A 144,179-nucleotide genomic window follows, 5' to 3' on the forward strand; every position below is an offset into this window, starting at 1 on the left:
ACTGCAGGGGAGGGGAGAAGAGACATGTAACGCAGTCCCTGCTCATAGGGAGCATCCCTCCCTCCCTGACCATGCTCGCTCACCATTCCGTCCCTGAACCTGTCCCACCATCAGTCATGGACCTTGGGTTGGATCACTACCAATCTCAGGGCATCGGTTTTCTTTTCTACACACGGCAATGAGGAGTTGGTCAAGATGATGTCTTGAAGTTTTTTGAGCTTTGTCATTCCTCAATGAGGGAGTTACCCCAGGTCTTATCCCAAGAGCTCCTCCCCTCCCCCCCCCAACCCCAGGCAGGGTATCACCTTTGATGTGCAGGTGGCAAGGCTTAGCAGCCCTCCCCGGAACAGTAGCAGCCTGCCCCTGTGGACTTGAGCGCTGAAATAAAGATCCAGAGGCTTACGGAGACTTCCACTTAGATCCAAAAAACTCAAGAGCTGGCCCTTTTTTTTTTATATAGGCTTATTGACATATAATTGACATACCATGAACTGCACATTTTTAAAGTGTACAATTGAATAAATTTTGACATTTATTATTCACTTATAAAACCATCACCAGTATCAAGATAGTCAACATATCCATCATGCCCCAAAGTTTCCTCATTCACCTTTGTCCTCCCTCTTACCAACCCTTCCTTCCCCCAGCCCCTGATCCCCGCTGATTGACTTTCTGTCAGTGCCGTTCGGTTTACGTTTCCCGGAGTTTTATAGAAATGGAAACATGCAGCCCGTATCCATTTTTATCCAGTTTATTTCACCTAGAATAATTCTTTTGAGCATCATTCATGTTATGACTTGTATAAATAGTTTGCTCCATTGTACCAAGTAGTACAGCATTGGATGGATATACCACAACTCATTTATCCATTCGCCTGTTAATGGACATTTGACTTGTTTGCGGTTTGAAATGAAAGGGCGCTGAGCGCCAACATAAAAACACATGAAAGTATAAAGTTCACTGGTATAAGGAAAGGGGTGCCTGGGTGGCTCAGTTGGTTAAGCATCTGACTCGTGATCTCAGCTCAGGTCTCGATCTCAGGGTAGTGAGCGTAAGCCCCGGGTTGCATGGAGCCTACTTAAAAGACAAAAACAAAACAAAACAAAAACTCACTGGTGAAGGTAAATATATAGTCAAACTCAAAACACTCTAACACTATCATGGTGGTGTATAAATCACTGTTATCTCTAGTATAAAAGTTAAAAGTCAGTAGTATTAAAAATAACTGTAGCTACAATACATGTTAATGGATACACAATATAAAGAGATACAAGGCGTGATGTCAATATCATTAAATGTGGAGACAGGAGAAGTAAAGGTATAGGGTTTTGTATGTGATTGAATGTAAGTTTTATTAGTTTTAAAGAGATTGCTAGAGCCATAAGATGTTTTATGTAAGCCTCGTGGTAATAACCACACGAACGCAAAATACTGCCAAGAGATACGCAAAAGACGAAGAGAAAGGAATTAAAGCCTTTCACACCACTGTGAAAAATAAATAACAAAGGAAGAAAATGACAGAGGAAGAAAGGAACTACAAACAGACAGACACAATTAACAAAATGGTAATAGTAAGTCTTTACTTCCCAGTAATTACGTGCACATGGATTAAATTCTCCAATCCAAAGTCCTGAGACCTGACACCATAAACTCTTGGAGGCCGACATAGGGGAAAAGCTCTTTGCCATTGGTCTTGGTGATAATTTTTTGGATATGACACCAAAAGCACAGGCAACAAAGCCAAAATGAACAGGTGGGACTACATCGAACTAAAAAGCTTCCGCACAGCAAAGGAAACCATCGACAAAAGAAAAGGCAACCTATGGAATGGAAGAAAATATTTGCAAAGCATATATCAGATTAAGGATTAATATCCAAAGCATATAAAGAACTCAATAGCAAAAAACCAAATAACGCAATTTAAAAATGCACAAGGGATCTGAGTAGACACTTTTCCGGAAAAGATATAAAAAATGGCCAGCAAGTACTCAATATCACTAATTATCAGGGAAACGCAAGTCAAAACTAATGAGATATCGCCTCACCCCTGTTAGAATGGCTATTATCAGGGGCACCTGGGGGGCTCAGCCGGCGAAGCAACCGACTTCGGCTCAGGTCATGATCTCACAGTTTGTGAGTTCGAGCCCGGCATCAGGTGGCTCGAGCCCCATTCCAGGCTCTGCACTCTCACGCCCTTTGTCTCTCGCTCTCTCTGCCCCTCACTCACTCACTCTTTCTCAAAAAAAAAAAAAAAATAATAATAATGGCTATTATCAAAAAGATAAGACGTAACAAGTGTCGATAAAGGTGTGGAGTAAAAGGAACCCTTGTGTATTGTTGGTGGGAATGTAAATCGGTACAGCTATTGTGGAAAACACTATGCAAGTTCCTCAAAAAATAAAAAATAGAACTAACCGTACAATGCAGCGGGCCCATTACTGGATATATATCTAAAGGAAATGAAATCACTTTCTCGAAGAAGTATCTGCACTCCAATTATCATTGCAGCATTATTCATAACCGCCAAGATGTAAAAATGCCCTAAGAGTCCATCAACAGATAAACAGATTTTAAAAATGTGAACGAAATATCATTTGGAATGGTGATGGAATATCACGTAGCCATGAAAAAAGAAGGAAATCCTGTCATTTGTGACAACATAGAAGAACCTGGAGGGCATTATGCTACCTGAAGTGACCCAGACCCGGCAAGACAAATGCTGCATGATTTCACTTATCTTTGAAATCTAGAAAACATCAAACTCATAGAACCCGAAAGTAGAAAGGGGGTCAGCAGGAGCTGCGGGTGGGGTGAAGAAAGGGAAACATATCCAGGTTAAAGGGTGTAAGCTTTCAGTTGTGAGATGAATTAAGTTCTGGGAATTGAACGTGCAGCAAGGTGACTATAGTTAATAACACTGTGTCATATACCAGACATTTGCTAAGAAACTAAGTGAGGCGTTGGACGTGGGAATTAGCTTGATTGCGGTAATCATTCCACAATGTATCCGTGTCTCAAACCATCATGTACCTTAAATAGACACAATTTTTATACCTCAATAAAGCTGGGGAAGAAATAGAGTGCATCAGTGTGATTTGGATCCGGAAGCGATTTTAACATTTGGATCCGGAAGCGATTTTAACATTTGGATCCGGAAGCGATTTTAACATTTGGATCCGGAAGCGATTTTAACATTTGGATCCGGAAGCGATTTTAACATTTGGATCCGGAAGCGATTTTAACATTTGGATCCGGAAGCGATTTTAACATTTGGATCCGGAAGCGATTTTAACATTTGGATCCGGAAGCGATTTTAAAATACGAAAAGAGCTTAGAGGAGGTAAGGGCATCCGAACTTCCAACGGCTCAGCAGACACAGTGGTTTTCGGGGGACTGTGTGCTTGTCCCGGGTGGCTTGGGCCGGGGATGGAGATTAGGGTGGACTAAATCAGCACCCCCACGATACCTCTTGTACCATCGCGGTCACGTTAGCACGCTTGAAGCTGACATTAATAGCCATACATATATTGTCCAAAAGGAGATAGACTAACCAGAGTTTGTCTGGAGAAGGAGGGGGAGAGCGGGAAAAGGATGGAAACTACATCAAAATGTTAGGGAACCGAGTACATTGACAGAACTGAGGATGTGACACGCACGGGGGCGGGGACGGGGGCAGCATCTGTGTCCCGCCGCTGTCGGTGATGTTTCCACAATGCAAGAACTTGGAAAACATGCGTTATCTCCAGAGGAGAAGAGGGGGGTGGCGAAAGGTTCACGGACGTAACCGACTCTGTCCCCCCTCCTCGACTCCAGTCACACTACCCCTTTGTGTCTGGCCGGTGGAGGGCAGCGGTTGATAGTTTGCGCTCTGTGGCCCGACTGCTTGGGTGTGAATCCTGCCAGAGCCCCATGTTGGCTAGGTGGCCTTGAACACGCCTCTTATACCCTCTACACGCCTCAGTTTTCTCATTAGAACGGTGAGGATTAAAACCAGCCTCTGTCTAATAGAGCCGTTGTGCCGATGAAACGGGGTCGTCCCGGTAAAGTGGCACCGGGTCCAGAATAAGCGCTCGATAAATGTTAGCTCTTGTTTCCTTACCGCCTCTCCGATTACTCCTTGTGCAGCCACGGGGACAGGACTGCCCAGTGAATGACCCTGGCGCTTCTCTCTGTGTTGCCAGGCAACAAGCTCTCCGGGACCGGCGGCTCCCCCTCCTTGAGCAGGAGGAGCTGGCACAGGATTTCAACTTTCCCAAGGGCACCGAGCACGAGTGGCGGACATTCCAAGACGGCTCCCCAGAGCAGCCGGCTCCTGAGCCCGGACTGTGTATACGGCAAGGTCTCACGCTTGCTCCACACACAGGGAGAAGAGCGGGCAGTGGGGTCCTTTCCTGGAACCCAACGACGCCGCGTCCTGGTTCCTGGCTTGCTTCTTGGTGGAAGGGGTGGGAAGGTGGGACCGCGTTAACTCATCCTGTTGGCTGTGAATTTCTCCTGAAGCCCGCTCCACGCCCAAACGGCCTGGCATCGTGTTTCCCTTCCCCTGCCTCCCCACGCCCTTGGCCGAACTGTCTCTCCTCCTCGCCTTTACCCTCTGAAAGCATGTGCCCCGGGGCGAGGCCTCTGCCTCCTTCTAGATCTGGGTATGGGCCTCTCCTCCACGAGTTCATCTGTTCCTGGGGCTTCAAACGCCATCCCTGCTCATGCCTCATCCTCGCGGTCTTGGCTGGACACCGTCACTTGGACGGCATCTTAAACCTTCAAAATGTTCCCAACTGTTAAAAATGTTCTGAACTGGAAAAAAAAAAAATTTTTTAAAAATTAAAAAATTTCCTCTGCCAGGGGTGCCTGGGTGGCTCCGTCGGTTGGACGTCCGACTTCGGCTCGGGTCATGATCTCACGGTCTGTGGGTTCAAGCCCCGCGTCGGGCTCTGTGCTGACAACTCGAAGCCCGGAGGCCGCTTTGGATTCTGTGTCTCCCCCTCTCTCTGCCCCTCCCCCGCTCATGCTCTGTCTCTCTCTCTCTGTCAAAAATAAATGAACATTAAAAAAAATTTTATATAAAAAATTTCCTCCGCCGTAGCCGTGAAATCAAACGACTTCTTGCCCTCCTATAGTCATGAACTTGGCAACTTGCACTGCTGTCTACCCTGTCACCTTGACCCTCAAATCCTAAGGTTCCCCCTGGATCCCTCCACCACGGCCGGTCAGTGGGCACAAGCATCCTAGGGTCACACTGCATTGCCCCTGCCTCCCTCCTCAGCGCCTCTTCCCCTCCAAGACCAGTATTCTGCTCTCTTTCCACTGTATTCCACCCTGCATCCTCTGATTGGTTTTTCTCCCCGTTTCAAACACCTCCAGTGCCTCCCTATTACCTAAATATGTTATAACTCCTCACCCTGGCATTTAAGGCTCTTCAGAGAACAGCCCATTTCCAAGATCCTGTTGGGGCCGCTCCACCAAGGTGCTCTTACGTCCCAATGGGTCAGTTGGATGACTGGTACTTCCTTATACCTTCTACACCTTTCTCCTTCCCCTCCACGGTGCCACCTCTGCCGTCCCCACTTCAACACCCTCCCGAGCCAGCTTCCCTTGCCACAATCCTGCACATCTATCAGTGTCGCCTCGGGTACCCCACTTTCTCTTGTGAAGCCTTCCCGGGAGCTTGCCTGCTACAGTCACACTCTCGAGAACAGAGGGATGTCCCTGGTTTACTGCACCTGTTACGTTGCATTGTATTATTATCCCATGAGTCCTTGTCTAACTCCCCTCCCCACCAGTATGTGCTCGTGACGTTAAGGGCTATTGGCTGTGAGCAGTTTACCCAGGGTGGTCCTGCCCTGGCCCTCAGGGACGTGGCTGTCGATTGAATTCAGCAGGGGCTGATTTGCCTGGAAATACAACTCAGAAGACAAGACGCCTGGCTTCTTGTGCCTGGAGGGCTGTTTGCCCTGGACATGCAGCTTAGCCCCGGGAGGACAGAGTATCGTCTCTGTGTCCTGGGGGTATCCTGGAGCCCCACACGGTGCGAGCTTTCTCAGAGGAGAGAGACTTCTAGCACCCGCCCAGGATTTGGATAATTCTCCCGCCTTGGCTTTCTTCCCTTAGACCTTTGGGTCTCCCAGTGCCAGGCTCACACACAGATGCCGGGCAGCGCTCGGAAAAGAGCACGTCGGGCATTTGCTGCCATCTAGTGAAGGAAGCGTGGCTCAGTCTGTGGCTAAAGCGAAGCAGAGCCTGTGCCCTCCCCGCGACAAGGAGCAGCAGGTCAGAGGCTCAGACCTGAGACCCGGGGCCGCTGGCAGGCACCAGCCCCTCCAGCCTGCCTGCAGCCCCGGTTTGCACAGGGTTTTCCTCCACGCCTCCACTGTCACAAGGTAGGTTCTCCGCCCCCAGGGCAGCCTCTTGCCAAGCCTGTCTTGGTCTCAGGACACCTCCAGTTTTTAGGGAGGTCCTGGGCCTTTTGAGAGGCCTGGTTGGTTCTCTGGACTGCATTTCACGCATTCAGCCAGAACTGAATGTAGGGCTCATCAGCTCACCCGCTACGGCTCCCCCACCCAGGGGTCCGTGTGTGGCTAAGAAGGTGCTCTCCCTGCCCAAGGTGGCCACTGCAGATATTTTAAGTGAGGCTTTCTTTTTTTTCCCCTAATGTTTACTTCTGAGAGAGAGAGACAGAGTGCAAGCTGGGGAGGGGCACAGAGAGGTGGAGACACAGAATCCAAAGCACGTTCCAGACTCTGAGCTGTCAGCAGAGAGCCTGACGCGGGGCTCGAACTCACAAACCGTGAGATCATGACCTGAGCCGAAGTCGGACGCCCAACCGACTAAACCCCCCAGGCGCCCCATTAAGGGAGGCTTTCTTACTGGTTCCAGCCAGTGGTGTGCTGGGGCCAGCTCGTGAGAACTGCTCGGGCATCTCTTCCCCGCTCCACATTCAGTAATATCATGTCGGTAGCCTGAAATCAGGCCTGATGGGAGAGTTCACCGCAGAAATCAGTACATGTTACAAATCGTGGCCCCTTTTTTTTTTTCCTGAAGAGCCAGTTGCTATACATTTATCAGCAGATGACTGGCTTCCATCGAAATTCGAAGCAAAGCACCACTTTTAAATGACTCCTTAGACAACCGCCAAACAAGATGTTTTTTCAGTGTGCCATCTGAATGAAAGGCCAACTAAAAGTCTTGTTTGTTTATTTATTTTTTCGAAATGTATATAACGGAGATTGCAGCTGGTGAAAGATAGGGTGGGAACTGAGAAGTCAAGATCATGCCTTAGGTTCAAAACAAAACCAAAATACTAATGGCTGGTAAAAAAGTATCTGCAATAGGTTATTTATTTATTGGCAGGTTTTGAATTTTTACTCGTCATGCAAAGGAGTTATATGGGATAAGCCACATACTTGCATTGGGGAAAACACTGAACGAAGGTATTGAACAATGTGCTTAGAAACAATATGGAAAAACACCATCTACAGTTTTAATGTGGTTTTTGTTTTGTTTATTCTTTTTTTTCTCCATGATTTGAACTGTGTTTCAATCCTAACATTGGTGTGTCCTCTACAGCCCTTCTAGTGTCTTCCTGGCTAAGATACTGCCAGTGGTTCATAGTCAGGCAGCCTTATCGTCTATCTCTGTAAGAACCGTTTGAAACAAACATTGACATATCACTTCTTTTAGGCAGAAAAAGAAATGGGATGGCTATTTTGGGGAGTCAGTTGCTTGTTCACACACCGAGCTGTGGACCCCTGGAGCTGAGAGGCCGGAGGCAAGGTGGTGAGGCTGTGAGGTAAGGGTGGAGGTAGGGGCTCAGTCGTAGTGGACCTTGCCCTCGGCCACCCCGGAGCTGGAGAGGTCTCCATTGCAGAGTGTCTGGAGTGGTGAACGAGGCCCGTCTTCTAAGGCACACATGGACATCTTCAGCTTGTATTTTCGAAAGGCCTTTTGAATAACAGCAGCACATCTTTCCTCTTCCTTCCTCTTGGTGGTGGTGACTATGGGTTCATACAACTTCTTGGAAGGGTTGGCCTCCATGAACTTCTCCTCCATCATTGCTTTCATGCTGTCCAGGCCGCTGGAGTCACCAAGTACCCTGGTGGTGAACGCGAAGAGAATATCCAGGCAGTGGAGGCGATCTCCACTCACCATGGGCAAGTCCATCACTAGGAACTGAAATCTGTTTGGCTTTGCCACCCGTAAAGGCTCAGGAAGGGCATCGGCAAAGTCAGAAAGGGCAGGATACTTGATAAACTGTGTTGCTTCTGGGTCAAACTTTTCCCAGACTTCATAGAATATTTCAAAGTCATCTTCACCCAAAGGGTCCTCGCTTTCTTCAGTGGCAGTATTGAAGTTCTCTAAGATCACAGCAATGTACATGTTGACAACAATGAGGAAGGAAATGATGATGTAACTAACAAAGTAGGCTATGGCTATGGCAGGGAGGTGACGGCTGTCTAAGTTGGGGTTGCATGAATCGTTTGATTGCAGCATGGGCCTGAGGAGGGCATCCCAGCCTGCCGAGGTGGTGATCTGGAAGAGACAGAGTATGCTGCCAACAAAAGTCTTGAAGTTGAATATGTCATCAATTCCAAACCCTTCCTTCACTTTGCAAAAGCAGTTCATACCAAAAATGGCATAGATAAACATAACCAGAAAAAGCAGAAGACCGATGTTGAATAGAGAGGGAAGGGACATCATCAGAGCAAAAAGGAGGGTTCTAATTCCTCGTGCTGCCCGAACAAGTCTCAGGATCCGACCAATCCGAGCCAAGCGCACAACTCTGAAGAGCGTTGGAGGGAAGGGAATGTGCTGCTGGTTCTCCAAGGCAGAAACCATGGCACCTTAGGAGAAGGAGATAGGTCGATTAATTTCCAGCAGGCACACTGCTTTCAGATCCAGCTTGTCGCTCCTGCCTTGGAATCTTAGCGTGACCGACTTTTCTCGGTACTTCGCAATTTACGCACCGCACACTTACCAATATCAGGGCAATATCTATCTGTGCCTTAACTTGGAAAATAATTTCCAAGCACCGTACAACTTTAAGATGGGACTTTGGATGGAATAGGAGATGATCTAAAATATTGAAGGCACCCAAGGAATGGAAAGAGAATGCAGTTTATAAAAGGCTATTTTGTGAGTTATCTCATACACTCGAAGTACATTTTCTGTGCCGGGTATTGAAAGTCATTCACGGGATAAATAGTTTTCCATATTTGTTGGAAATGGAAGTGGAAAACAGATGGAAAACAGATAAACTAAGGATGGAGTCCTTCAGATTAGAGCGCAGGGAGAAAGGTCTGTTACCGAAGGTTGGCTTGAACCTGAGCTGTCATCAGAAACTGTGGAAACCCTAACCCCAAAACTCCTTAAAAAGGCCAGTTCCTATTTGTGTAGGGGAATGTGAGCACAGCCTGCTACAGGTGATGACAGGGCTGGAGGGAGAAGGTGTTGGGAGGCTCAAATCTGGGCGGAAGCTGCCATGGGCGTCTCATATTTGTCAATATGCTCATCCCAAGGAAGGACTCCTGGGGTCTGCTCAAAAAGCTTGAGGGACTAGAGATACTTTCCGTATTGCTGTAGACACCCCCCAAAAGAGCACCTCGAGCAGAGGTTTCCGCAAACAGCTGAATATTTGCCCTAAAATGTCATCCTGTTCTCTCATCGCCTGCTCTGCAAGGAAATGATACAGGATTTGAAACAGCTCACATTTTGGCCTAAATATTATAGAGCGGCTGGAACCTGCTTACCCTGTGTAGATATGGCCTTGGCCTTGCTCTGGGGGGTCCTCTGAGGTCATTAGGGGTGGTGGGCAGCCAGAATTGTCTGCTATCGCCTAATGACTAAAGAGAAGTGGTGGATAATCTTCACCAACTGCCCTGTTGTGCCAATGAAGTTAAATTCACGTGTTAATTTTGCAGCCAACGCTGGTAGATGTGGAATTTATTAAGTTCCAATTTAGCAACAACTGGAGGAGGTCCACCCTTTAAGGCCACCTCCTCCACGAATATTTCTCTGACTAATCGAGCCAACAGTAATCCGTCCTTTATCTGAGCTCAATTCCGTGTACCATGAGATTTGGTGTGCAGCTCATTTCTCGGTTTCTGACTCTTTAAGGTGAGTAAGTCTCAATACGTCGCCTGCCTCGTTAACTCCTAGAGAGATTCACTTTGACTCGCACTCATTTTGCATTTATCTGAAAGCTTAGGAAAGAGCTTGAGAAAGCGTAGAAGCTTAGTGTTGGGTGGCATATCTATCTACTGGCAAAGGCAGATAAAATGCTGCCCACGTCGGCGAGTGGGATTTGGCTCAGCGCACGCATTTTCTCATCCACCGGAGCAAAATGCAATACAGTGCTCTGCTGGGGTCTGTTCGAATTGCCTAGCGGTTGTTCCAAGGACAGAAGTAAGAGATATTCCCACAAACTACACAATGGCTGGCACTGCCTGGAAGGAGCTCAGTAAGGGGTGGGATAGATGAGCTGCTCTCTACGTATTGGAGGACGGGCTCCAGACCCATCCTTACCACGGTTTTCTGGGTTTGCTGTTGCTGTCAGTTTCACCGGGACTTGGGACTGGAATTGATTGACGAAGATAAGCGATCCATTTCACTGCAGGCGTGTGGAAGGATCTATCGCTAAACTTTGTCTACATAAGTTTCGTGGCTTAGAAGCCAGAACAGACTATCATCTGTACCGTTTTCTCGTTCTTGGAAACATCGGCATTGCTGCCGTAGTGACAGGAACCAAAATATTTTGATCTCGCGTATCTGTTTAACGCATCCTTTCTGAAGGAGCACAAAAGCTCCCACTTGTGAAATCAGTTTTCATTATCTTCATTGCTTTTTGAACTACGAGAATGGCCTCTGGGTGGTTGCACACAATTATAAAAAGTCAAATTATCGGTTTAGTTAAAAGCAAACTGCAAAAACCCAGAGTGTTAACTCTCACGGTTTAGCCATGAAGAATTGAATTTCAAAGTTGATGCGTGTGTGTATGTATGTGTGTTATAAAAGGTATACAGCAACAGCTCTTTTTTTTTCTGTATTCTTCTTCCATAAATCTTATAGGTAATCCTGCCTATGTTAAGAAAAATATACTGATTATAGAGTAAGGCTGGTTGGTGAATGGGGTCCAAGCAGTAGAGACAAGCATCGTTCATGCTGTGGTTTAGGTTAACGTGGGATTCAGAACAAAGAGAAAGCTCTGCTTATCTTTAGGACACACTCTTGGAAGCCCAATTCGGAAGCCATGGAGGCCCTGTATAGGAGGTGAGAGAGGGCCTAGGAATGTCCCAGGGATACAGTAATTGTGATCTGATATCCACATGGATTTTGAACTAAGGAAAACCGTGGGAACTAAGTGCCAAATCCTTCAAACTAAAAGATGCTGACGAGAGCTTATAGTTGCACAGGAAAGGTAGAGCTTTGGCTCAACTATGTGACTGTACCAGGTACCCCCACAGACACTTTAAGGTCATCTTAACTTTGTCTCTCTCCACTGAATAAATGGATCCGCACATTTATTGGACTCTCTATTTCACTCATGTAAACAGTCAAGAGAATGAAAATTGCTCCGTATCTCCTAGCAACTTCCCAGGAGAGAATGGCATCAGTACACCTATTTTTTCAGAATCCACGTTAAGCCTAATTTGTTGCGTTGCGGATAGTCTGGACACGCTACCAAATGATAGGATTTACTTCTAGCTCTCAGATGAAGGCCCCTCTGGCTTCTGATTTTACTTACTAACAATAGAGAGAACCACGATCACACAGTCGAATAAGTTCCAGCCATTGGTGAAGTAGTATTGCCTCAAAGCAAAGATTTTGATGAGACACTCAATTGTAAAGATGACCACAAAGGCCAGGTTGAGATCCTCAAGGATGGCTTTTGTGTCTTCGGGATGGCTATTTGATTCAGCCATCATGATAACCATGTTGAGGAAAATGAGGATGATGATGATGACGTCAAAGACCTGGTTTGTGACCAGGTCGAACGCGAGACCCTGGCATTTATTCTGAGAGGGGGAAAAAAAAATAAATCTTAGATCATTTTGCATTGTAAGAACGAAGTCACGTACATAAGGAAGACACACACGACAGAATCTGTCCTCCCTTACAATTAAAGCAGTTTCTTGAAAAATGAACACCCTTTTTAAACAAGAAATTCTTGCATATACATGTTCATTTAAATTTAATTACATGACTGCCTTTAAGCTGTAGGCTTACAGCTTTAATTCCATTTTAAAACACAAAAAATTAAAAATTCTTAGTAACAGCATAACTTTGATATGATGGATGATGTTTTGCTGAAATAGAACAGCTCATGTTGGATTTAATGACAAAAAGATGACCTTTGGTCTCTATACTTCATCTGTTTCTTTACTTTGACTTCAATAACACCTGCTCACATAAGTATGCTGGACAAAATGGAATTCACATCCCCAAGGCTCCGTCCATTAATTCAGAATAGTCAGACCTTGTACTTAACCCAAACTCTGTATGCGAGCAGTTCTTGAATGCCAATTTTCCACATGTGGCTCACTTGAAAATAAGGCTACGTAAATGGTATTGTGAGGCAATGATTACTAAAAACAGAAATGGAAAAATGATTTCATTTTATTACTGATGGTGAACTTGCACAGTTGGCTGGTACACAGATGGCCATCCGATGCACAGTTGCTCTGGTACAGGTTCTATCTAGCTCAAGTTTGCACACCTAACCCACCACTCGCAGTGATATGACTCAACTATTCCACTATATTTTCCGTAATCTAACGACTGTGAAGCACTATTTTGCTCTTAGTGGAAAGCTATTCTTGAACACAAACTCAGACACTAATATTGCATGGTATGCTTGACTATAAATTGATTGTTTTATAATATATGTATATGTTAAGGTATTTTATATTATCATCCAATCAAAATATACACACGCCAGTCTACTTGGAAAACTCCTAAACCCCTAAGAATCATCGTTAGAACCCTAGCATCTGTTACGGTAATCAGGCAAAAGATGATGGTGGCTTGTGAGAGATATAAGCATTTAGGTCGAAGAGCTAGGAGGGAAGTAAATGCAGAAGGAGCCGGAGAGTGTTTTCATGGTGGTGGCTGCGGGGGGAAAATGATAAGCTGAGGCTATCATCTCAGGCTGGTGGAACCGGTCGGCCAGCCACAGAGCAGACAATGCGGAATTTCGGAGGGAGATGATAAGCTGTGTCCTGAGAACACTGAGTTTGAGGCACCAGTGAGGCATCCGAGGGCCCTGGGCAGGTAACGGTATGGGTACGGAGCTCAGGTACAGAGCTGGAACGCAGATGTGGAGTTCAAGGGCACCAGTGCCGACATGACTTAAAACCATGAGAGTGAACGGTATCAGTCAGGAAGGGCGAGAGCAATGAGGAGAGGGGTTAGGGACAGCACTGGAGGGATACTACACGTAAGTTGGTGTCTTCCAAATTTTGTCCCAGAATCATTAAAGGAGTCTGGAGGAGAAACTTGAAAGTCAATTGCATTTGCTATGGGAGAATGCATCTGGGAAGTCAGAAAGGAACTGGAGAAAAGGTACTTTTAAGGGCGCTGTCCGGGGAAGCCCAGTGAGTGGCAAGAATTAAGAGTGAGGGAGGGTAAGCCTAGGCCTAAGAGTTCAACTCTGACAAACAGAGGAGATCAAGAATACAAGGTAGCTAAGTTGGCAGATATGAAAAAGCATTTGCATGTACAAAAAAGCATTAGAATGTACAATGAATCCTGCACCTCGGTATCATTTTTAAACCGGTAATGGAGCCCCCCTCTCCCCCCCACCCCCCGCCACTGTGTGGATGGTTCAGGAAGAATCAGAAATGACTCCAGATCCCTTCCTCTACTGTTAAAAAGAAAATGCATCACTGCTCAGGTAAAAACAGTTAGATTTTCCCCCCATGCAATTGTTATTCATCTGTTCCAAAGATAATATTTAGATTTTAGAGATTAAAAAAAGTCAGTAGGAGGGGCGCCTGGGTGGCTCAGTTGGTTGAGGGCCAGACTTCAGCATGGGTCATGATTTCACAGTTTGTGGGTTCGAGCCCCACGTCGGGCTCTGTGCTGACAGCTCAGAGCCTGGAGCCTGCTTCGGATTCTGTGTCTCCCTCGCTCTCTGCCCCTCCCCCACTTGTGCTCTGTCTGTCTCTCTCGCTCTCAAAACTAAATAAGCATTTTTAAAAAATGCTTTTTTAATGTCAGCAGGGAGATCAAGTTGCAAGTTAAGTGCTAACATCTGATGTAAAGTCTTAAATTCAGGGACATCGGGGAGTATGTATTTACCTCTTGCAAGACTGCTGTCTGGAACATAGAAGTTAACGTAAACGTGATGCGTTAACTGGGGAAATGATACTCGGTTGTTGGAATCGCTCGGTGTGAAGCTATGACTGGTAAGCTGCAGCTACACAGGGGGTTACGGGGTGACACCTACCCGCAGACAATCCATGGGACACAAACGCCATAAGACATGGTTCAAGCACGGAGGTGGCAGCTTCCCTGGGGTAAAGTAGCTCGTGCCCACCGGAAGCTCAGCGCTTGCAGCCTAGCATGCCCAGGGCAGCAGAAAGGCCTAGAAGCTGCATCTGTGCCCTTGCAACATCTGTCTGGCTGTGTGCTGCCTTGCTTGCTTCATACCCTTTACGAGGTCGACGGGTAAATACGTGGGAACATATTGTGTCTCTTGAGTCTTCCAGTTAATTTCAAACCTAGGACCAACCAGTCCCGAATCAGCGGTTGCACAACACCCACGGGCGAATAAAAATTCTCTCTGTCTTTTTTGTTGGCTCGAGGTCAAATGACAACCTCCTCAAATATAGTTATATCATTAACCTCCTCAAATATAGTTATATCATTAACCTCCCGGTGAAAAATTCTTCCTGGTATAAATTCTAAACCATTTGCCCGAACACTCACAGGTATTTTTAGTGCAACGCAAATATTTAATCCTAGTGGGGTGGACTCTGTGTGGACCCTCGAACATAACCTCTCACTCAGCTAATGGTTACGGACAATACACGCTGTGCCAGGCTCTATTCTGCGTCACGGGAATAGCAGTAAACGAAACATACCTTTGATAATTTGGGGTCTTGTGTTCGAGTGAAAGTCTCTATGTCCTCTACATGATGCAGATATCAAGCCCCTCTTCCATATTGCCTTCCTGAACTTTTCAGCCCCCTCCCTACCTTGAAACTCACTTGTCAGAGCTGCTAACTATGGCTAGCCATCCCTTTTTAATCTGGTGTGCCCCAATTCCAGAGCCTCAATCAAGCTGCAAGCCTGAGACAGCCCCAGACTACCTGAGAAAGCACGATTCACAGAGAGCAGGGGTCAGATCTGGCCCACAGTTGGTTTTTGTGTCGCCTGGGAGCTCAGAATGGGTGTCACATTTTTTTTAATGTTTGGGGGAAAACTCACGAGAAAAATAAAATGTCAGCATGTGAAAATTAAAGAAATCCAAGTTTCAGTGTCTATAAATCAAGTTGCCCTAGAACACAGCCATGCTTTATGACCATTAGTTCAATACTGTCTACGGCTGCCTTTGTGCTAATGCCAGAGTGGAGACCACGCAGCCCGCAAAGCCTGAAATATTTACTATCTGACCCTTTGCGGAAAAAGGTGTGTCAACTCCCGACACAGAAACTTCGTGGTAAATGCTGGTGAGGCAGAAGCCAGTAGGCATGGCCTAGACTTCACACCAGAAAAGACCGGTCAAGGATAGTATAAATACATTTTAAACTGGTCAAGATTTAGTCAAAACTACAGGGAGAAATCACCTCACACTTGTCACGGTGGGCGGAATTAACAACGTAAGAAACAACAGGTGTTGGTAAGGACGTGGAGAAAAAGGAACCCTCTTGCCCTGTTGGTGTGAATGCAAACCGGGGCAGCCATTGTGGAAAACACTATGGAGTTCCTCAAACACTTAAAAGTAGAACTACCTTAAGGACCCACAATCGCACTCCTAGATATTTGCCCAAAGAACATAAAAATACTAATTTGGGGGGGATACATCCACCCTGATATTTATAACAGCCTATCTACAATAGCCAAATTATGGGAACAGTCCCAAGTGTCCATCAACTAATGAATGGGCAAAGATGGATATACACAATGGAATATCACTCAGCCATAAAAAGAATGAAATTTTGCTACTTGCAACAACATGGAGGGAGCTAGGGCCAAGTGAAATAAGTCAGTCAGAGAAAGACAAACACCATAGGATCACACTTGCGTGGGGAATTCAAGATACAAAACCAACGAGCAAAGAGAGGAAAAGAAAGAGAGAGAGAGAGAGAGAGAGAGAGAGAGAGAGACAAACCAAGAAACAGACTCTTAACTGCAGAGAACACACTGAGGATTACCAGGGGGAGCTGTGTAGGGGGAGGGGTGAAATATAAGTGATGAAGATTAAGGAGTGCACTTGTCGTGGGGCGCCTGGGTGGCTCAGTCAGTTAAGCGTCCACCTCTTGATTTCGGCTCAGGTCACCGTCTCACGGTTCGTGAGTTTGAGCCCCGCGTTGGGTTCTGCAATGATAGTGTGGAGCCTGCTTGGGATTCTCTCTCTCCCCCTCTCTCTCTCTGCCCCTCCCCCACTTGTGTTCTCTCTCTCTCTCTCTCTCTCTCTCTCTCAAGAAATAAACGTACAAAAAAAAGGGGGGGGAGTGCACTTGTCGCGATCATCACCAAGTGATGTACGGAAGTGTTGAATCACTATACTCTACACCTGAAACTAATATAACACTGTGCGTTAACTACACTGGAATTTAAAATTAAAAAAGAAAAAAAGATTTAAACTGTTAAGTTCACATCATTGCAATGAGCATATACTAAACACCTATTGTGTACTTACCAAAAAGCAAATGAAAGGTTTTTTGCCCACGTTCTTATTATTGAATTTGAATGTCTCATTTCCTTAAAGACACTAGTGTATCTGGGTTTTTATGGAGTTCTTAGATAATGTGTGTAAACTTAGTAAATAAAGAAGAATGGCACAGTAGACATCTGAGCTCAAGACTACTTAATAGATCTATGTGTTTAGAACAAATCAATTGCTCTCACCAGAGGCCTCGGAATGGGCTTTTGAGGTTTTTTGGATCCTAATTTTTTCATTGCATTATAGTATTTCTTCTGTTCTTCTGTCATAAAAATATCTTCACCACCTAAGTATATGGAGAAGATGAGAGCTAATTATCATTAACAGTATTTTTTTTTTTTTGGAAACAAGTTCTAAATTTTCAGAAACAGTTTCAAAGTTCTACTACATTCTATCCTGAAATTCCAGTGGGAAGCAAAAGAGGCGGGACTCTAGGGAAGGCTGAAAGGTAACAGGGTTTAAATTAAGGAATGAGGAAATAATGTTACTTTTATCAGCTATATTTTACTTTTTAGAATGTGAACAAAGATTACTTACTCTTTGCAAACAGCCATGGAATCTTTACAAGAACTGAATATATTTCAGGTTTCATAAATCAAACACAGGGCAACAAAAATCTAGTAACAAACATTTAAACAAAAACTCTCACGAAGTGGCAATTAAAATTCTCCCGAATAAGTGTATAAATGCATCCATTAATAGGATTTCATAAGATTTGTTCCGACCAATTCTCAGAAAACAATAACAACTAGAGAGCTTTAAATGTCACTATTGAGCAAGAAAGAATAGAAATATGAACAAGAATTTCTGCTTCTGGAAAATTTGGGAGGGAGTAAAATATCTAGAAATGCTGGGTAAATCAGAACAAATTCTTTTAAAACGTACAGCTAAACTGGCACAAAAGACAGGAAAATCTCCAGGGTCTGAAAATCAATAGTGATCAAAAAAGACAGAGAGTAGGAAACTAGCTTGAAGCCATTGTGGGCCAAGAGCATTTGCTAATCTCTGTAAAAACTAGAATCTTGGGCCTTAATAAGTATAAGGGAGTCATGAGGGAAAAAAGGCAGTGGGCTTATGCCAAGATGCCTCCATGAATCTGGGACTCCCCAAGTGCTACCAATGAAAGGGTGAAGAAGAAATCAGAATCTGTCTGTTGGTGGAGGAAGATAAGTAGGAAACTTAGTTCGGACTCTGGGTAAAAATCCAGTCTTCCCTGATAATTTGTGAATCCAGGCCTGCCTTGATGACAGTGTGGGATTTGAATTTTCACCACTACCAGTGTGGACCAAAAATATACAGCCTTATGGCAGTGTTTTCAACAATGGTGCTGGGGAAACTGGATATCCCCAATTTTCCCAGCACTAAGAATAAAGGTAAATCCTTACTTGACACCACACACACACAAAAAAATAGCTCAAAAAAGATCAAAGACATAAAGGTAAGATCTAAAACAACAAAACTCTTAGAAGAAAACATAGGACAAAAACTTCACAACGTTAGATTTGGCAATGATTTCTTGCATGTGATGTGAAAGGCACAGAGAACAAAATTAAAAAGAGACAAATTGGACTTCATGAAAATTTTTAAATTTTGTACATTAAAAGACATTATCAGTGGAGCCAAAAGGCAACTCACAGAATGGGGGGAAATATTTACATATATATATATATATATATATGTATATGTATTTATTTTATATATGTATATATCATATACATATTTTTCTATGATTTTATTTTTAAGTAATATTTATACCCAACATGGGGCTCAAACTCAAACCCGAGACCAAGAGTCGCATGCTTCACTGACTCAGCCAGCCAGGTGCCCCTTATATATCAGAAATCATGTATCTGATAAGGGATTAATCAGAACATATGGAAAACTCCTAAAACTTAAAAACAAAAAAACCAAACAGCCAATGTCAGAGAAATTACTATCCGTGTTCTCTTCTAGAATTTTATGGTTTTAAGTCTCACATTTAGGTTTTTGATCCATTTTGAGTTTATTTTGGGGTATGGTGTTAGAAAGTGGTCCAGTTTCATTCTTTTACGCGTAGCTGTCCGGTTTTCCCAACGCCACTTATTGAAGAGACTGTTTTTCACCCATTGTATATTCTTGCCTCTTTTGCCACAGATTAATTCACCAGATAAGCATGGATTTATTTCTGGGCTCTCTATCCTGTTCCATTGGTCTGTGTGTCTATTTGTGCCCCAGTGCCATGGTGCTTTGATTACTACAGCTTTGTAGCATATTTTAAAATCTGAAATTGCAATACTTCCAGCTTTGTTCTTCTTTCTCAAGATTGCTTTGACTCTTCAGGGTCTTTTGTGGTTCCACACAAGGTTTCGTGTTATTTGTTCTTGTTCTGTGAAAAATGCTGTTGGTATTTTGATGGGGATTGCATTGAATCCATAGATTGCTTTGGGTAGTATGGACATTTTAACAATATTAATTCTTCCAGTCCATGAGCATGGAATATCTTTCCATTTGTATCATCTTCGATTTCTTTCATCAATGCTTGTAGTTTTCAGAGTATAGGTCTTTCACCTCTGTGATTAAACTTATTCCTAGGCATTTTATTCTTTTAAGTGTAATTGTAAATGGAGTTGTTTCCTTAGTTTCTCTTTCTGTTACTTCATTATTAGTGTATTAAAATGCTACCAATTGGTGGGTATTAATTTTGTGTCCTGCACATTTACTGAACTTATCTATTACTTCTGGTAGTTTTTTGGTAGAGTCTTTAGGATTTTGTGTGTATCGTTTCATGTCATCTACAAATAGTGGCAATTTAACTTCTTTAACAATATGGATGACTCATTCCTTTTCTCTTGTCTCACTGCCATGGCTGGAACTTCCAGTATTATGTTGAATAAAAGTGCCAAGAGTGAACATCTTTGTCTTCTTCCTGATCTTAGAGGAAAAGCTCTCAGTTTCCCCTCCACTGAGTATGATGTTAGCTGTGGGCTTTTCGTATATGGCCTTTAATACGTTGAGGTATTTCCTTCTAAATCCCCTTTGTTAAGAGTTTTTATCATGAATGAGTGTAATATTTTTGTCAATATTTTTCTAGATGTCTCCTGAGGCAAGGAGAAAAAAAAAGCAAAGATAAATTATCAGGAGTACATCAAAATAAAAACTTTTGCACAGTGAAGAAAACCATCAACAAAACAAAAAGGCAACCTACTAAATGGGAGAAGACCTTTGCAAATGATTTATCCAGTAAGGGTAAATATCCAAAATATATAAAGAGCTTATACAACTCAACAACCCAATTAAAAAATGGACAGGGGACCTGAATAGACACTTTTCCAAAGAGGACATACAGATGGCCAACAGACTCATGAAAAAGGGCTCAACATCACTGTTGGGATCTTGATGCAAATCAAAATCACAGTGAGATATCACCTCACACCTGTCAGAATGACTAAAATAAAAAGGATAAGAAAGAACGAGCGTTGACAAGAATGTGGAGAAAAAGGAGCCCTCACGCACGTTGGTAGGAATGCAAAATGGTGCAGCCACTGTGGAAAACAGTACGGAGGTTCCCCAAAACATTAAAAATAGAAATAGCATATGACCCAATAATTCTACTCCTGGGTATTTACCAAGGGAAAATGAAAATGCTAACTTAAAAAGATGCACACACCTCTATGTTTATTGTAGCATTATTTATAATAGCCAAGACATGGAAGAAACCTAAGCATCTATTGATAGACGAATGGATAAGGAAGATGTACTACAGGGGCGGGTGCCTGGGTGGCTCAGTCGGTTAAGCATCTGAATCTGGCTCAGGTCATGATCTCATGGTTCATGAATCCGAGCCCCACATCGGGCTCTCTGCTGTCAGTGCAGAACCCGCTTTGGATCCTCTGTCTCCCTCTCTCCCTCTCTGCCCATGCTGGGCGCTCTCTCTCTCTCTCTCTCTTCCTCTCTCCCTCAAAAATAAATAGACATTACAAAAAAGGGAAGATGTGGCACACAGGTGTGCAATATTATGCGACCATTAAAGAAGGAGGAGTTTGTGCCATTTGTGACCACCTGGGTGGGTCTAGAGCGTATTATGCTAAGTAAAATAAGTCAAACTGAGAAAGACAAATACCACATGATTTCACGCCTACGCGGAATCTAAAAACCAAATGGATAAACAAACAGGAAGCAGAATCAGACCTAGAATACAGAGAACAAAGTGATGATTGCCAGAGGGAAGGGGGGGGGTGGGCAAAATGGGGGAAGGGGAGTGGGAGACACAGGCTTCCCGTTATGGAGGGAATAAGTCCTGGGACCAAAAGGCACGGCATATGGAATAGAGGCAGTGATACTGTAATAATGTTGAAGAGTGACAGATGGCGGTCACACCGTGGTGAGCACACCGTCACGTATAAGCTTTTGGCAAATCACTATGTGCTATACCTGAAAGCAATGTGATATTATGTGTCCACTCTACTCTAAATAAATAAATAAAACAATAAAACAATAAAACAATAAAACAATCCAATTCAGAAACTGGCAAAGGACTCGACTAGCCATTTGTCTAAAGAAGCCCTATAAAGAGGCAACAGGCCTATGAAAAAAAAATGCTCACCGCCGCGAGTCAGAGATATCTGCACGCCGATGTTCACAGCAGCTCTGGTCACGAAAGCTAAAATGCGGAAGCAGCCCAGGTTGCCTCACCGTCCATCAAGAGCTGAGTGGCTGGGCAAAATGCGGCATATATACGCGGGGGAATATTCTTCAGCCTTAAAAAAGGAGATTCTGACATATGCTACAGCGCGGATGAACCTTGAGGACACGATGCTGAGGGACATAAGTCCATCCCAAACAGACAAATGCCATATAATTCCGCTTACACGAGGTACTCGGAGCAGCCAAATTCAGAGCAAAAAGAAGTAGAATGGTAGTTGCCAAGGGCTGGGGGAGGGGAAGGAAAATGGGGAGGCAGGGTTGAACAGGTACGGAGTTTCGGTTTTACAAGATGAAAAGAGTTGTGGGGATGGGTAGGGGTGATGACTGCACAACATTATGAATGTACTTAATACCCCTGAACTGTACATGGAAAATGGTTAAGGTGGTATATTTTATGTTATGTATATTGTACCACTGTAAAAAAAATAAATAAATACATTTTTTTTTGTAAAAAAAAAAAAAAAATGCAGCCCTAGAAGTTAACCAGATTGTCTCAGGATGCCTGGCAGATATGCGTCTTCAGTAATCATATGCATCATGACAGTATGTATTAGTGCTGTTATTCTGAGACTGTCCTGTGTGTGTGTTGGGGTATAAAGCAAAAATGAGTAATCATGGGAAATGTTAATTCTATCATTTCCTGTGCCCGTGAGAATCGGTTTTCTCAGCATGGGAAAGAAGAGATTCAAGTTATTATCAGAGAAGGGGTTACGTGAAAACCTTAGAGTTCTCAACTTGAATGACCAGTATTCCTATTTCTACGTACATTTCCTTGAATTTCTAAATGTGAATAGCTCTGGCCACTGAAAAATCCTAGAAGCAATGGCAATGAGCGTTCCAGGTTGTGATCTTGGGATACCACCTCCCCACCCCACCCCCCACAAAAAAACAAAAAAAACAAAAAAAACAGAACTCCTTAGAGAAATGGCTGATTCTTGACCTGGCACAGGAGTGATACCACTTAGCCCTGGAACATCTTGTCATTCCAGATGGCAAGGAAGCTGTCAAACGGGAGGACCTGATTTTAATCCTGATTTGAAAAGAAACAAACTTTAAGATCACTTGATCAAAGGATGAAAGATAAATATTTTAAGAAAATGAAAGACTCAAAGAAATCCGAATGTTGACTGGGTACTTGACAAGTTTAAAGATTTCATGTTAAACTTTTTAGGTGTGATCATGGACTGTGTTTATGTTTAAAAAGAGATACGTCTTGAAATATCGGTGGATGAAATGATGTGCTGTCATTTGCTCTGTTGAAAAACCTGGTGGCAGGATTGGATAAGGGGAGAGATGCCATAAAGATGTTTTTTTTTTTAATTTTTAAAAATGCTTTATTCACTTTTGCGTGAGAAAGAGAGACAGAGCATGAGCAGGGGGAGGGGCAGAGAGAGAGAGAGAAAAATAGAATCTGAAGCAGGTTCCAGGCTCTGAGCTGTCTGCACAGAGCCCGACGCGGGGCTCGAACTCACGAACAGTGAGATCATGACCTGAGCCGAAGTCGAACGCCTAACCGAATGAGACACCCAAGCGCCCCCATAAAGAAGCTCTTAAATCAATAAACATGTTGGGTGATGGGTAGTGTAGGTTCATTTTAGTAGACTCTTGTGCATGTTGGAAATCTTCTAGAATAAAAAGTAAAGATAAAACGAAATGCCATGGCCTGATCAAAACAGTGATTTCAAATGTAAGCTGAAATCTAAAATCACAAGGCCTTGACATCCAAATTGTAAGTATTGACTGCAGTCAAGCCGCATATAACAGAGGTGACGCCACACCACACACCTCCAAGAAATAGCAGCAGTAAACTTACAGAAGGACAATGAGTGACTTTCCCCGAAGTCACTAAAGGCTAATCAGGGGCACCTGGGAGGCTCAGTCAGTTAAACGTCTGACTTCGGCTCAGGTCATGATCTCACGCACGGTTCGTGGGTTCGAGCCCCGCGTCAGGCTCTGTGCCGACAGCTCGGAGCCTGGAGCCTGCTTCGGATTCTGGGTCTCCCTCTCTCTCTGCCCCTCCCTTGCTCTCTCTCTCTCTCTCTCACTCTCTCTCAAAAATAAACATTAAAAAAATATTTTTAATGAGTAACAAAGCTAATCAGTATCAGTCTACATTTTGGATAGATTACAAGAGTTGAAGAAAAGTTGAAAAGAACCATAAAAACAGTTAGAAAACCAAAGGTGAATATTTAGTTACCTGATTTTAGGATTTGGGGATTCAGTTCCTACATGTAAGAGAAGAAGCCAAAAAAGGACAAGATTGGGAGTTCGGCCCCATAAAAATACTAAATGCCTACAAATCGAAAATGTCATTACAGAAATATAAGAAGCAAGTCACAAATTGGACTTAATATATAAAAACATAAGAAAAAATGACAATTTCCATTTGGAAAAGAGACAAAGGGAGAAATATAACCATCAATCTGAAAAAATATATAAGCTCACAAATGATTAAATAAATGAATATAAAACAATGAGATAACACCTTTACCCATCAAGCTGGAAACGAAAAATTATAAAAATATGAATGATGAGAACAGAGCAAACAGGCACTTTTATATCTTGCAATCCTGTTGCAAGGAGCGCCGAGCACAGCATTTCTGAAAGGTTATTTGACAATATATGTTTAATGCCTTAAATTCTAGAAACTTATCCTGAGAAAATAATCACAGATACAGAGAGAATTTCAAGAATGTTCACGATTGTTTCAGAAGAGCAAGAAATTTAGAAATGACCTCAATGTCCAAAAAAGAAGGGAATGATTAAGATAAATTACTATCTATCTATAATATGAGATGCAATTCAGCCCTGAAAATTCTCACAATAGAGATGATTTCATCACATGGGCTCAGTACTAATGGGCAAGGGGGGTGCTACAAAATTAAAAATATTCTGTCATCTCAACCATGTACAAGGAATACATATTTAGTGAGAAAGTAACTGACGAGGCTTACTCTAAAACTGTTATCATCTAGTGACCACCTTAGTGGCGATTAAATTTTTTTAGTCTTCTTTTATTTTCCACATTCACTAAACATCCCCTATAGATTACAGAATCAGAAAAAAAAAAAATACACATCTGTTTATTACAATGCACGACGAAAAAAATCTCCCTAAAAAAAACCCTGCCTCTTTCCCAACCAACTTGCTTCCAAGTAAGTTCACAAAATCTGCCGAGACTCGCGTGCTGGGAGCCTGGACACAAGTTTGCTGGAAAAGGAGAGTTCTTCTTTTTATCTTGGATTACAAGGTACACTTGAAAGGTTACTTAAATATGACTGTAGAATCATAAATACTAATCCTAGTACGTGTTTTTCTGTTGGGGTTCAACAATGTCCTCTGTGTAAGGGGGTAGAGTGGAGAATCAAAGCAGCGATTTAATAGAAACCAGCTATCCTCAATCTCTTTTCAGCCATATCTCCAAGAATCTTCTCCAGGTGGCTTTGTTCCCATGCAGATGATGCTTTGCACCACAGTCTAGATCAGCATTGTGTTCCTTCCAAGCCCTTTGGGGAAGACGTAAAACCACCAAATCAGAACAACCCCCATACTTATCTTTTTCTGCTGTTGGTTGAAGTTGTCGATAATAACACCGATGAAGAGATTCAGAGTAAAGAATGAGCCAAAGATGATAAAAGCCACGAAGAAAAGGTAGTTTTGTGGGTTCTCCTCAAACCCTGGCTGTAGTTCTATCTGTTAGGGAGTTTTTTAAACAAGAAAAGAAAACAATTACCGGAGAAAATTAGAAGCCATCTTAACTACCTTATCTAAAAGACCACAGTGTCTCTCGGCAGGAGCTTTAGCTCCCCAGCCTCCGCCAACCAGCCATGGCTCGTGCAGGGAAACCCTCTTTAAGCTTCCCCTTGAGGGGCTTAAGTGGTACCATGCAATGGGGTGGGCATGTGAAAAGAGGCGTAGGCTTTTTCTCCTAAGCACCAGGGAATCATGAAAAGGTTGTAAGATTGAGGAATGGCATGACCACATGTGTCCTTTGAGAAGGTCTCTAGAATGTCTATATGGACACATAACTGGAAGGAGCCAGACTGGAGATAAGGCCACTGGAGAAGGTGACTACCAACTCTTGAACAGCTACATCCTTCATATAGAGCCCACTGTTGTATTTAGTCTGTGTTTGTGCCCTGTCACTCTTGAATTCCCAGTGCCTGGCATACTTTGTGACATGTAGATTCTCAATACACCCTGGATGGATGGATGGATGGATGGATGGATGGATGGATGGATGAGTGAATTAATAATCAAGCTCTAGAGCAGACGCAAAAATGGACCACAACTAAGTTCCCCCAACTCAAGGTGTGACCAAAAGCATCCAAAATCCCCTTTGTCCAAGTTCTTCACATTGTCATTGGCTTTATGCAGTTTGGGAACAGGTGACAGGAAGATTTCTCTTTTCTTTCTCCAGATGCCATGGGAAGATATATCTATGCGTGTTGATAGCTCTGTCACTTGTTGAATGTTTTTATGATGTTTGTTATTTAATACCCACCACACAGACTAATGTAATGAAGGTAATATTTGAAAATATTTTTGTCTTTTGCCTTGAAGAGTACCTGGCCTTGGTCCCAATTGGCTTGAGATGTCCATTTGTTTGAACTAAGGGTAGCCGTTAGTACAAAAACTATATAATGGAAAGAAAGAATCACCACTCAGCATCTGACATTTAAAATAAGGTTATAATGCAAGCTAACCATCCTGCAAAGGGACATTCAACTAGGGAAAGTAAATGATAAAAGCTCACCTCTCTTGTACCCAGAAAAAGTAGTAGAGCGACAGAGAACATCAGAGTCATGAGATGTGTATCCTGATCCTCTCTCCATGGGTTTGGAGAGGGGACTTGGCATTCAGTAAATTGAAAGGAACACGAAGGGGGGAAAGAGGATAGTTTTGCTCAACTTCTGTATTTTTCTAAAAGGAAGCTGCTGCTGGGAAGGCCTGGGATACATTGTGCAGGCAGGATGACTGAAGAGGTTAGAGTGGCATACTTGGACAGACAGAGTCTCTCAGACTTTTCAGTTTTCATGAGGCTGGGACATGGAGTTGATAGCCATGGGCCCGCCCTGACGGGCTTTTGGTAAGTGATGGGAGTAGCCTGCTGGGCCAGGGAGCCAAGTAGAGGACATGACAGAGAGTCAGTGTTTAAGGCCAGGAAGAGTTAAGGGGGGAGAAAGGCCCATGTTTGCACCAATATTTGAGCCCCACAAGATTCCCTGTGACTACGCAGACAAGGGTATCGTCATGCTAGGTGCCAGCACATACCAGCTATAATGTCCCAGGACCAGCATCAGGATAGACATCCCTCCACCCACCGCCACCCACCTATCATTCGCTCAGGGAACATACGTAAGCCACACTTCCTGCAGACTTCTGCATAAGATTCCCTCCCCATCCCCCATCTCCACCTCAAGGCAAATGGATGCCTAAGGTAAGCTAGGGTGAAGGTCATATACTCAAAAGACAAAAATTAAGCACATCAATACTTTAAAATCCTGCGTTTGTTATAATTTACTACTGTACCACTTCTCATACCCCCCAGTGCTGCCTTTACCAGCTCACATGTATTGAACATCTACTATGTGCCAGGCATCAATTCTGCAGACTCTCATACAGAACATGTGTGTGACGACAGGAAAAAAACTAATGCTGGCTCCATTCTTCATTCAACCATTTGCTTACCCCATGGCTTTGGGCAGCATTCTTCCCTTCTACTCCTCAGTTTTCCCTACTGGGAAATAGAAATGGCCTAGATGGCTGAGTACCCTTCCAACTTTGGGAATCCATGATTTTACTTCTTACTTAACTAGAATTTAACAGGTGGCAATCGCCAGAAGCCCGTTTGGTCTTTGGAGAGACTGTAGCCATGGGAAGCCTCTCTTATCAGACGCAGTCCATCTGTAAGGTCTTCCCACAGCCCTTGGCTGGCACCCTTTGAAATCTGGCTTCTGCCTGTATACCCATTTGGAAAAGAAGTGAGAGAGGAAAATCAAGGCATTCTGTGATTCTGTTGCTTCTGGCTCCAAAGCATCCCAAAGCCCCTTTGTCCAAGTTCTCCTCTGTGAGAGGTTGTTCCTCGGTCACTATGGAGAAACAGGACCGGGCTTTGGAGCAGAATGGAATGGAATGCTCAACAGAAGATGAATGGAAACTTTTTTTTTTTGATCCCTATTTCATAGTGTTTGTCCCAAGGAAAACAGGGCAAGAACGCTAGCCAGTGGAACTACGACGTGGGAAGTTCTAGACCGTGTAGTGATGACATCCCTGATTTGACCCTGGCACTCTCTATAACATGGCAGAACACGAGCTCACCCCTCTGGAATCGACAGCTGCATACATGATATCCATCCAGCCCTTAAATGTTGCCTGTAACAAAAGCAGAGAAACATGAACACAGAGACTTGCTATCTGCAGATAAGTGCCGTAAAACAGCAAGCGAGGCCCAGTGGGCAGATGCGTCTAAGACGATGCCCCACCCTTCCAGGATGGAATGGCCAGGTGAAAGAGAATTCCTTTCCTTTACAAAGGAATTCAGACTATGGGTGTCTTGTGGGTTTTTTTTTTTTTTCTTCTTCTTCATTTATACAAAATAAAGAGGTTTTTTGTTTTTTTTTTTTAAAGACATTCCTGCCTTAAAAATTTCTGGAGAAGCTGTGTTAAAGCTGCTGGAAAGAGCCTGGCCGAGGCTTCCCTCGTGCCTCATGTTTATGCTGTTCAAGCCCTGGCAACCGTGGTTTGACCAGAGGACTGACTTCCAACAACGAAGTGCTGCTTAGCAACTGAGTCTCCGCCCGTTTGGCTCTGGAGCGTAAGGCGCAATACGGGACAGCGTGAGAGATGTACAGGGCCTTGCGTGGAGGTTGAGGCTCAGGAAACAAGAAAGTTGGAGACACTCGGTGGGGGGCAGTTCCAGAGGGCACTGGCTTCCACATGAGGAACTGGGAGTCGATTCTACCAGCTCAATGCAGTCACTGTGTTTTTCATTAACCCGAGAAACGATTTATGCTTCTTTAAAGGTTTCACTCCTCAGGGTGAAAAATATACCAACGGCACTTACCACTTGCAAGAGGGCAAGGTAAGCCATTCCCACATTGTCAAAGTTGACCGGCGGGGTGACCCAAGAGAAATTTCCACTTTCGCATTGACTTTGGTTTGCGACGATGCTGTAATTTATAACTGAGTTTGTATCTGATACATTAATGCATCTTCCAAATTTTCCAGAGAAGAAGTTTACTCCCAGGATACAAAATATGAGCCAGAAAATGAGGCAGACAAGCAAAACATTCAGAATGGCAGGTATAGCACCTATGAGAGCATTGACGACCACCTTAAAAAAGAAAACGGAAGAAAAACGTAACAGATGTGTAGGATTCACCAAGCTCTGGATCTCAGGATGGGCCTGATGTGCAGGACTGGACCTCTTAGGGTCTGTCTTTACTTTCTACCCTCAAACTCCCAACCCCGCATCCTAGGACAAGCCCTGCTCTCGGCTCCCTATGGACCCGTTTCTCTTGTCACTGAGGATCACTTGAGAAGTGTCCTCTGATGACAGTGTCACAGACCTATGGGACACCTGCCCTAGGATTGAAGGAAAGCCGGAACCCATCTTGCCTACCACAGAATGCACGCCACATCCTAAATTTTTCATCTCTCAAATTCTAAACAGCGCGTTAGGTAGGAAGGAGTCCAGAAACAGCTTGACAATTTAAGGGAAGCCCAGCCCAAGAAGAACGATTGGTGTTTCCACCTCTCCCTGACAGCTGACCTTCCTCCCCTTTGCTGAAGAACGTACCTTCATTCCTTCAAACTGGGACAGTGCGCGCAGGGGCCTCAGTGCTCGTAGAGTCCTGAAGGACTTCAAGCTCTTTAGGTCGATGAGACTGGTCACAGAGACCTGGTGGGAAGAGAAGCGATAGGTAGTGTACCTGACCTGGCTCCCAGGGAGGCCAGTGGGGGGCTGGTAGCCCTCATTCCGAGAGGCAGACACAGGGTGTCCTCAGTGGATTATCCAGAAACAGAAGCCAGCCAGCCTTCTAGAAGTCGGAAGGCAAGTGAAGAGGCTATTTTTGCTCCAGTCTGCCAAAGCTACAACCCATGCAGGTGAGGGCAATGCACTTACATGATTTGTTTAATGAAAGACAAAGAAAAGTGAGAAATTGTTAAAGGAAACCAAAGGACATGACAATGATGTGTCACTTAGGGTCCTGAATTGGATCCTGGACTAGGGGGAGGTGAGGGAAGGTGACACAGGTGGATAGAAGAATTAACCGTAAAGGACCTTATTGAAACGATTGACAAAATTAGAAAGTATGTATGGATCTTACTATTGAGTCATGTTAAATTTCCTAACTTTGATAATTGTGCTGTGACCATGTGACACAATTTCATTGTTCTCAGGAAACACACACTGGAATGTTTAGGGGCAAAGAGGTGTGGTGCCTGCAACCTAATCTCAAGCAGTTTAGCGAGAAAAATGAAGCGAAAAGGACAAAGCAGATGGGGTGAAATGTTAACAACTGGTGAATCTGGGGAAAGAGTATAAGGGGTTCTTTAGGCTGTTTCTTGCAACTTTTCCGTAATATCCTCAAATATCCATTTCAATATCAAAATTAAAAGCTACAATGAAATAATAAATTGTTTGCTAGTATTTCCCCTCACTCAGTTAAATTTGGGGGGGGAATTCAATCCAATTTTCTCTGCCAACATACTTCTTCCCAATGAGTCAGGACTAAGGACTGGAAAGCTCTATAAACACACTAAATTGAAACTTAAATATAATGAGCTTAAGTTGCACACCACCATTTGCGGATTCCAGTCACTGTCATCGATTATGCAGAGGCTCAGCTTGCAAGACGGGTTGCCCAGCGGGACAGGAAGTGAGTTATCCTACAACTGACTGTGCTGATATTAGAGTTCACTATTATCTAAAACCATTCCCTACTAATCCTGTCAATCTCATCGTAGTAGTAAAATACTGGCAAATTCAGAGGAATTAAGTGAGTTGGTATGGCAGAATGGCAAAATTTTTAGATGGGTAATTCAGCTTTTAAGAAATTATCGATTCAGAATGCTCTTATTTATAAAGGTTTCCTAAAATAGGCTGTTTGCTTGTAATGGCACTGCCCGTCGGGAGAGTTATTTCAGCAGCTTTTCCACAAATACTCCTTCTACCTGGTTCCTGGTGAGAGGGAAAAGAACAGCACAGCTTAACAGTTCTTCTGGCTTTACCCCGTAGCTGTTATCATGGGTGGGGAAGAAGGGTCCCTAGAGGGACATTGTACACCTTTTCACCTGGAATCCGATCCCCAGTCTCCATTCCACTAGATTCAGAAGCACTGATGAGACACGCAGACATAAAAACACCCGCATTCGTTCCCACTCCACAGTCTTCTGCTGCTTTTTATCTTATCTTTTTTTCCGATCTAACTTGCATTTATCAGTCTGCACCATGTGAATAGTCACCATTTTGACACATACCTTTTTTTCCTTGTGGTTTATTCCTTTTAACTGTTGTAAAATATTACAGTGTATAAATATTCATATTTTATGGATCCATTGCCCCTTGGTGAGTATCTAGGTTATTTCAACTTCTTTGCTGCTATGAACAACACACTGGACAGCTGTATGCATTTTTCCTGCCGACGTACTCAAGAATTTTCCTTACGTGTATAACTAGAAGTAGTATTTCTGGATAGTAAATTACAAATTGGGCTCATTTGTAATTTTACTTAATAGTGCAAAATTTTTCTGGGGCACCTGGGTGGCTTAGTTGGTTAAGTGTCTGACTTTTGATTTCAGCTCAGGTCATGATCCCAGGGTTACAGGATGGAGCCCCCCATCAGGCTCGGTGCTGAGTGTGGAGCCTGCTTGGGATTCTCTCTCTCCTTCTGTCCCTCTGTCCTGCTCTCTCTCTCTCTCTCTCTCTCTCTCTCTCTCTCAAAATAAACAAATAAACCTTTTTAAAAAACACTGCAAAAATTTCCCTGAAATTTTATTACATTAGTAGCAGTGATTACAGATTCCATTTTCTTATATCTTTCTAAGTATTAGAGATTATCCAACTTTAAAATTTTTGTCAGTCTGACGAGTAACACAGTTTCTCATTTTAACATGTACTTCTGTGCTAATTGGTGATGTAGCTAGTATGTATTTCTTCATATATTTATTACGACTTGAGTTCCTTACGTGAATTACCTGTTTGCATCCTTCTCCCATTCTTACATTGGGTTGTCTTTCTCTTGTTGAGCTGTAGGGAGTTTTTTATACTATGGATAATAATTTTCTGTTATGTATATGGCAAATACTGTCTCCAGGCCCTAGCCTGTCTTTATAATTACAATTCTGTTGAATAAAAAAACCAGAGGCTTTACATTTTGGGATAGTTGAATTCAATTATGTTCTTGTGGTTGTGTTTGTAGTTTTCTTTTTACATACATTTTTTTTTAAGTCCGACCATTTATTTTGAGAGACAGAGTGCATGCAAGCAGGGGAGGGGAAGAGAGAGAGGGAGAGAAAATCCCAAGCAAGAATCATTACCTGAGTCGAAATCCAGAGTTGGATGTTTAACCGACTGAGCCACCCAGGCGCCCCTCTATTTTTCTACTTCAAAATTATAAAGATCATTTTACACAATGCCGATTAACAAGCAGTGTAAAAGGATCATTCACAGACATTCTCTTATTTAATCTGCACAATAATTTTCTGAATTAAGTACATTTTATATCACCTACCATGTTACAGACAAGGAAACCCAAAGCCCAGAGGATTAACAACTTACTTCAAGTGGAATTGGCGTTCACACCCTGGCCTATGGGATGCCAAAGCTCATAACAGCAATAGTGGACCACACTTATCCAGTGCCTTGTCTGGGATTTATAAAGCATATAATTATAAGATTATTTCTTTCCTCGTTCTACTCATTTTTGTTCCGTTCATTTTGTTATCAAGGTTATACTTGTCTCATTAAGTAAAGTTTGTAAGCTTCCTCTCTTTTCTTATTCTTTGTAACAATTTGAATAAGGTTGGGGGTAACTGCCTATCTTAGTTCAGGCTGCTGTAGCAGAATATCATAGCCTGGGTTGCTTATAAATAATGGAAATTTATTTCTCACAGTCTGGAGCTGGGAAGTCCAAGATCAAGGTGTCGGCAGAGTCACTGTCTGGTGAGAGGCCACATCCTGGCTCACATATTGCTTTCTTCTCCCTGTGTCTTCCCATGACAGAAGGGGTGAGGAAGCTCTGTGGGGTTCTCTTTTATAGCAGCTGTAGTTCCATTCATGAGGGCTCTTCCCTCATAACCTCTGCTCGTAACCTAATAAACACCTCTAAATAGGAACACATTGAGGATTACGTTTCAACATATGAATTTTAGGGGATGCAAACATTCAGTATATAGCACTACTCCTTGAAAGTTTGATACAACTTGCCTGTAAAACCATCTCGGCCTGGTGCCTTTTTTGACAGTGTGGTATTGAACTACTGTTTTGGTATTTTATTTATTTTTTTTTTTAATTTTTTTTTTTTCAACATTTTTTATTTATTTTTGGGACAGAGAGAGACAGAGCATGAACGGGGGAGGGGCAGAGAGAGAGGGAGACACAGAATCAGAAACAGGCTCCAGGCTCCGAGCCATCAGCCCAGAGCCTGACGCGGGGCTCGAACTCACGGACCGCGAGATCGTGACCTGGCTGAAGTCGGACGCTTAACCGACTGCGCCACGCAGGCGCCCCTGTTTTGGTATTTTAAATGGTTATTGTTAGATTTATGTTTTCCATTTTGTATCTGGTCAAATTTTGGCACTCGGTAAAAAGTCTATACTCTCATTTTTATTAATGTGAAGATTTATGTCAAAAGAAGGAAGCACTTTGCTTAAGGTTGCACAGAAAAAGCACAGACAAGAGAGCTTTAGGATCAGTTTCCTGAGTTGAGGTCAGTGGACCACAGGTCCCTAGAATGGAGATGCCAATCATTTGTCCACTGTCTTATGGGTTCTTCACTATAATATAAGAAGATAATGGATTCAGAATGATTTGCACCCTGGGAACTGACAGGGTTGACAGACGTGGATATATTTATTTCCTTTTATCATTCCTGTTGGAGCTCCCATAGCACTGGTGCCTTTCTAAAATGCCTGAAACACATGGCTACTTGTGTCCACCAATCATTTTTTAAATTTTTATTTAAACTCTGGTTAGTTAACATACAGTGCAATACTGGTTTCAGGAGTAGAATTCAGTGATTCATCACTTACATACAACACCCAGTGCTCATCCCAACAAGTCCCCTCCTTAATGCCCACCACCCATCTAGCCCATCTCCCTACCCACCTCCCCTCCAGCAACACTCAGTTTGTTCTTTATTGTTAAGAGTCTCTTACGGTTTATTTCCCTCTTTCCCTTTTACCCCCTTCCCATGTTTATCTGTTTCTTAAATCCCACGTATGAGTAAAACCATATGGCTTTTGTCTTTCTCAGTGTGACTTATCTCGCTTAGCATAATACACTCTGGTTCTATCTACATTGTTTCAAATGGCAAGATTTCATTCTTTTTGATGGCTGAGTAATAGTCCACTATGTACATATATACCACATCTTCTTTATCCATTCATGAGTCGATGGACGCTTGGGTGTGTCCACCAACATTAGCAACATTATGGTTCTCTAAATAGGTATGCTGACCACGTGGGTTATGCACGTATGGTGTCTGCTTCTTTAACTAGCAGGGACAAAGTCTAACTACTTAGCTCATGGTAGAAAGGATATCAGTGTTAAAATCAAGGGCTTTAGAGTGAGGCTTACTGGGTTTTGGAGTTTCACCTCCACCATTTCTAGCCAATCTTTGACACGTTTCTTAACTTCTCTACGACTTAGTTTCTTCCTGCATATATGAGAAAAGTAATAGTGCCTACCGTATTGAGTGGTTGTGATAGCTAAAAGAGAGAAGGCATACGAAGCATATGGCAGAATACCTGGCACAGACAAGGCATTCGATAAGTGTGATCTACTATTATTAGCTTTAGGATCGCACAGACCAAGGTGTGAGTCCCAGTTTCCTCTGAAGCAAGTTGCTAACCACCTGAGCTTCAAATTTCTTTGTCCGTAATCTGGTAGGTGATGTATAAATCTGCTTAAGCCAGAGCATTGATGTGCAGACTAAATGAAAGAATGTTCTGGGGCGCCTGGGTGGCACAGTCGGTTAAGCGTCCGACTTCAGCCAGGTCACGATCTCGCGGTCCGGGAGTTCGAGCCCCGCGTCGGGCTCTGGGCCGATGGCTCGGAGCCTGGAGCCTGTTTCCGATTCTGCGTCTCCCTCTCTCTCTGCCCCTCCCCCGTTCATGCTCTGTCTCTCTCTGTCCCAAGAATAAATAAAAAACGTTGAAAAAAAAAATTAAAAAAAAAAAAAGAAAGAATGTTCTTATGTTGCTTGGCAATCAAAAGGGAGACCAGCTTAGTCTACTGGCTTCTGACCTGCTTTGAGAAGTCTTCAGAGAAAATAGAAAGTTGGAAGGAGAAGGGTAGGACACTCAATATTATTCTAGGCATACATCAGACATCAGCAGGGCTTATGGAGAGAACTGGATGAGTCATCATGGAAAGGGCTGGGGTGGTGAGAATATGAAGTGCAGTGTGAAGAATGTGACCCAGAACAGACAGGACTGCTGATGGGTAGATGACGACTATTTGCAAGTACTGTGAAGAAAAATATTTTGGAGAGGCACCCATATAAGGCACACAGGAAAGGCAGCTCCCTTATGATACCCACCCCTCCCCTCCCCCCAACCCTTGCCCGCATGGCACACAGAGATGGTAAACTTACAATTACAATGATGAAGTCAAGCCAGCACCAGACACTGGTGAAATACTTCCCAAATCCAAAGGCTACCCATTTTAGACCCATCTCCAGGATAAAAATGTAGGTGAAAATATGGTCAGTACAATTAAGTAATGCTTGGATATTGGGTCGTTTCTCAAGGTGAATATCTTCAAATACCTGAAATGATAAAGCATAGCCATGGGCCAGGTTGAATATTTGCACAGAACTGCTTGAGGACTTTACTTTTTAATTTTTCTTCCTTATTTGAATAAACTAGTATCTGTTTTGGTGACAAGGTTTTGCTCAAAAGGTATTAAGGATGAAATGTCTCAGTGGAATCAACTCCTTGAGTAAGTAAAACCACAAGAAGGAAGATCCTATTTCTAGACTTCCATTGCCACAAGAGCTCCCTAGGTTCTCATCACTGACCCCTGAAATGTGAAAACATCTTCCTAACAGATCACCACACAATTTCCTGATCTTCCTGATCCTTCCAACTCTTGTCAGCAATATCTTGCCAACGTTTCCAGAACCACTCAGTGAAATATTCCATCTCTCTCATCCTCCTAGTTACTTTAGTAACCCTATTCAGTGGCTCTCCATTGCCTGTAACACCTTAGGTCCAAACACCTTAGCTCCCACTCTAAATCCTGCCAACCCTGATGCCAACGACCTACCACAAACAGCCTTACCACTTACCCCTGTGCTCATGATGGATGTGCTCATTTTTATGTGTACCAACACATGCAAAAGTTGAGGAAGCTCTGGGCTAGTGTAAATTACTTTGAACGTGAAACATTCGTTCAGTGTGATCATGAAAATGAGACGCCTTAGCTTCTGAAGAGACACTTTTTCATGCTGCATGCAAGCATTTCCCTCATTCAAAGTGCATATGTGATTCTTCGGGGTCTATATAACTAGGGTAAAAACTGAGAATGAAAAAAAAGAAGATAAGGGGACCTAGTACTGAACCTGTCAAGACATCTGGGCAAACACTGAAGGCAAGAAAGAAATCGGTCCTGCTGTTGAGTATGAAGGTAAGCCCATGGCCCCATGGCCCTAGGGAACAATAATGCAAAAGAATAAAACAGTCTGACTTTCAACTCCTAGGTGGGCTTTGACTGGAGAAGACCCTCCACTTCCTCCTGTCCCCTGTCATCTCCTCATCATTTTTGAAGTCTCAGTTTGGCTGATATTTTCCATAGGAAACTGTCCTTCTTCCACCAAGAATGAGTTAGATGCCCATTCTACATGGCCCCATGTCATCCACTGCTTCTCTGAGTGTATCACTATGGTCCTGGTCTATAATTGCTTGGACCCCATCTGTCTTCCCTACTAGACTCCCTGCTCCTGGAAGTCAGGGACTTATCTGTGTGTTTGCCTCTTAAAGACAGACAAATGGGAATGGTGTGGAAGCTCAGTCCCTCTGTCATTTTGGAAGCTGAGCAGCAAGCTGGCTCAGCAGATCTGTTTGCTCCACAGAAGAGTAGGCCAATGTTAGCAACCGAGCTTTGGAGGCTCCCACATTATAATGAGGACATTTCCTTGTCCAGGAAGCTCCCATTATTACACAGCTGTCCAGACCAGAGCTTCCCAAACTCTCATGAGTCCCGAAGCATCTAGGTTCTGATTTCAGCGGGACTGGGGTGGGCCCAAGACTGCATTTCTAACAAGTTTTCAAGTGATACTAAGGCTGCTGGTCCACACAGAACAGACAGTGGCAAGAGACCAGATGTTTCCTGTCTTCCTTTCTCTACAGATACGTTAAACGGAACTAGACCCCAGTCCCTCTCCTATAACCCTCAACATTGTGTGTTCAGTCTTGCTTTGTCCAACCTACACTTCTCTTAACATAACAAAGATGAGAACTAGAAGGAGGGTACCACGTCTCCCTGGCCTTCTGACAACACCGTGCTTTCCCACTGAGTAACACAGGGTTTGGTAGACACCAATTATCATTGTGGAATAAATGAAGAACCCCATTACTTGAATAAGGTAAATAGCCAGTGAAAATGTAAGCCCAGAAGACTTCAGGGGATCCTAGACCAAGGGTTCGCAACAAAAAGTAGGAGAGTTCTCTGATACGGTTTAGAAAAATTTACTTTTCTTTTTCTTGAGAACTAATTTGTACTGCAAGTAGATAATTGGAGATGGGTGCTGATCATAGGGTCTGGGGGGCCCCAGCGTGCACTCATCTGCTTTCACCTGGAGATCACACAAACGTAAAGCACTAGCCAGGAAAGCAGTGGTGACAAAGCAAGACATTTCCTTGTCCCTTCCAATGGCTAGTGACTTAATGTTCTGTGACCCCAAATCAATAAGGGAGAACCTAAGGTTCCATTCACTTACATACCAAATAGTAAGAGAGTTTAGTTACATATTATGTCCATTTTAAGGGAAAACACAAGATAGAAGGGGACGAAGGGAAAGAGAGAGAGAAACATGTAGGTAGTAAGGAAGAAGATACTATCACTCAAGGGTGGGAGGCAAAGAGAAGGCAAGGACCAAAAGGTGAGGAGAGAGAGCAGGAAGGATATATGCTATGGAGGCCAGTGGATTTGGAGTTATTTCCAAACCTCACTGGGACACACCTGACACCTCAATCTAGAAGGATCTGCCATGTACATAAAGCAGTATCTCTTTGTTTCTCCTCCCAAGGGAACATGAGTGGTGGAAAATACCAAGACAACGTATTATATCCTCATCTGGTCCCTGTAGCCTTTCCCTCTAAATGTTTTACCTTTTGGAGAGCAGCTCTATGTTCTTCTGGAAAAGAGAGGTAGAAACATTGCTGTCCAGAGGAAGAAATATGTAGGATACAGTGAAAATGTCTAGAAATTGTCCAAGAATGAGGGACAGGCCTGGGGTCAAGGGCAGGCTCCAGTAGCCACTTTAAAGTGCTGATTTGAGTCACGCTTCCCCACAGGTAAAGTGTCTTTGGCTTGGGGACTTGCCAGTTGGAGCATGACTCTAGAAGTTGTGTAAAATCTTGCCCTTGAGGGGACCCAGCAGCAGAGATCCCGCTTCTGCCTTGTCTCCCTACATTCACAGTCCCATGTCAGAATGTAGCCCAGCTGCCTTGATCCCCAAGGTCCCCACAAGACCGTGATAATTTACCAGTGCCCCACTGCTCAGCAGAATCACAAAGATAACAAAGCTCTCAAACCAACTGTGTTTCACTATTTGGTAGCAGGTTTTCCGCAGGTTCCACCAAATGATCCAGTGGGACTTTCTCTTGTCCGTGGCACAGCATGGGAAGCAGTGACCCAGGCCTGCAAGAAATAAGCAGTAGCATTATCATTAGTGCCTGCCTTGAACTGTATTAATAATCCTAACTCTTCATCCCTGCCTTTATGTTTATCCCTTACCTTTGCAATTTTTCCCACTGGAGAAAGAGGTGAAGTCGCTTTCCAACCCCTCAGTTCTGGGCTTGGCCATATGACTTGATTTGGCCAATAGAGCAGAGTGAAAGTCACACATGCCAGGTCCGAGCTTCGGCCTTAACAGGCCGTGCATGTTTCCACTTGCTCTCCAGGACCATTTTCATAAGAAAGGAATATTTGGGTCAGCCCACTGGTTTCAGGAGAAGGAGGATGGACATGTGGTACAGAACCAAGTGGCCCAGGTAAGCCCAGGCTAGGTTGGCCGGCTCCCAGTCATTACCACTCATACGAATAAAGCCAGCCAAAATCAGCAGAGATACCCAGCCTGGATGAGCGGAATCATGTAGATGCATGTTCACTCTTGTGTGCCACTGGGGCTGCATGGCTGTTTGTTATACTGCAATTTCTTTTGGCAATAGTAAGCTGTGTCCTAAGGACTGAGGGGAATGAGGTAAGGAGCGGCACAGGCTCTGTGAACCACCCAAACCACACAGGGGAGAATCTGATCCACTGTCGAGGTGCTTACACATAGCTGGACATTTGCCTTCAACACACACGAGCCCTCGGCATGAATCACGTCATCCTTCTCCCCTTGTCTCCTCCGCCCATCCTCCAAGTCCTGTGGATGCTAATTTCACAGTGATCACAACATTCCACTCCCTTCCTCATCATCTTCCTAAGCAACCGTGAGGTCTCCTCAGTCTGCCCCTGCCATCCACCATTGTTTAGAACATCAATAGGTCAATCTCCCTGAAAGGTTATTTCTTCTTTTATGCCACCCCTCCCTTCTTGAAACCAACCTTTCTTCTCCAACTCCACTGTTGACAACCTGTGCATACCTCAAAGACCAGTCCAAATGTAAGTCAGGAGAACAGTGATCTATTCCTAGCCTGACTTCTGACCCCGTGGGAAGTTGGGGGGCCGTCAAATCACCTGGAATATGTTTGAAACCATTCTTGGTGTCTTGTCTGAGACCGGTCTAGTGTCAAACTTATGGAGAAATTTTTAATTTTTAGATTCATTCATTCACTTAAGTATCTATCTATCTATCTATCTATCTATCTATCTATCTATCTATCATCTATCTATGTTGAGCCCATGATCTAGGAAAGATTCCATTCTCACCCTAGAGATACAATATTAAGTCACTGCCTATGTTTTTAAGGACCTCACAAGAGAGACAGACACAAATAAATTCCCCACATGAATATAGGAAATAATAAAGGCACATAGGAACAAACCACTGTAACTACTCAAGGAATCAAGAGAGACTGCATTTACTGATTGCTTATTATGTGCCAGATACTCTTCTAGGTGATTTACATTCACTCATTTAATACTAACAATAACCCTTTGCAGTAGATACTAGTATTATAGCCATCTTATAAATGAGGCACAGAGCGGCTAAGTAAATTAAGTCACACAGCTAGTAAGTGGAGAGGCCAAAATTAAGCTCAGGCAGTCTGGCTCCAGAGCCAAAGGTCCTAACTACAATGCTATCTTTCTTTCAGAGAAAAATCTTGAGGGATGGCAGGGCTCCATTCAACCCTGGTCAGGTTCCCTTTTCTACCACCTCGTCTACGTCCTGACAATGGATGTACTGGGGGTTAGAGAAAGTGGGAGACATATTGGCCCAGCGGGCTCTCAAGGAAAGTTTTCTAGAGTTTCTACCCTAGTGGTTAGGTTATATAAGTTGAGCCCACCTAAATCAAGAATTTCCTGAAATCTCCTTTGCCTGGATCTGATAATGGCCCCAAGAATTGATAGATGCTCTCCCTTCACTTTTGTCTCCAGTAGAAGTAGAAAGGAGGCATCTACAGAGCTTCCAAGAATAACAGAATTTCCTCCAAATGTTCTGCGAACTGGATGCAGGAATACTGCCACTTACCTTTGGGAAAACATCTCTCTGGTTCTTTTTTGGGAACCATTTCCGGTATCCTTGCAAAAGGATCCTGTGGATCAATGGTGCTACATTCTGAGAAAACACTGGTAGTATCAGACTTCTGCACATGAGAACAAAGGAAAAAGGGAATCATTTACCAAGACTGTCTCTCACCATGGTAGCACCTAATACCTTAGTGTGTGGCATTTTAGGAATAAAGCTAGCTAGACAAAGATTCCAGGTATAGGGGTTTCTAGAAAGTGTCCCTCTCATTGGGTGTTTTTAAAAAGTGCTCTGAGTAGCCCTGACATTAGGAGAGAATTTCCTAACTACTCTCCCTTGGCTGAAAAAAGACAAGGTATATGAAGATACAGTGTCTCAACCGTCCCCCCTCTACAAATCATACCTCTGATACACTACCTAACTCCAAATAGGGAAGCTGGGTGATGAGGTGAAGGCTACTTTACTGAGACTAATTTTCAGCTCTCTCAATCCCTAGAAGAGTAGGGCTATGTTAGTGGCTCTCATTGATTTTTGTCTTCCAGGATACACTTTGACAATGTCTAGAGACACTTTTGATTTCACAACTGGGGGATACTATTTGCATCTAGTGGATAGATGCCACGAATGTTGCCAAACATCCTACTACAGTAGACAGAAGAACCTACCACCATGAGGAATTATCGTGCCCCAAATGTCTTAGTGGAGAGGTTAAGAAACCCTGGCCTACACCTTTGCTTAAGATCGGACTCTGGCAATTGGTTCCGCATTAGTCTTGATAGCCATAGTGACTGTCTTGGAGAATGTGTATGGATAAGCCACAGGTTCCTCTTGGGAGCACCCTGGGAAAATTACCTTTCGGGGGTTCTGTGCTGACAGGTAAATGTCACCTTCAGAGAACACATCGATTTCCACACTTTGAGCTCCTGGGCTGGTAGACGTCTTGGTCTCCTGAGGGAGTTCATAGGCCTGACACAGAGGAGGCCAATTAAGTACAATTAATATTCCTCCTGGACAGCTCACTTGAGATAAAACAACTTTGAATTATGATGTTTTACTCCTTTTCTTTTCACTTTTTAAAACTCTCCTGGAGAAACTCCACACAAAATAATTCTGGGAAAGCTACCATAGGAAACAGGTAATGAAACTTACCCAAAAGTCATTTAAGCAAAACTATATGGTTTTGGTACAAAATTCACCAAATAATTCAGAAGGGAATGGCTAAATAATAAATTATTTAAAAAGTGGTACTGGTATAATTATCCCTGAAAAAAATAATATAATACAGAATGCAGTAAAAATAAAATCCATAATGATTTGATGTACTAATATGAAAATAGATGAGTAGAAAATGTTAGAAGAATAATTTGGAAAATAATTTTTTTATTCTTTGGGGTACAGAGGGTTGGCTTAGTGAAATAGAAAAGGGCATAAAGAGACAAATGAAGATGTATTACTACAGAAAAATAAAAAGTAAATTTTGTGTGACAACCTGTGGGTATATTCAAGAAAGATGTACAAAGTCATGCAGGTATATGTGATTACACCTGCAGGTATAATCAAGAAGGATGTCACGGTGTATGTAAATATTCCTGTGGCTCTGACACTCTAAGGTCATAATTTAAGAACACTTCTCCCATTTGAACACATGCATGGACACATTACACACACACACACACACACACACACACACACACACACACACATGAAACACAGGTAAATGTATCTATGGACCAGACACAGAACAGAAATATGAAGTAGTAACAATTTAAAGTGTGTAGCAGAGAGGGGCGCCTGGGGGGGTTCAGTCGGTTGGGTGTCTGACTTCGGCTCAGGACATGATCTCATGGTTTGTGAGTTCGAGCCCCGCGTTGGGCTCTGTGCTGACGGCTCGGAGCCTGGAGCCTGCTTCAGATTCTGCGTCTCCTCCTCTCTCTTCCACTCCAATGCTCATGCTCTGTCTCTCTCTGTCTCTCAGTCATAAATAAACATTAAAAAAAAAATTAAAAGGGGCGCCTGGGTGGCGCAGTCGGTTAAGCGTCCGACTTCAGCCAGGTCACGATCTCGCGGTCCGTGAGTTCGAGCCCCGCGTCAGGCTCTGGGCTGATGGCTCGGAGCCTGGAGCCTGTTTCCGATTCTGTGTCTCCCTCTCTCTCTCTGCCCCTCCCCCGTTCATGCTCTGTCTCTCTCTGTCCCAAAAATAAATAAAAAACGTTGAAAAAAAAAATTAAAAAAAAAAAATTAAAGTGTGTAGCAGAGAATGATAACTAAAAGTGCCCCATATGAGGAAGGGAACTACAGCTATGTCCAAAGCTTGAAACTGTGGACTGGGTTGAAGTTCTTGCACGTAAGAGAGAAGGCCAAAACAAGTTGTTGTCAATGCTTGGAATTACAATTATACACAGCTGCCTATCTAGGGAGGCAGAAGGAAGGAAGGCCTCAGCAGTAAGACCTGAGTAAACGTACCCACTGGATCTGAAATACGCCCAGTGTCACTATTAGACAGGAAGCTCAAGTTGGCAATTTAAGACTTGGTTCTGCGCTGCTTGCCCCAGAAGTATCTATTAAAGACATCACAGAACTTAGACTGCAGAGGGAGTGACAGATCCTCTCACTAAAGATGAAATTTTAAACGAAGACTCCGAAATACAGGAGGAGGCAAACAAATCAGCAGCCCTGTAAATTAACTACTAGGAGGTGGATTTACCTGAGAAAAAACCGAAATCATATAATAATCTGGAAGTGTCATCAAAATGAGTAAGTTTAGGATTTAATCAAAAGTATACAGAGTTTCACTTCCTGAATGGCAATGTAAGGAGCTCTGTGGACATGTTCTCCAGAGAAATGAGCCTCAGTGGGGAAAAATATTTTTAAGAAATCACTTAGAGTCTCTGGAAATTGTCCTCAGGGCATACAGCCAAGGAAGAAACATTTATTCAAAAAAATCTTCAGAATTCAGTAACAGCAGCAGGAGTCCATGGCAATCGAGCCCTGATTTCCCCTCTCCCTCTCACCTTCCAGCTCAGTTTGATGGAAGCCTTACTTGAGGCAGCTGCGAGGAAGATGAGGTTCCCTCTACCCTCAGCCCCCAAGGAAGCGAGATGTATCTTATCAGGAGGTGGAGATCACTAGCTTTTCTTATCCTCTCCAATGCAGAGTTGACGAGGCCACGTTCCTGGTGAATGTGGCCAAGAATTTGGGCTCTCTTTTTCAAACCAGTCTCCTAGGACAGAGACTATGCCAGGCTCCCCAGCTTGAGAATACTGGAATCCTGATAAGCCTTACGCCAGCTAGTTTGTAGGGAAGAGGTTCCCTCTTTTTACAAAGAGGGAAGCTGAGAAGATGTGAGACTACTGCCCCTCCAAGCACTTGCATTAGTAGCTAAGGGCTTTTGTCTATGGTAGGAGGCATTCCAGAAGAAACAAGAACTTTGAAGCTCTCCACAAAAGAACCGACTTTATCTGACACAATGTGAGGGAGTCCAAGCCTAAGGGTATTCTTGAAAACAACGGAGATTTTGATGGTAAGCAAGGAAGAAGAGACTGCTAGCTCTTCATGAAAAGCAACAACTCTAACTAATTTGGATGTAAATCTTAAAAAATAAAAAAATAAATTAAAAAACAGCAACAAACTAAACCACAGGTCAGCAAGTTCATCACAGAGAACCGAGGAAAGAGACAACTGAGAAGACTCTCCCTGGGTTGGGGGCGGAGGGGAGGGACCCGAGTGGCTCAGTCAGTTGAACATCTGACCTCGGCTCGGGACACGATCTCGCAGTTTGTGAGTTTGAGCCCCACACTGGGCTCACTGCTGTCAGTCTGTCAGCGCAGATCCCACTTTGGATCCTCTGTCCCCTTCTCTCTGCCCCTCCCCGGCTTGCATGCCTCCAATAACTAAATAAATAACTAACTAAATAAATAAATATTTTTTTAAAGAAGAAGAAGGAGGAGGAGGAGGAGGAGGAAGAGGAAGAGAAGAATCTCCCTGGGGTCAGAACAAATCTCCAAGACTGGCCTAATAAGTAAACCCTACCTGAATTTAATTAGGTCAGACTGCAGAGCAATCAATGCCCTGTGGTATCGTCAAAAACAATAGAGCAATTAAGCCAGCAGTTAGTTGAGCCTAAAATCTGGGTGTGACGCCATATATGGCAGACAGAGTAACAGAGAGATCGTGGAAAGAGATAGTCAAAGAGAGACCTACTAAAATAACTGTCATCCTGCAGTGACGGCCAGCAAACCCAAGGATGTGCCCTCCAAAGTGGCACCAAAGACTTCACATTTGTGTGTGTGTGTGTGTGTGTGTGTGTGGTGAGGGGAGGTAGGGAAAGGAGGGAATAGACTTCACTAGAATAGTCTAACCAAGTCACCAAAGAATCCCTAGAGAGGAGAAAGGGGAGTAAGTTCCAGGTCCGCTACAATATATTAAAATGTCCAGTTTTAAACAGAAATTATAAAACATGGGAAAAAACCCAGGAAAGTATGACCCATACATAGGAAGAAAGCAGACAACATATACTGCCTGTGAGAGGGCCTGGATGCCAGAGTTAATAAACAAAGAATACAAAGCAGCGAGTATAAATATGTTCAAAGAATTTTTAACAATATTTAATAAATAAGGGATGCTATGATAACAATGTATAATCAAATACAGATTATCAATGAAGTGAGAAAAGTTATTTAAAAAACAATAAAAATTCGGGGTGCCTGCGTGGCTCAGTCGGTTGAGCGTCCGACTTCAGCTCAGGTCATGATCTCATGGTTTGTGAGGTTGAGCCCCGCATCAGGCTCTGTGTTGACAGCTCAGAGCCTGGAGCCTGCTTCAGATTCTGGGTCTCCCTCTCTCTCTGCCCCTTCCCTGCTCATGCTCTGTCTCTCTCTGTCTCTCAAAAATGAATAAACCTTAAAAAAAATATTTTTTAAAAACCAATAAAAATTCTAGAGTTGAAATGTGTAATAACGGAAATGAAAAACTCACTAAGTTGAGCAACAGCACATCTGAACTGGCAGAAGAAAGAATCAGTGGCCTTGAAGAGGGATCAGTACAGATTGTGCAATCCAAAGAGCACAGGAAAGAAAGAAGAGAGAAAACCTAAAGGAAACTCAGAGGAATGTAGGACACTATTAAGCACACCAACTACAAAGAAAGGAGAGAGAAAAAGGAGCAGAATAAGGCTGAAGACTTCCCAATTTTGACCAAAAATATTAATCGACACCTTTAAGAAGCTCAGAAAACTCAAAATAGGATAAACACAAAGGGATCCAAACATAGATATACCATAGTAAAAATGCTGAAAGCCAAGGACAGAGGAAATATTGAAAATAGCAAGAAAGAAGCCATTCATCATGTACCATGGGATTCCAACAAAATTAACAGCTGACTTCTTATTAGAAACAATGGAGACTAGAAAGCAGTGGAATGATATGCCGCGAGTGCTGAAATTAAAAAGCAAATGTGAACCAAGATTTTATTATCCAGCAAAACTATCTTTCAAAAATGAAGGTGAAATAAAGACATTCCCAGATTAACAAAAAGGAAATTCTTGGCGAGCTGACCCACCTTACAAAAAAATGCTGAAAAAGATCTTTCAGGCTGAAAGGAAGTGATCCTAAATGATAGTAAAAGTACACACAAGAGAGCAAAGAGCGGAGGTAAAGGTAAGTCTGTAATTATAAAAGATGAGAAAAATGCGTATTTCTTTTCTTCCCTTCTGATTTCAAGAGAAATCGTCTGAAACAGTTTAAAATTAACGTATTTTTGGACATGTAACATATAAAAATAAAATATATGTGACAATAATAATACCAAAGAGGCAACCAGGAGCAAAGTTTTATTGTAGTAAGGGTATGATACCTAAAGGTAACTCACATTCACAGAAACAAATGAAGAGAGCTAGAAATGATAAATGAGAAAATTAATAAACTCTATAAATAGATACTTGTTTTCCTTCTTTTCTCAGCTTCACTAGTAAACATATAATTATATAAAGCAACGATAAAAATGTATTGTTGTGTTTTTAACATATATGAATGCAATATGTATCATAAAAATAGTACAAAAATGTGGGAGAGGGAACAGAGCTACACATGAGTCATGTTTCTGTATCTCATTAGAACTAAGTTAACTTATCAGACATCAATTCTGAAGAAGTTAGATGTATGTGGCAGCTCCTAGAGCGATCAATAAGGAAGTAACTCAAAAAATGATGTGAAAGTCATTAAAGGAATTAAGATGTTATATTAGAAAATACTTAAATAATGCGAAATAAGGCAATAAAGGAGGAAAAGAGGAATAAAAACACATGGAACTTATAAAAACAAAAAGTAAAATATTAGTAGATAAACTGGATCAATAATAATATTAAATGTGAATGGGTCAAACAATCTAATGAAAAAGGTAGAAAATGTTAGACTGGATAAGAAAACAAGATCCAATTATGTACTGTCTACAGAAGAGACGTTTTAGATTCAAAGATACAAACAGTTTGAAAGTAAAAGAATGGAAAAAGCTATCATACAAGCAGAAGCCAGAATAAAGCTGTAATAACTATATTAATATCATACAAAACAGACTTTGAAAGAAAAAAATTTACTAGAGATAAAGAGGGACATTTTATAATGACGACAAATCACTGTATCAGAAAGATATAACATTTATAAACATGTATGCACCTAACAGAAGAGCCACAAAATATATGAGGCAAAAACTGACAGAATTGAAGGGAGAAATAGACACTTCAATAATAATAGTTGGAGACTTCAATAACCCATTTTCAAAAATGAATATAACAACTAAGTAGAAGATAGAAATAGAAGACTCGAACAACATGACCTATCCATTATACTGAAAAGACACCTGTGGAACCCTCAACTCCAAACAGCAGAATATACATTCTTCTCCCATGCACACAGAACACTTCCAAGATAGACAATATGCTAGGCCATAAAACAAGCCTCAATAAATTTAAATGTATTGAAATTGTACAGACTGTGTTCTCTGATCATAATGAAATAAAATTGGAAGAACAAAAAGACACTTGAAAAATCACAACAATGTGGAAATTAAACAAAACATTCCTAAACAACCAATTTGACTTGTAGTCAAATGAAAACATCACAAAAGATATTAGACTTTAAGGCTAAAAGTATAAAAGACTTTAAGATAAATGGAAATAAAAATATTATATGCCAAAATTTGTTGGATACATGCAGCTAAAGTAGCACTTAGAGGGAAATTTATAGCTTTAAATACCTACAATTAAAAAACATCTCAAATCAATAACCTAACCTTCCACCTGAAGGCACTGGGAGAGGAAGAGAAAACTAACTCAAAACAAGCATAAATAAGCATACAGTAAATATTTGAGCAGAGATTCAGAAAATAATAGATATAATCAACAAAACCAAAAGTTGATTATTTTAAAAGATCAACAAAATTGACAAAACTTTAATAAGACTGACCAAGAGAAAATGAAAGATCCAATTGCTAAAATCAGGAACAAGAGGGGACATTGCTATCAACCTTATAGAAACCAAAAGGATTCCAAGGAAATATTATGATTAACTATATGTTAACAAATCAGATAACTTCAAAAAAAGGACATATTCCTAGAAATACAAAAACTACCAAAACAGCCACAAGAAGAAACAGAACATCAGAATAGCCCTGTAATTCCTATAACAAAGTAAATAGATTTAATTTGTAATTTATAAACTTCTCACAGAGGGGCTCTTGTGTGGCTCAGTCGCTTAAGTGACTTCCGCTCAGGTCATGATCTCAGGGTTTGTGAGTCTGAGCCCCACATCGGGCTCTGTGCTGACAGCTCAGAGCCTGGAGCCTGCTTCCGATTCTGTGTCTCCCTCTCCCTCTGCTCCTCCCCTGTTTATGCTTTGTCTCTCTCTCTCTCTCTCTCTCTTCCAGTTTCTGGTCTGACATGTAAGAAGGCCTGGAAGTCTCCACTCCATCCTAACATGTGAAAAGCTAAACGAACTGGAAAACCAATAACTCTTCTTAGAGCCATAAGAGAAATAAGTCCAGGGCAAATTATTGTCCCCCAAGTTGGAGAGAAAGACAGGATAATACAGAGAATCACAATGTACCAAAGCGGAAGCCCAGGAGCAAAATCCTCCGTGGGAATCAGTCCCCGAGGAGGGAAGCCTAAACTGTAATTGACAAACTGCTGGAGGCTCAGTGTGGACAAGTCTAAGAGATAAAAGTCCTAGGAGACCCAGTCAACAGAGGCCCCCACACGTTTGTGAGTTTTAACTCTTAGACCTCTACCAGGTTCTCACAGTAAACACAGGAGAAAAATCCACACTTGCTTCCAGCAGGGGGAGAGTAAAAGGAACCATTTTGAAACATGCTAGAGAATTCTATTCTTAACAAGCCCTTCCCTCAAGAGAAACTAACCAGAGCCTAACCTGCTGGGGTTTTATCAGGACCTAGCTGACCCGGGGGTGGGAAATACCCGACTCTAGCTCACGCTAGCCACACTGAGGAGCACTGTTCACGGTCCAGAAGCACAGGCTCACTAAAAGACTGAGACCTAATCATAGGACCACAGAGCTTCTTCATTCCCCTCAAACCTCACCAACACATTGATAAAGGCCCATTTAGAGCATTTCCATCTACCCAGCACATCATGTCTGATTCTGAAGAACAAATAGAAGGCATACTAAAAGGCAAAAAATATAGGTTGAAGAGACAGGCAAGCATCAGAACCAGTCTCAATATGGCAGTGTTGTTGGAACTGTCAGACCAGGAATTTAAAACGGCTATGATTAAAATACTCAGGGCTCTAATGGACAGAGTAGACAGCATGCAAGAACACACAGGCAAATTGAGCAAGAGAGATGAAAATTCTCAGAAAGGATTTAAAAAATGCTAGAGATCTAACACATTGTAAGAGAAATAAAGAATGTCACTGATGGGCCTGTTAGTAGACTGGATACAGCTGAGGAAACAATCTCTGAGCTTGAGGCTATCTCAGTAAACATCTCCAAACCTGAAAGACAAAGAGAAAAAATATGGGGAAAAAAAGGAACAGAATCCTTAAGACCTGTGGGGCACCTACATAGGTGAAACATACATGTAATGGGAATACCAGAAGGAGAAGAGAGAAAAGAACAGAATATTTGAAACAATACACACAATGTTCTAGCCTCAATTATAACCGATAATATTTGGATGGACCCCAGGACATCATGCTCAAGTGAAACAAGTCAGAGAAAGACAAATACAGCATGGTATCACTTACGTGTGAAATCTAAAAAAGCCAGATTTGCAGAGACAGAGAACAGAATGGTAGTTAACAGGGGCTGGGGGGTGGGGGGTGGGGGGAGTGGGTAGTTGTTGGTCCCAAAATACAAACTTTCAGTTAGAGGATGAATAAGGATATGATGTACAGTGTTGTGATTATAATTAATAATACTATGGTATATACTTGAAAGTTGCTAAGAGAGTAAACCTTAAATATTCTTACCACAATAAAGAAATAATTATGTGACATGATGGAGGTGTTAGCTAATACTACGGTGGTAATCATATTATAAGGAGGCCCATGTTGATCTGATACCAAAACTAGGCTGACACATTATAAGGGAAAAACCTAGGGATGCAAAATCTTTAACAAAATACTAGCCAGTTGGATGCAAATAGACATAAGAGGACAATAACATACCATGCCCGAATAGGGATAATCCAAGGAATGCCTAAGTGATTTAGCATCCAAAATAAATGTTAAAAATGATTATCCCAATAAATATGGGAAAAGTATTTCAGAAAAATCGATATACATTCATAATTTCAAAGAAAAATAAAACCTCTTGGCAAATGGAATGAAGGGAACTTCCTCCCCTAAGATCTTACTTAATGGGAAAAGACTTTATGTTTCTAACTAAGACCAGGAGCAAGGCAAGGAATACATTCCCATGATTCCTATTCAACATTATACCAAAGGTTCTAACCAATGGAATAAGGCAAGAAAAAAAAAGCCCACATAAAAAAAAAGAAGTTTTTATTTACAGATGAAATACTTATATGCCTAGAAAATCCTAAGGAAACTACAAAAAAGCTATTGGAATTAATAAGTCAGTTTACCAACACTGCAGGATAGATACAAAATCAAAACACAAAAGCCTATTTATATCCATGTACTAATACCGAACATTCAGAAACTAAAATTTTAAAAATTACATTTACAATAACATAAAAATATTAACAGGTAGAGCCAATTTGATCTTTGACAAAGATACCAAGTTGATTCAGTGGGATAAGAACAGTCTTTTCAAAATACGGTACTATAATCACTCATATATACAGGAAAAAATGACTCAACTCATATCATACACAAGAATTAAGTTGAAATGGATCATAGACCTGAACCTGAGAGTTAAACCTGTAAAATTCTCAAAGAAAACATATGGGAAAATATGTCCAGTTTTGGGTTATACAAAGATTTCTTAGAATGGAATGAAAACCCATGAACCATAGGAATAATATTGATCAGTGATACTTCACCAAAATTAAAAATCTCTGCTCACTGAAAGATACCGGGAAGAAAATAAAAGATGAACCACAGGCAGTTAGAAAATATGTGCAGTGTTATACCTATCAAAGGACTTGTATCCAAATATGTAATAGACTCTTACAACTCAATAATAAGAAATAAAGATGGACAATAGATACTTTACCAATGAAGATATATTATGCAATATCATTATTTATCAGTGACATGAAACTTGAAACCACAATGAGATACCACCACAAACCCGTTAGAATGATTACAGTGATTGCTAATGGGAATGCAATATGCTACAACCACTGTGGAAAACTCAGGAATATTGAGACAGCCCAGCTGCATCCAGAATGAAGCCTGTAGTTGTTTATTTAGGGCGCTCAGCTCCCTGCCACTCCCTGACAGCCTCATCTCCCACCACTCCTCGCCTACTGGTCCCTTCAGAGACTGCGTTTGTTCTCACCACCGTCTCCTTTTCTGTGCTGTTCAGTTCACTTCCCACCTTTCAGCTAATCCAAACGTTACGCTTCTTTTAGGGCTCAACCACAGTCACTTGATTCCCCTGTCACCCTGGCCCACTCTGATCTCGCTCCCCTCTGGACTCCTCTGCCATCTCTCCACCTCCGTACGTGCGGGAGCACGATTCGAACCGGCGCTAGGATGTGCACGCAAATACCGCATGGTGCTCAGAACAGGGCGGGCCACCAGTGCCCCATGGCAGCTCTACCTTCGTGTGACCTCTACGTCTACGTATGAAGCTTCGTACCTGTTTTCCAGCCTCAGGTGGTGCAACGCACTGTGCATTGATTTTGCCAGAAGATTCAAAATCATCCTCTTCCTCTGCAAGTGGGGCCAACCAAGTCCGGTCATGCTCTACACTCAAGGTCTTTGGTGCAGACGTGACTACACCGAACTCCTCCCAGGTCTCCGAGCCCCTTTTCACCCCTGCGACCAGTGGAATGATGTCTTTGCTTTTGGCAGGAGGGCCTCCCGACACCTCTTTTTGCTGCGGTAACGTTTGCCTCCTGCACCACGTGTGACAAAAACGCACAAGAGTATGGATTACAAAGCAAAAAGCCCGGTGGAACCGATCCAGGGCTAACTGGACTTTGGTTTTTTTGGCCTCTCCAACCAAGCTTCCATCCCTCTCCTCATTACTGAAGGAATTGAGCAGCAAGGCAATGAAGAGGTTGAGTACCTGGGGCGGGGCGAGGGGAGGGGAGACACAAGGGGAATAGGAAGTTTAGCAGATGGGAAGATACAGTAGGTTTCCGGAGCAACTTCTCCCCCAAGACCCAAAACTAACTCAAATGAGAGTTCTATGTCCTTCTGGTATTTGCCTATAAAAAAGTTTACCTATAAAATGAATAAGAGGAGAAAAATTGAGGAAGAGAGCAAGGTAAAAGAAAAACGGAAGGGAAATGGTGCAAACAGCCCAAGGCTGGCTTGTCTACATACAAGCAACAGATGTTGTAAACCCTGGCCACGGTAAAGCAGAGCTGTGTGGCCATGTATATTCCTTGGGGATCCGTCAAATCCTGACCTTGGTTTTCCTGGAATTGCCCACAGGGATATGGGTCTGATGTCTCATACTGCCGTGGAGTCCTCTCCTGTTGGTACAGTTTGAGAGAGGATGTGCTTTGGGCAGGCTTTTTAGGTCCTGTTGCCTGAACCACAACAAAGTATTGGGACTGAGCCGGAGGGGTTGGAATCGAATCTGCGAATCTGCGACTCTTCTGTTGAAGCTTGGATCAATTTAAATTCAGATCATCTCATCAGCCTCCTACTTGGGGTTTTTTTGCTGACACTTACACAGCCTCCCATTCATCATCTTTACCTCCTCAAGCGCCTTTGTGGCTGTCACCCACTCAAAAATAGACTGCCTTCGGGGAGGCGTATCTCATGAGCTCGAATGGGTCTCGTCACTCTCCCTCAGCTTCACCGTAAGAATTCCCAACTGTGGATCTTTGCTCAAGCTTTCCTCTCTTTGCTAAGTCCACCTTGCCTCTTTTTTTTTTTATAATTTTTTTTTTTTTTTTTTGGAGAGAGAGAGAGAGTGTAAGCAGGGGAGGGGCAGAGAGAGAGGGGGACAGAGGATCCGAAGCACTCTCTGGGCTGACAGCAGCGAGAGTGACGTGGGGCCTGAAATCACAAACCGTGAGATCATGACCTGAGCTGAAGTTGGACACTCAACCGACTGAGCCGCCCAGGCGCCACCTCCTTGCCTCTTGAGTACCCTTCTCAAGTACTGTATCTTCCACACATCCTTTGTTAACACTCCGTTCCCACTCCCATTGGTGATACCCTGTTCCGAAACTTTTGTATCACTTACTGTCTTTCTAACACCGCTGATCTCGTACATAGGATGAAGCAATGGTGTTCATGAGGATGGTTCATTATATTTGCACGATAGCCCCAACTTGATTCTCAAGACCTTGTGGTCAGATGTCCTGTGTGTCTCTTGTCTCTTCATATCTTTACTGGGTACCCAACTAGCTAATAGTGTCTATGTTTCCGGCTGCAGGTAATAGACTCAAGGTAACTTACACAATGAGAAAATGTAACACAAGACACTTGAAAATAAAACAAGGGGATGGGGTGTCTGGGTGGCTCAGTTGGTTAAGCGTCTGACTCTTGATTTCAGCTCAGGTCACGATCTCACAGTTGTGAGATCAAGCCCCGTCCCAAGCTTGGGATTCTCTCTTTCTCCCACTCTGTCCCTCCCCTGCTTGCACACATGTGCGTGTTCTCTCTCTCTCTCTCAAAAAATAAAATAAAATAAAAAAATAAAACATGGGGAACACGAAGATAGGTTCGTTCCACCTTTTCCCTCTATCTTCCTAACAACTTTGTGTTAGGCTGGCTCTTCTCCTGCTTGGATAATGTTTGCAGCTCTGAGATGAATCAGTCTTTAATAACAAGGCCCAGGGAAAGTAAAGGGACCATTTTTTTTTTTTTTAGGTCATCCTTTTTTTTTTTTTTTTTTTTAAGACCAAGAAATCTTCCTTACTAGATATCCCTTTACATCTTATTGCCCAAATTAAGTCACACATCCCTACCTCAGCCATTCATGGACAAAGAGAATACAATTATCTTAGCATAATCGCCTGTAGTAGAATAGATATGGAGGCATCCATCAACATGAGCGCTGTGTGACAAGGAGGTTTTGTTTCATGCTTATAATAATTTCCTCAAGTCAAATTCAAATGCATATTTTAATATCATATAACATTACATGCATAATTTTATATGAAGAGTAATAATGACTAGCGAAGCATTGCAAAAGAAGGTAATGCATCCGTTCAGTCCATACATTAAAAAAAAAAAAGATATAAGACACTCACCACGAGTTTTCCTATCACCATGATCAACAGAAAGACGACGACGCACAGTGGTTTACTAGTTTCTTGCATACATTCCCACATGTTTTCGATCCATTCCCCACAGAGGATGCGGAATACCACCAGAAAGGAACGGTAGAAGTCCCCCATGTGCCAGCGTCGTAAACATGGGACTGTAGGGCCACAGGATTTGGTGTTATTCCTTACAGAATTGAATTTAGAGCCAAAAAGCTGCATGCCAACAACTGAGAAAATGAAGACCACAATGGCCAGGACCACGGTCAGGTTTCCCAGGGCTCCGACGGAGTGACCAATTATCTTTATCAGTGTGTTTAAAGTCGGCCAGGATTTGGCTAACTTGAAAACCCTTAGCTGTAGAAACAGACAATAAACAAAAGTGGAAGAAAAGCCTGTTAAAAGACAAATGCCATCTGTTCAGCTACGCAGTAAATGACACGTTCCCAAAGCACAGCATTTATGATTATCAAAAATCTTTTCAAAGCCAAATCCATCCTAAACATAGTCATCAACTCCTTGTCCTATGCTAACACCCATATTTACTTTTTGTTTTAAAAATGGAAATATTTGGGGCGCCTGGGTGGCTCAGTCAGTTAAGTGTCCGACTTCGGCTCAGGTCATGATCTCACGGTTCGTTGGTTGGAGCCCCGCGTCAGGCTCTGTGCTGACAGCTCAGAGCCTGGAGCCCACTTCGGATTCTGTGTCTCCCTCTCCCTCTGCCCTCCCCTGCTCACGCTGTCTCTCTCTCGCTCTCTCTCTCTCTCTCTCTCTCTCTCTCAAAAATAAATAAAAATTTAAAAAGTTTAAAAAAATGGAAATATTCTACAGAGAACAAACTAAGGGTTGCTGGAGGGGAAGTGGGTAGGGGGATAGGCTAGATGGGTGACGGGTATTAAGGAGGGCACTTGTTGGGATGGGCACTGGGATATATGCAAGTGATGAATCACTAAATTCTACTCCTGAAACCAATATACACTCTATGTTAACTAACTAGAATTTAAATAAATTTAAAAAAAGAAATATTTTGTTCTGATTTTTGTTAAATGATACTTTGGAGTCATGATGGTGGAATTAAGCATACGTGTCTGTTGCATAAAATGAAATGTTTTGGAATTCTATACTATAGAATACTATAGAATACTATACCCAGAGTCAAAAAAGTCTGGCCCAAGGACCAAATCCAGCCAATGCCTGTTTTGGTATGGCCTAAGGGCTTAGAATATTTTACATTTTTAAATGGTTAGACAATAATCAAAAGAAGGGTATTTCATCACACATGAGAACTGTATGAAGTTCAAATGTCCACACTTGTAAGTAAAATTCTATCGGAACACAGTCACGTCCATTTCTTCTCAAATGTCTGTGGCTACTTCTGTGCTATAACAGCAGAGTTGAATGATTTCGACAGAGACCACATAGCCTATAATGCTGAAAATATTTACCATCTGGCCTTTTACAGAAAAAAAACTGCTAATTCCTGCTTTACATAATTCAGGTCACAAGTCTGAATCTAAACTGTCTAACAGTGATGAGAGTAATATGACATTTTGTACCCAGGAGAGAAAAAGCAATCAGCTACTCAAAACACACACACTTTTTCCAAAAAGAACATTTTTTCCCTGGAACCTTGTAGACCCTGTAGGAGACAACGTGGCAACTACGTTCATAGGTCATTTCCTACATCCACTTCCAATGTAAACCAATGGGTTTCATTCCAAAGTACAATCCTATCAACTATTTGGGAGAAACATTTCAGGTCAGTAAGACTTATGGCCCAAGAGAAGGATCAGCGCTGTGTCCCCAGAGGGTAGATGGGGGAAATCACGGTTCTGTTCTCATATAGACAACTCCACAGAGTCCCTCCCGTCAGAGCATGGCTGTAATAAGCCTAAACAATCGTAAAGCAAATGTAACTTTGCTCATCTGAGCACCAATAAAACTTCAGGAGAGCAGCCTAAAATGATACATGACTTTGGGCAGTGTGATCGCCTAACATATCCCAAGTATAAAATGTACACCTTCTGTAACTGGGGCAAATGTCTTACTCCTGGAAGTCTCATCCTTGCCAAAATAAAAAGCAAATCTCTGGAAGGGGACAAAAGGCCACCTTTTCTGGCTTCCTGCTTCCCCTGTTAGATGTGGTCTCTCTGTAGCTTTCTATCCATACTTCTCATGGGGTCTGTCACATTCTCTACTTTGCCTCATGGTCATTTCTGGCCCTGCCTTGTCTCGTCTCTAGATGCCAGACTCCTTGAAGACAGTACTTTTCCTCACCTTTCAGCCCTCCTTCGGGTCAGCTCCTATCAGGTGCCTCTGCAAAGGTCACCAGCATGCCTCCACGGGCAGTAGACGGAGGGCCGAGATGACAGCATGGGAATGTGGCACTGGAAGCCGTGAGGTGGAACCTCGTGCCTGTCGGTCTTCACCCCCCCTTGGTGAGCCCAGATGTGATGGTGCCTGGCTCAGAGCTCAGGGGTGGGTGGTGGGGAAGAGATGGAGGGAGGGGTGGTACGCTAATCAAGGAGCAGAATCCTGACACCAGAAGACACAACACTGCACCTGCTTGCCTAAACCATCATCTTGGGAGTGGGGAGGTAGGGGTTCAGCTGGGAGGAGACCCCCGCGGACTCCCAAGAATATGCAAAATCTGGGTGGCAGGAGGAGCACAGTTTTGAGTCTCTGGTTAAGGCAAGAGGAGTTCAAGTTGAGTGCAAAATAGCCACTGAACTCACTCAAGACTCTCGTCAACCCTGGCAGCTAAGGCATTTCAGTAAAATACAACAGTAAGTGCCTTACCACTCTTAAGGAATGGAAAAACAGAGGACTTTGTTTTCCTACAACCACACTGTTCATCACATCTGCAAAACTCAGAAGAGCGACGATGCTGTCAAAAATGTTCCAGCCTCGGCGGAAGTAGTTGTAGGGATCGAGCGCAATGATTTTTAGGCACATTTCTGCCATGAAAATGCCAGTGAAGACCTGCAGTGAGACAGGGAAGAATGAGAAAAGGGAGCTACTGCTCCTTGAAGATACAGTTCTAAGAATGGTCCAAGGGAATTGCAGAAGTCACGAAGAAATACAGCGCATTTTGATTTACTTGGCTCCTCTCCCCCCATTCCTCTCCCCATAGTGCCCATTCCAGTGTTCCCAAGCTCGCGGACATCGGCGTGGAGAATAAATATTATTTCCCATTCAGCTGAAAATAAGGCAGAGTGATAGAAAATGTCAAGCGATCCCTCCTCTAAGTTCCTTTAAAATGTCAACGAAAGTTCCAAAATGGGGGAGGTGGGGAGTACACGGCAGCTCTGAAAACTGAAGATAAATATCCTCCATAAAGCCGAACCCAGGAGGAGTTCACCCAACCACTTTGATCAGAAAAAGACTTAAAAGGGGCCCAGAGCAGAGACTTGAAAAAACACTGCCGGGAACAGGAAACATCTTTGAGCAACTCAATATGGACGCTTGGCCTCTATGATGAATACCATGGGCTAAACCCCGCATTGGTCATGGTTGAAAGGAGGAGAAGTGAGCTGGCGTATAATCCTAAAAACATTCACTCGCAGAATGCAGGGTTCCTTATTCCAGAACAAAATACCGGAGAATCAAAAAGAAAGGCAAGAGCTACAGAAAGCGCGAAATGATGTGATTTCCATGGGCACAAATATATGTTTTTGGTTTTGTCTTTGAAAGTTAGATAAATACAGGCTGAAAAACACTGCAGTGTTGAATGAGCGGCAGCCAAATTCTACATCATCTATCATCTATATCTTTGCAGACGAGAAAACAAAGCATTTCTTCATAGCAAACAGCACATTTTCTCTCACACATACACAAATAAATAGATATGAGAAAACAATAGTATGAAATAATATGAAATATGAAAACAATAGCATGAAATAAGTGATAATAGTATGAAACAATAGTATGAAATAAGGTAATATAAAAAGGTTGTCAGCTATAGGACTCTACAGCTTTGGAAAAGAAAAAGAAACACCCCAGAAATGATTTTTAAACGTCCTTATTAAAAGTAACAGATGATCCATTTTTATAAATAATTTGATGACGTACTATTTATCTTTAAAAATCCCTAAAATAAAGTGACACAAGTTAAAAAAAAAAGGGGGGGAAGGGGGGAATAAGGAAAGATAAATCCAAGATAGGCAAATAGAAATCGAGAGGGCAAGGGGCGCCTGGGTGGCTCAGTCAGTGAAGCGGCCGACCTCGGCTCAGGTCATGATCTCGCCGTCCGTGAGTTCGAGCCCCGCGTCGGGCTCTGTGCTGACGGCTCGGAGCCCGGAGCCTGTTTCGGATTCTGTGTCTCCCTCTCTCTGCCCCTCCCCCGTTCATGCTCTGTCTCTCTCTGTCTCAAAAATAAATAAACGTTAAAAAAAATTTAAAAAAAAAAAAAAAAGAAATCAAGGGGGCAAAACCAAAAACCAAAAAACCCAAAGCTCGTATCAGTCTTTTCCCTTTAAATATTTCTATCTACTTCTGCCCAAAGCTGCAACCAGAGTCTGAAAGCACGAGTGCTACCTGTTCTAGTTAATTGTGCTGGACTGATCCCTGTCCCCTTTTGAGCTCCTCCTCCCCCTCCTGTCCCCTTCAGGCTTAAGCTGTCTAGCCCTACAGCAACCCTACATGCCTTGGGACCATGGGTTTTGCAAGCCCACTCAACGGCTACTCATGGCTTTTCGGGAGCTCAACGTGCTCCCCTGATTTGAGCTGTCCCAAAGCCTAGAGAGTCCATTTTCAAGTCCAGTCCCACAGAACCTCCACAGGCCAGTTAAAGCCTCGCCCACCCATCGGAGGAGGGGGGCTTGGATGGGTTCCTGGGAACTCAGGGCTCCAAAGCCTCCTTCCACCGCTGCTTCCGGGGGCACAGATGAGGTGACTACCACCCTCGTATCGTGTGCCTAGGGAACGGGGCGCAGGGGATGGAAGCACAGGCTACGTGGCCAGCAATGCAGGTTTCGTGTCAATTTTCAGGGGCCCGGGGTGCAGCCTCTGCCTGTGAACTCAGACACCAACAATGTCCCTGGGCCTCCTTCTATGCCGCTTCTGGGGAGAGTGAAGAAGAATGTCACTTAATTATCCAACTTCTGACTACAAAATGCAGCTTCACCTCAACACCCAGAACGTCTAATCAGTGGGGAATCTGAGAGGGTGGCTTTTGCCGTTTCCCACACTTGGATCAGAAAATGAAGGGATGGACAGACAGGCCACCTTTGCAACTGGAAAGCCCTGTCTAGGGGCATGACTTTGGGTTCTTTGGGTTATTCTCTGGAACTAATCTAATAACTCCATCCACCAGGAGGTGATGAAGGATGGCTCTGCTGACTCCGTTGAGCCGGGAACCATGGTCTCGTGGGCACAGCTTTCTGTCTCTAAGGGAAATAACACCGTCAGCCCACGTCTGGGATACGTCAGCGGGAGATAGGTGAATACGCTGGCCTAGAGCGCAGAAGACACCAGCCTATTAGAAGGGACCATGTGTGTTAGGCTCATCGAGCAGCATGAAATCTGATCTGACCCACACACACCCACAAGGGCACTTCCACCCAAGGGCAGTTTGGGGAAAGAAACTTAAATGCAGACTGTATGGAGAGCCTCCTTGGTCCTGCACTGTGGTCCCACTGGATCCCTGCTCCTCCTGAGGGGCCCTGGAACTGAGGGTGACAGTTACCTAAACCTGATGCATGGAAGCAGCTCTGTGAACCAACTTCTGATTCAATAGGCATAGCGGGTTCCGATCAGCGTAAAATAATTAATTAAAAAACACATACGTACATATTGCCTAGAAATCCTCTGCCATGCTAAAAAATGATCATCTTTGCTAACAGGACCATAGGAAATAAGTTTCTGCTTTGTATTCCCCTCATTTTTAAAATTTTCCTTAGTTTTAAAATTTAAAAAAAGCATGTATTACTTTTTTAAGTTGGAAAAATAAAATAAAACTTTAAGAATAAATGGCTACAATTTGCAACTATGTAGATGGAACAAGCGGGTATTATGCTAGGCGAAATTAGTCAGAGAAAGACAAATATCATCTGACTTCACTCATAAGAGGAATTTAAGATACAAAAAAAGATGAGCATAAGGGAAGGGAAGCAAAAATAATATAAAAACAAGGAGGGGGACAAAACATAAGAGACGCTTCAATATAGAGGACAAACAGAGGGTTACTGGAGGGGGTGTGGGGGGGATGGGCTAAATGGGTCAGGGGCATTGAGGAATCTACTCCTGAAATCATTGTTGCACTATATGCTAACTAACTTGGATGTAAATTAAACAATAAATCAATTTTCTTAAAAAAACAATAAATGGCTACATACTCTGGTAAGATTTTTAGCCTATTCACTCATTAGCTAATTAGGATAGAACGTTCAGCGGGTAATTTGCTATTTCTGATATTTAGGAGACTAATTAATCCTCGGGAAAAATGCCTTCTCCGGGAACAATAAATTGAGCAGTTCATGAAACGTCTGCTCCCCTACCTTAATTTTCCCAATTTAACTTGGATTAGATACATCTAACGAGAAACATACTGAAGCAGGCTCAAGTCGGGAGCCCCGCCCCACCTTCATAAGCATTGTACTTCATAAGCTTTGCACATAAGCATAAGCTTTCCCTCCTGGGAAAGCAAGCCTCCCACAGCCTCCACGCCCTGACCCACCTTTCCAGGGGGAATAATAACTAGTAATGGCAGTCACATTATTTTGTGACAAATGATGCCATCAGCATCACTGGGGACCATGAGACACGTTACCAAGGGTCTCTGGACATCATTAAGGTTTTCTTGCCCCCAAGATCGTGCCAAATAGCTGACCTTTTAAGATGTCTGCTGCCTTCTGGCTTACCACTGGATGGCTAAAGAGATGCCTTGGCATACCAGAGGGCCAACACGGGGGCCGTGGAAAATTACCAAACGAGTAAAAACAGAATTCTAACAGTTGCATTTGCCCTCGACTCTGCTTAAGGGGACCAGGGACCTAGGCTAGGTTAGGCCACTTACAAAATGTTTAGGCTTTTTTTTTTTTTTTTAATTTTTTTTTTTCAACGTTTTTTTATTTATTTTTGGGACAGAGAGAGACAGAGCATGAACGGGGGAGGGGCAGAGAGAGAGGGAGACACAGAATCGGAAACAGGCTCCAGGCTCCGAGCCATCGGCCCAGAGCCCGACGCGGGGCTCGAACTCACGGACCGCGAGATCGTGACCTGGCTGAAGTCGGACGCTTAACCGACTGCGCCACCCAGGCGCCCCAAAAATGTTTAGACTTTGAAAGAGTTATAAGTCACAGTTTGGAATATTTGGATATTTTAAAAAGCCTAAAGTTACCAAATTCCCCGTATACAACATATGCTCAAAACTCTGGTCCATTTTGTAATGCTCCAAGGCCAAGAAGACAGTGTTGATTACGATGCAGGTGGTGATGACCAGCTCAGTAAAGGGGTCGGTCATCACGACTCGCAGGGCCTTCTTAATGCACAGCCACTGGGGGCTGCAGTTCCACACGAGGTATCTGGACGCCACGTTTCCCCCACACGGGAGGCAAGGCTCCTGCGATTTCTCTTGCTCTGGAGAAGGAGAATGGGAGAGCAGTCGAGTAGTTAGCTATGAATCCATCCGGCCGCTGTTTGCCTGAGTGCATTCCACTCTCTTCCCCCCCTCCTCCCTACGGTCTCTCGTGAACAACGTGATCAGCCAAGAGGGGCGCTGACGGGTGCAGCCAGAAAGGTTTGCCGTATACAACTTCCCTGTGGTATGGCCGTGTACATCCAGGCTTTACACTTGTGTTGAGCATCTGGGAGCTGAGCCGCACCGTTAGAGATACAGATGGGGAAGTCAACACTCACAGGCTGTGAACCCGTGAGAGGGAAGGGTATAAGCTCAAATTATGTTCATTCAAGGCAGACCACGGTGACAGCTGTACCAGAGGCACACAGAGCTACCAGGGCTCAGAGGAAGGCCAGGTATTCAGGCAGGGGCATCTTTTGTTTTGAAGCAAGAGGTACTCTATCAGCAGGTTGAATTCAGGCCACAAGGCCACCGTACCCCTGATTTCCGATTTCCCCGGCACCATTTCAAGGGACTCATGCAAGCCAAATGAAGCGATGCAATAGGGCTCAAAAGTGCTAAGGACGAATCTGACCCCGTCCCTGTAAGGACTTGGGTCCTGCCTTTGAACACCAACCCCTCAGTTGGGGGTCCTGGTTACCTGCTGTTGATGAGGTCCGTCAGATGATTCCAGCCTACCTACACAGGTCTTCCCCTCTGCATGCCAGATTCCTAACTCTAACTTCCATGACAACCGTCACCTTCTGGAAACTTCTGTGTCATCTCTTCTTTGGTCACTGTCATTGCCACTGCGACCCCCTGTGACTGCCTGGCCTGATCAGGGTGGGTAAGGGCGGGGGTCCCGTCTGTACTCTTGGTCCTAAATGCCAAAGCTAGCCAGTTCCCACCAATACCCAAGGGCCAACTCAGGGTGGGCCTGCTTCCGCAAGCCACTTGGCTCCCGTGCTCCAAAGAGGCGCAAGAAGTCGCTCTGCAGGAAGCGGAAGGGGCTACAGAGGGCTTCTGGGGGAGATGGAAAGAAGGAAAATGGAGGGACGTCACTGCAGTTGGGCTGTCCCCGGGGCCAGGAGGGCAGAGCTTACCCTGCATGGTGATGGTGAGGATGCTGACAGCACTCAGGGCCCTCTGCCTTTGGAAGGGGTCCCCGTGCTCATCACAGAAATCCACTGACAGATTCTGGGACAGCCGTTTGGTTTGCTCTAGGATGTGTGGCTGTAAGAGAAGGAAGGCACGGTAGACCTTCAAAGGGAAGGGACTGCCCCTCCTCAAAAGGTCACAAGCTACTCTGTTTGAACGCCACATGCCTGGAAAAGACTTAGTACCTTACATAGCCCTGCTCCCTTGCATCTCACGGCAGGACGAAGGTTCAGCTTTCCTGTTTCAGGTTTCATAACTAACTAAAATACAGGGTGGCATTCATACTTTTCAATGTATGCACATTTCCCGGATCCTAACTACGGAGATGTTTCTTTCTCTGTGATTCATTCATTGTCAACAAAGAGCAAACAAAATTTTACGAAAACGAAGGAGCAATAAACGGTTCAGGACACAAAAGCAATAAAAAGTCAAAATTAGAAATAATGTTTTTGAGTGGCAGGAGTGGGGGGATAGATACATTTAGAAGGGTGGATCGGGGCCAGGTTAGAATGGCTGCCTAAATGGATTTTGAAACAGTCAGTAACTAAAAAGAACAGCCAAAATAAATATGACAAAGTCTATATACTAAACCTCAAGCATTCTCTCAGGCCGTGCTTGGGGGCTCGACTCTCACCTTACCTACAATTCTAAGGTCTCTGGACACGACAGTACATAAATCTTCAGCTACCTAGATGACTTATTTCCCCGAAGTTCTGACCAACCGTGGCCCCAGAGGGAACTATTTTATTTTAGTTAAGTTTATTCGTTTATTTTGAGAGAGAAAGCATGAGTTGGGGAGGGGCAGAGAGAGGAGAGAGAGAGAATCCCAAGCAGGCTTCACGCTGTCAGCACGGAGCCCCATGCGGGGTTCAAACCGTGAGATCATGACCTGAGTTGAAGTCAGATGCTTAACTGACTGAGCCACCCAGGTGCCCCAGTGATAAGCTATTTTAAAGGCAACCTGTAGTCTTTCTATAGCTATTTCCTATTTTGGCTTAGGGAAAAGACACTTTTTATTAGCTGTCTGCTCTTGGTCTATTGTTTTGTGAAATGAGAAAAAAAAAACCCTTCAAAATATTAAAAAATATTTGCAGGCTCTTCAATATGCTATGGTCTGATATTAGAGAAGCCTCTAAACTGAAAGATGGGTCCCTGTCCCTCCATCAGAGAAATGCACACAGCAATGGATGAGGTCTGCCCACCTACTTCTGTAAAGGCCCCCGACCTCCTTTCCCCACCTCCCCTCAGGCATGCACCCTCCCTTCCGACCACTTCACCTCTTCCTCCCATCTCAGAAAAGTGGCTCTCGCCATTATTCCCTGGCCTGTATCTTCAACATTTTCCTCTCCTCCGATTTCTCTCTCCACAATTAAAACATGTTCAAACATCCCCCACCACACTGATAAAGATAGGGTTTTTCTCTACCCCTCATAGCTTCATATCCACTTGGCCTACAAAATATCCCTGTTAGGATGCCCCACAGGCATTTCAAGCTTGCCACACCCAAAACTGAGCTCACCATCCTTCCCTCCCCCAGGACAAGCTCCTTTCCGGTCTCGGTAAACTACCGTCCATCAAGTTGGCTACCCAAGCAGTCAACCTGGCATCTTCCCCCTCTCTGCATCTAGCTAGTCAAGTGCCAAATTTTCTCTTCTGGAAATCACTGTACCATTATTGTCTCTTCATCCTCCTGCCCTCACCACAGTTTAAGCACCTGTCTCCTCTTACTTGGATTGCCGCCACTGGCAGCTTCTCAACTGGTTCCCTCCAGTCTCGTCCTGCTCTGGTCCGGTCTCTTCAGTGCATCTAGGATTTCAAAACTGTCGACCTGGTCAAGTCACTCTTTTGTTTAAAACCTTTCACGGGCGCCCAGGGGGCTCAGTCGGTTGAGTGTCCAACTTTGGCTCAGGTCATGATCTCATGGTTCATGAGTTCAAGCCCCGTATCGTACCAGGCTCTCTGCTGTCGGCTCAGAGCCTGGAGCTGCTTTGGATTCTGTGTCTCCCTCTCTCTCTGCCCCTCCCCTGCTCGCACTCTGTCTCTTTCTCTATCTCAAAAATAAATAAATATTTAAAAAAACAAACAAACAGCTTTCAATACTGCTTAGCCCTTGGTCCCTGAGTGAAGGGTGAGCCCCTCAGCTTGGTTTCGAGGCCTTTTGTGATGACCCCATCCTACCGCTATAGCCTCTTGCCAGGCCGTCTCCAGCCTCATACACACAAGCACGTGCACACTCACACTCACAAGTGTTCTACGAGGTCACATTCTCCCGCTCTCCTTTGGCTCCAGGCCTTTGCGTGTGCCGCTCCCTCTGCCTGTGGTGCTCCATTCACTTTTTACCCAGGGATGAAACATTAATTCATCCTTTGGGCACGGATGCTTTTTTCCTCTGGGAACTCTTCTGATCCATGGCTCTTCTCCCACCCCCCACCCCCCCCAAGTCATAGATGCTGCCGTTGGCTGGATCTGTATGTCCCTGGGTCCTCCCTGAGGGCTTTCTCTGGCGACCTGACCACCCTCTGCCCTAATGAACACAAAGTCAGAAATGCAGGAAAATGACTGTCACCTGAATCCAGCAGTCTGGAACCAATGATGGACCAAAGTCGGTGTATAAATACTCTAGTGCCCTCACTCCACGGAGATTAAACTCCAAGTACCTTCAGTGGTAACCAGCTTAATGATGAACCTTAGTTGGCCACTTTATCTTCCATGTAACCCTTCTTCTCACTCCTCTTGGTGCTTCTTGGGATCACTTCCCAAATAATCTACCTGCACTTTAACGTCTCAGGGTTTGCTTCGCAAGGAACCCCCACTAAGACATGGCTTCTCCTCTGTTCTCCCATATGTGATCATCATGTCAGCTGTCATACTAAACAATAACTGCCTCCTTGTTCGTGTGTCTTCATCGTTAGTTGTCTGTTTCAGACATCTCACAGAGCCCTCGTACCTACCCCAGTGCCATGTGGCTGGTAAACCCTGTCAACACTTCAAATAGATGTTTGTAAAGAAATGGGTAATTGAACAGATGCATGGATGTGGGAAAGTATGTGCAAATGGATGAATGACTGAATGAATGAGTGAATCCCTTCAATTAGGCTGACAACTTGACCTGTCCCCCTAACGGTGCTATAGGATCATCAATCCCTGGGCCGAGACTTGCCTTTTTCGTGGAATCTTCATCAGAATCTGATTCTGGAGGCTGGTCTTTCCCAGAGTCTCTCAAAAAAAAGGACTTTCGTTTCTTACTACCAAACAGCTTTCTCTTCTTTGGGGAAAAAGATGATGCCTCAAGGGAATTAAGTGAACTTCTGTCAATTCCCATGGCAACGAGAGCCTTAGAAAGTGAACAAAAGCAATTAATAAACAGATTATACCTCCCCATAAAACACTGCAAATGACCTGACCTTCGTGAGCGTTCTCTCCTCCCTCCTGGAGGCGTCCACCCACTTAGATTGCTCATCGCCGACTTGGAATATGCTAGCTTTGTTATTATTTACCAGAAGGACATATCCTGTTTATTTATCCACAGAGACTGCAGCCTCAAAGGCAAGGTTAATGCTTTCATGCCTCTATCGCTAAACCGTAGCACGGCACTCTATCGTGTCTGTGCCTGATGATGCCGGTATGAAACACGGTGGGGCCTCCCTCTGACAAATCTCCGTGGAGGATGAGAAAGAGAACAAAACACGTTCCTGAAGTCTTAGAGTTGGAAAAATGTAAAGACGCCAAGAAACAATGAGAATGGCCTGTAAATATGACGGGAATTTCAAGCAGGGAGAGGTGATCACGGCTATTGTGTCTAACTTTCCCAAAGCCTCGGCAAGCAAAGGCCCTGAATACAAGCATCTCCGGGTTCCCATAAACAAGCCTGGAGCCCAGCCTTAATTTACATAGATGTATATTTTATCCTCTAGCCCCAGTTTGGGGTCTGTCCTACAAGGCCCGGGTCTCAGAAGACCGAGGATTTCCTGCTCTCGAGAGCTCTGTGCCTGGACAGGTCAGTAAGAACAGCAGCAGAGCCAGTCTTCAAGGGGCTTAAGTTTTCCAAAAAGCATAGTAGAGAAGGCTCTGAGCCCCGGCCTAAGGCTCAAGGCTTCGTGACCTCTGCAGTCCACCCCCTAAGCAGACCCCACTGTCTGACGCTGCGTGTCCCTACCTCCTTTTCCTCCTTCAGCAGCCGCTGGGCTTCCTGGAACATCTTCTCCTTGGCCTCGGTCTCGGCAGCTACGTTTCTGTTCTGCTCCTCGTAAGCCATGGTGACAACAGCCAGGGTTAAGTTAATCAGGTAGAAGGAGCCCAGGAAGATGACCACCACGAAGAAGAAGACTGAGAAAAGCCCTGAGGTACGCAAGGTCTGCAAAGGACACAGCACACGCTTGTGTCTGAAGCCTTGTTCCGCAGGAGGTGACCGTCACCTCAAGGAGACACAGCACAGTGGCAAGCGGCCCGCCCCCAGCACCGGTTGGCTGAGCCGCCCACAGCAGCATCATGGATAGCCTCCCGTTCCTGGGGGGCTCCTGCTGCCCATCAGTGAGGAGAGGCCGGCCCTGAACTCCCATGTGGGTCTCGGAACTTTATGATGACTTTCTCAAGGGTATTTGCATTTTAGAATTGAAAAGGCAGGAGAGAAAGGAATGCTTCCTGAAAACCCCAGCATGGGTAGCAGAACCGCAGGCTGCAGGGAATCTGGAGAGGGGCAGCATTTCTAGGAAAAGGAGGCACTTTTTTGGCATTTCTAACGGAATAGCTGAAGTAGAACCTAACAGTACAACTGCTGAGGACGGAGAGCAGATGACAATGGCGGGGAGTGGATGGCAAGTTATGAATAAACGACAGAAATGTCGATGAGTGATGGAGGGGGAGGGAGGGAGGGGGGAGAGGGAGCGGAGGGGGAGGGGGAGGGAGGGTAATTAGATAACCTGTTGATAAAGCTTCTCCCAGGAATCTTGGGTTATCAGCCGAAACATGGACAGAAAAGACCAGCCAAAGTTGTCAAAATTGGTATAATTATAGTCGGGATTCCTTTTGGTGTGGTTGCACTGAAACTGTTCAGAACAGGCACTAGATGGAAACAAAGGAACAGAGGAGGAATTACATTCCAGGCCAGCTTCGCTCCTGCCTCCCGCCCATCCTGGCCAACGCGCCTGCTCTTCTGGGGACCACGGCTCCCATTGGAAAGCCCTAGAGCTTTTGTCGAGTGACTGTGCCCCAGCTGCCAAGCTTCCCAGCCCGCACCTTACTGTGGGCACTCACTGGCTCTTTTCAACTGGATTGATTAGTAAGTTCATATCAGCAGGTTTTTTCTTTTCATTAAAAATGGAGTGCGGGGACACAGTGAACAATTAGTGGTAATAGATATGAAATCTCCCTCTCTCCTCAGACCCTCAGTCCCACTTCCTAGAAGTAACAGCTTAACAGTGACTTCTATAACTTTCCACCAGTTTTCTACAAAGAGAAGCACATATGTACCCATATACACCTTTTACAATACATTTATGGGAGCGTTCTTTGACCGCTCTCTTGCGCCTTGTTTTTTTTCATGGAACAAGATAGCACGGAGGCCTTTCCACATGACCATACAGGGAAATATCTCATTTCTTTTCGTGCCTTACAGACCCATGATTTATTTAACTGCTGTGCTAATGGTGAAGATTTATGCTTCGGTTGTTAAGTCTTTTTGGTCTCACAAACATTTGGGTTTTACTTTACAAACAGTGGATATCGTGTACATGGGTCTTTGCCCACGTCATCAGAGCACACATCACTAAGTGCATCTATCAGATAATACTAAGGGTACATACTTTCTTCATTTTTGATAAGTACAGCATTTTGATCGAAGGAATACATGCATACAGTTTAAAAGCCATGTGGTACCCAAAGACTTGTAATTAAGACCTTTATCACCACTCTTTAACCACCATTTACATACCCCAAAGTCAACAACTTTCAACTTGTTTATGTCCGTACCTCTAAAGATAATGTTTATGCCGATATCTCTCAATTTTAGTCCTTGGTGATTAAGTTGCTGCTCTGGTAGATGAGGGTTAGCTCCCCAATATCCTATCCCACTCCATCACCACTTACATCCCTCTTTCCAGAAAAGTACCGCAGCCTTGGTTGATGGCTCTCCCCAGTCAGATCCATTTTTTGTTGGCTCTTGTGTGTTGCTTTTTCCAAGTTGTATTTCCTCATTTTTCTGGAACAAATCTCAAGTGGCTTCTTAAGAAGACTGGGTGATCTTTGCCTATGTGAGTATACTTTTATCCTGCCTTCACAGTTGATAGTTTGGTCAGAAGTAGAATTCTGGTTTGAAAATAATTTTTCCTTAGAAATATGAAGGCATTGTGCAGTGGTTATCCTGTGTCGCTGTTGAGAATTCTGATGTCATTTTGATTTTTGTTCCTTTGTGGGTAACCTTTTTCTCTTTATTTTAAGATCTTGACTCCTAAAGGTTCTGAAATGCCACAATAATGCCCTTGGCATGGCCTTTCTTCATTCACGGTGTTGGGCACTTTATGGGACACGGAGGGACAGAGAGACGTGCATCCTCAAGCTCAGGAAAATTCTTTGTATTGTTGCATTGCTAATTTTCTCCCTTTTGTTTTTTCTGTACTCTGTTTCAGAAATTTCTATTTAGTCGAAAGTTGGAATTTCTGGATTGATACTTATTCTCATATTTTCTGTCTCTGTCTGTTGTTGCTACTTTCTGGGGAGTACTTCCTCAACTTAATCTTTAAAAAAAATTTTTTTTAATGTATTTATTTTAGAGACAGAGAGAGAGAGCGTGCGCACACGTGCGCACAAATGGGGGAGGGGCACAAAGATACAGAGGATCTGAATCGGGCTCTGTGCTGACAGCAGAGAACCCAGTGTAGGTCTCGAACTCACAAACCATGGAATCGTGACCTGAGCCAAAGTTGGACGCTTAACCGACTAAGCCACCCAGGTGCCCCTCCTCAACTTAATCTTTTAATTCTATTATTGAGTCTTTGGAATCATGTTACAAAAAAAACCTTGTGTTCACTGTTCCTTTTTTTAATGTTTATATTAAAAATTTTAATATAATAATAAAATAAATAATAATTTAACAATTACATAAATAATATTTAAATTTTTTAATGTTTATATTTATTTTTGAGACAGAGAGAGACAGAGCATTGACTGGGGGAGGGGCAGAGAGAGAGGGAGACACAGAATCTGAAGCAGGCTCCAGGCTCCGAGCTGTCAGCACAGAGCCCGACGCGGGGCTGAACTCACAAACTGGAGATCATGACCTGAGCTGAAGTCGGACGCTCAACCGACTGAGCCACCCAGACAGCCCTGTTCCTTTTTTATAATGAGCTATTTTTGTTTTTATGTATATAATAGCTCTTTTAATTTCACTGAGGACCCTATTTGAGGTTTTAAAAGTCCTTGTTGGTTCTGTCTAAACTGTTGTTTTGTCCGCAGCTCTTATGGCCTGAATGTTTGGGTCCTCCTGAAATTTGTACCTTGCAGTTGTTATCTTCAGTGGGATACTGTTTGGAGGTGGGGCCTGTGGGTGGTGATTAGAGCAGGAGAGTGGAACCCTCATGATGGGATTTGTACCCTCATAAAAGAGACCCCAGAGAGCTCTCTCACCCCCTTTCTGCCATGCGAGGACACAGCAGAGAAGACTGCCACCTACAATCTGGAAGAGACCCTCACTAGAACCCAACCAAGCTGGTGCCCTCATCTTGAACTTCCAGCCTCCAGAGCTGTGAGAAATAAATTCCTGTTGTCGATAAGTCACTCCGTCTACTGTATTTTATTATAGCTGCCTGAACTATGACAATGATCATTTTCCCCATTTCTTTATGTCGGCCCCTTTATGCCAAAGGCTTTCTTCAGATACCTGGTAAGCCTGGGCTGTTCAGTCACATTTAATCAGAGGTCCTGACAAATTGATTGGGAGTTTGCTTGGTGGGCAGAATAGGACTCAGTGAGGGGTAGACTTGGCATTAGGGTGACTCAGAAGGAAGACGTCCATTGTGCCCCTTTCTCAGACCTCAGCGAAACCCTACTGTTCAATTCACAAATCTTGCTCTTTCTGTCTCCTAAATGCCTTTGGAACTCGTCCATCCATTTCTCATCATCTCCACCGCACTGCTTCATGACTCTCACCTGTATCAACGTAGTCTCCTAAGTGGCTGCCTCATCTACTCCATGTATCCATTCCCCATGTAGCAGCCACAGGGACCTTTATAAACCCCTAACCTGGTCAGGTCTTGTTTCCCTTGTGATCAAAGTAAAAACCCTAGGCACTGACGGGCTACCGGACCCTGCAGAGTTAGTTCCCGTCTCCTGCCCCTCTGCCCAACAAGCTGCTGGGTTTCTTCTTACTCCCCCTGACCACTTGCCCTCAGGCGCAAAGCCTTCCCTGTTACTTTTCTACTGAATGGACTTGTTCACACTATCTCCTCACCTACCAGAACCTCCTACTCATGCTTCAGAACCAGCCGGATGGTCTTCAGGGCACGAGGCAGCGAGGAAAGGCTGAAGACCAGGCCTGGGCCCTGGGCAGAAGGAGACCTGCCTAGGAAGGTGACCTGAGACTTGCCATCTCCTTGGAAACTACTGTGCTATGATCAATGCAGAAGATCATGTACTAAGAGTTGGTCTATCAAACACCTGGGGCACCTGGGTGGCTCAGTCGGTTGGGCGTCCGACTTCGGCTCAGGTCACGATCTCGTGGTCCATGAGTTCAAGCCCCGATTGGGCTCTGTGCTGACAGCTCAGAGCCTGGAGCCTGTTTCAGATTCTGTGTCACCCTCTCCCTCTGCCCCTTCCCTGCTCACGCTCTGTCTCTCTGTCTCTGAGAAATGAATAAATCTTAAAAAAAAAAAAAAAAACACAACGCCTGAGCTTTGAGACTACACCTAGACTAGAGAACTAAGACCGGCATACAAGCTTAGAGAGACGAAGACACAATAAAGACCATTTAGAAGCCAAGGCTGCGGTATCTGTGTGTCCAGGTGGCCCAACCCCCCTTGGATTTTGCCCATAGTAACTGTACCTGCCCTGCGTGGGGTCAAGGAAGCACTGTACGTTACAGTGTTTGTCTCCTCATTAAACGAAAGCACTGTGGATGCAGTATCTTGCCAGGGATCCTTTCAGAAAGCTCAATAAACTTTGTATTAGATTAAAGCCTATGGCGTCTTGTGGGCTTGGCTGAGTCTGAACCTGTGACCGTCCCACATGGTATTGCAGGATGCTTCTCTCATGTTATAGACAGGATTATATCCCCTGTTATTTCTCTCAGTATCTACACATCTCTCTTAAAACACTCATCATACTTTCAAAGAGTCAAACACATTTTCTCTCGTTTCTGCGAGAGGCCAGCTTCAAGAGGAATATGCTCCCTGGTTCACACTTGCACTCTTTGGGCTTAGCACAGAGCTTGGCATGCTGCTGGCCTTTGATACTTATCTGTTACTGGGGTGCAAATTTAGCCTATTTTATGAGAAGGATTTGTGTATTATCTTAATTTGAAATATGCTCATTAGGGGCACCTGGGTGGCTTGGTCGGTTGGGCGTCCGACTTCGGCTCAGGTCATGATCTCACGGCCTGTGAGTTCGAGCCCCGCGTCGGGCTCTGTGCTGACAGCTCAGAGCCTGCAGCCTGTTTCAGATTCTGTGTCTCCCTCTCTCTCTGACCCTCCCCCGTTCATGCTCTGTCTCTCTCTGTCTCAAAAATAAATAAACGTTGAAATATGCTCATTAAATCACCCGGAATTGAATTTCTCACCACAAGAGAGCACTGAGGCCCTGGAAGAAAGAAGGGTATCCCCAAAGGGCCAGAGGGCTACGAGCGGCCTGTGAACACACATAAAACCGTGTACGAAATTAGAGGCTTTGGTGATCAACACGTGAGCACCTGAGAAAGACGTTCAGATAGCCTTGCATCAGGACCATGCCATTGAACAGAAAATAAGGATTCCATGAGGTTCTCAGTCATAACCTTCTTCCTAACCTTTGAAAGTCCTGAATACTCACTCCATAAAGTCAAAATACTACATTCTCAGTAGGTTTCTTCAGCTACTAATTCAACCTAACTTTGGGGAGGAAGGGAAGCTGCTGTAAACACTTGGAAATAATTATTATATTAATTTTTGAAATTATGTTACATTATTTTTTTATTATTTTTAAGCTATATGAAATTAATTGAATTATATTAAATTCATGTTTAAGTGAATATCGTAGCGATTACAGTAAGTTTATTGTTTTATTACTAATTTTAAAAATAATTGATTTTATTTTTATTAATTACAATGGTGAGTTGTTAATAACTTAATAATGCATGTCGAAACTTGAGTAGATGCGTGCAATAATCAGGACTGTTTGTCAACTACCATCACTGCCTCCACAAGTCATTAGATGAAGACTATTTGCAACAGCACCCCAAAAGGTCCACAAGTGATCTGCTTGGGAGAAAAAAGGAGAGTGTGAACCTCTTACCTTTCACCCATCCAGCTGCCACATATTCTGAATTCAGTGGAATCTTTCTTTTCAAAGCAATGGTCTGGAAAGGAAAGAATCATAAATTCAGATTTAAAAGCAAAACCTGAAAGGAAAGACAACAGCCAATGTGCCAGGTTTGCTTGAAACCAATGGTTTGGAATCCTCTAAAATGATCGAAGTGGGCAGCCAGAGAAGAAGCAGACAGTAAGCCCTCAGGAAGGAGCAAGAGAAAAGGAGGGAAAGGAAGAAGGAAGAAGGACGAGGAGGAAGCAGGGACACCACCATGCCCCCCTGGCCTCTCAGTGCATAAAACTGAACCAGAGACCAGGCCCTGGGGGAAGCTGGACACAGACTCAACCCACGAGAAGTTAAATAAACCAAGACAGACATGGAAACGGGGTAGCCATGTGAGATCCAGGACATGGGAAATTGCTGGAGGGTCGACCTCAGTGTGGAGAGGGTGCAGCAGAAAAAGAAGTGATATCAGGGCTCCTGGGTGGCTTAGTCGGTTGAGTGTCTGACTTTGGCTCAGCTCTTGGTCTCATGGTTTGTGAGTTCAAGCCCCACAGTGGTCTCTGTGCAGACAGCTCAGAGCCTGGAGCCTGCTCCAGATTCTGTGTCTCCTCTCTCTACCCTCCCCTGCTCACGCTCAGTCTCTCTCTCTCTCTCTCTCCCTCCATCTCCCTCTCCTTCTCCCTCTCTCTCTCTTTCTCAAATTAAGAAAAAAAATAAAGCAAAACATGACACAGAGTGGACAGATCCACAGGGGAAGGGATGGGAGCTGACACCACTTGTATGGATATGGCTTCAGGCTTTGCCTTCTCCATGGAAACCCGAAGAATGAGGCAGTTCTCTAAGAAGCGCATCTGCCCATGTGAGACCCCTGGAAGGATGAAATCATCCTCCCTTCTAAGACTCTGGAACGTAGATCTGTAGATAGCATGAATGGTGAGAATAAAAGTTAACCATGCACGGACCAAGGTGTGGAAGGCAGAATATTTACCGTCAAGGTTATCCATATCCTTACAGTCCTTCCTGACACATCTCTGGTTCAGATTTTCCTTAAAGAGCTGCTGACCTACCAGGGCGAAGATGCTGAGGCAAAAGAGGGTCAGGATCATCACGTCAACAAGCTTCTTCACAGAGCGCAGCAAGGCCCCAACGATGACCTTCAGACCTGGGGAGGAAAAGGACCAGGGTGGGAAGAAGCCCCCACTCACGTCTACAGCAGACACAGGCAAAGGGCATGGAGTGAATGTCCAAGGCCTCGGGTGTCACCTGACTGCAGGCTGGGACTGTAAACTAGCCTGGCCCAGGATTCTGCTGCCCCGGGTTCTGGTTCTAACTCTGCCAGAGCAGTTACGTGCCATTGGGTGGACGCCAGTCGAGGGCTCAGCCTCTTCCTCCCGCCCTGTGTCTGTGACAGGGTTGCTCTGCAGGGCGAGTTAGAAGACCGAACAGAAACATCCCATATAGGCAACTTGATTACAGTTGTGCAGACAACGCACAGCTGGGGGTCCTGTGCAGCATTAAGGCCACAGTGAGGCCACCCGAGAGGAGGACACAGAGCTGTATTTAACGTTCAGTGGTCACTACCAACCATAAGCTCTGCAAGGTGCCATGAGACCTCGCTAAATCAGGGGGCAGGGAGCTAGAAGGAGGAGCTCTTTCTGGACTCAGATAATGAGAATATTCTAGGGCGGGGGGAACTCGGATCACTACTTCTAATGGGGGTTTTTTTAATTCAAGAAATATTTACTAAACACCTACTGTGTCCACGGCACTCTATAGGCTGCCAAGTTTCAAAATAAGGACACCATCCTTGGTAGGATGGCAAATGTTTAAAATCAGCTTTCTGGGGAGGGGAGAGGGGGTGTATGTGCAGGGAAATTCCCATCTGTAGCATTTACAGCCTTCCTTGTTTGCAGAATTGCGCAGCAGATCCCTCTTCTCCCTCCGTACAGCCCTCCCATCCAGCTGGTTTCAGGCTAAACAGCACGACGTCCCCGGATGCAGAGCTGGAAAAGGATGGGCACGTTCTCCTGCTGCGGAGCCAGAACAAGTCAGCCCCAGCACATGACTGAGCCAGGGGCCCCGCTGTCAGCACAGGTGGAGAGATAAACGACCAGACAGGACTTACAGTGTGTGGGATGGCACAAAGTGACAACGTTTCCAGTGATCAGTGTAAACCACGACGGGTAGACTTGAGAACGGAAAGTGGTACCTAACAGGAGGCCAAAGCGGCAGCAAATGACTTTCCCACAAAGTGCAGTGCCGCGTAAGGAGGAGGCTTCAGGCCAAGCTGGGACATTCACTGTGTCCCCAGCGGCAGCCAAACAAGTGGACGCCTCAACCTTACCTAAGCCCGACTCGCATCTATAACAACATGTTTGAGTCTTCTCCCAAGCAAGAAGATTTGGCTGAAAGACGGCTGGGACGCCTGAATAATTTTTACAAAGTTCCTTAAAGGATCATACCTCACGCCCTTACTTCCAGAAAGTATCCAGGGATCTCATGTGTTTCATGGGTCAAAACAGAGACTATGGTCACCTGTTTAGAGATGAAGAAGGAAACTCTACAGCTGCTAAGTGACTGCCTGATGTATATTTTACCCATAAGAAACACAAGGCACTGAGCCCCTCACTTGACTTGGGAAACCAAGGCCGACCTTGCAAAAGAGGAAGAAAAGAAGGAGAGGGGCAAATCTTACATAAAGTGTCCTTGACTGCCAGTTTACCATTACGCGGCTGTTTTTCTGAGGCTTCAAAAAATAACCAACCCACTGCCTCTTTTTGAAAGGATCCAAATTGCCTAGCGTTTTGGTGGGGGAGCTAAGCATTGATAGAAGAGACTAGAAGGGAAGAAGAAGGGGCAAGGGAAGGACTGCAGAGAGGGAAAATTTTTTAGTGAAGAGGGTTTACAGTTAATGATGACTCCATCTGGCCAGTCACTTGGGCCAAGAACCTTGACTCACTCCTCCACGCCACCTGATCCTAGAACACAACCGTCTCTCCTCTTGGATTATGACAGTGGCCTCTTGTGCCTCTGTTTGAGTTCTCTGAGAAGCAGACACTCTGGAATGAGAACTGCATGGGATGTGTTGGGTGACATGCCTGTGAAGAAAAAGGGGAAGAGAGCACAGCTGGCAGGGAGAGCCTCGGGCCGTGACACAGCGCTGACAGCTGGGAAAGGAGAGTGGGAAGGAAGCAGGAGTGGACAAGAAGAGCCACTGTGAGAGAGTCGCAACCTGGCTGCTGAGGAGCCCCTGAACTAACGTCTCCCACTAGAGGGGGCCCATGTCCTTCAGCAATGGGCCTGCACTAGGCCCCCTGACATGCAGGGAAAGCATGATCTTGGCATGGACACGGATGCAGTGGCGAATCCAGAGACGTGGCAGCTGGGATCATTATTCAGCTATGCTGCCCGCAGCAGATCTGAGTGACACATTTCCATGGTGACCACCATGTCTCCTATCTGATTTCCCTGCTTCTGCCTTTCCTTCCCTTTGCTCTATTCTCCATGCAACAGCCAGAGCAGTCCATTTAAAACCTGTCAGATTAGATGAATGGATAAATAAGATGTGGTAAATGTAAATACACACACACACACACACACACACACACACACACACACACACACAGGAATATTACTCAGCCATAAAAAAGAACAAGAGTGTGCCATTTGCAACAACACGGATAGACCTAGACGCTCAGTGAAATAAGTCAGATGGAGAGAGGCAAAGACCGCATGATTTCACTGACATGTGGAATCTCAAAAACAAAATAAATGAACAAACAAAACAAAATAGAAACTCACAGATACAGAGAATCGACTGGTGGTTGCCAGAGAGGGGGAAGAAGGAGGATGGGCAGAAGAAGGGGAGTGGGAGGTACAGGCTTCCAGTTTTGTAATGAGTAATCCATGCAGAAGAAAGGCACAAATTGGGAATAGAGGAGCCCCTGGGTGGCTGAGTTGGTTGAGCATCCAGCTTTTGATTTTGGCTCAGGTCATGGTCTCACGGTTCATAAGATCGAGCCCCGCGTTAGGCTCTGCCCTGACAGTGGAGAGTCTGCTTGGGATTCTCTCTCTCTCTCTCTCTCTGCCCCTCCCCTGCTTGCACTCTCTCTCTCTCTCAAAATAAATAAACATTTAAAGAAAAGAATAAGGAATATAGTCAATGGTATTGTAAGAGTGCTGTATGGCGACAGATCGTAGCTACGCTTGCGGTGAGCAGAGCATAGTTTATAGAGCTGTTGAATCACTATATTGTGCACCTGAAACGAACGTATCGTGGTGTGTTGGCCAACTTCCATAAAAACAAAACAAAACAAAAGCCTTGTCAGGTCATGTGACTCCTCTGCCCAAAGCTCTCCCATTTATCTCACAGCAAAGCCCAAGTCCTCCTAGTGCTTACATACCTCCCCGCCTTCACTAGGGTGGTCCATCTCCACCACCTGGCTCCTCACTCTGTCTGCTCGGCGCATCTGTATGCTTTCTATTCCTCAGTCTCAGCACTCCTAGCTCTTGCCTGTGCTCAGGACACTCCTTCCCATACACCCGCTTGTGGGACTCTTCTCGCTGCCTTCAAATCCACTCCCGTACGCCCTCCCCAATGACACCTATCCTGATCACTTTATTGAAAACCACATCCTGTTTCCCTGAACCCACGGCTTCCAGCAGCCTTCCTGTTGGTTACTTTTCCTTTTTATTTTTCCATGGCACATAGCACTTTCTAACAGGGCAGGTAATTACCTATTTATTATGGTTATTGCTCAGTATCTGTCTCCCTACTCCCACTCAGAATGTAGACTCCCTGAGGGCAGGGACCTCTGCGTGTTCACTCACTGATATACCCCAAGTAGTTAGCACAGTGTCTAGACATATGAGGTGCTCAAAGACACATTTGTTGAATGATCAAATAAATGAAGAAAGCAGAATTTGTTTGGTTTTGGTTTATACGTCATCTTGAGAAACGTTTAACATACAAGAACATTCCTCCCACTAAAAGGCAATGCTGAAAGTCAGACTGACTTACCTGAAACCACCGAAATTGCTTTCAAAGCTCTGAACACCCGGAAGGTACGTAGGGACGACAGACTGATGCCACTGGCCCTGATACTTGGTGAGTATGATACAAACCTAGAAGACAAAGCACAGGAAAAGCCTGGGCCTACTCAGTCCTGCAGCTGCGCTGTGTATCTCCACGCAGGCCACAAATAAACGTGGCCTCAGCTCTCTGTCCACCAAGGTGAAATCTGGGGCCTCACCTTCTTGGCCCACCTTCATCTCGGGGTCTGTAGTATCATTCTCCATAGCTGGGGGCCACAGATTGCACGGGAGGCTGTTCTCAGCTAATTTTTATATTTGGACATAGATTAAGATCCCTTGGAATAGTCCGTGCAGTTGTGGCTACAGCTATCGATAAGAGAAATCAATCAAAACATGTATTGACTGACTACCGGGTTCCAGGCCCAGTGCATTTACGTAAGGTCTCAATACGTGGCCAAGCCCAGAAGGAACCCAGGCAATCTGACTCTTGAGCTCTCACCACTGCACTACGCCACCTTTCAATAGCCAAGATCACCCAACCGTTGAATTTCAAATGTAAAACTTGGGAATTAATAGCATCTACCTCAAAGGGCTTTTGCAAATACTAAACAGGAAAGCATAAGCAAAGTGCTTAAGACAATGGCTGGCACAAATTAAGTAATGTTAGGTTACTATTATTGTGCCAGTGATGGGCCGTTGCTTTTCTTGTTCTTCATTTTGCCGACCCTGTGTCATCATTCAGATGCCAAACTGATGCCCTTTCCTCCGGGAAGAACTTCAATCCTCACCTCATGTCATATACAATATACACACAATAATTAACTCAAAAGGGGCCATGGACTTAAACATGAGGGCCAAATCTAGAAAACTTCTAGAGGAAAATGAGGAAAACTCCTTGAGAGCTTGCAGTAGCCAAAGATTTTCCAGATTCCATGGTTCCTCCTACACGTTCTGACAGCCCGATACATGCCCAGCTCCTGTACCCTACCAGATTGCAATGGTTGTTAATTTTCTCTCTTCCCATCTGGACTGTGAGCTTCAAGAGGGTGAGAACCATGTCTGTTTGTTTTGTTTTGTTTTCATTATCACAACCCTTGTATCTTGCACAGAACTTGGCCCATCACAGGCCACTGTTTGGGGAGTGAATGGCTGGAGGAAGGAGAGCATGAATGTGGCCTAGAAATGGATTCACGTGTGGAGGCCTCTGGCCAATTGGCTGCATGATGCTGTTCAGGGCCAACCCACGCTGCACTCAGAGCTCTAGGCATTATTAGGACATGCTTAGCTACTCACATGGACCCACAGAGACCCCTGGTGGAAGCCAAGGAGCTTCTTTCCCACCCCAAGTCTCCTCAATAAACATCTTTGACATTCTTACGCTGTTGCAATGACAATGGAGTCCAGCCAGTTCCATGGATCTCGAAGAAAAGAAAACTCATCCAGAACAAAACCTCTTGCCAATATTTTTATCAAAGCTTCAAAAATATAAATCCCAGTGAAGACATACCTGCAAAGTAAATCATTCAGAACAAGAAGGAATATGGTAAGTGATGGGAAAAGCAGAGACGCCATCTGTCTTATCTGGCCTTTATGTGGTTTTTTTACATTTCAGTGTGACGTTTAGCATTCTGATTTTCAGCAAACCCGAGTTCAGAGTGGCAAGCATCGTAAGCAAGTTCTAGTAGTCAGAATTTCTAAGCAACAGGCCCACAGATAAAGTTGTAAGCTGCTGTTCAGTGCTTAGTTCCATGGCCACATTCTTGAGAGTTGTTTTAGCAACCTGGGGCCTTGGGACGGGGGTTGTCACTGCTATTTTGTCCTCACTATTCTAGAATTTTCACTTTGATGTACAGAAGGGGATGATGGCAAAGAAACAAGGAGAATAAACGAAAAGGTTAAAAGCTGGATCTTTCCATAGCCCATGTTCATGGATCAGAAGACTTAATACGGTTAAGATGTTTGTACCACTCAAAGTGATCTACAGATTCAGTACAATCTACCAAAATCCCAATGACATTCTTTGCAAACATAAAAACATCCATCCTGGAATTCATATTTCGGGACCCCAAATTTCAAGGGACCTTGAAAAGCCAAAATGATCTTGAAAAACTTGAAGGTCTCAGATTTTCTTATATCAAAACCTGTCACAAAGCTAAACTAATCAAAACAGTGTGGTGCCTGTATAAACACAGACATATAGAACACTGGAATAGAACAGAGAGCCCAGAAATAAGCCCTAACATACATGGTCATATGATTTTCCACAAAGATGCCAAGACTATTCCATGGAAAAAGGACAACCTTTCAGCAAATAACGCTGGGAAAGCTCAATACCCACATGCAAAAAAATGAAGTTGGACCCCTACCTTACGCCATGTATAAAAATTAACTCAAAAATGCATTAAACGTCTAAGTGCAAGGGCAGAAACTATAAAACTTCAAGAAGAAAATATTTGTAAACCATATTACTGATGAGAGGTTAATATCTAGAATATACAAAGAACTCCCACAACTTAACAACCAAAAAAATCACACCATATACAAAAACAAACTTAAAATGTCTTAAAGATCTAAATGCAAGAACCAAACCATAAAATTCCTAGATAAAAACTTGGGTGGTAAGCTTTCTGACACCGGTCTCAGGAATATTTTTTTGGTTCTGTCTCCCCAGACAAGGATAACAAAAGCAAAAATAAACAAATGGAGCTACATCAAAGTAAAAAGCTTTTGCACAGCAAAGGAAACATCAACAAAATGAAAAGGTAACCTACTAGGGGTGCCTGGGTGGCTCAATCGGTTAAATGTCCAACTTCGGCTCAGGTCATGATCTCGCAGTTCACGAGTTTGAGCCCCTCACGCCCGTGTTTGGCTCTGTGCTGAGAGCTCAGAGCCTGGAGCCTGCTTGGGATTCTGCATCTCCCTTTCTCTGTTCCACCCCACTTGTGCTCTATCTGTCTGTCTGTCTGTCTCTCTCTCTTTCTCTCAGAGATAAACATTTAAAAAAAATTGAAAAGGCAACCTACTAAATGGGAGAAGATTTGCAAATGATATATCACATGGGGGTTAACATCCAAAATATATTAAAAAAAAAACAAAACTCATACAACTCAATATCAAGTGAACAAATAATCTGATTAAAAATGGGCAGAAGACCTGAATAGATATACAGATTGCCAACAGGAATGTGAAAAGACATTCAACATCACTGATCATGAAGAAAATGCAAATCAGGACCACAGTGAGATATTACCTCACACCTGTCGCAGTGAATATTATCAAAAAGCCAAGGAACAAGTGCTGGCAGGGATGCAGCAAAGGGAACCCTTGTGCACTGTTAACGGGAATGGAAACTGGTGCAGCCACTGTGGAAAACAATATGGAGGTTCCTTCAAAAATTAAAAATAGAGGCGCCTGGGTGGCGCAGTTGGTTAAGCGTCCGACTTCAGCCAGGTCACGATCTCGCGGTCCGTGAGTTCAAGCCCTGCGTCAGGCTCTGGGCTGATGGCTCAGAGCCTGGAGCTTGCTTCCGATTCTGTGTCTCCCTCTCTCTCTGCCCCTCCCCCGTTCATGCTCTGTCTCTCTCTGTCCCAAAAATAAATTTAAAAAAATAATAATAAAAAAATAAAAAATTAAAAATTAAAAATAGAAGTACCATGTGATCCAGCAATTCCACTTCTGAGTATTTATCCAAGGCAAGTGAAAACACTAATTTGAAAAGATACACACACTGCTATGTTCATTGTAACATTACTTACAATAGCCAACATATGGAAGGAATCTAAGTATCCATCAATGGATAAATGGGTAAAGAAAATGTGGTATATGTGCACAACGGAATATTACTCCACCATAAAAAAGAATGAAATCTTGCCCTTCATGAAAACAAAGATAGACTAGAGGGTATCATGCTAAGTAAAATTAGACACAGAAAGACAGATACTGTATGATTTCACTTCTATGTAGAAACTAAAGAGCGAAACAAAACAAAACAGACTTCTAGACACGGAGAGCAAACTGATGGTTGCCAGAGGGGAGGGGGTTCGGAGATGGATGAAATAGGTGAAGGGGATTAAGAGGTACAGTCTTTCAGTTATAAAATAAAGAAGACACGAGGATGTAATGTACACCATGGGGACTACAGTCAGTAACACTGTAAAACTTTGTATGGTGACTGCACTTATGGTGGTCATCCCATAATGTATATAAACGTTGAATCACTATACACCTGAAACTAATACAGTATTGATGTCATTACATTTCCATAAAAAGATTTTAATTAAAAAACTAAATTTAAAAAGAAACAGCACAAATCAAGTAACCTAATTTAAAAATGGCTAAATGACTTGAATTAGACGTTTCTCCAAAGATGACATCCAGATGGCCAACCAAGCACACGACAAGATGCTCAATACCACTAATCATCAGGGAAATGCACACCAAAACCACAGTGAAATATCACCTCATACCCATTAGGATGGCTGCTTTCAAAAAAAAAAAAAAAGCCTCAGAACATAACAAGTGTTGGTAAGGATGCAGAAAAACAGAAACTCTCGTGCAGTACTGTAAAATGATGCAAACAGCCACGGAAAACACTACGAAGGCTCTTCAAAAGAATTAAAAATAGAATTACCATGTGATCCAGCAATCCCACTTGTGGGCATGCACACAGAAGAACTGAAGCAAGATTTCAAAGAAATAATTGTACATGCACGTTCACAGCAGCATTATACACAATAGCCAAGAGTTGGAAACAATCCTTAATGTCCACTGATGGATAAACAGATCAATGGGGTACATACCAAAAAATATTATTCAGCCTTAAAAAGGAAGGAAACCCTGACCCAGGCTACAACGTGGATGAACCTTGAAGTCATTCTGCTAAGGGAAATAAACCAGGTGCAAAAAGATAAATACTGTATTATTCCACTTAAGTGAGGCGCCTAGAGCAGTCAAATACATAGCAACCAAAGGTAGAATGGTGGTTGCCAGGGACTGGAGGGGAGTTAGTGTTTAATAGGCACAGAGTTTCAGTTTTGCGAAATGAAAAGAGTTCTGGAGCCGGATGGTGATAATTGGTTGCACAACTATGTGACTGTAATGTGTATTTTACCACAATTGAAACAGTCTGTTAAAAATGCTGGGTCTGTCCGTGCGCACGTGGGCACACGCACACCAACAGGTTCCACTTTGGGGACAGAAACAATCAATTCAAACAATCTGTTGGTTCACAGTAAAAGAAATGGACCTTTTCTGGTAGAACATCCAACCACTGGCAGCCCACAAAGCTAAAGAGCTAAGATCTTGGAAACTTGAAAAATCCAAAGTAGCCAAATCCAAGGGCAGAAATGGTTATGAGCTGCTCTCTGCTTCAGCCCTTTTTTTCTAAGCTGATCACCTTTTAGGTGACAAAAGAACATAGCAGATTAATTCATGTCTGCCCTGAAATACTGTTTTAAAAAAACAGGCATAATTACAAAGTTAAGGGTATTTTGGGAAAAGCTGTAATTGCAGATTTGTGGGATTTTGCAAATCTCCATCTAGGTCTCAGGCAAATGAGACAGCAGCCCTTGACTGCCATTGCTACCTAACCACCTGGTCTCCCACCTCCCACTCCTAGCCGAAGCCTGGCCAATAGAGGGACAGGCAGACCCACCATGGTATCTGATATGGAGTACAGCCATGCCCACCACAAGGAATAGGGCTTGGGAGCTCCATGACAGAGAGATCCCAACCCACCAGGCAAATGAGGCCCTCTGGAGCGTGTCACTGTCAGTTCAAGCACGGTTAGGGTATCCAAACAGGGCCATGGGTGGTGTCCAGGTAGGTTAAGAGAACACCATCGCCTGATCCTAGGGCACTTTGGCATTCATTCTCTGAGAGCTATAGACTTGGAATCAATTTCCCATTTAAAAGTTTCTAACCAAAGGACACTGACAAAATTAGAGAAACTCTCCCCCCATGGGCCTAATAACTCAACCACATGCCTTCTTTTGTAAAAACATTTTCAACCTCCTCCTCCCACCCTCACTTTTATGCATCCATTGTCAGTACAAATGCCACCAGGAGACAGCAGCAGCTTCCCTACAGCCTAGACAAGGGTTTTTTCATATCTTTGCCTTATGGGTCTTTTAGTAGTAAAAATGACCTTTGAGCAGATTAGCATCCAATTGGGCCACTGCTTTCCATTAATAGGAAAAAGAAGACTCATTGCATCTCACTAGAAGAGCCGAGCAGGCTCAGCTACACTTTGACTACAAAGGCTTCCAGAGACACTGCAGTAAATAACGAGCAGCAACTCCTCCACTCTCAATTAGCTCCTCACATGGAATAGCCAACTATCTAAAGGGGAGACCATTTTCCCCAGTGATATTGCCCAGGATCACTCCTATTCTCAGCAGTATCCATGCCCCTTGCTTCAAGGCATAGCCCCAAGCTCACTGTCCTTAACTAGACCCAAGTCCCACTTAATGACAGAGAAGGAGCAATCACTAAAAAGTAAAGCAAAGAAGTAAATCTAACAGAAAAACAGTAGAGATTTAAAATGAAAGACTAAATATGCCTGATTAACAAAAAAGAAGGTAGGAATGGAAGAACAATAGAAGAGGAAAGGAACAAAAAACAGATGAGAGCAACAGAAAACCAATAGAAAAACAGCAGACCTGAATTTAAGCATATTCATAATTACATTAAATGCAAATGAAATAAATATACCATCAAAAGGCAGAGATTAGAAAATAGACTGCATAAAAAACAAAAGCCAACTATGTGCTCTTTACAAGAGATACACTATAAATACAAAAACACAAAAGGGTTGAGAGTAAAAGGATGGAAAAAGATATACCATGCAGACAATGAGCCTAAGAAAACTGGAGTAGCTGTATTAACCTCAGACAAAACAAATACTAAAAGGAATATTACTAGAGATAAAGAAGGGCATTTCATGCTGATAAAAGAATGCATACATCAGAAAGATATAATAACCATAAATCTGTATGTGCCTAATAATAGTGCTGCAAAAATATATAAAGCAAAATTTGCCAAAAATGAAGGGATAATAGACCAACTCACAATCATAGATGGAGATTTCAAGCCTCTCCTCAGTAATTCATAGAAGTACTAATTGAAATGGCAAAAGGATAAAATATATAAATGACACTATCAACCACCTTAACCTAATAGGACTATTTACAGACAATCATATCAAACTGCAGAATCCACATTTTTTCATGTACACATGAAACATTCCCCATAGAGCCATAAAATAAGTTTCTCCTAATTTCAAAAGATTGAAAACTTACAGAGTATATCCTTTCCACAGAATTAAATTGGAAATCATTAACAATAAGGCAACTAGAAAAATATAAAATATTTGGAAAAAAACACACTTCTAAATAACACATGGGACAAAGAAGTAATCATAAGTAGGGAATGTTTACCCAAAAGGTGATAAAAACACAACATATCAAAATATGTGGGATGAAGCTTTCTTTAGCAGTGCGTAGTGGAAATTTATAGCTTTATACAATTGTACAAGAAAAGAAGAATGGTCTAAAACCAACTATTTAAGTTTCTACCTTAAGAAGCTAGAAACAGAAGAGCAAATTAAGGATGAAATTAATAAAGACTTTGAAGCCTTCATATATTGCAGGAATGTAAAACAGTTCACTTTGGAGAAGTTTGGCCATTTCTTACAAAGTTACTCACTCATATACTTCACATATATGTCACAGCAATTCCACTCCTACGTATTTATCCAAGGGAAATGCAAACATATATCTACAAAAAGACTTTTACTTACCTACTTAATTAATTCAATTTTTAGAGAGAGAAAAAGAAAGAGCATGAGCAGGGTAGAGGGCAGAGGGAGAGACAGCATCTTAAGCAGGTTCCTCACCCAGCACAGAACTCAACATGGGGCTCTGTCTCACGACCCTGGGATCATGACCTGACCCCAAATCAAGAGTCAGATGCTCAACCGACTGAGCCACCCAAGTGATCCCCATAAACAGACTTTTATACAGAAATGTTCTTAGCAGCTTTATTCATAATGGCCAAAACTAGAAACAACCCACATGTCCATCAACAGGTGAATGGGAAAACAAATTGTGATATGCTCATACAAAGGAATACAACTCAACACCAAGGAGGGGAAAAGCTAGTGATACAAACAACAGCACAGGTGCATCTCAAAACATGCTAAGTGGAAGAAGCCAGATAGGAAAGTATAGTATCATATGCATTATATGAGTCCACTTATATTAAATTCTAGAAAAGGCAATACTGGTCTAGAGCGACAGAAGGCAGATCAGTATTTGTCTGGGGTTGCGAGTGGGGGTCAAGGGATTGACTGCCAAGTGGAAATTTTAGAGTGTCTGGAATGTTCTGTACGTTCTGTATGTTCACTGTGATGGTTTCTATCACACAGTTAAGCTAAATATGGGATAAAAATATGTGAATAAAATAAGTGATTTCTTATTATTCTCTCAATTATTCAATATATTCCTGAAAGACTAAAGCAGCAAATATGTTCAATTAGAAAAACTAGGACAACATTCTCTTTGATAAGAGAATACTTATCAAAATACAGAACTTTCTAAGTTGAAAAATTAACTTGCATTACTGAATAGTCAACTAAAAATTATGAAAAGTTAATATTTTAATTATAGGAAGAACTCACTCAAACTCACCAGGGAAAAAGCAAAAATGATACATGGGAAATGGAAATATTGTTAACTCCATAAATTAACAACTATCCCAAACCTTTTGGAAAACATTTTGTCCCCATATGTTTTTCAAGCATTGCAATGTACTTTTGATCTAGTAAACCCATTTCTAAGACTCTACCCTAAGAAAAGTAATCATTTTTGAAAAGTAGCTTTATGCAAAAAAGATGCTTGCTGCAGTGATATTTATAGGAGTAAGATACTAGAACGGTTAAGTAAATTATGGTTTATTCACCTGATAGAATGTTATATTACCATAAAAGCAGATTCCTATAAAGCCTCTATAAACACAAAGAAAACCTCTTAAAAGCTAGACATAAAAGTTGTAAGTGCGCTGCTTATTATTTTGGAGGTCTTTAAAAATAATTGTTAAAAATATGTGTACCAAACTAAAATGGACCCTTCCAACATTTGCACTGGGAAGTTGGGATCATGGGCGACTTTGTCTTTCTCTGTATAGCTGAACTCTGATCTAATCACAGGTCGTTTAGGCGTATTTGTTCCAAACCTTAGGTCGGATGAGCGCAGGACAAACACTTACTCGGCATTGTCGGTATATATGTTGCTGTTGTCCTTCCCACAGGCGGTGGCCATGAACACGCAGTTGATGATGACGGTGCAGATGATGAACATACTGAACAATGTAACCGCTGTCTGTTAAGGCAGGTACACTTCAGGGTGGCCCGGGTCATCCGTCACGGTGGAGGCTGCGGGCATACCTCCAGGCCCCATTGGCTGCAGGTGCAACCTGTCTGCGGACGGTGCGTGTTGGCGGGCGACCGCCCACACCTGTCCCCTCCCCTGAAGAACGGTCCTCAGCCAAATGGCAGCCCCTTCACCTGGAGGGCTACAACTCCCTCCCTCATGTCCGACTGACTGAGACGTAGAAAAAAACTGGCCCTCGCTTCCAGGTGGGCTTCCTCTGTGACGTCATCGGTGCTCCAGAGCTCCTGGTGGACTCCAGCTGATGTGGGCTCAGCTGAGACCCTATCCTTGTTTGTTCCTCTTTCTCTCCATCCTGCTTCCCTCTTTCCTTCTCCAGAGGGCAACTCCTCTACTAAGTCATCATTTAGTATTAAATAATTAAATAATAAAGATGGGGGGGGGGTGCGCCTGGGTGACTCAGTCGGTTCGGAGTCCGACTTCGGCTCCGGTCATGATCTCGCGGCTCGTGGGTTCGAGCCCCACGTCGGGCTCTGTGCTGACAGCTCGGGGCCTGGAGCCTGCTTCGGATTCTGGGTCGCCCCCTCTCTCTGCCCCTCCCCTGCTCACACTCTGTCTCTCTGTGTCTCTCAATAATAAATAAACGTTAAAAAATTTTACAAATAATAATAATACTAAAGATGGGGATTAAATAAGAATCCCCATCTCAGATTCTGCTTCTAGGGAAGCCAACCTGAACAGTTATTCCTTCCCATCCCCCCAGTACTTCAATACATGTACCAGTCCATGTCTTCCCGACCTCCCCCAGTCTAAAACTGCCTGGCATCTTCCACCACCCCCTGCACACAGCAGGAATGCTCAATAATCCCCTCCTGTCTTTATCCTTAAGACTGAGGTTGCAAACTCAAAGCCTTAAGAGTCTCGGGAGTCCTTTAAATGGGTAAAATGGGCCACAGAGAGGGGTGGAGAGGTGGTGAAGCAGAGCTTGCATGGACCCTCTAAAACAGGCAGTGGTTCCTCACTACACCGATTTTTGCCAGCTAGGACTATAGGCTGAGCCTTGAGAGAGGTTCCGTTTTTCAAAAGAAGCCAGAAATCCGGACTTTCCACATTACAGAGTGTTTCCATAAAGCTTTAAATTCTGTCTAGGTCCGGGGTGCCTGGGTGGCTCAGTCGGTTAAGCGTCTGACTTCAGCTCAGGTCACGATCTCGTGGTCCGTGAGTTCGAGCCCCGCGTCGGGCCCTGGGCTGATGGCTCAGAGCCTGGAGCCTGCTTCCGATTCTGTGTCTCCCTCTCTCTCTGCCCCTCCCCCATTCATGCTCTCTCTCTGTCTCAAAAATAAATAAAACGTTAAAAAAAAAAAACTTTTTTTAAAAATAAATAAATTCTGTCTAGGTCCAACACAACACCGTTAGCAGCTAAATACAGAGACAGGTAGATGGTTTGCCACCTTTGTCTGGGCCCCAACTTAGATGTTCCTTTCTCCGGGAAGTCCCCCCGGATGCCTCCAAAGCACAGCGGTGCCTCTCCACACTACTGCTCCCAAACTGCCCGACCCACTGAAGAAATTGCCTGCCTTTTGGCCCGTCTCCTTCTGAGGCCACAGGATCCCAGGGCAGGGCCAAGCCTTGTTCACACGCAGTAAAAGCACAGCCCCCGCCATGCAGCCACAGGCACTCTGCCATTATCGGTTCCAAGAATCAGCTCCTTCCCCTCAGTCTGGGGCTCTGGCACTTTTCACATGACCTGGACTTGGCGGAAGATGCAACGAAAGGATATGAATGGACTGAGATCCTAATGGCTAAACTTCGGATTGGATTGAAAGGCCCAAATATGAACAAGGCACGATTGGCACTGAAGCGATAGATGGTCCTCTTTTTGTTCAACACCATAAACGTCTGCGAAGACAAGCAAACAAATGCCACAAAAATTACATGCAGTGACGGAACAATATTTATCGCGAGTTAGTTCATTCAGAGGAAATTCAGTGGGACCGCGGACTGAGGCGTGGCTTGGCTTATCATGATCATGACAGTTTCTGATTGGGCTACTGTCACTCTGTAGCCCGAGGCACTTTCCAACCAGCCCACGCTGTGACTCTGGACACCAGCAAAACCCTTCGTCTTGTATCTCCGTCTAGAGAGATAAGAACTAGGAGGGAACTTGAAGAGATGGGGAGTAGTATTGAACATTCACATTCAGCAGATTATTTTAAATTATTTTGATTACGAATAAGAGCTTCGTAACAAAGGTTAGAACAGTCAGGGACCCGGGGAGTCTGTGTTGCTGTACCTGAGCAGTTCTACACAAGATAGTCTGCCGATCAATTCCAACCTTGAGGATCTTCAACAGAAAAAGTCATCAAGCTTCCCAGACTTGCTCTCCCATTCTCCCCACTGATGTATGAGCAAATCTGCCTCCGGTTCCCAACTGGTGGGGGAGGCCCTACAGAAGGTGGCTGGAAATACATGTGGGTGTTTTTGGCTGTCTGTCACAACGACTGGAGGCCCTACTGGTCTTTAGTGGGTAGGTCTAGGGATGCCGAACCCCGGACAGATCTGCTAAGTGGTACATTGTCCCATCCAAAATGCCCACTGGGCTCCACTGAAGACAACACCAGACGTGTGCCCAATTCTTCCTGGGACCTAGGAATGAAGCAGTGCCTGCAGAAGAACCCATCACTCACAGGGTCTCACATCAACCCCCCGAAACCTCCTTCTTTCCATTTAGCTATAATCTGGCTGTCCCCTTACATGTCCCCAAGGCTGTTGGTTACAAAAGCCTTCACAGAATGAGGGTCATTCCTGTTTCCCCACGTCTCTGCTCCTTTCAGATCTGCAAAAGTACTACTTGGCATGTAATCCAGTATGTTCTTATACAGGAAAGACAGGCCTTGTCGCCAAGGCCCAATATAGCAGGGTGGGTGCTGCCTTGGCTGAGGTACCAGAACTTCAGCCACTGCCAACCATCAACCTCCCTTTGCTGAGTTGCTGGAACTTACTTGTCTGCTGGCCATCTGGCGGCAGGAAAAAATGGGGCAGGATATTTTCTGTTGCCTCCATAACAAAAGGAAATGGGCCACAGGCTTCTCTGAAAGCTATGAGCTCAGGAGCCCAAGACCCACTTTAGGGATTCTGGGCCCTTCCTTTGGCTAGAAAGACAATTTTAGGGCAGAGAGCAAACCCCTCCTTGAGGCAGGTCACCCCAGATTAATAGGTGGCATGATATGGTTCTGTCTCTGTGCCCCTTGATATTTTATTAATGCCATATCTCCCTGCTTTAAATATTTCAGCTAATGGTGTATTTAACTATACTCACCAGGGTTTAAATTATTAAAATGATAGGTACCCGCTCCTTCTGTCTTCTTGCTGACATATCTCCACCCCTCTCTCTGTAGCTCTTCAAAATGGAAGTTTCAAAAGACAGGAAGTGGCCTTAGGCTATCGAAAGAGCCCTTGGGTTTAGGGCCCAGCTTCATCCTTATTGGTTGCTTGACCTGTCATAATCCACTTCCCCATCCAGTCTTTGGATTCTCATTTATGAGGTGGAGGGCTAACTATCACATATACCTCACATGACTGCTGAGAGTACCAGCCATGCGGGGTCATGGGTGTGCAGAGCTCTAAAAAAGTATCGTGTCTTCTAATTTAAAGGGAGAGCCCAAGCTGAGAAGAGATAGATAGTCCTAGAACATTCAGCCAGGCTGGAACAGAACCTGTCCTCCCAGGACTGTCTGCAGCATACCAAGCTGCCACCTGCTCCAGCCTTGAAGCAGAAGACCTCCAGAAATTAATTCGCATTTAACAACTCTGCCTCCAAGAAGCCCCTGGGATTCTGGGGCATAAGAAGAAGGAGAAATACTGGGGTGTTTTTGTTCCTTCATCTCTCTTCTTCTTTCTTGTCTTTCCCACTCACACCCCACTTTCCTCTATACACACAGTTCCCATTTGATCTGGTAACCCTAAGTCTGTCCCAATGCAAGGTAACATACCAGGCAATATTTCTCTGGAGAGATCAATTTCTCATGGTTGCCAGCAGAGAATAGTCTCAGCATCTCATATTTCTAGGACTTCTACCCAAACTTCCTTCCTCTCTGCCCTCAGTCTGGTGAGGTGGGTTTTCCATTCTCTGCTGGATCACACAATGGGATTATTATGGCAAGGTCTTCTGAGCTTTTCCGGATGGTCTGCAGAGGACCGTCCTCACCGTCCCAGGCTTCCAAGCAGCCATCAGAGGAGCCCAGAGCTCACATTTCCTCACTTAGGAGCCCCTTTAAAGAACTTTTACTAGAATTTCCCTGCAACAACTATATTCAGGTAGGTTAAATAGTAAGCCTATCACATATCGGCATGGGATTTATGCAAAATCTCCACCCGCCCACTTGATTACCATATTCTTGAACATCACTTATTGAACTTCTATTATGCATCATGTTGGCGTATGGTTCCAACCTCCAGAATTCTCATTTAATAGCCTAAAAAGCCTATAGCTGGGGTGTTTTCAAGGAAAACTTATTACTGAATTGGATGTTCCTGGACAGTGATATTCATCTCTCATATCAGTATAATGCTTTACAGTTTATAAGAGCTTCCGTGGCCTGTCTATGTTGTAGGAAGCATGCTTTATTCCCATTTTACAGATTAGAAGAATGAGGATTAGGGATTTATCCAAAGTCAAAAAGCCAGTCACTTAAATGGCCTACACCTAATTTTTCTGACTGCTAGTCCAGTCCTCTTTCCTGACACCATTTATGTTTTCTCTGTTTTCCTTTTAACCTTCCTGCTGCCCCCTGGACCTTCTCTTCTTCGCCAAGACATGCATTACAGAGAGAAAATGAAGACTGAAAGAGGGTCTCAGGACTATGGAGGCAATGACAAGTGGTGATAGCAAAGGAGGACAGACACCCCTGCAAACCCCAAGATCAATGTTTGGAGGTTCTTGTGACACCGGTTATAACTGCATGGCTAGAACACCCCAGAACCCCAGCCAACTACCTTATGATTTCTGTAGAACGGGTCCAAGTCTTCCAGGGGCCTTGCTATCAGCTCATGGGGAATGTTGCCATAGAGTTTGGGCAACTTCCTGGAGACCTTTAGGTCAAGCTGAGGCCGAGGCTGGGGTTCTGCTGGTGTCTGGTCTTTGCACTTCTTTTTCTCCTTTTGGATGGCAATCCGCTTCTCAATTGTAGCCAGGGTGTCCGAAGTGAAGGGACGGAAATTTCGTTCATCTGGAAAGATCACCGGGTAGCACCTGTCATCCATTTTCATCCTCGGGACAGAGATAAGCAGCAGATCCTCAGAGAGCTCTGGAAGATAGAAATCACACAGCCTGCCCTGGAATTCTGCTCCTTAGGGGTGATGTCATGGGGAGCTATAAGATTGGGTGAGGTGAGGGGGCTTGGGAGCTCACTGATTGTGGGGCAGGCCAGCAGAGGTGACCACCATTGTGGATACAGCAGGAATTCTGGGCGCAGGGAAGACCGAAGCAGGCCATCATTCCTGGAGGACCTAGATATAAGTGGAAAGTTAAGTTCAGGAACAGTGGGCAGAAGAAGCCCAGTCTCTAAAATTGAGACCCAAGCATTGAGCAACACAGTAAGACGGAACCAGCTAAACTACTGAAATGGGGCCTGCAGATGGTGACTAAGTGGCCATAGTGTGAACAAGAGAGGAAAAAATAGGGAATCAAGTGGGACATAAGTATGAGCTGCAAAATCAAAACTATTAAGTGCACACATCTTCTCACGTTTGGTCAGCAAAGTTCTTAAAATATGATGAAATGGAAACAAAAAGGCCATAAACACAGGCAAGAACATTTACACTAACACCTCTGATTCCATGCCAACCCTCTTGCTTCTGAAACCCAGACCTGGCAGAAGTAAGGATCCGAGAAAGCAGAAATGATTTGCCAACACTAACGGGGTCACTCTACCATGGGATAATAGCTGTACTGGCCCCCATCCCTGACAACCCTTCTACAAGGACTTTCTCTATAGCTTCAAGTTTAAAAGTAGGCTCTGAAAGGGGCACCTGGGCGGCTCAGTTGGTTAAGCGTCCGACTTCAGCTCAGGTCATGATCTCACAGTTGGTGAGTTTGAGCCCCGCATCGGGCTCTGTGCTGACAGCTCAGAGCCTGGAGCCTGCTTGGGATTCTGTGTCTCCCTCTCTCTCTGCCCCTCCCCTGATCACTTGCGCTCTCGCTCTCTCGCTCTCTCTCAAAAATAAGTAAACATTTAAAGAAACAAAAAAGTAGGCTATGAGACAAGGCAGTAGGGCTCATGTTAAATGCCTTTACTTCCCATGCCATGCATTGTCTTCCTTTCTTATTTACCTGAATACCAATCTACGATTGACTTCCAAGGCACTCCAGAGAATTACGAGTAATCCAACATAGCACTGGTTTGTTCATTCAGCAACCACATGTGCGGTGTCTGCTCTAAGAACAGTGGTAGGCACTAATGGAAAAACACAACAGTCCCTCCTCCTAGTCCTACAAGTTATGCTCTCCTGGTGTAAGTGGAGAAGTCAGATAAAAGGCAGGAAGTTATAAGAGTAAGACAGATGCTGTTATAGGGAGAAATAGAAGGTACTATGTCTGTGCATGGGATAGGCATCGAACCAGTCTTGGGGAATCAGGGATGGTCTCCCAAAGCTTTAATGTCTCAGCTGAAACCTGAAGGAGATATAAGACATAGATAAGCAAAAAAGGAGGACATTAGAGTATGGTAGGGGAAACAAGCATCATATGCAGTGACCCGTGGGTGAAAAAGAACACGATGTCCATCAACAAGTTCTATCTGCCATTGTAAAATGGCCAGATAAGGCCCCAGTCAGCATCGAGAGAGCATGTGGGACCCTAGAATCCTAGTGAAAACCACGGACCTCACCCTGACGGTAATGGGGGGGTTGCTAAAGAGTGAGTTGCTGTTGTTGTTGTTGTTGTTGTTGTTGTTGTTGTTGTTGTTACAGAGGAGTAACACTATCAGGGTTTCAAAAAAAAAATCCCTCTTACTGATGAGAATAGATAGGACTTGGGACAGGGGCTGAAAGAGGTGAGGAGGTAGACCTGAAGAAATTGTTGCAATGATCGCGACCACTGAGGATGACCTAATGGAGTGGGTAGATTTGAGAGTCACTTTCGAAATAGCCATGGTGAGGGAAAGATTCGAGGGACAGGAAGGAGCTGAGGTTCCTGGCTTGGGCACCAATGGCTTGGTCAGAGGTGCCACTCAGTCAGACAGAGAGCTCTAGGGAAGGAAGAAGCTTTGGGGGAATAAATTGAGTTTAAAACAGGTAAAGCTGAAGCTGTTTATGAACCTGTAAGTAGAGAGAGCCAGGAGGCATTTGAATACAGGGCAATCATAGCTTACACATTAGCCTCTGAATATAGCATATAAGAAAAAAAAAAAGCATAGTCAAGTTTCTCTTGGAAATCCCTCAGGAAGGACCATACTGAAGAGACATCCCAACTCACTGGTCAACGAGGTCAACATGGCCAGTTTTTCTTCTAGTGCCGGAACCAGTCACCCTTCAGTTATCCACAAACGGAGTGGTCAGGTTGTGTTCAAGGGCCATGATAAAGGCAACATATGTGTCTTTAAACACGCTAAGGGTAATGCAATGCCCATAGTGTGAGTCATATGTCAACCGAAATGACATATGGAACCTAGATTCACTGCATTCTGTCCCATCCATTCAGCATTAAGCTCTTTATGGATATGCCTGGATGATGGAATTGGCCACACAACTTAAATTACTCTCTCTCCCTTCCCACCCCTCCAATCCTCTTCTCTTCCATTCCACTTCCTTCTCTCTCATAAACATATATTATCGAATTTGTATAAATAAAGTGGGATTATGTGAGACTCTACTGTATTTGGTTCTGGAGCTCGTGAAAGACATTTGAGACAGGGATGGAGTCCTCTGCAGTCAACAGCCTATGGATGCTAGTTGATCCTGGAAAACAGATGAGCCTAGAAAGACCCTGGATGGCAAAAGCTTACGCTAAGTTACAGCAAGGAATCCAGTACAGGACTGCTACCATAATAAGGAGACTATTAAAGAAGAAACTGTACACTCTGACCCTGTTGTTCTGACCCTAAGCATATTTCACCTAGGTTCTAGCAGAAAAGAGCCTTAATGGAAATAAGTAACACAAAATAAAAACTGCACACATTAAAATTGTTTATAGATATATGCATGAAAAGATGCACAACATCACTCATCATCAGGGAAATGCAAATCAAAACCACAATGAGATAGCACCTCACACTTGTCAGAATGGCTAAAATGAACAACTCAGGAAACAACAGATGTTGGCGAGGATGCTGAGAAAGGGGAAACCTTTTGCACTGCTGTTGGGAATGCAAGCTGGTACAGCCACTCTGGAAAACAGTATGGAAGTTCCTCAAAAAATTAAAAATAGAGCTACCCTACGAGCCAGCAATTGTAATACTAGGAATTTACCCAAAGGATACAAAAATGCTGATTCAAAGGGGCACATGCACCCCAACGTTTATAGCAGCACTATTGACAATAGCCAAAGTATGGAAACAGTCCAAATATCCATCGACTGATGAATGGATAAAGAAGATGTGGTATATATATAATATACAATGGAATACCACTTGGCGATGAAAAAGAATGAATTCTTGACATTTGCAGCAACATAGACGGAACTGGAGGGTACTACGCTAAGTGAAATAAATCAGTCAGAGAAAGACAGATATCATATGATTTCATTCATATGTGGAATTTGAGAAAACAACAGATGAACATAAAGGGAAAAAAATAAGATGAAAACAGGGAGGGGTGCAAACCATAAGAGACTCTTAAATACAGAGAACAAACTGAGGGTTGTTGTAGGGGAGGCGGGTGGGGGGATGGGTTAAATGGGTGATGGGCATTAAGGAGGGCACTTTTTGGGATGAGCACTGGGTGTCACACGTAAGAGATGAATCACTGGGTTCTATTCCTGACACCAAGACTACACTGTATGCTAACTAACTTGAATTTGAATTAAAAATGAATAAATAAATAAAATTTGTTATAGACACGGAAATAACTAAAGAACCACATGTTAAAGGTACCATTGAAAACTACAAAAATTGACCCAGGAACAAGAGGACTTTAGGGGACCCTGGGTGGCTCAGTCGGTTAAGTGTCTGACTCTTGATTTCAGCTCAGGTCATGTTCTCACGGTCATTAGATGAAGCCCAACATTGGGTTCTGTGTTGAGGGTACATACTGCTTAAGATTCTCTTTCCCTCTCCCTCTGCCCCCCTTCCCCACTCATGCTCTCTCTCTCTCTCTCTCTCTCTCTCTCTCAAATAAAAAATAAAAATAAAAAAATAAAAAAAGAGGACTTTATAAAAATTATCAACTCAAATCTGAAAAAATAAGTCACACAGCAAAATTGTCTTATAATTGAAAAACATTGATGAATCAAATATTTTTAATAAAAGTAGACTCGGGAAAATTGGACTGTGGAAATAAAGCCTGTGCATGCAAAATTAACTCAATTAATAAATTAATAAAATCAGTATGCATAATTGGTAACATTTGGAACAATTCAAATCTTCATTGTGAAATTTATACCCCAGATACTTGAGAATTTTTCTATATAGCCAGTAGACTGCATTGCATGGAAAAATTGGTGAAGAATTGGCTACAGTGCAATCTTTCTCAAGCTTTACTAATAATCAAATATGACGGCAAGGTTTGCAGACACTGAGTGATTCTTTACAAAAAAAAAAAAATTGGGGCGCCTGGGTGGCGCAGTCGGTTAAGCGTCCGACTTCAGCCAGGTCACGATCTCGCGGTCTGTGAGTTCGAGCCCCGCGTCAGGCTCTGGGCCGATGGCTCAGAGCCTGGAGCCTGTTTCCGATTCTGTGTCTCCCTCTCTCTCTGCCCCTCCCCCGTTCATGCTCTGTCTCTCTCTGTCCCAAAAATAAATAAAAAACGTTGAAAAAAAAAAAAATTAAAAAAAAAAATTATTTGGGTATATGCTTCCAAATAATGAAAACAGAATCTCAAAAATGGTGGGCACATGAATTCCAAAACATAGTGTACCAAACCCAAGAATGCAGTAAAAAAAAAATTCCAGGATAACTGCACTACGATCAGCTTAAAAAGCAATTGATCTAAGAAGAACTAGAAGTCAGAGAGCCCTAAGAAAAACCTTTCAAGTATAAGTTAAGTTCTCTGTCACAAGGAAAATGATTAAGCAAGTGGTTTCTTTTTTTTTTTTTTCAACGTTTTTTATTTATTTTGGGGACAGAGAGAGACAGAGCATGAACGGGGGAGGGGCAGAGAGAGAGGGAGACACAGAATCGGAAACAGGCTCCAGGCTCCGAGCCATCAGCCCAGAGCCTGACGCGGGGCTCGAACTCCCAGACCGCGAGATCGTGACCTGGCTGAAGTCGGACGCTTAACCGACTGCGCCACCCAGGCGCCCCAGCAGGTGGTTTCTTAATAGGTAAAAAAGAAAGGTAACTAGAAATTCCATCAAAACAACAGCTCTTCAGAAAGTCAGATTTTACGTATGAAGCTGACTAAATGGCTTGAGCAGCTGACAGAAGAGGGAAAAAAAGTCCACTTGACCTTGACACTTAGGACATTCTCCTTCATGAAACAGAAGGTCAGTGACATCAGAGTCCATTCGCATCTCTATGGGTCCAAATAAGATACCAAATATTGGTTTTAGAGACTAGAAGCTACAAATTCATTATATCATAAAAGTTATACACCAGTTTTTTATTTTAACAATCATCCTATAGATAAAGCAGAATTAATTACAATTACAGAATAGAATTCAAATGACATAAATGTTATAAAATTGTATTGCAAGCTCGAGTTGGAGAGCAAAGATGAAGGGATGCTCAGAGCTACAGTTTCCTCATCCTAAGCACCTGAAGAATCAAGACATTCTATAGAAGGTCTGTGGATCAAGCAATACAAGTATAAGTCTACCCCTGAAAATTACGCAGGTAATCCAGCGCAAGACCAAATTAAAAACATGCTAAGTAGCAGAAACTGAAGGAATCCTGGGTACGGAAGAAGGATTACCGTCAGTACACTAAATTCCTCATCTTGCACAGGGACAATTCAATAACTGTTACTTAAACTTGATAACTCAAGAAATAAAAGCATTAACAGGATCAGTTCGAGTTAGCCAGACAACAACCAGAACACTGAAACACTGAAGGGATTCAAAGTGGGACGGAGGAGATAGGCAAGGGGAGGCGGGGCGGGGGGGCATTTTATTTTTCATGTGATACCTTTCCCAGCATTTCTTCCTTCTGAGTTACTGGAATTACGTACACCTAAGTGTCACTTTTACAGATTTGCTAAAAGACTAAAAATCCTTCCAGGCCTCCAAACATCCTCAGATTTATTTATTTTTTTTTTTAACATTTTTAATTTATTTTTGGGACAGAGAGAGACAGAGCATGAACGGGGGAGGGGCAGAGAGAGAGGGAGACACAGAATCGGAAACAGGCTCCAGGCTCCGAGCCATCAGCCCAGAGCCTGACGCGGGGCTCGAACTCACGGACCGCGAGATCGTGACCTGGCTGAAGTCGGACGCTTAACCGACTGCGCCACCCAGGCGCCCCAGAAAACAGAGAGTCACAATATCAGGTACAATGACAGGCTCTAAACTAACTCGAGTCCTAAAGGAAGCAAGCAGAGTCTCAAGTTGAAGTCCAAAGCAGGAGGCCAGCGCCATGTGAATTATGATGTGATAGGGAAACCACAGAGGCCAGGAGCCCCCATCCACCCCCCCAGAAGGCTCTGCCAGACCTCCCTGAGGGGATGCCTTAGACCGGCTGGAGGGCTCCCCGTCAGAGGGGGCTCTGTCCCTGCTCCTCTAAGGACTGGCCCTCAGCAGGCTCACAGGCCCACAGGCCCACGCTTGCCAAATAAAAAACAAGCTCCCATCCAGGGAAACAGGGCTGAAGCTTCATTCCCTAAGCAGAGAGCTTAAATTACTCAGGGAATTCACTTGCAGTTAAGATCAGGTCGCTCCGGGCTTTGTGTCCAATCTACAAGCCTTACAGAGACGTTAGATCTGAACTCCGATTGCTTGCTCATTCATGCTCTGGGCACGGGCAATGCAAAATGATTTAAAACACCGTCCCAGGCCCCAAGGGTCTTACAGTGGGGGTGGGCACCTGGGTGAGTCAGGGACCGAGGATGAAACCACACAGTGAATACGGCTGCACTAGTGGGGAACCCGAGGTGCTGTGGGAGCCCAGAGGACAACGTGGTTATGAAGAATCGGAGATCACTGAGCTGGGAGGATGGAGGGAGGTGTGAGCATGTGTGAAAACACTGAGGGTAGCAAACGGCTTTTTTCCCCTATTTATGACTCTACCAGTCATTATAAAAGTTGAGTAACCTCATTGTGCTGCACATCTGCAATTTGCACTCCAAGCCTCTCCCTGTCCTTCTCCTCCTTGCTCAGTGCCTGTGCAGCTGATCCACGTGGACCCCTCAGTGGGAGCCCCTGAATTCCGGCTTCTGGTTCCGTTTGGCCAGTGGGAGGCACCAGCAAGAGACCCAGAGAATGGTGGAGAGTGAGGTCAGGGTTTTCCTTCCCAGCTCTCTCCCCAGTGGCGGCCATGCGCCACGGCTCCTGCCTGGTGGCCCATCCACACGGCTCTCTCTGGTTCTGTAACACCTCCCTCCCCCGGCCCCTTCAGATGTGGGTGTAATGGCACCCCATTCTCACCACACCTGAGAACTGCACCCTCACCGGTTGCTGTTACTGAGCTCTGCCTGTACCTTCTAAAAAAAAAAAAAATGTCCCTTGAATAAAATATCCTCGAAATGCCCAGTTTGAATGTGCCATCTGCTTCCTGCCAGGGCTCTGGCTGATGGTATCATCCATTAAATAAAATTTAGAAAACAAGAAAAGGAAACGATCGCCCACAAACCAAAGCCACCTAGCACATGCAAGTTTTAACATTTTGGTATATTTCTGTTCCGTGGTCTTTTTTCCATATATTTACACTGTTGGCATTGTCATGCATAGGCAATTTTATCTCGTGAACTTTTCAATTAATGGGATATTGCGAACATTTTTGCAAAGATAGGTATCACTTAATGGCATCTACCCTGTTCCAGGTAAAATTTTAAGTGTGCTAACACACATTATCTCCTTTAAGCCTCAGAACAATCTCATGAGATAAATATTAACCTTGAGGGGTTTCTGAAAGGAAATGTTCATCTGGAATGAAGGTGAATTATTTGTGGCCTTCTCTTAAGAGGCAGGGGTTTTAACCTTGTACCTTCCTTGGCTAGAGTTTCTCTCCAGCTTTCTCTGTTAGTAGGAGAAAGGACAAACCGACCCTCACACTTGACCCTAACCAGTAGGGGAGGTCATTGGGCAAGTCACCAAAGGTTTGCAACCCAAAGCCTTTCGATGTGGATCTGGTCCACACAACCTGAGATGCAACACTGCGGTTAATAAAAGCTATACACTATGGGCCAAGCACTGGGTCAAATGCTTTAGATGGATCATCTCTCATAATCTCTCCTAACTTCCCAGGAAATCTACAAGGTAGATATTGTCATATCGCCCCCATTCTACAGAAGAAAGCACGAGGACGTAAAGGAATTGGGAGGCTTGCCCAAGATCACATACGGAAGTGCCAGAGAATCTCAATCCCAAGTAATCACCACTGTGCAATCCACCTACCTGCCTAGTTCTTCATAGTCCGAGCTAAGACAACCCAAGAAGGTGAGAGAAGGGAGTCAGGAGGAGAAAGCCACACAGCTTCCAGCTGGGCTGGGTGGGGTCTATGACATCCTCACTGTGTGACGTGCTTCCCAGGACATCAGCCTCACTGCCACAGCCTCACACGTCACTCCCTCGGGCACCCCACCACCCCCACCATGACACTGTCTCATCCACCCAAGCCAGACAGCCCGATGGTAACGTACCCTGTAAGACGCCCCTTTGTCCGTTTTGGGTGGTGGTCTGAACAACAAGATTTTAACTCTGGTGACACACAAACCATGTCCATTAACACAGGTTACAAATAAATAATGGCCCCTTCTTCCTAGATCCCACAAGAAGATCAGAAAACAAACGAACATGAATAGACTCTCATTGATCTCAATCCAAAATCAATCCCAGGTTGATGGGCTTACTACCTCTTCAGAAAAAAAAAAATTTTTTTTTAAGTACACATTAATTTCTGATTAAGCTAATTGGCCACAGGGAACTCAGAAACTATTTGGAGGGTCTGCACTGCAGTCTCGGGATAGAAGACTTGAGCACATCTTTTCTAGAAAAACCCAATTCCTGACATGAAGTCCGGTGTTGCGAGCACCTATCAGGCCAGGCAGCCATCTCCTGTCCCCCTGGCCCCATGTCTTCTCAGAGCACTTGAATGGAGGAGAAGCACCCGATGGACCCCATCACCCGAGCCGTGTATCTTGTACCTGTCCCTGACTCTGATCTGAGTAGGACGTGGTTACAAGAGGCCTGTACTCCATCCTGATGGAAAACACAGAGCAAGTTCCGTAGTGACAGGTCTAGCCTCGAAAGCCCAGAAGAACAGGGATGCCACCGGCCCAGAGGACTTACCTGCCTTGGGAAGGCGGCTCCAGACAGCAGCCCCTCTCAAAGCTCTCCACGGAGCAAGTCTCACAGAGCCTGAGCCTCTGCTCCTGGCAGTTGGAGGCCTTCTGGGAGGGGCAGCTCGGAAGCTGGGTGGAGAGTGTTGAGGAAGGCAAATGGGAACACAGCCAAAGTGATTTTAAAGAATCGTGTAGGAAACCCTGTAACCGGAGAAGTGACTGAGATGGTACTTACATTTATACTTTGGAAGCATCTGCCTTTAATCAGCGCTTAATCTAACCCTGCAGAGAGCATCATTAATAAAGAAACAGGTTGTTTTTTTTCTTTGGCCTCGTCCAAGTGGGTGAGAGAACAGCGAAGAGTCTAGCTGAAAAGCCACGCCGCTCAGCCTGGAGGCCACCCGACCCAGGCGCTCCGGCTTCTTGCCCCCCGGAACCTGCCAAGGCCCACGATGTGAAATGGTTCATAAGGCTCCCAGACGGCTGCTCCTCCCTTCTTTTCTCTCGGGCCATCAACACTGAGGGTTCAGACCTGTGAAAAGACATGCTTTACCTAGGTGGTTGTCACAAGGGACGCCAAGCACATCCCTTGGCCACCAAAGCGATGCTACAATGATCTGTCATCCAACCCCAAACTCCCCCAACTCGGCTTTTGTTTTATTAATTCTTGGGGAAAACTTAGATCTCTTTGGGAAGTGTTGCACCATAAGCTATTTTCGGCCGCTGTCCCCTTCCAGAGGCTAGCTGACAACCAGCTGAGATAAACGATACAAGATGTTTATACGGGGGCAGGAGGCAGGAAGTAGGTGTTTAAAGGAGTGTTGGATTGCAATTACAGGCAGATTTCGGTCCTGCCAGAAGTGGCACTGAACACTAGTCAAAAGAACTGGGCATAAATCCCAGCTCTACCGCTAAAGCTACATGATATTGGATGAAGCACTCAGTTGCCCTGAGCCTTAATTTTCTTCGCATAAAATGGGATCATTCTTTGAAACCTCCTTAGCCTTAAGAAGCAAATATGATAATAGCTACAAAAACACTGTGCAAACACCGGATATGAGTATCTTCATTTTTAAGAGGGAAAAGGCCTAGTTGCTTTTCTCCCCCTACTGACTCGACACCTAAATCCCACGCAGCCACACTGAAGTCACAGACATGGGATTAGTGCTGGGCTTGGCACAGTGTATATGCCCTGACTTTTTTTTTTTTTTTTTTTTTTTAATTTTTTTTTTTTCAACGTTTATTTATTTTTGGGACAGAGAGAGACAGAGCATGAACGGGGGAGGGACAGAGAGAGAGGGAGACACAGAATCGGAAACAGGCTCCAGGCTCCGAGCCATCAGCCCAGAGCCCGACGCGGGGCTCGAACTCACGGACCGCGAGATCGTGACCTGGCTGAAGTCGGACGCTTAACCGACTGCGCCACCCAGGCGCCCCTGCCCTGACTTTTTAAAGCAGTGATCAGAAATTCTAAACCTCTGTCTGATTTCAGGGCGATTCTCAGAATAAGAGAAGACCAGTGAATAGGAAAAGGACGTACAGGGGCGCCTGGGTGGCTCAGTCGGTTAAGCATCCGACTTCAGCTCAGGTCATGATCTCCCAAGTTCATGAGTTCAAGCCCCACATGGGGCTCTGTGCTGACAGCTCAGAGCCTGGAGTCTGCTTTGGATTCTGTGTCTCCCTCTCTCTGCCTCTACTCCACTCATGCTCTCTCTCTGTCCCTCTCTCTCTCTCTCAAAAATAAATAAACATTAAAAACTTTAAAAAAAAAAAAAAGAAAAGGACATAGAGCTAATAAATAAGCATTTTTTTTACATGGTTAAAAATGTGTGTGTCTGAAGAGGTTAAAGGAGGCATCTAAATCCATTATCTTAAAAGGCCCTGGCTTTTTTTTAAAATACAAACTCTTGGCAAATATTATTTTCCTAAGCTATTAAGTCATTTTCTGACTTCCCACTCTGAAGTCTCAGAGAACATCCTAGCTTCTGTCTTCAAGGTAAATGCAAATGATTCCAAATGTAACAGGCCACAGAAGCAGCATGGGGTTTGCATTCAGGACGTTCCCCAGACTCGCCTCTCCTGCGGAGCACTTGGGGAAAGCGAATGTGCACCTGAAGGCTGGAGCAGAGCCCCTGTGTTGAGTGTGCATTATAAGGGGATGCTAACATCAGCACATGGGCCGGATGCCCCCACATCTGCTGTATCCCTGGAGCACTGTCACCTCCCTTGGGTGCTAGCAGGGATCAAGATCCTGACAGTCTCAGTCTTTCCATCTGATAGGCTGACCAGCTTTGACATCAGTGGCCAAGTAGGGATCATCGGCTTTAGCAGCAGCCACACACCCATCTGTTTATTTAGCAAAGATGACATTGAACCTCTATTACTGCAGAACGCCTGGAAATACCAAAACAGGACCTGAGTCCTTGAGGAGCATGCAGCCTCCTGCATGGGAAAGAAAGATGTACGAAGAACTAAAAACAAGACAGAGGGCTTCAAGAAGCTGCAAGCAAGATGCAAACAGAGGCCTTCACAGAGGGAGCAGAGAGCCTTGGGAAGGCTTCCAAGAGGAGGTGGGAATTTGAGCTGAGGCTGAGAAGATGAATGAGAACTCAATATGCAGAGCAGGTAGGGTGGACCTTCCAGGAAAAGCCTGAGCAAGGACACACAGGCCGGCAAGGACAGGACATGTGTAGAGAACCTCAGGTTGTTCCATGAGGATGAAGTGGTGACACAGAAAAGGATACAGAAGAGGAGGAGGCTTTGCGTGGCCTTGAATACCACTTGACTACCACTCGGGAGTTTGAACTTGAACTTGTATGGAGTCACAGGCATGGCGCCGGCACAGCCGTAAGCTTCTGATGATGTATAACCACCAAGTCTTCTGTTTCCCTAATGTGCACCACCACCGATCTCTCACCGACAGTAAGACATCCGTGCAAATAAACAATGTTCATGGATAATGCCGAGGGTTCGACGTATGCCACGGCAGGTGTGGGCAGCCTAAGTGAACGGAACGTGTGCGGCAAAACTTGGGAGGGAGCAAACCAACCCAGGGGAACTGGCTGTGACCTATTTAGCTGAAATCAGAGGTAGTCCGAGGAAATGTAGCAGTGGGTACCAAAAGCAGCCGCTCTAGTCAGAGACCTCCTAAAAGCTGGTTCCTATATATTCTTCCTTTCCCCGATGCCACACGGTCAGCCAAAGGCTCGTACAAGCATGTAGGGACTGAGCGAAGGCTCAATGTCCAGCTTGTGAGGTCTCGTGCAACACAGGAGTGAAGACTGCCTCATCACCTAACCCCTACCGTTCATTGCTGGAGCCTGCATTTAACATTTAGTCCACAGAGCTTCCACTGTCTGATATGCATGCTGACATGATGCGTATTTCTGATATGTAACCGTGAGGACTCTTTGGGTTGCAGCTAACAAAATCCTAACCCTAGCGTTTAGTATAAGCAGAAAAGAGATTTTATTGGCAGGGATCAGGGGTGTCGCACAGAATCCAAGGGAAGAATGGCTGTGGCCCCTGACGGAAAAGCCGAAGTCCAGCAGGAAACTCAGGAAGCTCTGTCTCTCCTCATCTCCTGTTCCTGTTGCTGTTCCCCAGCCCCTGTGCTCCCTTTTCTGCTGTACATGAGTTTTCTGTGATCCTAGTTGACCCGGCAGAAAATGGCATCCTAACCTCTGTGTTTAAATGTGGAGCCTTTCCATTCTGGGATGCAAAATCCCTGGGGAAGGATCTGAATGACCCCACTCGGCTCCGAGGCCTGACTCTGAACCGATCAACAGAGGTCAGGGTGCTGGAGGTTGGCCACTCCCACTGCCAACCCGAATGGATCCAGGGGAAGCAGCTCCTGGAGAACCCCAAATGGGGACAGCACCAACATCACCATGTTTTAAGGATCAAATGAGGCAACGTGTGTGAACTTCTCTCTGTACAGTCCTACACGGTATACAAAGAAACAACTTTATTGTTCTTGGGGAACCACAAGACCTGGCCTGGAATCCTGCCTTGTTGTGCCACCTAAAAGCCATGTGATCTCTTTTTCAACATTCTCTAAATCTTGGTTTCTTCGTCCAGAAGCGGCACTGATAACGCCTGCTGTATGCAGCATTTGTGAGACTTAACTGATCAGGGCTACCGCTTTTGTGAACTGTAAAGTACAAGCTGAAATGAACACAGACTCCTTGCGGTAAGAGTCAGCCTTCCCATGTGTGGTCGCCCACTGGCTACCGCGTCTTTACCAGCCCACCCCCATAGATACAAATACACACAAGCTCCAAAGTCTTTATGGCCACCGCAGCCCCTACCCTTTTTAATCTCCAGCAAGTAGTAGCTACAGTGTATTGCTAACTTATTTGTGTAGGAGGGAGAGGGGAAGAGGTAGAGGGAGGGAGCGAAGGACGGAGGGAGGGGGGAAACAAGGCAGGCAGACAGGCATGCCGCCAGCCTGAGGCTGGGATAGGTGGCCAAGTCTATAAGGAAGCCCAGGGAAGGGACTGGCTGGAAGTCAAAAAGGATATAATTAACTTAAGAATCGCAATAAACTTGTAGCCACACTTAATAGGTTTCAAATATTTTCTCAATTTACCCTGGCTTCATTCTTCTCGGTGGTTTGCCCGTGTGGAGGAGGAAGGGAAGGAAAGGAATACAGGCAAGGAAAAGTCTTAAAGGGACAGCACCCCCAAGCGTGTAAAGGAGAGGGACGGTCTAGGCTTTGAACAAACACGCAGCATCAGACCTCTGCACAGCTCTCCTTCAGAGAATGGGGGGGGGGGGGGGGGGGGGGGTTGAGCTGTAGTGACAGGAAGAAACACATCTACCTATGAAGCTGTCTTGCCCCAACTGCCTCCCCACCCCGCTCCCGGCCCGCCTCCCCCACCCCCTCCCCAGCAGCCCTTAATCCCCTAGGGGTTGAAGGTGGTCTCAGGACTGCAGTTCAGCAGGTTTGCCTCAGGATGTCCCCCCCTCACCCACCCCCCCCCACCGTTGTTTTGTCATTTCAGCGTCTTTGCTTTTCCCTGACTGGGCAGAAAGTGGATGTTGGTATTTCTGGAGCAAATGTAAAGCCATCTGGAAATGAATTCACCATGTGCAACAGAAGAGAAACAAGGTCTTCTGAGGTTCAAGTTCAGACACAGAAGGGGGTCCCAGGAGAAGCCCCAAGACGTTCCTCCTCTGCCTCCCCTGGCCTTGGGTTAAGTGCTTCACGCCAAAGCCTAAACTTGATGCTATTCCGGTCTCTTTAAAACCCTCAGCACAGTAGCTCCTCTGGCCACCGCTGTAAAACGTGGCCTGACCCAGACCTCTAGGAGGGCTGGAGCCTGTGGCCGTCGGTGGCCATTGGCGGCCATCTAGAGAACGCAGCCTTTTAACTGTAGCACTGATGTCAGCGGTCTGTCCCTCCAACGTCTCCTGGACCCACCCCGGCTGTCCCTCGCTTCTGGCTCTGGGGAAATCTCTCTCGGCCTTCCCCAGCCCCCCTGGGCCCTCAAGTCTTTGTATTCACTTCAATATCCTGCCATCTTTCCCCTCAAGAATGAGGCACATTTCTCTCCATGCCTTGAGCATAACGGTTTCAAAGATGCCCCCTCAATTTTTTTACCTGCATGCCCTCGGGTCTCACCTGCCATCTCAAGCGATTTATCTGAGCATTTCTTTCGAGCAAATAATATGCTCTCTGCAAAAGAAATGTGGTAAAGAAACAAGTCTTCACCTCACTGGATTGCCTACTTTGGAATTAAAGGTAATACTGTCTTATTTTGTTTGCCATCGGTTTTACGTTTAACTTTAGAAATCAAAATGGATGCCGTAAATCCTCATGTTTTTGAGGCCTCATTTTTAAGACAGTTTAGTCTTAAATGACACCATGAAGCGAGTACGTGTGTAGACGTTCCTAGATGCCTAGGGAGTCAGACCACTGGGGTGCAGCTTCTCCCCCTCTGCTCCTCTCCACTCTCTGGAATTATCTGTGCCCCGACCAGTCCAACCTGTCAGCACCTCAGCCCCTCGAGGCCAGTGAGACCACTCTCCCACAGCACCCAGCATGAATTTCCTTCTGAGAAGGGGCCGGCCCAGTGGGTCGGTGGGCCCTGACCATGGGACCTTCCGTGTGTCCCCAGGGGCCTAGGACCTTGCTCAAGAGGAAGGGCCTTCCTGGGTGCTCCCTCAGCCCCTCTGAAGGCCCAGGATTCCCCACCTCCCCATCCCTGGGCCCATCCTCCACTATCAAGGAGCCTGGCAGACCTCAAGGTGAGGACAGGGCTGCTACCAGAGTCCCCGTAGTGGGGCTGAGGGTCTCACAGCGTCAGTGACTCAAAGCTATCGCCCCTGCCGCACCAATTCTGTTAATTATCGCCCCAGGCTGAAGTCCAGAACGCAAGTGTCTGATGAGGCTCCCTGAGAGCCCAGGTATGCATTCACACACACACACACACACACACACACACACACACACACAGTCATCCACACAACCCAGCAAACAGAGACGTGACAGTAAATAACACCAAGAAAACCTAAAACTTCGTTGGGGCCATTACCTGATTTCTTCTATAAGAGTGTGCTCCCCACACCCCCAAACACCAGGAGGCTAAGAAAGGGAGGCTCACAGGCCAGGTGATCCCAAAGAGGAGACAAACTAGCAAGCAGGCAGACAAAGGGCCGCCCTGAGCAGCCCTGGCTTGGTTAAGGCTCACCTCCCTGACCTTTACTTACCTCCCTTGTGCCAGCTGGAGGCTCACATTCAAAGCCACACCTGTGCTCCTGCCAGTCCCCTGCCCACGCTGCCCTCCCCGCTACCTCCTCCTGGAATCCACACCAACATTCAGAACTTAGGTGACGCCCTCTCCTCTAGGGAGCTTTTCTCATAGCAAGGTCGCACTTTGCTGACACTGACTGCCCCCCCCCTTCCTCCTCTGACCATTCCCTGTTGGATGAGCCTCGTCACCCTATTTGAAGGCTGGTCCAGGGCAAAGGCTGCGTCCTCTTCCCTTGCATCTCTCAGCACCCCGCTCTCTGGGTGCCCATGAATTAGCATTCAAGCTCCCTATTAAATGGGATGAAGGAAGCTAGATGAGGGATGGCTCAGCTGCTTCCAGAAAGACCCTTGTGCTTCAGAGCTCGAGGAAAGCAGGAGGAGGGCGGGAGAGAGGGAGAGGGAGGGAAGGAAAGGCTCACTAAAAGCTTCTCGAATACACAGAAGAGCTGAGCATCAGAACAAAGACTCATTTAAAAGGGCAAAGGAAACACTAGATGGCTGTTAATGGTGAACTGAATATGATAAATTATTGCTTAAATCACTTGGTTTCACTCCTTGTTGTTATGCACAGTTAATTGGAGGGAACGCTGAGCCTGCCGAAAGGGGTAGGAGACGGCAGCAATCTCAGGCTTGCAGCTTCTCTAGGACCGCAAAGCCATCACGCACGGGTGACAAGCATGGGGCCAACCTCACTCCCTAGCCCCCTGCGGTGGCCAGGTCTCCTTACCCACACTCTGGTCCCCAGCGGCTGTAGCTGTTTGCAGCCAAGTCTCCTAAGAGAGAGAGAATCAGAGGGGTGAGCTGAGTGGCAGGAGGTCACCTTATGATCCCCCAGGCTCTGAACACCAACCTTGCCCCACGGGGCCCTACTCAGATGTCTCTCACCCTAAAGAAAGCCAGGTGGCTTCAACAGCAGATTCAATCTCTGTTCAAAAACTTGCATTTTGACTGTTATTTCTTATGTTTCTATTCTATTTCCTATATATATCCTGAGTTCCTACCAAATTATAAAGCGCTTAGTGGGGGAGAGGGTTAAGGAGACCCAGAAATAAGTAAGCTGCAGCTTCTGCCTTCACTCAGCTGAGAGAACAGACATGGAACTCGCTGGCTGCGTAGGAAAAAAAAAAATCTCTCTAACATTTAATTTAAGACAAAGGATCTGTTAGAGTCTGGGATTTTATTGACAATCCTGTGGCCAAAGGAAGAAGAAGCAGGCAAAGCTAGCCTGATAACAACATCAGCAAAGAAAGAGGTTTCAAAACATTTAGAACTGTTATAAGACTAGATTTTCACAAGTAATGTTTACATGGCAATTAATTAGCAAGGCTTGGAGAGTTACAGTTACCTGATATGGGAGATGACATTCAAATGTTGAAGTCTACCCATCTACAAGATAGTTTAACAAATACTATCAAGAGACATTTTTATGGTTACAGAAATAAAAAACAAGGGTTATAAGACATAGCACAAGTAGAAGGTTGAAGACCCTGCCCCTTTTCCTAAACATGGATTTAAATTTATATTTAATCTTATGTTTAAAGACTGTTCTCAACCTTCAGTTTTATCACAGGAAAAACTTTTTAATTGCTGTACTCCTTTCATGAAGCTTTTGTGTAAATACATGTTATCTCAGGAGAAAAAGCTTTTTCACAGGACTATTAGTTAGAGGTTCACAGACTCTCCTTACAGTCAGGAGTCAGTACTGGGAGAAAAAAAATAATTAATATATATATATATATTAATTATTATTTTTTTATTTTTTTTTTATTTTTTTATTTTTTTTTAATTTATTTTTGGGACAGAGAGAGACAGAGCATGAACGGGGGAGGGGCAGAGAGAGAGGGAGACACAGAATCAGAAACAGGCTCCAGGCTCCGAGCCATCAGCCCAGAGCCTGACGCGGGGCTCGAACTCACGGACCGTGAGATCGTGACCTGGCTGAAGTCGGACGCTTAACCGACTGCGCCACCCAGGCGCCCCTATATATTAATTATTTTTATAATGATAAAATTACATGTATACATAAAATTTTATAATTATAAAATCATATAAAATACATGTATATATAAAATATATATGTATATACGTGTATACGTGTATATATATATACATATATGTATATATATAATACATGTGTGTGGATATATATATATATATATATATGGAGAGTTAAATACCTTGAAAATTTCTTGTATTTGAAACAACTAATATACTGGATAAAACATTAAAAGATGAAAAATTAAAATATTTAAAAAGCTCGAAGGACTCTATAGATAAAGACAAAACAGAAACCCTTCGATGGAAAAGAGTGTTGGAACCGGCTTTTACCTAAAGGATCTCTGCCAAGCCTTAGAGACCTTATGTGTCCAATAGACACTGCACAGTGTGTGGGGCAGGACAGAAAGCCTAGGGCTTATCTAAAGTGGGATATGTCAGAACAGTCCACTGTATAAGGTGGAAGCCTCAAAGCACTTACACCCACAATGCACAGTAAACAAGAAATAAAATCTGCCTCTAGAAGGAGTCTGGCAGAAGCAAACACAAATCCTTTCAGGAGAAATTCCACTGTGATCCAGGGCCTCAAGCAATTCCCACAATAATGTTTTAATAAAACTCAGCAGTTCACAATCAAAATCACAAAACATGGAAGGAAATAAGTCACCAAGAGCGAGAACCAGTCAAAGCAACAGACAACACAAAGATTTCAGGTTGTAGAATTATCTGACAGGAAATTTAGGAACTGATTTTAAAAAGCTTAAAAATATGAGGGAGCAAGAGACTGTAAATAATGATCTTTGCAAATTTTAAAATGAAACGAAAAATGTCTAGAAAGTAAAACATTTACTAACTGCAATTAGAAATGCAATATACAAGTAAAGCAGCAGATTAGACACACATAAAGAGAAAAATTTTAAACTGGAAGATAAATATAAGGAAATTAGAACAAAGTGCAGCACAGGATGTAAAATCAGTAAGAGGGGCTAGGAGATATGGAAGATAGATTAAGCCTAACATAAGTTCATATTGAAGTTCCAAAAGGAAAAAATAGAATAAAGAAAAGAACGTTCAAAGTATAATTGGCAGAAATTCCCAGAACTGTTAGAAAACATCAATCTTTAAGTCCAAGGAGCTCAATAAATCCAAAGAAGGGAAAAAAATTTTAATAAAAAAAAAAAATTTCAGAACCTCCAAAGTAACTACATTCTAAAAGCTTCCATGGAGAAAAGGCAGATCATGTACCAACGGATGGTGATGTAATTGACGGTTAACAACTCAACAGCAAAAAAATAATCCGGGAAGGAACCGAATAAAACATCCAATGGAATGGGAGAGAGAAAAAAAAAGTAAACCTGAAATTCCATGTTGACAAAACTATCTTTTGAGAACAACAGTGAAATACAGACAATTTTGGACAAAAACTAGGAAAGGTTTCTCAACAAAAGATCCTCACTAAAAATATACTGTAGTAGGATTCTCACACAGTCGTGACACCAAGACTTTTCTGTCCAGGAAGCAACTTTATTCCTGCCGCCCCGCTCAGGCTCAGTTGGGTTCCTACCTGAAGAACTGAGCCCCACAGGCCACGTAGCCTCTTTTATATACATTTTCTATTTCTGTCTCCCATATATGGTAACACACAAACATGCAGTCTGATCAAGTGGTCTCATGTTACAAGGTCCTGAGGGCTGTTGTCACTGAAGCTATAGCCAGGTTGCCTTGAGTTGTTTGTTTGTTTCTTTGTTTGTTTCCTCTCCTTAGGGAGGGAACTCTGCCACAATCCCTCAAGCTAAAGAAAAATTTTCCCAGATGGAAAGTCTGAGACACATGAAACGATATTGAGTAAAAATATGTTTTTAAAAAAAATTTTTAATGTGTATTTCTGAGACAGAGAGAGACAGAACATGAGCGGGGGAGGGGCAGAGAGAGAGAGAGAGAGAGACACAGAATCTGAAGCAGGCTCCAGGCTCTGAGCTGTCAGCACAGAGCCCGACGCGGGGCTCGAACTCACGGACCGCGAGATCATGACCCGAGCCAAAGTCGGCCGCTCAAGCAACTGAGCCACCCAGGCGCCCCAAGTAAAAATATGTTAATATGTGGGTAAAGCTAAACAAACACTGACTTTAAAAATTAATAATAATAACAGTAACATTAATAATAATGCTTAATTTGAGGGGTGAAAGGTAGGCTAGAAATAAAATACTGGATCACAGGGAGAAGGATCAAAGCATGCTCAGATCCTTGGATTGTCTAACTCAGTAGGATTAAAATGTTGATTAACTTTAAACTAGCGAAGGCATGTTAAAATAACTTGCTAAGAAATAGACACGGAGGGGCGCCTGGCTGGCTCAGTCAGAGGGGTATGCAATTCGGGGTTGTGGGTTCAAGCCTCATGTTGGGTTTTAGAGAGTACTTAAATTTTTTTTTTTAATGTTTATTTATTTTTGAGACAGAGAGAGACAGAGCATGAACGGGGGAGGGGCAGAGAGAGAGGAAGACACAGAATCTGAAGCAGGCTCCAGGCTCTGAGCCGTCAGCACAGAGCCCGACGCAGGGCTCGAACTCACAGACCGTGAGATCATGACCTGAGCTGAAGTCGGACGCTTAACCGACTGAGCCACCCAGGCGCCCCTACTTAAATAAAACTTAAAAAAAAAAAAAAAAAGAAATAGATACAGAGTATATAACTTCTAAACAAGTTGACAAAAAAATTATAATAAAAAAAAGAAGAAGAAAACAAGGAGGAGATTGTTGGGCATTCTGCTAGGAGAAATAAGCCAGTCGGAAAAAGATTGCACCTACATGAGGTACTCGGATTAGTGACTTCATACAAAAAGCAGAAGGCGGTTGCCAGGGGCTAGAGGGAGGGGAGAACAGGGGATTGTTGTTCAACGGATATAGAGTTTCAGTTTTGCAAGGTGAGAAGAGTTCCGGGGATTTGGTCTCATGACCATGCGAATGTATTTGACGCTTGAACTATACCCTTAAAACGGCTGATGGTAAATTTTATGTCATGTGGATCTTACCACAAGTTTTTTAAAAAGAAAAAAGAATGGAGATTTTCTTTCTTAACAAATGAGAAAACAGTGCAGTGTAAGAAGAAAACAATAACGTAGTAGAAATGTATCTTGGTATACAGGGCTCTCCAGTTTCAAACAATGTTGTAATATTAAATTTAAAATTAAAACTCCAGGTGTAGGCTCGTTTTGAGACATGATTAAAACATAAGGAAACAGAAATACTGAAAGTCAACCAACAAAACACACATACTGTGACAAACCAAGTTTCCATAGTTATATGAGTATTGTTTCTCGCTTTTTACACACTCGAAGCATCCACTCACACCCCACATTAGACGTTTCTGCGTGCAGGGGACATTACTGAAGGTCTTGGGAGATGGTGACAGGGCCTGCACATTGCAGATATGCAAACCTTTTCAAACCAAAGTTTGAACAGTTCTTTGGTCACCCCTCAAAGTCCCATGCCTCAAGTGACCTCACTGGCTTAGTCCTTCTCCCTCCACCCACCCCTCTGGCAACCAGGGTCTCCAATCCTCCCTGGTCTTTGTTCTGAGCAACTCAGTTTTCTCCCGTCCCTCTGTCCAAACTCAGAGGAGCCTTCGTCCTCAGAAGGTCGTGATTTATCACTACATGCAGAACTAGAAGTGGTCGGAGAAATAATTTAATATCCAATACAGCTCACAGAGTGTAGATCATTCGAGAGCAGTGGTTCCTAACTAGGGTTGGGAAGCAAACCCTCTGAAAGCCTCCCTTCAAACCCTCTCAATCAGATGTCTTATGGTGAATTTGGATCCACGTGCATTTCTGCAAAAAAAAAAAAAAAAAAAAAAGGAAAAAGAAAATGACATGAACAAAATTATTGTTGCTGAGTACACAGTGATTACTCCAAACAAAACAAAACAAAACAGTAGGTTTCTGCTTCACAACGAATTTCCACCAGGCTAGTCCAGCGCTCATAGTTTGTCCTAAATGTTATGGTTTCTTCCCTGGCCATCACTTCTCGGCCTTTTGGCCAAGATCGAGTGCGGTTTCCTCCCTGGCCATCGCTTCTCGGCTTCTGTTCCTCTTCCCCTCCATCCGCCCGGCACACAAGCACTCCTGAGACCACAGCTGCTCAGAAGGCTTGGAGGACCCCCGCATTAGCTACTGAATTAAGAGTTGCACAACCTTGAACACGTCACTTAAGCCCTCTGTGCCTCAGTTTCCTCCTCTGTGAATTACAGAAAACAATAAGTCACATGAGGCATGAGACTGATAGGAGAAGGAACACTTAGTGTTTGAAAAGCCTTTCAAACATTGCCTGACACATCATAAGCACTCGACAAATGTCAGCTGTTACCACTGTTTGTTATTTTATTTTATTTTTTGCTCTGTCTTGCTTTGCTCACAACTGTCCACCCTGCAGGTAAAGCTGTGCACTGTGGCCCTACCCTCACTGACGCTTCTTGACTCATTTCATGCTGTGACTCAAACTGGACCATCTCCATTGCCCCCAAACATGCCTATGAGTTCCTATCCCTGCACTTTAGATCACTCTGTAATTTCCACTTGGAATGCATGCTTTTTCTCCCTACATATTGGTTAATAGGCAGATGGGGCATTTTCTTAAAGGTGTAACTCAGGGGCGCCTGGGTGGCTCAGTCGGTTAAGCGTCCGACTTTGGCTCAGGTCACGATCTCGCGGTCCGTGGGTTCGAGCCCCGCGTCGGGCTCTGTGCTGACAGCTCAGAGCCTGGAGCCTGTTTCAGATTCTGTGTCTCCTTCTCTCTGTGACCCTCTCCCGTTCATGCTCTGTCTCTCTCTGTCTCAAAAATAAATAAACGTTAAAAAAAAAATTACAAAAAAAAAGGTGTAACTCAAATATTACTTTCTCTCCAGACGTTCCTCTTGTTGGTACCATCCTGTGTCAGATTTGTATCACCTCCAAACGGGAATATTTGCGTAGTCAAACAACCCTCATCCTCTCTCCACCAATGTCACCATCCTAGATGCTTCCAGAAAATTCTCTTCTCCTGAGACGAACATTCTCTGATTACCTGGGATGTGCCAAGCACCACCAGAACCTTCTACAATACCTCATTACTCGTCACAAGCACCCTCATGAAATGGGTATTAACATGCTTATTTTACAGACAAGAAAACTGCTACTCAGAGCCAAGGTCACAGAGCTAGTGGTGGAGGGGCCAGAATTTCGAACCAGGTCTGTTTCCTCAATTCCACAAGTATGGTCTCTGAGCTGCGTTTGCAATGTTTGCCATTTCTGTTTACCACCTAACTATTAACTTACTATTTTTATTTAAATCAAGCCAAATTTTAGTCTTAAATATGTTCTTCTGAGAAAATCTGAATGTTACTACTATCCATTAAAAACTAACAACACTTGCCATAGATAGAAAGTAATCCTGAATAACAATACCGGGAAGGTACCATTAGGCCTCGCCTGCCCCTCCAGCCTTGAATCCCTTCATTCTTCCCCTGCCCTTTCCACTCTGGTCACAACAGTTTGCTTTCTGTTCTCAGTGCTTGCCATGCCTCCTGAAGCCACAGGGTATTTGCACGTGCTGTTCCCCCACTCAGAACACTCTTCCCCACTCTCTTAGCTTACTTTTAAACTCCTTCAGGCCTTGGGGCACCTGGGTGATGCAATCAGCTAAGCGTCCGACTCTTGATTTCGGCTCAGGCCATGATCTCATGGTTGGTGAGATTGAGCCCTGCGTCAGGCTCTGTGCTGACAGGGCTAAACCTGCTTGGGATTCTCTCTCCCACTCTCTCTGCCCCTCCCCCACTTTGCACAAGCTCGCTCTCTCTCTCTCTCTCTCTCTCTCAATAAACTTAAAAGAAGCTATGAAAAAAATTCCTTCCGACCTTCCAGATACCAGTGTAAAATATTTCCCTGGGAAAACCTTCCCAGACCTCCCTGAGTGAACTGAATCCCCCTACTCTCAGGTCTCAGAGTACTGCTGGTCTCTCCTCAGCATTTCTGCCAGCAACACTTTTCTTTTCTTTTCTCTTTTTAAATTTTTTTTAATGTTTGTTCATTTCTGAGAGACAGAGAGCAACAAAGCATGAGCAGGGGAGGGGCAGAGAGACACGGAATCCAAAACAGGCTCCAGGCTCTGAGCTGTCAGCACAGAGCCCGACCTCACTACCCGTGAGATCACGACCTGAGCCCAAGTCGGACACTGAAACCGACTGAGCCACCGAGGCGCCCCATCCACCACACTTTTCCGTTTGTCCACTAACATCGGTCTTTCCCGCCGGCTCATGTAAATTCCACCAGGGGTATGCACGCTGTTGGTTTTGCTCACCACTGCATTTCCAGAATCAAGCATAGGCACTTAATGGTATTTGCTGAACGAATGACTCGCTGAACGAATGAACGATTCCTGGATTTTGGAGATAGCAAGTAGTAAAGTCCTGCAATTCCTTGTGGGTGTAGCAGGGAAGTCTTCTGTTCCCTGCTCAGCTTCTGTGTCTCTGATTGGATGGTGAGGCGTGGATTTGCCTGACAAGCCTGCAGGGTGGTCCTCTGAAGCTTCTGGATCTCCCCGTCTCCACTGCCGACCTCTAATGCATGCCCTCATCCTCTGGCACCTGGACCATTATAACACGCCCCTCCGGTCCCTGTCTTCTTCAACCGATTCGCCACACAGTCAAAAATTCATAGATGAGCAGACTGTCTCTTAGCTGAAAAACCCTCAGTCCCCAAGATGTCCTCAAAACCCCCCGGCAAACATGTAAGGCCCTCTTCAGCGCGGCCCCAACCTCACATCCAGCTTCTGTGAAGAATGGGAGAAAGAAGGGGCTCATTTCCAGGGGCAAAGTGGGTTTTAAAACATCTTTCCGGGGAGGGAAGTTAATGGGCGAGCAGCACAGCAAAAGACCCGGAACCACCGCACGCAGCCGTGGCACGGCGATCTCCCTGCAGGGACTCAGGCACGTCCCTACCCGTGGACTCTCCAAGTCCGTACCAGGATCCGCAACAGATCGTAAACTGAATGCCACTGGAAAGGCAGGATGACGAGGAGAAATGCGTGAGAGGCTGCTCTAACTGTAACCGGGCTGCGAGGGCATCCGAGCCCAGGAGAGATCTGGGGGCTTTTCGAGTTTCCAGTAGGTGCTGGTGTCCCGCAGGGAAGAGCTCACGGTAGACTCAGGCCAGACGCGGATTTTGGCCCTGAGCTTTGCTGCATGAGGAGCGTTTCATTTATTAATAAAACAGTTGTGACTGCTATCCTGGGCAGCCTCTTCCCAGCATCAGGATTCCAGGGAAGCCAAATTAGTACCCAGAAGTTCACTCACTGGGTGGAAGTGAGCCGGAGGGGACCAGACAGTTGTAGACATATTTTTGTTTGTTTGTTTCATAACCAAGACTACACAGGGCCTGGGATGTTCGATGTAGTGGGGAACTGGCACGCCTAAAACCCAGAGTGAGGGACTCAAGAATGCCAGGCGCCGTGGGTCGCCCGGGTGGCTCAGTCGGTTAGGCATCCGACTTCGGCCCAGGTCACGATCTCACAGTCTGCGGGTTCGAGCCCCGCATCGGGCTCTGGGCTGATGGCTCAGAGCCTGGAGCCTGCTTCCGATTCTGTGTCTCCCTCTCTCTCTGCCCCTCCCCCATTCATGCTCTGTCTCCCTCTGTCTCAAAAATAAATAAACGTTAAAAAAAAAAAAAAAAAAAAAAAAAGAATGCCAGACGCCGTGCCTCCCTCCCTAGGCTGCAGCTGAATAAACCTTGACGTTGCTTTTCTCCCATCTACCTTCGTCTACCCTCTCTGTGGGTACATGTCTGTCATTACCATGTCACCGTTTCTAAGGCTACAGTTTATTTGATGTGGCTCCTTATCTTCGTCATTCGGAAAAACCGGAATCTTAAATCACCCATGGGTTTACAAGCCTTCTCTGGCATTGGGCTTCCCATCTATTAGCCAAATTCTTAGTACCCAGGGATGTCGCTTCCTGACCTGACGGACAAATGCAAGGGTGCAACTGTCTCGCCTTGCACCTTAATTATATTTCCAAGAAGTGGTTCAGAAAAAAAGAGACCTGGAAAATGGCTTCAAGTCGGCTCCAGTATGAATCAGAGCTCTGTCTGCTGAGGAGAACTGAAAACCAAGGGCAGCCAGTGCCCGCCCCCCAGCCCCAGCCCAATGGGGCTGTCTTTTTTTTTTTTTTTAATTTTTTTTTAACGTTTATTTATTTTTGAGACAGAGAGAGACAGAGCATGAACGGGGGAGGGTCAGAGAGAGGGAGACACAGAATCTGAAACAGGCTCCAGGCTCTGAGCTGTCAGCACAGAGCCCGACGCGGGGCTCGAACTCACAGACTGTGAGATCATGACCTGAGCCGAAGTCGGACGCTTAACCGATGAGCCACCCAGGTGCCCCTATGGGGCTGTCTTTAGGGATCAGTCTCGAGTCTCTCTTTCTGCACCCTTATCCACGGTCTTGGGAAAGGGCAGCAGGCCATCCGACTTATGGCAGGCTTTTGAGGTTCAAGTGCCAGAGTGGCCATCCTAGGGCAAAGATGAGGCTAGCTACAGGTCAAACAACAGGAACATTCCAGTTCAAAACATGCGAGGGATGGGGAGTGACCTCACTCAACCTCAGACTTTCAGACTTTCCAATGAGTGGGATGAATCTGACACAGAGTGCAAAGTGAGACACGACTGACTCAGAACTATGGGAACGAGTATAAGACAAACGTAGGGACTGGGGTCAACATCAGGCCCTATTTAGAGCTGTGATGAAGGACCAAAAAACTGAGGAGGAAACAGTAGCCCTGACACCTGGTCTGTTGGGATCACACCTGGAGCAGCCCAGGATGCAGAATTCCTGGAACTTTTAATGAGTATAAAGGGCATTTTCCACAGAGCAAGAGGAAATGATGAGCTTTACTCCCAGCAAAGTGCACAGATCGTCCTGGCCCGCTAAGCATCGCTGTTCCTAATGGTTTAATGGGCCCTGGTGAAACAGTAGGTGAGCCCCTGACTTAAATGGAAAAGTCTGAGTTTATAGAATACAGCCCCACAGAGCTAATGAAGCAGGGTGGGGAGCTACTTTCAAGTCGCTACTCCTGCGCGAACCTAAAGGGATATAAATAAAAGAACCCTATGGACGGTTCTGCTGGAATAAGCCGAAAGAACGGTTTCGTTTATTAAGGGAAGGAGATTTCTGTGAAAGTAGGCAATCAGCAGAAATACTGCGTGAGAGCTACAACAGCAAAGCATTATGCGGTTACCTGAAATGTGTCGTGCTACATAATAAAGGTGGTTGATGGCTTAGGAAAGGGGTGACGGCAGGAGGGGGAAGCCGGGAAGCAGGGCCCTGGCCCAGGGTCGGGAGCCTGGGCTGTCATGTAACATCTACCTGTTGATCGTAATCTTGGGGGGCCCCATTCTGGGCCTTGGCTTCTACATCTGTGAAGTGCTGTAATAATAATAGCAACCAACACTTTGTTCCCTCCAGATGGCAGATGCACGTTCCAAGCACCTTGTAGGCAGTTATTTCGTTTAATTGTCACAACGATCTCATGAGGTACGAGAAGAAAATTTCTGATTTCTCTGAAAAACAAATCAGGAAGCCTGACAATGTTGGGCACCAGTCCAACATAGCAGAAAAAAGCCAGAGCTTAGTAGAAGCTGGGCTTTTTTAAGTGAGACCATCAGCCACACCATCACACTCCTATCATACTGTTTATTTTCTTTATGGTGCCTGGATGGTTCTTGCAGCAGGTGGGCTTGTGGCTCCTGGGTTCAAGGTCTCGATGATCCCGCCCTCTACTCCTGAGAGTTGGTGTTCTTTGCTCCGCATCACCCCGCCCAGAGTGATCAGGCCGCTCATTTCTCAACACTCAGGCCTCCGACAGAGGGTGCTGGGTGTTGGGCCCCCCCATTCAAGGACTCCAAGGTAGCCGGCACTGGGGACAGAGGGCGGGCACTACGCTGCCCTGTAAAGTGGTGTTTCAATGGACACTGTGTCCTCTGCAGCCTGCCTACCCCTGAGCCAGAAGCTTGAGTCTCATTTGAATGGGGAAAGAAAGTAGTGGAGGAAAGAACAAGGACATTCTGAAACCCCCAGGCACTGTGCCAGGATGAATGAGGACCCTCCTATCCTAGAGGCAAGACAAGATGTGACACTAAGGCAAGTTATTCAACCTCTCTATGCGTCGGCTTTCCTCAACTATGAATTAATAATAGTCCCTACCTCATACGGAGGCTGTGAGAAGCACAGTAAGAACCCCTATAGGTTGCCAAAAACTCTGGTCCCAGTCCTTTGGCCATCATAAGAGAACTGCGGGTTCATAAAACAATGATCTATCTCTATTAAAAAAAAAAAAAACAAAAAACAAAAGCAAAAACCTTTTTCTGCTTAAGCTAGCTTGTTTTGGGTTTCACCCACCAGGAAGTTAGAAACCGAACCTACTTAGAGATGAGCTTACACATTATAAATCCTTCAAGTCTGTGTGCTTCTTCCATTACTCTCTTTCTAAATGGTCCTCTGGTGCAGGTCAAGGTCAGTTCACTGGTTTGTTCCCAGGACTAGAATGCGGTAAAATGAAATCCTGCTCATCACATTTCTAATTCCTTTTAGTCCAATCGCTTTGGGAAGGTTTCCAGAGCAGTCACCATTCCCCAACCTCAACCACCAGACCAAAGGAGGAATCCTGGAGCAGTCTTGCTCTATGACCTTGGTCATATGGTCCTTTTCACTAGGAGCTCTCTCTAACCACATTTCTCCAGTTGGGTTTACTCATTCTTCATCTGAGGCCCCTGCCCTGGGGCAGGTGCTCTATTCAGAAACTACCTGTTCAGAGCTGCCCAACGCCTGCTCCTTCCTGGCCCTTCAACACTGCCTTCCATCAAATTCTGCTCCCCCTGGCTTCTCATGATTGCTATTTTAGCTTAAATAGGAAAGAGTTGGTTTCTGTTGCTTGCAACTCAAGAACCTTGGCTTCAATACGATACCTCACCTGTGAGGGAAAGAGAATAGATGGGGAAAGGGAGCTGTTTATATAGAGTTGTCAAGAAAGGCCTTTCTAAGGAGGCAAAATTTCTGATGATCCTTCAACAAAGTGTGTGAACAAGGCAGGCAAGGGGTTGGGAAGGAGCATTCTAGGAAGGCAACAGCAAATGCAAAGACCTTGAGGTGGGAACATCATCAAGGAGTAGCAAGGAGGTCGGTGTGGCTAGAGCCAAGTAAGTGAACAAGCGAGTGGAAGGAGTCGAGGGCAGAGAGCTAGGCAGGAGCTGGATCCTGAAGCGTCTCTAGGCTGCAGTGAGGGGTTGTGGTTTTATGATATGGTAAGAGCCCCTAAAGGGCTTGAACAGAGTGACCTATTCTGATTTAAAAAACAAACATCTTTCTGGCTGGTTGTCTTGAGAACTTCCCATGGAAGACAAGGGTAGAAACAGAAAGGCCAGTGAGGACACGATTTCAGGAGTCCACAAACACACACTATTTCAGGAGGTGACTGTGGCTTGGGTGCAAGTCAGGGTAGTGGAGGTGGGGAAGAGTGGACATACTTGTGATAAGGTTTTAAGGAAAAGGTGCCTTAAAAAACGTGTTGATGTGGGGTGGGAGGGGAAGAAAAGAATCCAGTTTTACTCTTGGATTTTGGACTGAACCACAGAGTAGATGGAGTTGCCATCTGCTGGGATGGTGGAAACCATGGGAGAGAGAGGCTTGTCATTGTACTCGTCATCTAGCTCCATAACAATGACCACAAAATTTAGTGGCTTACAGTAACAATAAACTGTCACTATCTCACTGTTTCTGTGAGTGGCCACAGAATTCAGGAGTGGCCAGCTGGGTGCTTCTGACTCAGGCTCTTTCATGAGGCTGCAAGCAAGCTGTTGACTGGGGCTGCAGCCCCTGTAAGTCCTCTTTGGGGTCGGAGGATGTGCTTTGCAAGTGGCTCACTCACTGGCCGGCGGGCTGTGCTTGCCATCGGTAGGCAACTTCCGTTACTCACTACCTAGACCTCTCTCCAATCTCCTTAGTGTCCTTACAACACGACAGCTGCCTTACTCCAGGCAAGTGATGTAAGACCTCTTATGACCTAGCCTCAGCAGTCATACTCTGTTATTCCCACAGGTCAGCCCTATTCAGTGTGAGAGGGGCATGAGCCCAGGGGGCAGAACTTACTAGGAGCCATCTTGGTGACTGGCTCCCACACCGTCCACACTGATGCTAGAACACAATGCAGACAGAGCAGTCAGGGTGTTGAGGGGCCCACGTGGCAAAAGGGACCTGGAGAATAGGATTTAGAGCAGATTTTAGAGGTACAAATGAGAAAACGGGAGTGATTCCAGACGTCTAAAAGTGGACTTGAGTGGGGCGCGATGTTCCCCGTTAAGAGGCGAGCTGGGCTAGAGAGACACAAAGCCCTATTTGTCGAAAGGCTTGTGGATTCCTGCTTGGGGTTCAGAACACATGGAGGGGCCCACAAGAGTTAATGAATCATCATACAGGGAGGTGACCGTATCTGCTGAAGGAAGAGGAAACCTGGAGCTGAAGATATAAAAGAAATCGACTAAGGCTAGTGGTCAGTGTTGAGATGCAAGCATCCCCACCCTACAAACACACACCCCTCTCTTCTTTTACAGGAGTCACTGTTACCTTACAGGTCTGGCTAAAGGCACAGGTATGCCTGGGACCCATATCCCTGGTTTATGCCTTCTGCCACAGGTGATCCAGGTGACAGGATCTCTCCCAGTGCCCGAAACTTCTCAAAGACTCCACCAAGGAATGTGGGTCGAATACTGAGGAAGGTATTAATCTCCCTGAGACACTCTGAGACCAAGAGTTGGCTCCTAAGAGCAGGCAGCACAAGAAGGAGGAAGCTATCCACCCCTGTGATCTGAAGGGTTGTAACCTCAGCTCCGAAATGGTCAACTTGTGAACACTATCAAACTCAGCCTGGGCACTGACACGTCCATAAATGCTAACTGATCGGATTTACTGAGTCTTACCTTAAAAATGCAAAGACCGGGCTCTGTGAACACCCAGGTCTGCTCCCTCGGCGAGCCCAGGTCCTGTCTTGCCCCAGGACTGGCCTTAAGGAAGAGTTCTCTTAACAAACGACCGTGCCTCATACCCATCCGTCTTCGCCAGTGGCAGGACATTTTCCCACCCTGTGCCCATCTCCAGCCTCCATCCACAGAAGCACATACGTTCACTTTGCTATCCCATGAGGGACCTAGGCACAAATTCTGCAGCTGAGCCTCTGATTAAGCCTGAAGGCAACAGTCAGGCTGCCCTGCCTACAGGACCAAGTTTATCATTTGCAGCGCCCCGTGCAAATGGAACCGTGAGGTTCCTTGTTCATACATTATTAAGAATTTCAAAATGGTGACAGCAGAGCATTAAACCAAGTGCAAGGCCCTTCGAAGTGCAGGGCTCTGTGTGGCTGCACAAGGCTGCACACACACCAAGCCGGCCCTGCCCACCTGTCCCTTCCCCTGAGTCCATAGCTTTGATGCCTGCCATTGACATTCATCCTGCCAGTCTCCCTGTGTGCCCCCTCCAGCCCTGGGCTGGGCCACACAGGACCCGAAGGAGAAATATGCTTCCTTCCTCTACTTATTATCCATCTTGTACTCTCTGAGCCTAAGCAATTTCATCTGCCCCCCTCCCTGGCCTCCACATATCCTGTGGTCTCCATCATCAAAGTTTCTGGACCATCCCCTCCCTCCTCCTTACAACGTTCTTCCTATTTGGGGGCAGCAGTGGCAGCCCTATAGCCCACACTTACCCTCTTGGATCACCTTCCAGTCTCCTTCTGTCTCCGGTGATCCCACACGTGCCTCTCACCTCTGTCCAGCTCTGCTCCATTTTCCCCACCGTTGCTCTCAAGGACCTCTACCCATTTCTCCATTGTTACCAAGCTTTTGCCTGACAAGAATCATACACAAATTTGGGGACATGCCAATCCTTTCCAAAAACCCTTTTCAGATCTTTTTTAGGACAGCTACCTTTTAAAGATATTTTATAAGTGACAAAAGATATCTAAAAGTTTGTTTGTTTTATAGTACATGATTTTGTAAATGAGAAAATGGAAATTTGGATGGGTTAGGTAAATTGTCCAAGGTCACACAACTAGGAAGTGGCAAAGCAAAGGCAGGATTTCAGCACCTGCTGACTCCGGCCACAGTTTCTAAAGTAATTAGGAATTAGAGGGGTCATAAAAAAATAAATAAATAAAGCAACAACGACATAAAGGAATAAGACAATGGTGGTTTTTAAAAACGATGGCTGTGTGTTCTTTGGCATTATTGAGTGGTGGGGTATCTGTGTTCCTTCCTTTGAGTCTGAGCACCCTTACGACTGCCTCAATCAATAGAATGGGTCAGAAGTGATGCTAGGTCAAAAAAGGTCTGTCAAGTGCTCCTGGGAGGCTCACTTTGGGGAAAGCCAGCCCTCGTGTAAGGGTACCAAGTACTTTGAGACTGCCATGCTACAGGGGCCACACGTGGGGCTCTACTCAATAGCACCAGCTGAGCCCCATGATAGCCAACATCAACTGCCAGCCATTGATAAGCAATGGCTGGACATCCACCCAGGTGGACCCTTAGAAGATTCTAGCCCCAGCTGTCAAGTGACCCTCGTGGGTAAGTCTTCCCAGCAGATGCCGCAGAAAGAAGACACCAGCCTCACTGTTGCCCTGTCTGAATCCCTGAGCCACACAATCTGTGAACATAATGAAATGGTTGTTGCGAGACCATTAGTTCTGGGGTGACCTGTAATGCCCCGGTAACCAGAACAGATGTAGACAGGCCGTACATCTGTCCGCTGAGGTTCAAGTCATAAATTTCACATGACTTCTTCTAACAGTTTTCTCTTAATAGACAACAAGCAGGTGCTTTTGGAAGATGTGCTTAGAAGAAGCAAGGCTTCTTCCCCGCTCCTCATTCACACTCCTCACTCCAGTTTGCTTTCTGGAAAGAAAGAAGCTAGAGTTTCACATCCAGTGCTGTATTAAGGTCTGTGAACTTCAGTTCCTCTTCTACAAATGACAGATGGGGTGTGATTTTCACTTTGTGGATCTGGTGGGGGGTGAGGGAGGGTCCAGGAGAGTGAAGGCATAAACCTATTCACTCTAAGGGTATCACGGAGGCCACCTACCATCCGTTTCCCGACCTGCCCACCCCACAGCCCCCCTCGCCTTGAGGCCTGGGAGATACAGCTTGACTTGGTCCCAACAACGTTCCCAGCCCAAGCCATTAACTCGAGAGCCTCTCGCAGCTGCCATCATTCCCCTCTAGTTTGCACCTTTCCAATAAAAGCATTGCCTCTTTTGATTACAAGAGAATTCTCCGCTCTAATTGACTTCCAGGCATTAAAGTTTTACTGAGATGATCTCAGAAGCTCCCTGGGGACAGGAGAAGTGCCGAGCAGTGCCGCCCTGAGGGCCCTGGTGCAAGGGAAGAGTTTCTAAAACTGTTTGCTCTAAATTTTGGCAGGGCACCTTCTGGGGCATATAAAGAGCAGCTCAAAACAAGAGAAGCCCTCCGTTTTCCGCTCACCCCAAGCCCTGGAAAAGAGGGGCAGCTGGGTCCCAGGTCCCTGCTGCAGCTCACTGATCTCTGTGACAGGGGACAGAGCAGGACAGAGATATGGAGGCACCTGTGTTCCTGCCCCAACTCTGTTCAAGCGGTGCCTTTACAGAGACACAAAGAAGAGGCATGGCCCCTGCCTTGACAGTCAGCAGGACACATGCACATATGACAGACGGTGGGACAATATGAGGCAGTATAATTGGGTGGCAAATTAAGGGGCATGATTAGCACTAAAAGAGGTAAACTGGAGGGGAGCAGGGATTAGGGCTAATTGAAGAAGGTTTCCTAGTAAGGAGGAAACAAGTGCTAGGCTTTTGAGAAGAAGAAGAAGAAGAAGAAGAAGAAGAAGAAGAAGAAGAAGAAGAAGAAGAAGAAGAAGAAGAAGAGTAAACATGTATTTATTTTTTTAATGCACCCATTTTAATGTTTTATTTATTTTTGAGAGAGCGAGAGAGACAGGGTATGGGTGGGGGAGGGGCAGAGAGAGAGGGAGACACAGAATGGGAAGCAGGCTCCAGGCTCCGAGCCGTCAGCACAGACTCTGGGTCGAACTCACGAACTGTGAGGTCATGACCTGAGCCCAAGTGGGACGCTCAACCGACTGAACCACCCAGGCGCCCACTTATACACCACTTGCTTTGTGCCAAATCCTGCCCCAAGCCCTTTATACACTTTAGCATATTTTACTCCTCATAACAACCCTTTGAGGTGGATTCTGCTTTTAATCCCCTTTTACAGATGAGAAAACCATGGCACGAAAATGTTGAGTAACTCAGCTAGAATCAGAGTTAGCAACGGTAGAGCGGATGTGCAGCCAGAAAGTCTGACTCGGGAATCTGTCCTTTACCACTACATGGTGCCGCCATTCAAGGCATTAATACAAAGAGGTGAGGGGACAGGGAAAGGAGGAGACCCTACAGGTGAAAGGCACAGAGGTGGGGCTGCGCTCTTCATTCAGTGGCCAATCACATCTTTCCTCTGACTCCTGGGAAAAAAAGGAAGCATGCGTATGGCTTTACATGCTTAGCAAATTTCTAGAACGATACACACAAAAACATGTTAGCAGTGATTACCTCTTAGGAGTGGAAATGGAAGCGAGTGGGGGGGAAGGAAGAGGAGCTCTTACTTTTTACTTTGTACTTTCCAAATGTGAGAGATTTTTGTCTGGTGTCACTTTTACAATTCTATATTGTTTGGTTAAAAATGAACAAAGGAAAGACTCTCCTCCACCTGCCCCCACCATTCCCTTAAGGGAATGTCAAGAGGGGGAAAACAGATCAAGCCAGAGCCAGCCCTTGGGCTACGGGAGTAGCCAGGGACCATGAGCCTCTGTATCCTGTCCTCCCCAGAGCGAGCTGGGGACCCGCCCTCCTGCCATGCAGAGGGCCCATCCTTCGGTCCCAGGATGCCAAGCTTACCCCCACCACTCCTTTCTCTAGGAGCCCCCCCAGCTTTCCACTCACCACTACATGTTTGCAAAGATCCCAAAGAGAGCTACAGACCCATGTTTTATAATTTTTTTAATTAACTGAGAACCTACAAAAATTCAGAAATTCCATATAAACATCTGGATTTCTTATCTCTTTTGACCAAACCAGAAGACCCGGCAACCATAGGCCTTCATTCTCGCTGGGCAACTTGGGAGCTGAGCTGAGGTTCCTGGCCCGTTCAACAGGACCCATGCTGTTTGCCTCTGTCTTTACCACCCCTTATATTTTCTTATTAAGTCTAAATGCCATCGATATGGCATCTATGCATTTCTTTCTCTTATAACTGGTGTCCTTCCTCAGCCACATCACCTGCTGGGCCTTGATAAGCAGTCGAATTTTCAGTTCGTGGTTTAGATTGCAAATAATTCCCAGTTGTCTCACAACTCTATTCTCCCCACGATCCTGGAGCACAGGAACAGAGTCCAACACATCCTTTCCATTCTGTGCGTCCTCTATCAGTGAGACATTTCATTGAAGGCCTGATGAATTGATCTGTCAAAGTTAATTTCAGGGTAAAGACCCAGATTTCAATCTATCCAGGATGGGTCACGGCCAAATCATCCATACAGCTCCCCCTCATGAATGCTGTGCTTTCATGCCTCAAAACGTTAATAGACAACACACTGCTCACCCCGAGGCCTATAGTTTTGCTAAATATAACTGCTGACTTCTGTTATGTCTTTACAGACGACCTGCATCCCTTCGGCTGATCTCGTTTCCCCATTGACAGTCAACTCCCCATCACCTCTCTCCTGCTCGCGCATATTATATAAATGACTCATACCCTTACCTTCTACTTATTTTAAATAGTAAAAATGCCCTTACAGTTATTCTGTCAAGCTAATATTCTTTCACACGTGTAATCTCACTTGACTCTTACACCAACCTCATTAGAGTGGCATGGCACTATTTTAGAGATTAGGAAACCAATGCACAGACAGGTTAAGTGCCTTGCCAAGCATCGTACTGCCCAGATGGGGCCCGACTCTAATCCAGTGCATTTTCTTGATTTTCAAAGACAGGTAGAGTTGGCTGATTTTTAGGAGCAGTGGTTAATGCTGCACTTGGCCCACTGAGACCCAGAGAATGGGTTGCAGTGAGAGGAGAAAAGGAAAATTCGATTTTTCCAAGGCACTTCTCTGTCACAGATCAGCTGTGGCTGGCTGGTTGTTTGGAGTGACTGACTCCCAAGTGTTTGGGTATCCACCTGGACTTCTTTGGGGTGCCCATGAGAGCAGAAGGAGGCTTTCTAAAGGGTCTTGAGAGGGGCAACAGACCCCAGACTGGGGGTGCTCCTTGGAGTCCTACTCATTCAAGAATCCAGGATCAAGTCTACAAGAAACCACAAAAATGGAGCCCTACCAAAAATGAATCTCCATTGCCACTTAGAGGCACTGAGCCAAAAATCACGTCTCGCCTTTTCTCAGCCAAGTTACATCATATTTAGGCGTCCCAAAGTTATGCTGCTTTTCTTGGTCATCTCAGGCTTCAACAAATACCATAACTAGGTGGCTTGAACAACAGATATTTCTCACAGTCCTGGAGATGGGGAAGTGCAAGATCAAGGTGCTGAGGGATTCAGTGTCTGGTGAGAGCCCACCAGATGGTGGTTTACAGATGGTCACCTTCTTGCTAGGTCTTCATGCGGTGAAGAGAGAGAGCATGGAGCATGAGCTCTGGTCTCCTCTTATAAGGGCACTAATCCCATCATGAGGGTCTCACCTCATGACTTCATCGAAACCTAATTACTTCCCAAAGGCCCCACCTCTTAATACTATCATACTGGGGGTCAGGGCTTCAATATACTAATTTGGGCATACAGGGCGGAATAGGAACATTAACATTCAGTCCATAAAACTGACCTTGGCTCCTTCTCCTCCTTCTAAAATTATTAGTTCCCAATCAAATACTTTTATACTAACCAAGAGAAGGATTAGGTTCACTACAAGAATCAAATTATGCACTGATCATAAAACCAGGCCAATAGAAACTTCTAGTCACTGAATGACATTTCATAAAATTACAGGGAGACACTGTAAATCCAGAAGAAACAGAGGTCCGAAAAAAATCTATACATTCAAAGAAAGAAAAATCCAAGTGGAAAGACCTCTCAGAACACTGGTAGTTAAACTGGTAAAGATTCAGGTAAAGGTTGGGATAACATCTATTTGAAAAGTCAAAATGGTCCCAGGACCACAACAGCAAGAACAGAAGTCCACCACAGCCTCATTAATAACATATGCAGTAGAGAGTAGGTAGATAAAGGGGCTGGTCCACAGAGAAAATATACTCAAAAAGCAGAGTCCAGAGGCACCCGTGTAGCATTATCCAGAGTGGGGGATGCCTAGTAGATGGGATATTTCAATCTGTCCTTTTCAAGGATGGGTGCATCTCGCTGTTAAGTTCCATGACATCAGTCATCAATTACCCAGTTAGTCCCTTTTGTAGGAATCCCAGGCTTCATGGTTGGGTGGCTTCCATGAAACAGTCCCCTAAAGGAGGACTCTAGAAAGGTGCCAGAAAGACCTAGTTCTCTAAGCAGTTTTGTTGTTCATTGTAAATGAATAAATCAACATCAGCCTGGTGTGAGCTTCGAACCTGAGACCTTAACTTAAGGAAACCGAAGCACTCAGAAGAGAATTCCCCAGAATCCCACAATTATATCCGTTTACCTACTGGGATCTGCATTCATATTCACTGCCTTCTGTCCTGTCGCAAATTGCAAAAATGGCCACAAACTCTTCCCCTCCCTGAATCCACGTCCCGTTGGAATGTACTTACGCAGCTTCTTCTATCAGGAGATAGAATGTATTTCTCTAACGTTTGAATCACTTTAGCCAGGAGGACGTTAGTCGGTGTGATGCAAATAGAGGCTTGAGAAATATTTGCACACTGGGGTCTGCCTTCCCCTGGAAATCTGAGACTACCATGTCAACAAGTTCAAGTGAGCCTCCCAGCAGAGTGGTGGCCACGTGGAAAACCACCGACACACTCCGGTTGACAGCCAACTGCCAGACAGATGAGCGATGCATGAGTTCCAAATGACGATCTGGATCACCCAACTTCTGGCCAACCCACCAGCTGACCCACAGCAAGCCCAGGAAAGACCATTCAAGCCAGCCCAGACAGGAAGAACCACCCCACTGATCCACTAATCCATTAAGCTTCCGGGTGGTTTGTTAGGCCACAAAAGCTAACCAACACACTCCCTATTACTTTGGATGGACTCTCTGCGACCCATCTAAAGCCAGCCCCTCCACTTGCACACCTGTCTTATCCCCCTCTTATAAATTCAGAGCCACAATTTCATCATTTCTCCCCTCTCTTTCCTGTACCCCAAACGTTTCCCACTTTAAGGAATCATCCCTGCCAGCTTGCAAACATGCTGATACTTCCCCCACACCAAAAAATAAGTCAAAACCTTCTCTTGACTCCACTTCCCCTGCCAGTTTCTGCCCCAATTCTCTACCTCCTTTTGCTCTAAACCTCCCCAAAGTATTGTCTCTTCTTTCAGTCTCCTGTTCTTTTCCTCCTGCCTTTCCTGAATCCCATTCCGGTCAGGCTTTTGCCTCGATCGCCATGACAAAACCGCTCAGGCCAAAGTCACTGCTGCATCCCAAGTTGTTAAACTCAATGACTAGCTTTCAGCCATTTAGTGACGTGTGATAAAGTTGGCCACTCTCTCCTTTTATATACACTTTCTTCCCTTTGTTTCCAGGTCGCCATACTCCCTTGGTTCTCCTCTGGCAGCTCCTTCTCAGTCTTCAGTTCGGGTCCTCCTAGTTTTCCCAACACCTTTACATGTTAGTGCCCAGGGACTCCATCCTGGGCCCCTTGTCTTCTTTACTACCCCTGCAAACCTCCTCGATCAATGTGGCTTTAATTATCATCTATCTGCTGGTGACAGTCAGTTTATATCTCCAGCCTACACCACTCTCCTAATCTCTAAACTCTATTTTCAACTGCTTATTTACTATTTACTATCTCCACGGGGATGACTAACAGACATCTCAAATCTCGCATATCCAAAGCTAAACGGCTAAGATTTTCTTACGCTTGAAACAGTCTTCCCTCATCAGCTGATGGAAACTCAGTCCTTCCAGTAGCCAACAAACTTAGAATCATTCTTTGCTTCTCTTGCATCACACATCCAATGTACCAAAATACATGTTGGATCGACCTTCAAAGCGAATCAGTTCTGAACACTTTCTTTGCCTCTACCTCGGTTTAAGTGACCATCATTTCCTGCTTTGGTTATTGCGGATAACTGACCTCCCCGCTTTCACCCTGGTCACACAGTTTAAAAAATAAATACATTGGGGCGCCTGGGTGGCTCAGTCGGTTAAGCGTCCGACTTCGGCTCAGGTCACGATCTCATGGTCCGTGAGTTCGAGCCCCGCGTCGGGCTCTGGGCTGATGGCTCGGAGCCTGGAGCCTGCTTCCGATTCTGTGTCTCCCTCTCTCTCTGCCCCTTCCCCGTTCATGCTCTGTCTCTCTCTGTCTCAAAAATAAAATAAACGTTAAAAAATAATAATAATAAAATAAAATAAATACATTAAATATCTATAAATTAGGGATAGGGAGGGGAAGAATTTTCAAAACATTTCTCTTCCAAAAAAGGAGGAATTCTTTGCTCCTAGTATAACATGGGGATTCTCTGTTTTTTAAGTATGGACTTCCCCCTCCCTTAGAATTGACTCACTTGATAAATATTTTATTTACATGTATCACTGTTTAAGAAATGTGGCTGCACCAGGGGTGCCTGGGTGGCTCAGTTGGTTGAGCGTCCGACTTCAGCTCAGGTCATGATATCACGGCTTGTGAGTTCGAGCCCCACGTCAGGCCCTGTGTGGACAGCTCAGAGCTTGGAGCCTGATTCTGATTCTGTGTCTCCTTCTCTCTCTGCCCCTCCCCCACTTTTGCTCTGTCTCCGCCTCTCAAAAATAAATAAATGTAAAAAGAAGAAAAGTAAAAAAAGAAAAGAAAAGAAAAGAAATGTGGCTGCACCATTAAAGGAAGGATGGACAGCCAGCTATATCAGCAGCTGAATTCCTCACAAAGCCCAGAGAGTCTGCAATTTCCACTAACCAAGCACGGAGCACATCTAAAATGCTCTCACGCCTAGTGGGCCCTATAGGCTCTCACAGGGTAGAATTAAGGAGTTCCTTAGGAAAAAAAAAAAAAAAAGGTTTTTGAGGATAATTGGTCCTGGCAAAAGGTCACTTTAAGTGAATCCACTTAAATGGAAAGCAACATTTTATAGCACATAGAGGGGGTAAATGGGAATGCGGATTAGAGATTTATCTCAAAAAGAACTAAAAATGATGAAAGTAAATTTATTTTATATTTAACCACATTTTGATTATAACTGCAATGGACTAATTCGTGGAACAGAAAAATGAATCCAGGCTTGTTTGGGGCATGCTTTTTTTTCTGAAAAAAAGAAATTGTAAGACAGCAAAATACAACATTCATCATTTCTCACTGGAACTTCACAGTGAGGTTTTAAAGAAAGTAAATTTTGCAAATAGTCGAGGGCTTCATGACTTTTCCCCAGGGCTGCTCCTAATTTTTGAATTTCTCTTCATCCCCTTCTGAAACCTCCATTATGTCATCATCATTGTTGAGTTTCTTTTTTTCAGTTGTAACCAGATAAACTCTGCCAGACCCTCATTTCTTGGAGACTTTGTAATAATTACTGAATCAATCCTCCACCAACACTTCCATTATCTTAGCGAAATCCTACGTCTTTGGCGAGACTGGCAATTTCACTTTGCAATTGTTTGACACAGTAGTAATCACAGTGAAAACATCTGACATCAAGGTTGGGTGGGAGTAGATTGTCAGCGTTAAGCCACAAGGAGATGTGATGGGGGACTGGCTTTAAGGGATTTGTCTGTCAGTGAACATTTCATGTTGGGAGGTTGCTTCCCAACTGGTAATTATGGGTACTCCGATAACAAACACTCTGATAATGCCGTTCCTTTGCACTCAAAAACAGGAATTAGCACTGCAGTTTCTGGGTGAAAGGACTCCTCTGGGAGAAATGTGAGGAGTCCACCACGGGTGAAGGTGGTCAGCTCTGATGTAAGTGATGCTGGCTGAGAGGCTGACTAGGGTCCCTCCAGGCTCTGGCTTCCAGACCCTGCATGGTGAAGCCCTAAGGCTATGGTCAACACCTACAGCCAAAATCCTGGGGGAGAAGAAGACACAAGTATCTGCTTTGTGAACACTGCCACCTATTGAAAGTAAGCGTCATTTCCAATTTTACTGTTGCGGACAATGCAAAGGACTCTAGGGGGGGCAATGCATTGCAGTCTATGGTTTGTGTAGATTTGCTTAGGCCTAGTCAGGGCTGAGGAGTCCCACTGAGGAGGTCTGGCAAGGCTTAAAACCCCTTCCTCCTAATGGGAGACTGTTGAGAGATTCTGGTTTTGTGTCTGGTTTGCTCTGGACTGTGTTGGGTGTGGCTCCACAAGCCTTCAAGGCTTGCACAGTAACAGGGAAATCCATTCTTGGAATATGGCTCATTCTTTCATATCTGACTTTGCACACGTTCTTTATACTACTGGTCCAATCGGCAAACTGTTCTTCAAGATCAAGCTCAAATATCCCCTCTACAAAGACTTTCTCAACTTTCCCAAAGTTGTTCTCCCTTTCCTCTGTGCTTCAAACAAGTTTTAGTCAGTTCTGTTGACAACACTTAACCACATGCAACCTAATTGTTTAATATTCCATCTCCTCCTCTAGACTCAAGCTTTTTGAGTATAGCTGTCATGATTTAATTTTATTAGCAGGTGTTCCACTACCTAGCACATGGAAAACACTCGCTCAAAATTTATTAAATGAATGAATCCTGTGATTGTGTCAAACAGCCCAAGGTTTCATCAGTCTCCTGAAGTCAGTGTTTTCAAATGGGGTAAAATTCATGTAACATACAATTCACCATTTAAGTCCTCTTAAAGTGGACAATCAGTGGTTTTTAGTATATTCGCCATGTTTCACACTAGATATAGCCACCCTAGTGAGTATGAAGTGGTATCTTATTATGATTTTGGTTTGCATTTCTTTAATGACTAGTGATATTGAGCATCTTTTCATGTGCTTGTTGGCTATTTGTACGCAGTGGCTCAGAATATATCACCTCAAGCTTTGCCATTTGGCATACTGATTATTTTGAATTAAACTTGAGAAACACCAAGCACAAGACAGATACTCTGACCTGTCTTTGTCCTTCTGAAAGCAGGAGATAAATCTCCCCTATGAAAGGAAGCATCCTTATCACTAGAGACAGGGAATTTAAGGCCAAAAAGGATCCTTAAAACTTGTTACTTCTTCTGCATTTTACTACCCTTAGTCCAAACCCCTTTACTAGTTAATTCTTCAGAAATTTATTGTTTCCTTGTCTAAAAGGTAAAATGCTTCCTACTTTGGTCACTTCTTTACCCCATATCTTTGTGGGGCTCCTGTACATACACATGTAATTAAATATGTTTTCTCTTGTTAATCTTTTTATTATAAGGGATCTCAGCCAAGAACCTAGAAGAGTACAGGAAAACTACTTTTCCTCCCCTACATGTATATGTTCTTAGAAGAAATATCTATTTCTATTGGGTTATCTCTTTGTTGCTCAGATGTAAGAATTCTTTCTATGTTCTAGATATGAGGTCCTTATCAGATCCTATAATTTGCAAATATTTCCCCCATTCTGTGAGTTGTCTTTTCACTTTCTCGATAATATCTTTTGGGGCACAAAAGTTTTAATTTTGATGAAGTCCAACTTGTCTATTTTTTCCTTTTGTTGCTTATGTTTTTGGTGTCATATTTAAGAAACAATTGCCTAACCCAAGGTCATGAAGGTTTATACCTACATTAGCTTCTCAGAGGTTTATAGTTTCAGGCCTCACATCTAGGTCTTTGTTCCATTTTAATTTTTGTATATGGTGTAAGGTAAGGGGTCCAACTTCATTCTTTGGCATGTGGCTATCCAGTTGTCCCAACACCATTTGTTGAAAAGGCTATTCTGTTCCCAATGAATGGTTTTTGCATCCTTATTAAAAATCAATTGACCAGAGACATATGAGTTTATTTGTGAACTTTCAATTCCATTCCATTCATCTACATGGTTATCCTTATTCTGGTACCACAATGTTTAGATCAATGTAGCTTATAGTAAGTTTTGAAATCTCACCAGTGATTCTTAAGCAATAAGGCATAAAGAAGTTTAAGTGAAATACAAAGACTATGAAAGCATGAACTTGTAAGTTTATTTTGCCCATAATACGCCCCATGACCAGTGCTATAATAAATTCTCTTTACTCAAAGATGTTTTGTGTGAATGGAATATGTTTATGAAGTAAAAAGAGAGCTGAGTTTCACCATTTGGAATGATTCATATGAGCAAAAGCACAGAGGCAAAAGGGATCATGAAAACTTGGAAGCAAATGAGAGGTCCTTTAGTCAGTGAATGGATAAATCAATTATGGTACATCCAGAAATGGAATATTATTTAGTACTGACAAGAAATGAGCTATCATGATATGAAAAGAGAGGAACCTTAAATGCATACTACTGAATGCAAGAAGCCAATGTGAAAAGGCTATATGTGGTATGATTCCAACAATATGATATTCTGGAAAAAGCAAAACTATGAGGACAGTAAAAAGATCAGTGATGTCAGGGGTTAGGGGTCAGGGAGGGACGGATAGGTCTAGCACAGAATACTTCTAAGGCATTGAAGCTATTTGATATAACACTACAGTGGTGGATACATGACATTATACATTTGTCAAAGCCCATAGAATGTACAATGTCAAGAGTGAAACCTAACGTTAACTATGGACTTTGGTTGATACTGATGTGTCCATGTAGATTCATTGACTGTAACAAGTGTACCACTTTGGTTTGGGGTGTTGATAGTTGGGGAGAGTATGAATGTGTGGCAGTAGAAGGTATTTGGGGAAATATCTGTACCTTCTACTTGATTTTGCTGTGAACATAAAATTGATCTAAACAATAAAGTACAGGGGCACCCTGGTGACTCAGTTAAGCGTCTAACTCTTGATCTCAGCACAGGTCATGGTCTCATGGTTTGTGGGATTGAGGCCCATGTCAGGCTCTGTGTTGACAGTGTGGAGCCTGCTTGGGATTCTCTCTCTCCAACTCTCTGTGCCCCTCCCCCGCTCATGCTCGTGCTCTCTCCCTCTCTCAAAATAAATAGATAAACATTAAAAAAAAATAAAGTATAGGGGCTCCTGGGTGGCTCAGTCGGTTAAGCGTCCGACTTCGGCTCAGGTCATGATCTCACTGTCTGTGAGTTCAAGCCCCGCATCGGGCTGATAGCCCGGAGCCTGGGGCCTGCTTCGGATTCTGTGTCTCCCTCTCTCTCTCTGCCCCTCCCCTGCTCATGCACTGTCTCTCTCTGTCTCAAAAATAAATAAAAACATTAAAAAAAAGAGTTTAAAAAAATAAAAAATAAGGTATGTTAAAAACTTTAGAAAGATTTGAGGGGCTCTAGGTGAACTAACAATGTCTGCAACAGGCACCATTTTGAAATTAGGAAGATTGAATGTTTACTTGCTGAGTGCTAAGATGCCCAGTGCTCTTCCCTCCAGAACAGTGGTAGACAGACCTGTGTATATTCTTATGAGATTGTAATATGTAATAAATATGTACATTTGGTCTTTGTCTCATTCCTGGAACAGAGCCCCTAAAACATCCTGAAGGATAAAGAGTGATGGGAACATCTTTTGCTATAATATTTGGTCTTTTGTCCTTGCTTCCTAAAACGGCTCCAAAGCGGTCAAGATTTTGTCACTCATAACAAGCCCCTTTCAACCACACCTGAGTTCATGTTAATGACATAATTTTTGTAAAGTCCCTAGATAGACTCAGGATGGGGGATGGTTGCCAGGGAGCCCCAACCATGTGACTAGAGGGTTGGATCTAGCAGTCCCACCACCTGACCTGCAGATAGAGGACAGGGATGAGAGGTTAAGTCAGTCACTAATGGCCAATGTTTCAACCAGTCATACCTATCACAGGTCATAGGTCTTCAGGTTACCTATCCTTCTGTCTGATTTGGTTACAAAATGGAGGTTCCTACAACTCTCTCCTCAGGTTCAATAATGGCTCACAAACTCAGGGAAACACTTTACTTAATATCACTGATATATTATAAAGCATACAGATAAAAAGCCAGATGAAGAGGTACATTGGGCAAGGTCCAGAAGGGTCCCAAGCACAGGAGCTTCTGTTATCATGGAGTTTGAGGTGCACCACCCTCTCAGCTTCACCAACCAAGAAGCTCTCCAAACCCTTTCTTTTAGGGTTTTTATGAAGGTTTCATTATGTAGGCATGATTAATTAAAAATTGGTCACTGGCGACTAACTCCATTCATAGCCTTCCCCTCCCTTTCCCCAACTCCTGACACCCCAGAAGTCAGGGGGTAAAGCTAAAAGTTCCAACCCTCCAATCACAGGGTTGGTTCCTCTGGTAACCAGCCCCCAACCTTGGAGTCACTTCATTAACATAAACTCAGGTATGCTTGAAATGGATTTGTTATAAATAACAAAAGATGTTCCTCTCACTCCTACCACTCAGGAAACTCCAGTGGGCTCACACCAAGATATATCACTGTGAAATTTCAGAACAGGGGGAACAAAGAGAAAGTACTAAAAATTCCCTGAGGATAAAATACCAGGATCAGGAATCACAATGGCTTTCGACTCATCAGCGACAACGTAGGAAGCTAAAAGAAAAGATGATGGAGTAATGCATTCAAAATAATGATGGAAAGATAATTTCCAATCATTATAAATTCAGCCAAATTCCAATGGAGTATGAAGGTAGAATATTTTTGGACATGCAAGGTCTATGAAAATGTGTTTCCCATGCATCATTTTAAAGAAAGCTACTGCAGGATATACTCCACCAAAACCAGAAAGAGGAAGCCTTGGGATATATGAAACAAAGGATGTTTCCTTTGGAGACAGGTGAAGGGAGATCCCGGGATAATAGCTAAGCACTTGACATAGAGGGAAACCAGGCCATATTGGAGAACTCAGAGGATCCAGAAACACCTGTTGCATCTGAACATATTTAAACCAATAATTCTCAAAATGAGGTCCAGTGACTGTAGGAGGTCCTCAAGATCCTGTCAGGGAATTTGCAAGGTCAAACTATTTCCACATGGGCATACAGTGGAGTTTTCCAGAGGCTACTTAACATACAACATACATACAACAGATTGAATGCAGAAGTAGAAATGAGAAGCCAGATGTCCACTGATAAGCCCAACATTAAAGATACTTGAAAATACATAAAATAATACCACTCTTCTTATTAAATGTATTTTGATTTGGAAAATATAGTTATATTTCATTAAAAATATTATTTATGTTTACATGAAATAGATTTACTAATTCTTTTAAATGTATATATAAATATTTTTTTCGGTTTTGATTTCCAATACGGCACATGTCAGTGGATATGACCTACATAAACAAAAACTCTTTGGGATCCTTCATAATATTATGAGACCAAAAAGGTTGAGAACTACTAATTTAGACAGCTAGTGGAGTGTGTGGACTGCATTAGCGTTAAGTAGACCTAAGCAAACGAACAACTGTAAACTCCAGAGAAAAGAGAAAATCAAATAGAAAAGGAAGGTATCCATAGCATACTGCATGGCTCGGCTGAGGAAAGCATTTATTTACATAGGCACATTAATGTAAACTGATATTGTCTAATCAAAAGTATGGCATAACTGGGGCACCTGGGTGGCTCGGTCAGGTAAGCGGCCGACTGTTGGTTTTGGCCCAGGTCATGATCTCGTGGTTTCATGAGTTCAAGCCCCATATCGGGCTCTGTGCTAGCAGCACAGAGCTTGCTTAGGATACTCTGTCTCCCTCTCTCTGCCCCTCTCCCACTTGTGCTGTCTCTGTATCTCTCAAAATAAATAAATAAACTTAAAAAAAAAAAGTATGGCATAACTATGTTGGGGGACTGGGAGCAGGACCAGGGGGCTGAAAGGACGGTAGGCAAAAGAGCGCTAACTCCACATCTCCCACGGTAGAAAGCCAAGAGATAACATAGTAAATTTGGGATTTTAAATTCTGAATTGAGAGGTGGGAGATTGTAACATGCTGGTTTTCAACTGGGGAAGGGAACATAAGAGAATCACAAGAGTCAGAACGCTGAGGAGGGTAGGTGTGGTTCGAAGACAAACCACTATTTGAGAGCCGCTAATATTTATGGGAAGCAGTGACGGTAGAATCAAGAGGGTGGTTTGTGGTCCTGGCCTTGCCACGTACTCGCCTAACCAAGTCACTTGGTCTCAATTTCCTATTAAATTAGAGGGCTGCACTTGATGGTCACTAAGATTACAATTAAGTCTAAAAACCTATTGTATGCTCTACCAGTAACATTCTGGACAGCAAAGGCAGGTCAGATTGATCTGAACAAGGAAACTCTTTTATCTTTAACACAGAAATGAAAACATTTTGGAGAAGAAAATAGCATTTGATTTGGGCTTCAAGATTTGCCAATTAAATAATCCATAATTCTATTCATCGAATAAAATTGGCGTTGTGGATACAGTTTCATTACATGCAAATGCCATGGTGTTTTTATCTGAGCTCCTTGTCAACAGCTTCTCTGCTTGGTAAATTCTACTTAAGATGATGTTTTCTCTTCCTGATCTCTGTGGCTAGAAAAAAAGGAATTATGCTTAAGTAATAAGTGATGATACTCTTCCTTTTTCTTATGTTCATTTCTATGGTTTCTACTGCAATTATGTTTCTTTACTGAGGATAGCTAAAAATGTACCTGTAGCAAGAGCCTGTAAATGCAAGGTAAATGCTTGATTAGCTGCAATTAGGCGTGCATGAAAATAAATACCAGGTGACGGTTTGCACTATTCATCAAAGAGTATTAACGGAGGTGAGAGGGGGCATACTGTTTTTTCTTTTTTAAAAATAACCAAATGAAGAAAAGTCATCAATAATGCTACCACTTAGAGAAAACCACCTTTAACAGACTGCATCATTAAGAGTGTCTTCCAATCTTTTTCCTTAGCAGCTCTAGCAACCAGTGACCCAGCAACACATTTCAAAGGCACATTTTAAAAGCGCGCGCACACACACACACACACACACACACACGCACACCGTCACAGACATAAAAGCGTATACATGTCATAGCTGTTCTATGGAGGAGACGTGGCCCCCCGCCAGAGATGATGCCCAGAACAGAGAAGAAGACAAAGAAATTCCCTGGCTTCCTCCTTTCTTTTCTTTCCGGGTTCCCAGTGGTGCCAAACGCAGCCAGAAGCCAGCAGACATGAGGCTCTGGAAAGTGTGGCAGGCGGCAGGCAAGCCCCCATCAATCAGGGAAGGGGCCGGGTGAGGCATCGACAAGAGCCACATCAGCACAGTCCACCCCTTTTGCTACTCAGCATTTGTTCCCATCTTTCTACCCATGCTTAACCCTCTGAAACAACTTCATGCTCCTACCTAACATAAAACTGCAGTGTATGTGCCTGGCGTTAGGCTTTCGATTGCTGAGGCATCCACTTTCAAAGACATCCATCTTGAATAAACATTTTACCGGCTGTGTGACACAGCTACCAGCAAAACAACCAGATAAGGAATCGAGCCACCACTACTCATGAAGTTTCCGCTTTCAGAGAGCACTGGGTAACCTAGACAACTGACCACTCAAATGACCCTGATTCTCTTGTCCCATGCCCTAATTAATTCCCACTCTTCAGTGTTAAATTAGCCAATGAAACCCCAGACAACCCACCCTTGAACCCTAATAAAGGCAGAGCCCTAGGTCCTCTCTCTCCCTCTCTTTTTCTCTCTCCCTCTTTCTTTCCTTCCCTCCCTCTTTTCCCTTTACCCTAGACCTCACTATATGGCCCTCCAGCACTTGTGAGTAATAAATCCTGTTCCTCAAAGTTCTCTGATCATTTCTTGCTGAAATGCATCCTATAATTATGATAAGAATCACAAGGGGCACCTGGGTGGCTCAGTCGGTTAAGTATCTGACTTCGGCCCAGGTCATGACCTCGAGGTTTGTGAGTTTGAACCCTGGGTTGGGCTCTGTGCTGACAGCTCAGAGCCTGGAGCCTGCAGCCTGCTTCGGATTCTGTGTCTCCCCTCTCTCTGCCTCTCCCCTGTTTGCATTCTCTCTCTCTCTCTCTCTCTCTCTCTCTCTCTCTCTCTCTCTCTCTTAAAAATAAATAAACATTAAAAAATAATTAAAAAATAAGAAGAAGAATCTCAAGGGCTAATCCAGCCACAATGCTGGCCCTGGTGGGGAACTGTCTGTGGGGTCTTGCTAACAATAAAATAGGTCTGGGCAAGCGCTTCAGGCATTCCTAGCCAATAGCATCACTATGAATCGGCTGGAACCAACACAACACAAAGGGTTGTGAGTCTATGGGTTTCTGGAGATTAGGCCAGGCAGAAGATGTATCCTACAAATGAAGGTGCTCTCACCCTCTCCCCAACAAGAGGGAACACAGTTCCATCTACCAGGTTGTCCATATCAAGTCTAGGATCTCCAAGGGATATGCAGCACCATCGGGCCTGAGTGTGATGCCTCATAACCTGGTTGCCTATAAAGTTTATAATTATAAAATTATAAACACGTTTTTTTAGAGAGAGAAAGCGGGGGGGTGGGGTGGAGAGAGAGAGAGAGAGAGAGAGAGAGAGAATCTTAAGCAGGCTCCATGCTCAGCATGGAGCCTGATGCAGGGCTCGATCCCATGACCTTGGGATCATGACCTGAGCTGAAATTAAGAATCAGATGCTTAACCAACTGAGCCCCCCCCTCCCCAAGCATTGCCAAAACTCTTTATGCAAAACCACAGGGAAAGGAAGGGGGTGTTGAAATCACTCATTAAAATACACATAATAGAGCAGCCTTAGTTCTCAACTTCATAACTGATCACAAGGCCATAGCTGATTATTTATCATATCCTTCTCCCTCTACACATTCCATCCCACATACACGCCCTTGACTTCATTCAGAACCTTGGCTGCTTGAATTCTTTACCTAGTAAGGTGACCCCAACCTTCATTCTTAATCATCCTGCCTTTTGGGGTTGCTATTATCCTTTTTCCCTATACTGACTGACCTTTCCTATTGAATTTGCAGGTATTAGGAAGTACCTTAATGAATCCCAATTCCAGACAAATTCTTATCTATCTCCATTGTATAGAAATGCCTCCACATCAATGGAACCGTTGCTGTGTATTTCATTGTATAGATCCAGATTTCTATGTGGCATCATTTTCCTCCTGCCTGAAGGACATCCTTTAATATTTCTTCTTGTGTGTGATGTAGTAGTGACTAATTCTTTCCACCTTCGTTAAGTCTAAAAACCTTTCACCTTATTTCACCTTCTTTTTTTTTTATTTAAAAAAAATTTTTTTAAGAGACACAGCATGAGTGGGGAGGGGCAGAGAGAAAGGGAGACACAGCATCCGAAGCAGGCTCCAGGCTCCGAGCTGTCAGCACAGAGCCCGACGCAGAGCTTGAACTCACAGACCGCGAGATCATGACCTGAGCCAGAGTCGGACGCTCAACCGACTGAGCCACCCAGG

At 44.4% G+C, this 144,179-nt stretch overlaps 1 protein-coding gene across 1 annotated transcript; it reads right to left on the bottom strand.

The window, feature by feature from the left end:
* Positions 1 to 7,475: 7,475 nt before the first annotated feature.
* On the bottom strand, positions 7,476 to 93,965 carry SCN11A (sodium voltage-gated channel alpha subunit 11). Its single transcript, XM_058729449.1, has 26 exons — positions 93,148 to 93,965; positions 89,933 to 90,051; positions 88,031 to 88,132; positions 80,145 to 80,273; positions 78,753 to 78,856; positions 74,721 to 74,894; positions 73,715 to 73,778; positions 68,158 to 68,299; positions 67,395 to 67,592; positions 66,399 to 66,572; positions 63,184 to 63,313; positions 61,862 to 62,100; positions 57,322 to 57,504; positions 54,511 to 54,879; positions 51,933 to 52,364; positions 41,506 to 41,619; positions 40,657 to 40,771; positions 38,503 to 38,657; positions 35,389 to 35,562; positions 29,367 to 29,468; positions 28,632 to 28,901; positions 27,887 to 27,940; positions 25,121 to 25,258; positions 17,068 to 17,172; positions 11,738 to 12,008; positions 7,476 to 8,837 (listed from the first exon to the last, which is right to left on the bottom strand). The coding sequence occupies exons 1-26, from the start codon at positions 93,418 to 93,420 to the stop codon at positions 7,807 to 7,809; spliced, it is 5,361 nt and encodes a 1,786-aa protein (XP_058585432.1). The 5' UTR covers positions 93,421 to 93,965; the 3' UTR covers positions 7,476 to 7,806.
* Positions 93,966 to 144,179: the final 50,214 nt, after the last annotated feature.

Source organism: Neofelis nebulosa, chromosome 5 (genome assembly GCF_028018385.1).
Source record: "Neofelis nebulosa isolate mNeoNeb1 chromosome 5, mNeoNeb1.pri, whole genome shotgun sequence".
In the NCBI taxonomy this organism is placed as follows: Eukaryota; Metazoa; Chordata; class Mammalia; order Carnivora; family Felidae; genus Neofelis; species Neofelis nebulosa.

Coding starts and splice junctions, on each gene's coding strand:
- SCN11A (XM_058729449.1), bottom strand. CDS start 93,420: ATGAAAATGGATGACAGGTGCTACCCGGTGATCTTTCCAGATGAACGA. Junction 63,314..66,398: donor ATGAAGATTCCACGAAAAAG/GCAAGTCTCGGC, acceptor CTTCTCTTACAG/CCACACATCCTAGAGCAAAC. Junction 52,365..54,510: donor TGGTGATAGGAAAACTCGTG/GTGAGTGTCTTA, acceptor GCCCCGCCCCAG/GTACTCAACCTCTTCATTGC.